The sequence below is a fragment of the Phalacrocorax aristotelis genome, chromosome 9 (genome assembly GCF_949628215.1).
Source record: "Phalacrocorax aristotelis chromosome 9, bGulAri2.1, whole genome shotgun sequence".
In the NCBI taxonomy this organism is placed as follows: Eukaryota; Metazoa; Chordata; class Aves; order Suliformes; family Phalacrocoracidae; genus Phalacrocorax; species Phalacrocorax aristotelis.
Window position 1 is genome coordinate 23,956,838 of NC_134284.1, and position 144,179 is coordinate 24,101,016.

The 144,179-nt window shown below is 43.8% G+C and overlaps 1 protein-coding gene across 4 annotated transcripts; it reads right to left on the minus strand.

Annotated features, from left to right (window-relative positions):
- Positions 1-12,982: 12,982 nt before the first annotated feature.
- BCL11B (BCL11 transcription factor B) lies at positions 12,983-105,372 on the minus strand. Of its 4 annotated transcripts, none has more exons than XM_075103873.1 (4): positions 104,486-105,372; positions 90,556-90,921; positions 62,662-62,877; positions 12,983-16,759 (listed from the first exon to the last, which is right to left on the minus strand). In XM_075103873.1, exons 1-4 carry the CDS (start codon positions 104,541-104,543, stop codon positions 14,748-14,750), a joined length of 2,652 nt encoding a protein of 883 aa, XP_074959974.1. In that variant the 5' UTR covers positions 104,544-105,372; the 3' UTR covers positions 12,983-14,747. The 4 variants fall into 4 exon arrangements, with proteins under 4 accessions (XP_074959974.1, XP_074959973.1, XP_074959977.1 ...); XM_075103872.1 differs by having other exon boundaries at positions 90,556-90,924; positions 104,486-104,673; XM_075103876.1 differs by lacking the exon at positions 62,662-62,877.
- Positions 105,373-144,179: the final 38,807 nt, after the last annotated feature.

Here is a 144,179-nt window from a genome sequence, read left to right on the forward strand (position 1 = left end):
CTATCCTGCCTGGGGAGCCCCGCAACACTGCCAGAACACTAATGGACAAACACTTGCAGAGAAAAACAAGAGGAAACCAAGATGAAATACTTGCAAATCCTTAAATCTTCCTTAACATCACCTACAACCGTCTCCCACAAATGCCACGGTAATTGCTAACATCATGGGTATGGGCTCCAATTAGGCAATCTGCAGAGGGTAAACACTTGGGCCAGATCTTGGAGCTTCTGCTGATTTTTAGCAGCTATAGATACAGCCTGGTATCTGCTGTTTTCCCGTGACAAAGGCGAGAAAGAGTATGTCTTATATGTCCTGTTAGCATTCAAGCAAACATCGTGTTTAATATTAGAAGCTAGTATGCATGTGGTTGCTTAGGAATGAGAAACATCCCTTCAATATGCCCTCCAATATGCACCAGGTTGCTGTGGGATGTTTTTGTGCATTCTACTTGAGCAGTTAGCAGGGTCTGGAGTCCACGGGAACATGACATTGTAATCTTGGTCATGTTTTATTTATGGGGAGTAATGCAGTAGATAGGGTGTGTTAACAAACAAAGATGATTGCTTCAGGGGCACTCTCTCATCCTGAGGTAATTAAGACAAAGTAGTTTCACTGGTTGGGGGATTCATACTGCAGACAACCTTTCCCTTGCTAAAATGATCTGCAGCAAACAGGCCAAAAAGGCTAAATCAGAAGCAACATGGGTAGTGTTTTATCTTTGGTTAAAGGCACATCATTAAATGGCACTGGCATAAATTATACTTCTTAAAAATCCATATAACATTAAAAACTACTGAGAAGAAAATGTCAGTCTCAGAGATGTGTAGATTTTCAGCTGGAGGAATATCCGAAGAATTGCTGCTGTGGCCCGTCTCTTTCACAGCCTGAACTGAAAACAGTGGCTGTCACCAAGGCCACCCTAACCACAAACCCTGAGAGATGCTGGCCTGACAAAACATGTAAACTTGGAGTCAGGCTCAGCTGTCAAAGAATCTCATCATCACAAGGGAAATCTATTCCACCATCAAAGGTCACAACTCAGAGACTTACGGCTGCTCACATTTGTTGGTTATTTGCAAACTATATGGCTGTGATCACAGCCCTGCAGTACTCGCTCCAGAGGAACTCACAGACACACAAGGCATAATGCAGGTTTTTCCAGGAAACTAGGACTCTCTTCCTTGCCCCTTGCCTCTTCTCCCTTCTTTTGTTTCTAGCCCCACCCCATCCACTGCAGCAAATCCAATAGGAAAACTCTCCCCCAGCTCCTTCTTGCTCCCCATGGCAGGTGAGACTCTCCCAATGATGGGCAGGTGCATTGTTTGGCTGAGGTCAGACTGATCCCTTGTGGTCCAACACAGTTGTACTGTGCTCCCCTTGAAAGCAGAGGATGGCCTTGCCCCTTGCAATTTTTAGCTGACCCACTGAAGCCAATGGTTCACTGACTTGGACAAGCTCTGGGTGAACCTTGTATGGGAAAACAACTTTTCTTACACCTTCCACTGCCGCTTGCCATAACAAAACATCTACCAAAGGATGGATGATCCTTTAGGACTGAGGAACAAGATCAAACCCCACCAGAGTTGGACTCAGGACAAAGCTTCTAGTTACTTCACAGAGTTTTTGTATGACCTTGAACAAATAACTTAACCTTCCTGTGCTTCAAATCCCCATTCATAAAGCTACTATAAGAACAACTTTTTCTCTTACTGTTTATGTGTGCTGCCCAAAGATACTAAGTCTCTCACAGATCCAGAGGCAGGATTCTCCAGTGTTGCTTTTCTGAGACGGGTATGGGCTTATGGGTTATTTTAGAGGCATCAACAACGAAGTATTTCATTTTCAGGATTTCCCATCTTGCACAAACAGGCTACACTTGCTGTGTAGGATGCTTACAGCAGTGCTGCTGTCTTCTGTCACCATTAACCCAGAAGAGTGGTCTGCTCAAATGAGAGACAATTTGAAAGGAAAGAATAAATACACTTAATGAAACCTGACAGGTACCTTTCACACCTTTCCAGGGAAAGACATTAATTGCCCCCTTTGCTCTTAACTGTCCTACGTTGATATTTTAAAATAGATCAATATAGTATAAAACCAGTATCTTGATTGCTTGAACTGTATGTTTAATTAGGACAATTTGCATTTTTCTCTGAGGAGTTAAATTAAGGGCTAAATTCGGTCCTGGTGGAAGAAGGAGAAACTCTCTCAACGGTTATGTTGCACTAGCTTACACCAGGTCTGAATGTGGTCCACAGGTCTCTATTCATGTTTGATAAGTCCCGGGTGAAGGCAAGTACTACCATTAAACTCCCTCATTTAGTAAACATTTTCATAAATCTTTGCTTTTTTAAGATCCCAATCAAGGGAACCATGACCACTGATTTCTGAGGAAATGAAAGGATTCCGAAGGAAAGGATTTAAGAGTTGCATAAGGTGAAATTCCCTGTGAAGGTACAGTAGATATGTTTCTTCTTCCAGGTACCATGGAGGCATATGAAACCATGGAGGAGGAAAACATCTTTAAAACATGATTTTTTCCCTACTCGAGAAGACTTATCTCCTTCCTTCACTTTGGCTCCTTCTTCTGCTTTTTTGAATAAACAATACAAATGCCTTCAGTATTTTCTCCTCAAACATAGGCTGTAGACTTCTGATCATTTCCTTTGCTTCCTTCAGGACAATCCTCTAACTGGCCTAGATTATTTTTAATCTCAAGAACCGAATCCACAACTGGATAGCCGAAGTCCTCACCAATGCTGGCCAGAGTGGACAGAAAACATCACGTCATTTGCAGGCTACTCTCCTGTTGATACACCCCATGGTGGTATCTGCCTTTTCTTTTCAACGGCATGTTTTTGTCTCCCTGTCACTTGTGATCCTTTATACCCTTTTTTTTCTCACTAACAGCTATTTACTGCAATATTAAAATCACTTTGAACACCACCACCAGCCTTCAACACACTTTTCGATCTCTCCCAACTTGGTTTGGTGTGCATATGTAGTAAGTGTTTTCTCCAGCCCAACATCCAAGGTTTTAATGAAACATTGCGCAGAACTTCTCCCAGTACCGACCCCTTAAAACCTGCTCCATTTTCAGAGTGGGTCCTCCAAGATGGCTTTGTTCTCCTCAGGCTGTATGTCTTCTCTCCCAGAACAGAAAAGGTACCCTGAAGCAAAAATCACGAGCATGTAGGAATTCAAACTGAAATATGATGTGTGACTGGTAGAGACAAAAGCAAGCAAAACAACACTTTACTTGTAGGTATGCATGTTGTTCTCATGTCCTTTGTGCTCAGAGGATGTGGATTCATTTTTGCTTAAGCTCCTATTTTGCTTAAGCAGCAATCATGTGACAGAACTGCAGAACCAGATCACCAATCCTTTTGTCCAGGAGAGTTTCACAAGGACCAAGAAACTTCTCTTGAGGCATAATTACATGTGCAAATTAATTCATATTAACAGTTTATGGAGAAGGCAATGTCCAGTCTTGCCTGGCCAGAGGAAGAATGACCAAAATCTCATCTGTGGTAAGACAGCATGGTGAAGTGAAACATACTGGTTTTACACCACCAGGATTAAAGTGGTAACATGAAATCACAACTGAATACACAGCTAACAAAAGAAACAGTCTCTAAGTATGGAAAATCATGTGAACTCTGTGGCCAGAGTTTCTGCATATCAAGACAAGTACATACTTCTGGGGAAAACTGCTTGAGAGATTGCGTCAGACTGAAATGACAAAAAAGCTACTTAATTCTGCTAGCTGATCATTCACATACATCACAGAAGTTCCTACTGACATGAACAGTCTAAATTTACTGAAAGCTACTGCTTCCTACTACTCTTTCTGAGGATTGACTTATTGTGAAAGTCACACTCAGTATCACAAAGCAATCAAGGTAATTTGGTTTAAAACACTTCTTGCTTCAAAAAATCTGAAGAACATCTTAGTCTTTTTGCAAAATACATCAGATATTTGGTTTAAAACACTTCTTGCTTTAAAAAATCTGAAGAACATCTTAGTCTTTTTGCAAAATACATCAGATATTAAAACTATCTACCAAGCTGGGGTGGATAGCACAAATTTGAAAATATCTCTCAGGTGATATGTAAGTAAGCCTAGCTGCCTCGGCACAAAAAAGCAATGCTGGTTTACACCAGGCAATGTCCCATTATGGTTTGCTTCCCCACAAAGTAGAATTAGAAAATGCATTTCTCTAATTTGTTACTAAAAAAAAAAAATATCTGCTTTCAGAACCACTCTGAGAAGAGAATCCATCTTCATAGACATATCCCCATCTCCATTGGTCAATATCCCTGTTCTGCTTCCATCTGCTGTGGAGCATCAAAGCATCATGGATGGACAAGACATTCCACAGCCATGGTCTGACTTTCATTGCAGAACAAGATGTGCCAATAGAAACTGTACTGCTGAGGTCCTCTCCTGTCTTCAGACTAGCTTGGTCCGTCAGTGGGGAACTTGTTAAACTACCTGACTTGAGTGCTTACTGGCGTGGATGAGGAGCACCCATGCAAGATATCCTGCAACTCTTTTATAGAGAGGATAAACTCTGGCAGAGGAGTAAACTGCAAATACTTCATATATCAAACTTCAGAACTAGAATATACATAGACACATTTTATTAATGACCATTTTTCATACAGAGACTTGACTTTTGACTCAAAATACATTTTCCTCACCAAGAAAGTTAATGTTATCAGTCGCTGGTAGTTTGGGCATTTTAAATAGCTATGATTTCATACTATTACTTCAAAAGTCTTTGCAATCAGCCAAATTATGATCCAAATTTGAACCTCTTGCAAGTAGAGAGATTTCCACCAAGGTCTCATTCTGAGAGTTTCTCAGTAGAACTACTGGAACAGTTATGGGCTCTGTTGACCTGGAAATGACTCTGCAGTCTTTCATATTCAGTTAAATCTTTACATTACTGCCCTGGCCATGCACTGTTTATCCTGAATTTGTGCTACCTGTTGGGTACTATGATGGGTTTCTAGACCTGAAATATGGGGAGTTAGGAGTTATGTCTCTCTTTAGCAAAGATGAGGCTGAGCCACAAACTGAAACAGGATGAGTCTGGCATTCCAATTTCTCCTATGCTCAAATATGTTCAGACGTTAAAAGTAATAATCTGAGCTATTGGAATATAAGCAGAATTATATGTACGACAGGAATTTTTTTTTTTAATAACTTTGAACGACTGCCTTATTTTCAAAAGTCATTTGGAAATTCAAGGCTTGTTAAAAATCGGTGGGACTTAGAACTCAAGTTACTTCTAAAATGGGATTAAAACTCCCATTTCACTTAGGTATTTTGAAATGTCTAACATGCTTGATTCATCAATGATCCTCCAACACATTCCTTTCATCTGAACAATATTGCCATGTGAAACATTATTTTCTCCCTTGTTTATATCTCCCAACATCTCTTTTCCTCTCCCCCTCTAATTCTGTAATTGTATCATTTTGTTCTGTCAGTCATTTGGTGGTATTTTGCAGGAATGGTGCTTTTTCTCAGCAAAGCTGCATTATGTTACATCATTGCTAAGAATTCAAAGTATTCTGTGAGAAGTGCCTGGTTTCTGATTAGAATGCTGCAGCCACATCCTGAATAGAAACTACTATTGCTATCAATATAAAATTTTCCTGGTTTTGCTGATGGTTCACAGTGGGAATATATCATATGAAGACTTTATTCCTTTGGCCTCCTTCTCCACTCCAAAAATTCTTCTCACCATCACATCATTGAAATTTAGATGATGAGAGTTTGTTCTGGAGTGTTTCCATGTCTGGTTGGCTTTTGTCATTTATCTTATGTCTGCTTGACTCTCCACACCTCACAGCAGTGGGAAGACCCTTGCTCCATGGCAAGTGAAGCCCCACATCCCCCAAACACACAGGTAGTTGTATCCATCTTTTCACATAAATTAATAACTATAGTGAGAGAAAGAATTATAAACATACCTCCTAGTCGTACTTTGGTACTGTGGAAACTTCATGTGCCCCAGATTAGTCTGGCTAGCCACTGAACTGTGCTTCATGATCTATTGGTTTCTAGTAAACACCAGCATCTTAGGGACTTTAATAGTGTCTACTAGAATGTTATATGGACATTGCCCACATGCAATGGCTACTCCAACTGTGATTTCTAGAGGGGAGGCAAGAGGTCTTCACTTATCACTGTAATATCCATTTTAAATCAGCTTTGCTAAAGTAACCGGCAGTCTTGAGGATATAGTGTTGTGGACTAAAATGAGCTCAGTTACGCTTGTCTGTTAATTAGGGGAAATTAAAATGAAACCAATATTATACTCTGGCTTTCTATAAGTACACTTGAAATTTGAATCTGAAGTTACGTACACAGAGATGTATGCATAGTTTTTACACACTCATATGCATATAACTTGTTAGTCATTGGACATCCATTCATTATGCTTAAAACCTTTTTGAAGAGCAATGTGTATTTTTTTGCATTAGTGTAATTCCTAGCCAGTTCATAGGAATCATTAAAACATTATTGTTTCCCTTCACATTTCCAGTAGGTTCGATGTTACGTGACAATACCTATGACCTCTGCTATAATCTGCACTGGCACATGCCAATGCTATAAAAAAATATGTAAGTGGTTTTCATTTGTACAGGAGGTATTCCACGGGTACCCTGACAGAATAAGAAAGAAATAAAAAGATACACATAAAAGGAAAGCTGCATCTAACTTTTGTGCAGATAAAGTAATCTGTAAATCAATAAATTGTCTGTATAATGAAGTGGGCTCCTGATTAGTATGGGAAATAGAAGAATTAGAACATTTTTTGGAAATAACCTCATCCTCAAACTACAGTCCAACCAAGCCCTGAAGCATGTGCCCACCTTCAATAAATGTAATACCATATATTATATCCTGTGATTAAACCCATGGGGAAATGGACAGTGACAAAACTGGATGAAGAATTTTTTCTTAGCAGTCAATTTTTTTTTCAGTGGCTGGATATAAAATTCTATTTAATTTTGTTTTGCATAAGGTCCTACTTAGGAAATGTACTGAAAAGAATAATCTTGCATTAGTAGTGGACGGGCAAAAGGAGTGAACAGGTCTTTTCCATCTCCAGCATGGGTGAATCCAGAGAATGCCTGTCATCTGTCGGACAGTGAAACGCATGTTGTCATTGAGTAGCTAAAGGTCAATGTTTAGCTGAGCTAGGAGAATAATTCAGAGCAAATCAACTATTAGGCAAATGTTGCCTCTTTTTTGCTTACAAGTTGTCTGCAAATAGGTCACAATTTTCTCAAATATATTCATTATTCAGAATTATTTCCTGAATGATTTTGGTGTATAATTATTGGTCTGTTCACAAGCTTTTCATTTTGAGTGCTCAGTTTTCAAGCTGGTTTAATTGGACGTGCAGATCACATGGTATATCTTTCTGCCCTTTGATAGGGTAAATGTTTGACTCCAGTTACTGGTGGAAACACCTCAATTATGGAGTTACAGTTCAATGGTCACTGCTATTCTGCTATATGTTCTTATCATTTATTTATGTTTTTGGTATGTAAAACCACTAAGACAGATTTAATCCCATGGAACACTTATGAAAATCAGGAGTAAATCTATTGAATCCAAAGAAGCGATACAGTGTAGAATCAGTGTGAGGAATAAGGCCCTTGAGAAATTAAATCACGTTCATAATGTTTCTTCATTATAATAATTACAAATCTGTCTTAAAGTACCTCTCCTTTCATACCAAAGTTTGAACTACATTGGTTTCATTTGGATTTCACAAAGGTTTTTCTAAACCTTTTTCCTTTGCTGCTTATAACAGAGTTCTTCTTGGGTTACACGAGCATGTGTGAAACAGGAGTATCCAACCCAAGGATGCTACAGAGAGACTCATTTGGATTTAGTTGTTTGCAGCCTTGTTTGTGTCATTTCTCACATTTCCTCTGTCAAAAGGGCCTAATCCTGCTTTTTCCTTCATGCCAATGTGTGTGAGTAATCAGGGCTCTGACAGACAAGCTCTAGCAGATCCAACAGTGATGAGTTAAAGCATTACTATTTCCAGGAGGTCCATGCTTCTCCTTGCCAGTCAGATACCACCTACCCTAGCAGAGGCAGTGGGCGGACAGCCCCCTCACACCTCCAAACCCTCCCAGCCACAGGCCAGGATGCACAGCAGCGGCTGCTGCCCCTAAATCTTCAAACACCACATCAACATCTGCAAGGCCTGCAACGCCTTTAAAGCTGACAAAATGGCACAGCAGTGTAAAGCTCCGCTAGAGTGAAGTCATGTTTATGGGGTGTCAAAAACACCCCATTCAAATGCAAACTGTACAAAATTTAGAAGTAAAATGTAACAGCCTTTACAGCTCACTGCAGAAGGCATTCAAAACGAATGTGGCATTTTGGGAATTACAGCGTGAACTATTGCCCAATATAATTGTCAGCATCGGGTTCTGATTTCATTTTCACTGTTTTTTCATGAGTCCAACTTTTCAAAGCCTGTAACTTTTATATCACTCTGAAGCCTTGATGCAGCAAAGCACTTACACACATACCTAAGTTTAGATTGTAGATTCAGGGAGCCTGAGATCAGGAAGGGACCGGACCATCTGTAGGAGCTCTTCTGTAGCACAAACCACTTAGCTTCTCCTCCTGACTTCTGAGTTGAGCCAAATACTTTAAAGTCCAGGAGCAGTTCCTTTGAAATGAATTTCAATTACCCACCTGCTTTGAATCACAAGCCTGTTACATGGTTTGTTGGACCAGGGCCTCCAGGAAATCAGTATCTGGTCTCCAACACTCCAAATCTTTCCTGAGCTTTCCAATAATGGTTTGAATACCAATTCTCTCACTTAAGATTTCCATGCATTTGCTAACAGGTTGGCTTGATAAAGAGTATCAGGACAGTGAACTGCCTGTAGCTGTCAGCTCTTATCCTCAAACTGCAAACTGTGTGAAATTCTGCCTTTAACTATGCACGCCTTTGTCCCTAGCTGAGGAAGAGGAGCGGATGTCTAGCTTCAGTTACGTGTTGGTGCTTCTCACAGAGTAATACACAGTCTGTGGCCCAAATTCAACTCCTGGTTAAATTGGTAAATGTTCTCCCTATTTGCATTGGCATCCAAGAAGCAAAACACATTAACAAACTTAGGTGCATACAGCAAACAGGTAAGTTTATGGGGATGGAAAGAAACACAAGGGCAAATCTCTTCTAACCGTCTTCAGAAAACTGCACTAATTCCCCCAAGCATAACATAATTTCATATGAGAAAATTGACTGTTTCAAGCATTATTCTACCATTTTCCTTCAAGACCCCCTACTCAGGAAATACTTTACATTATATTTAAGGCCAAGGGATGTAAGCAGGACTTGAGCGTCTGCTTAGCATCACACAGGTGTCCTCCCCGAATAAGAATTCTCTTGGGATTGACTCCCATGAGAACTGACAGAAAATATGGCACAAGCTCTGTCATCTGTATGGAAGCTTCAACTCCTCACTCCCTTCTTTCTTCCCCTTCCCACCCCTCAATTTCAAAAAAACAGGAAAGACAAGATTTGGAGATCAAGTCAAATGTCCAATTTATTTTTATAACTTGAAACTGGAACAAACGTTGTTTTGAACGAGCGTACAAATGAAATGGTAGACACATGCTGAACTCAACATTGTGACAATAAGGGAAAAAAAAAAAAAGAGGCCAAAAATCTTGTACAGAGAATAAAAGGAACAATAAATATTTCACTAAGCCATATTGAAATGACCTCCAGCCATCTCAACATTTTATCCATAATAAAAAAAAAAGTGCTCTCGTTTTTTAAACAGAGCACAAATACCAAGCAATAATAAATAGTTCCAAACTTGTAGTAAAAGACAAAACCTCCAAGTAAACAACAAAAGCTCATACAATAAGTAATAGAAAAAGGTAATAAAAATATTTTGCCTTGCCGGTACAAATGCAAACAACTTAAATCAACGTTACTTTGCTTTGCAGTTCTAAAATACAAAGAGCACCATAAAAATGAGTTTGCCTGTGATAAACAAAACCTTGGACTGTCTTTTACGTAGGACTGGGATGAAATGCTGATTTTTTGACCCTTTCTTAAAAATTTGTATTTTTTCTTTCTGGAACCAGGTCTTGGACCTGCCCTGTTGCCAAGGGGGCCAACTGGAGTTTTGCTCTAGACTTCAAAGGCAGCAGGACTATATACAATGGAAGTAATAAATTCAACCTTAAAATAATAAAAAAACTATTTAAATTGTGAAGAGAACTATGGCAGCATTCTAGCTATTTTATGTCTATGTTATATTGTGCTTATGGCCTAGTAAACTACAGTTCTTCTAAGCAAGAAGAAAAGGAGGGCCATTTCATTACCACTACAGTCTGCAGAAACACAACCCTTGTGCTTTTGGGTGACTTATAGTTAGTTTCAGTCATTTAAGTCACAAAATTAGACAACTGCTGGTGATAGCTATCCTGGATAATTAAAAACAACACGGAGACCAGAGCTCCTAAGCAACTTACTCTAAAATGAAAGGTAGAATTCTTTCTTAAATCAACAAATTGTGGACTGAAACTATGCAATTAACTTCTGATCTTCGTTACACCGATGCATGTCCAAGGGATTCTGCTGAGTTCTGTGACATGACTCTGGATTTATATGACTGCCAGAGATCTGAATTTTCACCAAAAAGTGAAAATGTGCCTTTAAGGGACCACATTCCAGCCTCAGCTACACTGGAGTAATTCAGGACTGAGTGTGATGAATAATTCCTGATTTGTATCAGCTTAATTGAGATCCAGAATTTGTCCAGAAGTCTTAAGGGTACATTGTTCAAGCCAGGAAGACATATACCTATCTGTTCAGTAGCTGGACCAAATTCTCCCTGCTGTCACACCCATGCCTCTCCAATTGCTCCAGTAGTTCTGCACCAATGAAAGCAGCAGAAGAATTTGGCATGGCAATATTTTTTTTGCTGTTTGTGTTTTAGTTTTACCGTCATTTCCTGCAAAAGCGGTGAGCACTTTCTCCTTCTCCCATTCACTAGAGCATCAGTGCCTCTTCTGCCACTTGTCTTCCCCTCGACCCAAAAGGGAGAGAGCGTGAGAGAGAGAGAACAGCAAAGACGAGAGAAATCAAAAGGCACAGGATTTCATCCCAGTCCCTCAAACATTCAGAAATTTATGGAATGTACAATTAGGACTGAACAGCAGCAAAGCAGCTAATAACACGGACTGGCAAGACCTGTACACAGAGTAGGTCCTGTTCTGACAGGGAAGAGGAGGGCTGTGCCTGGACCAATTTTATTTCAACCTGGTTACAGCTGTAGCAACAGCAGCCCATTTTACCATTTTCTATCTAAGTGGATGCAACAGCTCTGTTTGCTATAAAACGACTTTCTTCCAGAGGGCGGTGGCAGGGCGTGGGGAGCAGTGAGATGGGGGTGGCCAGGAGAGGGAAGATGTATTGGACATCATCTTGTTTGGAGGGGTGGGGGGGAGCGGGAAATCTCCTCTCTGTCTCTCAAATCTGCAGGGAAGCTGTGGGATGTCACCCCAGACACCTTTATGGGAACTGAATTTCATTTCACACAAATAGGCAATAACCATCCAGCCTGGTTCAACCATACCTGGTAAAACCTTGATGCAAGGGGTCCAGGCAACTTTGAAGTTATTTAGAGCCCTGTGGGAACAGCACTTTTTTGTAGGCCATTTCTGACAAAAAAAATATATATACAACTAAAATTATTTGTGAACAACAACAACAAAAAAATTAAAAATAAAAAGCACTTAATTATTCTGTTTTGTTTCTTTTACTCAAAGGTCGTCTAACAACCCCCTTTTTTTCTGTACAATAAGGACTTCACATACAAATTTTTTTTTATTTTTGCAATATTTTATCCTGCCAAATTAAAAAAATATATTATGGCAGCCTGTTTGTTTGTTTTTATTTTTATTTCCAAATTCACTAACAAAAAGGTACATTAAATCCCTTTAAAAGGACAAGCGTACAGTTAAAAAATTACAAGCTTCAGTAAAAATACAGCAAGTGCCTACATCATATGAATCAACCAATATCAATATCCATTCCAGAAGGGGACGGGGAGGGGAAAAGGGGAGAAAAAAAGAGAAAAATAGGTACAGGTCAGAAACGTGATTTTTTTTCTGCAAAGCAATAACAATATTAAGCACTTTTTTCTACGTACTTTTTCTACGTGGTGTAGCAATCACCTTTTAATCCCCAAATACAAGATTCTATACATTTTTTGAAATAAAAATTCAACACCCAAGGCAGAAAAAAATTTACTAAAACTCAAGACTTTACAGTTACAGTGACAAGAACAAATTTATAGACCCACCATTTAAATTTTACTGCAACATTTTCAAGGAAAAAAGAAAAGGGTTTTTTTTTTTTTTTCTTTCTGGTTTTGTAAAATGCCCAGGCATTCTCCATTATTACAAATACTGGTCCACTTTTACAGTAATCAAGAAATTTTAATATATATAATATATACTAAAACCCCGTCACCAAAAGAAAACAATATACACATGGCCATTATGGCATTTTTTTTAATAACCTATTAAGCAAACTTTGAAAAAAAAAAGATTGCTCAAACACACATACACACAATTTCTTTTTTACCCTTGTATGTATTCAATACTGTAAACGTATTTTAAGACAGAGTGCACTAAATTTAACTTTTAAAAAAAATTAGCCGTTGTTCCTGAATTGTTTTTTCTCATTCAATGATAACAACTTGTAATTTGTGTCATTTGAGTTTTAATTCAGCAGTAAATCATTTCCATTCCATTTCCTAAGCAGCGTTGTCCTGAAAAAAAAAAAAAGGCTGAGAATAATTCAGCTAATGGATGTCCGAAGTTGTGCTGGGTATACATCTTCATTTGATTGGGTCTTATGGCATTTTCATGTCCACTATCTTCAACCAGTAATTTTTTTTTAAGTAAATGTGGCTCTTTTTTTCTAAAGAATGTACTTTCCTTGTTTTACTTTTTTTTTTTTAAAAGTCTTTTCATTTCACAAAAACATTTTGCATTTGTCTCAAGAGACTCAAATAGGAAGATCAGTTTTCAAGGCACTCACGTCAAATTGAATGGCAGTAGAAAAACTGTCCAATAAATTATTTTTATTTATTTTTCTTTATAGTGCCAGTATTGTGAATGCCATGCTTAGCAACACTGACACTTAATCTCAGCTGTTCCCTTACAGTTTAACCCACCTTTGGGCCAAGTAGAAGAATATGATGTAATTTCTTGTTGAGAAGCCATTTTTCTCTTAACCACAAACAAAAGCTTTAAAGTGCGGGTCAACATAATTAAAATCTCTAACCATAACTGTCCACTGTTTGCTAATATTAGTTGTAAAAGGCTTTTAAAAATCCTGGAATTTGAAAGTAGAGCAGGTGCGTTTTTCTTTTCTTTACTTTTTTCTTTTGTAATGCTTTTATCTGAATACAATTCCATTCTGGTCTCAATTAACTCAAGGAGCGAACTCTTACCAACTTCAGTAGGATCAGAATCTTGCCAAGACAGGTAAATAAACTAGAATTTGATTTTCCCTTCCTTATGGTAACATCATTGTACATCTTATAAGATAGTTCTAATATTTCTATTTATAAACAAAATGTCTATTGAGTTGAGGCTTTTCATTGAGAAATTAACACTTTCCCATCCTCTAAGTAATTATTTTAACTACAGCAAATTTGGACTAAAGCAGATGTCCTCAACTCAAATTTATGATTTTGCAGTTTTAAAAGAAAAAAGATGGCATTTGGCTCCTCCAAGGTTTGAAAAGAATATTACAGTACTGGAGATGTACTTTTACTGTCTCTGGGAAGAGTGGCAGGAGGGGAAAAGGGAAGGAAAGACACCCCAAAAAGTGACAAAATGGCACCATTATGTTGCTATAGCTTTTAACAACAAGAAGAAACTATCTGATAATAATGCACAATTAAGAATGTTTCTGGTTTTTTTTAATGTAGCTGTCTCTGCACCTATGGTTTTTTGTGTTGCCATAACTTTAGTGATTAAATCCATCTAGAAAAGGCCTCTATCGTCAGCGACATTGTCAGTGCTACATATTCAATCCAATTTCAAAACAAAGTGCTAATTTTAAAGATTGTTATCCGCTGTACAATTTTGTTTTCCCTAATCTTCAAGATCATTTAAGAAGAGGAAAGGAAAAAAACTAAATAAAAAGAAATAAAAAGGAAATGAAAGATTTCTGTTCAAATGCTGGCTTCTTCACAAGAAATTACACATGCTTAGCTTAAATTTCAACAAAGCAGCGGCCCAAAACTTATAATTTAAAAAGATATGTTTCTCCCCTACAATGCAAGTAATCTCAGGCTACGACTGGGTAAAATTAAAAAGGGATACCCAACAAAATTTTAAAAGAAATTTAAACAGAAAGACTAAAAAAAAGTACCTGCACATGCCAAAAAATTACAAAAACCCAATAAATACAGAAATTATTGCACAGTTAAAAGGCTCCACAATTTTTACTGCCTTAATCAACCCTCGGGTTTAATAGAACTTTGTAGACACAGGTTATATTTTAAGTGCCAAAGTCTGGCACCTACCATAGTTATGCTAAGTTATGTTTACGGAGGCAAGTTAGGTCATCTTTTCTCAGTTGGCAATAGTTAAACTGTACAAATAAAATGTTACCTAGACCCCTGAAATTTAACCTAGCGGGGGTGGGGAGGGGGCCTTAGCTTCTTTCTGCCTGCTCAATTTTGACGTCATTTGTCAGCAAATGTTCTCCATGCCACTTTTTCATGTGTTTCTCCAGGGTGCTGTAAACACTGAAGGGCATCTGGCAAATGTCGCAGCGGTAGACCTCCTTCCCTATCTGGCCATGTGTTTTCATATGGCGCGTCAGCTTACTGCTCTGGGCACATGCATAGTTGCAGAGCTCGCATTTGTAAGGCCGCTCTCCAGTGTGGCTCCGACGGTGCACCGTCAAATTGCTGCAGTTCTTAAAGACCTTGCCACAGTACTCACATGTATCACTCCTGCGCCCTTCCTTCGAACTGGGTCGCCCGGGGCCGGGACCACTGATGTGGGGGGTGCTGCCTCCGCTCGCTGTGCCGCTGCGCCCTGAGAGCCCCCCGTCCAGCATGTCCCCCGGCGGGGTGGAGAAACGCAGGCTCCCGTTCTCCGACGAGTGCTCAGAAGAGGTCGCGAAGGGGGATTGTCGGGAGTCTGTGAATCCGAGGAACGGATCCTTCATGAAGTGCCGCGATGCTGCGTACCCTACCAGCCACTGGGAGTAAACATTTTCGGAAGGTATTATCGTTGCTGGTGGCAAGTCCAAATCTTTCTCTACCTTTATTCTTTTAGAGGAATTGTTTAAACTGGGGCTCGTGATAGGTGTCGGCTTGCGGGGGAACAAGTTTGGGAAGGGTTCACCCGGGCCAAAGTTTCTTCCGTTGACCGTCCCTTCCTCAGTGCGGTCCAGCTCTCCTACCACTGAGTCTTCATCACCTGGACCTCTCTGACAGAGGTCTCGAGGACACAAGTCTCGCTGGTCAGAAGACCTTTTCATGAAGCTACTCCTCTTCTGTTTTTCAGCTAGCATGTCATTATATTGCTGGATGGCACCTAGACTTACGTTCTCGATGACTTTTCCCAGGACAAGGGATTTCTCATCCGGCAGCGACTTGGAGCCGTTTTCTCGGTTACGACTGAGCTCTGAGTCCATACTGAAGCTCGACTCTGGCCGACTCTCATTTTCAAGCTCCTCTTCCTCCTCCTCCTCCTCTTCCTCTTCTTCATTGTCATGGCCCAGGGAAGGATCGCTCTCATTCCTGAAATCTGCCTCACTGGATTTCAGTCCCTCTCCAGTGAGCTCACTTGTGCCTGGCTCAGGGGAACTAGTGGTGGACAGTCCATCGTCTGACCTGCCCGTCATGGAGCCAGCTTTATGCATATGCGTTTTCATGTGGCGTTTTAGCTTGCTGGCCTGGGAGCAAGCGTGGTCACAGAGCTGACACTTGTAGGGCTTTTCTCCTGTGTGACTGCGCCGGTGCACGATAAGGTTGCTCTGGAACTTGAATGTTTTCCCACAAAATTCACAGGACTTGCTCTTGGCCTGAGGCTGGGGAGGCGTAGTGCTGCTGGGGGGCATGGGGGGCAGTGGTGGGGTGCTCAAAAAAGGTGATTTAGGACTCGGCTGGAAAGGATTCAACAGGCGATGCATAGGGTTGGTGCGACTGGGTGAGACTGGCGGAGGGGTGGAACTGTTTCCTGCCAGCTCTCGAAGCCTCCTGGAGAAATCCATCGCTGGGGACTCAATTGCCATGGGGTTTAAACGCATAACTCTGTCAAAGGCACTGGGATGCTGGGCAACTAACCCCATTTCTTCGGCACTAAGGCGATGTGGATCCAGATGATGACGAGGCGGTGGGCTGAACAGCGGAGGCGTGTTTGGGAGCCGACCCTCACCAAAGCCAGGGTGTTCACGCAAGATGGGTCCTGTCATCCGCAAAAGATTGAAAGGGTTGTTGTCTCCAAGGAAATTCATCAGCGGGGACTGTGCAACAGTCTCCGGTCCCAGAGGAGGAGGGATGGTGATGCGTGGAGTGAGGGAACTGTTTGAGGGGCTTGTTTCCAGGTAGATGCGGAATCCATGTGTGTTCTGGGCATGCTGAAGCAAGAACCAAGCGCTATTAAAAGGCTGCTTGCATGTTGTGCAAATATAGCTTGAAGGCTCATCTTTACCTATAAAAGAAAAACAGAAAGAACACTCAAAAAATAATACAGCGGAGAACATTTAAATACAGTTGGCATGCACTTTATTTTTCTAACACATTTCCTCCTTGGCATTTCTGAAAGAAGGACTTAATTGCAATGTATTGACTGATATAAATTGTTCAACAGCACATTTACTCACCACACTTATTCACTTAACATGTATGACAAATATCACACATACGCATTGGTGCTATATACGTTTATATCCTCTAACTTGCAAATAAAACCTTCCTTTATGACACATAAGGATCCAAATCTTTTCACGTGTTTATTCCACAAAAAGGAATCTGTTTCAAGGGATTTATGACTACAGCCGAAAACCAAAGAAAATGCAGTGTGGTAGGTTTTACAAGGCACCTGCAAGGAGCTTCAGTGTCATTTTCACTCTTTCATTTTATATTTTTATATGCTTCATGCAGCAGTCCCCTGAGATGTTGCTGAATTTAATTTATACATGTTTCAGTCATACCAGCACTTCCATTTTTAAAATAGTATGTAGGTATTTAGCTGCACAAGTCCTATTCAAGTCAACAGGAGCTTGGAAAACGTACCCTTGCATAAACCGCTTTGACATTCTTTTTGCCAAAACACCAAGAAGCCACTCAAATGAAACATCCGGTAATCAAAGCCGACAGCACAGTTGCAATTAACAGTAACAAATGTCGGGCCGTGCTTGAACTAGGTCCCAAGAATTTCTGAGCCTGAGCCTGCCCTCCAATGCAGAAACGCTCACTGGAGCCAAAAACATTCTTCTGTTTGCCTTTCTAGCCTCTTTGAACGACTGCATAAAGGTGGAAAGCATTCCTTTAACCTTGATTCAGCTTTACATAAAGGACAGGTGTGGACAAGTCTGCACTACAGTCATAATTTTGCTAGCTAGAAAATTCCAGTCCTGGGCACAATATTAACTATGTGCTATCTTCAAAAAGCACTTCCCCCCCACACCCCCCACCTTTTATCAATGCCTCTGCAAGACTCTGATAAATTCATAAATATGTGTCAACTTGAAAATCATGATCCAGGATTTTGTTTTGTTGTTTTTTTTTTTTTTTAAATGAGGGGGAGGTTTCGTGAAAAAACAACTACCCGTTTTGGAAAATCTAACATTAATTTCTTGATAGTTTGTTTGTTTATGAAAGCGCATATTTTGGCTAGTGATGGCTCTGCTGCACCTAAAGGCACTAAATTTCTTGAAAGTTGAAAGCCTGAACCAAGCTTCCCGCATGGCCTGTGTCTGCATAATGGCCCGAATGAAGCCCGATCCCGATCCCAGCCCCTCCGCAGCAGCTCAGATCTGAAGCTGAACTACACAACCCCCTTCTAGACTGGGGAGAACTGCTATTCACAAAAGCCTGTTGCTTGTGCTTGCGAATGAAAGATTTTATAAGGTGAACAGAACTGTATTATCGAAACTACCCTTGTAGAGAGGAATGACTCACAGCAGTTAAAAAAAAAAAAAAAAGAAAAAAATTAAACTCGGGCACACCAGGCGAAGCAGGATTGCTGCTGACTGAATTCCCCTCTTCTGGCTGTTGCAGGAATGGCTGCTACTAACAAAATCCACAAAACCTTAGACAAGGAGGCTAGAAGATTATCTGCCTACCTATCAGCCTGTCAATCTATCTAATCTTATCACCCAATGAACATCCATAAAAGCGTAAAGGAAAAAGCATCTATCAGATTGGGACTTATTTACAAAAGTAGGTGATAAATGTGGTGCAGCTCGGCATGCTTCTATTGATTTAGTAGGGCTATTGCTGTGTATAGCAGCTTCAGACCCTGATTTCGGAGAAGCCAGCTCTCCACAGCCAAATAAAAATGTACACAGCACAGTGGGTGTTTCTGCCTGGCTGACACGGCCCTTGTGCCCTGGCCCTGCACGCTCCGTTGTACGGGACAGACCCAGTTGCTTTGATTAATCTCTAACAACTGCTGTTGGAAACACACAAGTTTGAGAACTGTACTTGGCTTGGAAAAAGTGCCTGTAACTGCTATTGACATTAATGAAAGCCACATACAAACACGGAAAGGAACTGATACATTATCCCTTAAAAATCTACTCAGCACTGAGGCAGTTAGGGAGTTTTATGTCAGCTCTGCAGCCAAAGCAACAGTAAATGCTCCCATTATTACTTCAAATATTTAAATTTCTGTTTCTTACAGAAATATGATGAAAATGTCTAGACCTTTAACTTTCCTTGCACTGCAACATGTGTAGTATAAAAAGTGACAGAAATCACTGAAGCAGACTAAAGTATATAACATACTCTGTCAAAAGCTTTTTTTAACAATATGTTTTACCTCAGCTCACCCTAGAATAGATTTTAATAAAGCCCCTTCTGAAGTGTGATCTAATAGCAAATGAAGTGCAGCATCTTACAAGGTCATATATCTTCAAATTAAAGAGTGCTCTGCACCCTTCACCTTCATTTTATCCACTCTAATTAATCGATTTATTACCCACAGCTGTTCAATTCTTTCATTTTTAAAGTCACAGCATGCATGCTTTTTTGTTGTGGGTTTTTTTCCTTTAAAAAAAAAATAAAGTGTGTGTGTTTGTGTGTGTGTGTGTGTGTGAGCATTCTCCTTGCTTAGCTCAAGAGCTGAGAGAGGAAGAAGGCAGCTGTATATTAGAAGACAACAACAACGACGACAATAGCAACACGTTTACTTCAGCAAAGGCACATATGTAAGGAGAAAAATTCCTGAGCAGGCTGAGGATCAAGGCCAATCTAAAACTGAAATGGCTGATTAAAAAAATTACCCTCAAAATGGCAGCTGGCTGGGTGCTTGCTACTACATGTTACATGGAACTGAGATGTTTTGTTTTGTTTTGTTCTCCAAAACTTCACCTCTCTGAAATTCAAGTGAGGAAAGTAAATCCCCCTGCTTTTTAGTTTTCTTTCAAACAGAGCAAATTAGTGCTATTAGTGATCTAAGATTTACAAGCTAGCAGTCATAAAACAGTCTTCTCTTCCTTTTTGTTTTGTTTTGTTTAGTTTAGCTTTTATGCTCCTTAACACTCCTCTTCAGGAGACCCCGACACGACAGCAAAATTGACTGCAAGCTACCTGGCTACCAATCTCTGGCTGCTTCATGAGTGTTTGTGTGTGCATGCCTGTGTATATATATATTTTAACTTTCACAGCCCTCAAAGACTGTCCCCAGACTCCCTGTTTAAAAAAAAATTTTGAAAAAAAAAATGTTCATTTCCATATTATCACTTCATGGTTATCTTGCCTAGAAGTTGCCCTAAGCAGTGTAGATGCTCACTTTTGAGAACAGAACAATGTCAAAAAGTCTTTGAAGATCCACTCCGAACATTTTTATATTCAAAAACTTGCTAAATATTTTAAACATGCCCAGAAACAACCACGTATTGCTCAAGAATGATCCTTATATTTAATAATGCAGTGCACCTACACTATAAAACTCTTTGTTATAAGGCTACTTTTGATATATGGCTATCTTAATCCCTTGCCACCTGCACTAAAGTCTGCCTAAATACCCACTTTATGACAACTAGCTATATAGGCTTTGCCATATGCAGTCTTTATCACTTTAACATGTGCTTGACTTTGAGCATGTGAGTAATCAATATCAGCAAAACTTAAGCATAGGCTGAAGTGCTCTGTTGGATAGTGATGAAATTATTTATGTGCTTAGAGTTAAGCACAAGCCAAGACTTCATTAATACTGTTCAATGAATTGCACATGGATTCAACTCTATAGTCTGTAACTAGGCATGATTTGGGGGGCTGATGGCTCAAGTATAATTTATTAGCTTTACTTTAGGTGGTAGATACGGGATACATACTGAGATGAGACATCCAGGCCCTGAGCAGTCAGTAATAGGTTCAAGGTTGCACTAAAGCCAAACAAATACTGCCACTGGAGTTCAGACATGAGACAGGTTTGTATGGCTGGATCCTACTGAGACACAGGTGCATAGATTCAGAAAGGCTAGGAAGGACCATGAAATTAAAGTCAGAGGGGACTGAGATAAACCTTAAGGGTTGCCTTTGTCCAATTCCTGACCCAAGCGATGCCCATATCTATGCATCTATTCATATCTATGGCAGATGCTCCATTAACCCTCTTCAAAGGCCACCTGGATGGAGAGTCTACTCAAAGAGAGCCTTCCCAAAGTCTACCTCATTGCTTCTCTCCTTTGTCATCATGAAGTTCCCCAATTGCCTCATCTAGATCTTTCTTCCTGTAATTTAAGACCATAATATTTTGTCCTACCTACATGTACATGAAAAACATGAAAAAATCTAGTCTGCACCATGCATACAGATATCATCCAGCCCAGTGATTTGCAGTTGAACCACTTCATGACTTTTAGCACCCTTCTCCAAACATGATTTGGAAATGCCAAGCAACAGAGAATTTGTTATGTATTGGAGAAGTCTGTGGCAATGGTTGACTACCTTCTGTATTAAAAAACCCTGTCTTTTTTCCAATTCAAATTGCTGAGTTCAACTGCCAACCATTAGATCTTGTTATGCTTGTATATGGTAGATTAAAAATCTCTCTACTATCTTCTCCCTAAGCAGGTAATTACAAACTATGAACTTATTGAACACTTGCCTTTTCTGTGTATTATGACAAAAGATGGTATTTTCCAGAAATATTAAAATGTGTTCCCTCCATTACTGCATGACAGACTATGTTCCGTTCAAAATGTCAAAGCAATAATGAGCTTTTTTCTCTTTTATGAACAGCACAAAACAAAGCTAAATTCAGATCCTGCCTCCCAAATTCTGACCTTACAGGGGAGAGTGAGAAAAGACAGGTTGGTTTGCCCAGCCTGAATCCCCTGACATATCTGTCCTCTGCAGTCTGACTTGTATCGTTTAGTGATACACAGATCTTCCTTGCCCAGTTGGTACATGACTTTCTATATACCCTGAATGCTGAGCACCTTTGTCCTGGAGATAAATTTCCCTCAAAATATCCTCAGTTATTCTGGATACTATCAAACAATAATCAGTGTGAGATAAGAACTGTTGAGAATTCGTTATTTTCTGCTGGGCTACAGTGACATCCAGTGCCTTATGAATCCTCCCCTCAGCATGCCTGGGTAATTCCATTAGCTGTAGCAAAAAACAAACTTCCCCCCCTTTTTAATCACCTACCCATAACCCCTGCCAGGACTGCAGTGAGGACCTGCAGCAGGTCCACATAACCACTGCCATTCTTCACCTCTAGCAATACTTTCCAGATAACGTTTCTGGTTCCCTTTACAAAGTTACAACAGAAGCAATAAAAATGTTAAGGAATTTTAATGATGCTTTACTGCACCTTTAGAAGTTCAGGAAAAGTAGAAACTTGCAAGCTTCAAATAAAGGACACCTTTTATTGTAGCACTCAGGAACAGGCATGTATCAGGTTCCTACACTCTTTCTACCAATGCTACCCTCTTCTCCACCACTCGATTTTTAATGAGCATTTAAATAATTACTCCTTGTTATTATGACGGTTACTCTAATAATACCAATAAAGGTAGCATGGATGCTCCATAAAAAACACACCTTTAATTGAATTATTATTAAATTAAAATGCCATAATTGAGAACACTAGTTTAACAAGTCTCCTTATAAGACCAGCTGACATTAAAGAGAAGGGCATTAAATACTGGAAAGATTTAGTGTTTCATAGTGAAGAAAATATATGGTTATACATGGTTTGACAGGTCACCTAGACAAAGACCAAATACTTTCCAGGTGTCTGTAGTGTGAACTACATTGGTTCATACCTGAATCTCGACTGGGTATGCAAAAATATCTCTAATGTAGGTTTTTCTGCTGAAGATGTTTTATTACAACTCTAAATTATCCGAGTTAGCAAGAACATTTACTTACATGTGTTTATGATTGAATAAACACATGGTAAGCACACCCAATATCGAGAGTTTTACCCTCCCTGCACTCCCCAGGGTGTTTGGAAGTGCTGCCACCTCCATTTCAGAGGGACTGACAGTCTCCGTGAAAAAAGAAGTGTCAAGTAGGGCCCAAGCCTGGTTGAGGATCACCACTGCCAGTCCAATGCCATTCACTAGTTTTAAACACCAAACGCAAAGGAACCATTTCTCTTTATACCTCTCTTCATTGTAATTTTGTCTTGGTGGCAACACAAGCTGAAGATGTAAAATAGCACAACTCCTCTATCCATCCCCAGAGCTAACACAGTGCATCCATCCCTATATTGCCTTGTCTAAACAAAGGGCTCGAGAGAGTCTTGCAGCACGTCCTGCTGAGGGTGATGGGGACTATCACCAACAATTCATAAAGTAAGCATCAGCTGGCAACTGAAGTTGGTGTTTTATGACTTAGCAAGACGCCTGCAGTCTCACAACCTAAGCACCTCCAATTCTCCACTCAGATGAACAGTCACTCTCTCGTAAAGCTCAGCCGACCTGAAGTGCATCCCAGTCAAGAAGAGGAGATGAAGGTTTAGGTGCACGAACCCAAGCATGAGGGGCCACAGAGACTGTCATCATCTGGAGATAGGGAATCTCAGGATGAGATTAGTGAAAGGAAAGAATGTGACAGGGAAGCAAAAATGAAATTTTTTTAATAGGTGGATGGAAAAATAAGGGTGTCTAAAGAAAGGAGGAGAAGTAACCAAGAAGTGTAACTTCTCAGTAGCAGAATCCTGTTTCCTCCCATACTAGGTCCTGTGTTCTTTTTCTACCTTGCCTCTCAAATAACCTATCTCCTCCAGTGCAATCTTCAAACAGAAGAAAAATCATGATTTCATGCAATATTCTTCTTCCACACACTGCCTGTGTGTTTTACAGCTTTCCCCATCCTGTTTCCACCTCGACTATTGAGACTGCAAGTCCTCTATGGAGATTATGCAGAAGCTTTATGCCAAGAGAACCTATAAACCCCACAAGACCCGCACGTTCCCAGCACTGATTTTAATTACCGATGCAAATATTCTTGAGAGCGTTTTCTACCTGTTGAAAAAGATCTACAATAACACTGGTTGACACCAATATTGAAATATATTAATATTACACTACTATTAGTAATGTATTATTAATTCTTTCCATGCTAAAGCCAACCACCAAACTCTGTCTTTGGTGGATTAAATACTGCCCGACATTTGGGAGCTTATTTTATTTTCTGAAGCCATTTGTGCTTTTCAGCAGTGTTCCTTTTCTATTGGGCAGGACTGAAAATTGTCTGTTTCTTATTCTTGGGGCAATAAATACCTTTTCTGTCAAATGAACTATTTTATTATATGAGTGGAAAACCAAACAGATTAACTACCAATCACATCGCTGAGAAGTCAGCTGTCGTGCTGTCCACAGCCAATCCTTTCACAATTCCAAGAACAAAGAGCATGAATCCTTGAAAGACTTAAGAGATCTCAACCTGATACCTTAAAAATCATACTCTTAGCCAAACTCTGATTTGAATTACCCTGCTATGAATTCAAACTAGCTCCGATGACCACCATTGCAGATTTCGAATTTTTCCAGATAAACTATACCAAGCTATCACAAACAAGGATCTTAACTAGGCTTATATGAATATACCAAGTCATGATTTTTTTTCTATTAAACTTTCCTCAGAAGTATTTTATATGTCCGCTCTGGCATTTATACTTACAAAAAAGGAGACTTCAGGCAGACTACAGCCATACATAACACAAACAGATGCTTCCTGCTTCTTAATGGACACAGGCGACCTTTGGCTGAAGATGCAGCTTGTGTTCAATAGCCTCATTTTCTGTAAGACTTAATCATACCTCAGAGCTGTACTGCCAGATTCACATAAACAAGCCAAATACACAACTCAGTTTAATTTCTAGTACATTACAAAATGGCAATATTATATTTTTAGGTATAAAATGTCAATAGTCATTTTGGGCAACTTCCTTCTGGATGTCCAATTTCTCATTCCTTAAAAGAGCTTGTGGCTTACTGGAAGTTAATGTTCAGCCTACAGAAGTATAAGAAGTGCTTTTACTTAGTGCAGAAAAAGAAAGAAAAATGCATAGCAAAAATTAGAACTCACGACACAGGGATTTTGACCCATAAGCACTATTAAAATGGGAGATAAAAACCATGTTTGTCATCTCTGAACACCTTCTTCTAATTGGTGTTAAATTCGAAAATACAAAGGCAATTTATAAAGCAGAGAAAGGGAGAAGTGTGAAAAGTAAGGAGCAAACAGGAAAATCAATACTAAAAGATCAATAGTGAATGAGTTAACTTTAAATTAGCCCTTTGTGATACAACAGTTTCAATTGACTCCACCTTTAGCATCTAAACAGATTTGTGTCTTTTAGTTAGTTTCTCTGAACCTAAGACATCAGCCAGCAGGCTGAAAGGATGTTTTACAAACCTGCTGTATAAAATACTGAAAACTATCAGTGAAAATGGGGAATGTAATACAGAGAGAAATGTACCCACTCGTGAGATTAAAAGACCATAGGACTACCCATGGCTGGTGGTTTAATATATAGGATCCCATTTACAGCATTCATGGAAAACCCTTGTACTGCTCAAGGACACTTTTAGGCCTTTTCTTTGCATACGGTATTCAAATGCATTTGAAATAATGTCAGTCTTTTCTACAACATATGAAATATGCCAGCAGCTTCCCTTTAAATTGGTTTCCTGTAAGTAGTTTTGTTTGAAAACTGGCAAGTGCTGGGATTTTTTTTTCCCACAGACTTTTCTGAGGTGCCATTTTCTCATCTTACAAGCAAGAATTCTCAGTAATCTGAATAGGAACTTAAAGGAAGATACATAAAGGAAATTGTCCATGTCATATAATGGAAATATAAAGAGTAAATTAGGAAACAATAAAAAAAGCCAAAGGGTGAAAACAAATTTTCCTGTTTTTTTCCCCAGGACACTTCAGTCTGTTTTACGACAGCTATTTCTTAAGGGTATTAGGTGCCTATTCATAGTTAGTAAATGAAATAGCATTTTTGTTTTAATTCATTGCTTCTTTAACAAATGCTAACTCCCATCTCTGCTTCTTTAAATCCACAAAATCTCCACGTTCAATCCTAAGAAGTATTATAAAGGCTGTAAATCTTGTTTTAATGGAATGTACATTTAGCTATGAGGAGATAATTGACGTTATGGAGGGCCTAGATGCTGAATTATATAGGTTATCTAATACAAAGGGGACTCATTACCGAAGCACTACAAACAAGTAGTAATATATGTATATTGTTCTGAGTGGCGTTATAGCAAAAGTGTTCGGGTCTGCAGGGATTTATAAAACACAAGAAAACAGCAGACATGCACTTGTAAATTTGTCTCATTTGTCTCTGAAGTTAAAGGTTATTCCCTTGATCTGAATTTGTAATAAAAACATGCTAGACTAAGGTTTGTAGAGAATGTTTGAATATGTAAATTGTGTATAATGATAGGCAATTATAGGGTAAAAACTGGACCTTATGAATGTTACAGAATTGCATGGAGCATCAAAGTATTTTCCTTCAGATGAAATATTTATCTTTTATGCATGTTATAAGCACTTTTTCAAAGGTATTCAGCAACCTATTTGAGTGGAGAGTTGACAAAAATCAAACCATTACAACCAACTAAGACTGTGGGTTTATGCACAGGAGAAGCCACAGCTTTTTACAGAATATACATAATAAATCTCTTGAACTAATGGTTCCGGAGGTGGATCCTCAAGGACAAGTTCCACTGATTTTCACTCCCTTAGATGAAAGCTGGTCAGATGTTTCTGGATTTTTTTTTAAGAAGATGTGGGGGTGTAAGTGGGGGGAGGGAGACTGGGGAGAATAACTAGGTAAGAATGTGAATTTTCTTGGACTGATTCAATGAAGCCCCATTTCCCCATCAGTTCATTGGCTGCTGTTTTCAGGGAATAATATTAAAAAAAAAAAAAAGAAGGACTCTGCGTCGAGATAGAAAGGAGTAAAGCTGGGAGATGATACTGTACTTTATGCTACTGAAGATAAGGTTTTTCTCCTTCTCTGAACACGACAGTCTGTTCAGGTTAACCAACTGCAGTGTTAGAATAACTCCAGCCGACTTGTCACAGAGTACAAAAGTCATCAGCAACTGAATGTTCTTTTCTGCACCGCAATTAAGACGAATCAATACGACGTGCCACAAATGGTATTTTACTCTCAATAAGAACTCGGGCTGAGTTTATTCAGAATATTTTAGCGCTTCCCCAGGGGATTTTGGTCCGACGCAGATGGCAAATAAAGTACTCAGCCTAGGGCTAGAGCACATTATGCTAATTCTAATGTCAGATGTACTTTAATATACAGCTCTATTTAATCACCCCATTATTTCACATTTCCATATGAAAAACCTGCGGCACTTCTGCAGAGCTTTCACTCTGCGACAATGCCAGCTTCCTTCAACTAGCTCACTGCGAAAGAGAAAAGAAGACTGGTCATTCTCGCCAGTCAAAATGTTACAGTTTCAAAGTTTCAGTATTCCTGAATTTAAAGTGGGTCTTCCAGTGCAATTAGCAAATCGCTCGGCTAGAATGCTGATATGTACAAAATGCTAAGGAGGTGCGACTGAAAAAAAAATAAAAATAACAGCCCTCCATCTCTACCTCATCCACTCGTGCACACAGACATAGGCAGGCACATATCTCAAATCTGCTTGCAGAACAGTAATAATGAAAATAACGAAAATATTTTCATAGTGCAATTCAACCAATATTCTCAACACTTGTCATCAAAACACTGCTACTCCCGGCTGCATGGCTTCCGTTACTTAGAAGAACAGACATGGCTGGCACAGCTGCCAACCTACAGATGTCTCCGAATAAAACCTTCCTTGTGTATCAATAATTTTTGCCTGCAACAAACCACACCTCTAATTAGGTTTAAAAGCCACACACCTTCAGCATGGGCCGCTATCCAAATTATCTGCAAATCTACCGTGATTTCTCGTCTCTGGCGACCACAGAATTTGAACCTATGGACTTGAAGGTAAAATGATTCAAAACTGGATTTACATTGAAAGGAATGACGGAAAAAAAACTTTGCTGTGAAGCTGTTTTTCAAGCCATGTAGCCTCTTGACAGTGAAAGCAGGAACAGTCCTTGGAGCACCTCTTCAGCATCCAAGCTTTCCCTTCAGAGTAATTTTGTGAAGGACCCTTCATTCATCATTCATGCAAAGTCACCAGTGAAATGAGTTTCATGGTCTCAACAAAATCTTCATCCAGTTTGGAATAATTGGGGCTCCATGTCCACTAGTACTGCACATCAAGGGGAGCCAGGTCACAACTGGCTTACACCAAGCTGCTATTAGAGGAATGTATGAAGCTTAAGTAACTAATTTTTTTAATCATTGCATTAAACCTGCAACATATTTTACAAAAAAAGATCTATTTCGAAAAGGATGTACTTTTTCCTCCTCCAACCACCCAGTCTGCATCCTTGAAAGATTGTTCAGCAATGCATGCAGCAGCCAGCACCTGGGGCCAGATCTCACCTGGTTTCACTGCTATGCATCAACATGTAAAGATACAGAACTGTGCTGCTGTGCCTTGACACGGCATATGCCACAGCTTCCACATCCTAATTTGAATGCAGTGGCTTATATCCCTCGCATTCAAGGCAGAAATGCTTATATTTTCAAGCTTTCTTTTATTTTTTTATATATATACATATATATGTACATAAGTGTGTGTGTGTCTGTGTATATGTAGATATGCATGATTTGCTCTCTGCAAGACTGGCTATGAATACAGCACTCTGCACAAAGGAGAAAGGGGGCTCAATAGAGGACAGAGGTCCATCCTTCCCCAGCTATTCCAACTAGATCTTCAAAAACACTTTCTTGTCTTAGGAGAAGAGTATACAATAGTTCCACCCTACTGGAAGTTTTGCCTGAATGGTAAATACAGCACAAGTTAATTTAGCAAATAAGGGCAACTTTAAGATTTGCTTAAAGTAGAGACTATCTCACCCTCAAATGAGTAGTTAAATTCAAAAGAATGTTTAATATCCCAACACAAATCCCACCAAAGTCAATATCAAACTTTCCACTGGCTTCAATGGGCTCTGGATGAGGGTCTTTTTCCACACTGGGATTTGTTAGTCTCAAGACACTGTCTTCAATGTAGGGATAAATCTGGTTTGTGGTGGTATAGTTAAAAGAGGAGAACTGAGTTCACAGCAGCTAGAAGCCTGAAGAACCCAGCTGTAAATATCTGAGAGGAATAAGCGGAGACGTATCTAGTAAAGTATCTTTTGTATCTTTAGTTAAAAGAAAAACAGTTGAAATAGGAGAAATACATAAACTGAAATTAATCCTTGACAATTCTGCTGCTTTTTCTTATGCTGATATTATGTTGGTTTTTGGAAGAAAAAAACTATAACAATAATTCTCTGTAGATCTATTCTCTGTAGATTCTTTAGCTCACTTTAGATAAACTGACTGCATTCTTAAACTCTGCTATTAAAAATTCTTTGAAAAAAACTGTAGCTGAGACTAGCAAAACAACTTTTTAATAACATATTTATTTTTGGCAATAAACAAATTTGTGGAATCCCATTCAGTTTCCATCATTATGGAAATTTCTTGAATGCCAGAACGTCTGCAGACGCATCTTACGCTAAAGAGTTCCTACAGGACTCAAAAGTCCTGTAAAGGAAAACCCCACACTGGGTGAACAAAGAAGAAAAACAAGCAGAAGCTTTAAAAGGCTAAATATGGGGGGGGCAAGGGGGAGACAAGGGAAGGAGGAAGGTATAGAATACTTCAGATTAAAGTAAAACCCATCAGTTACAGAAGCAGGGATCTTGGGGGTTGCTCCAGATTAAGCAGTTAAATTGCAATCTATGACTACAAAGTTGTGGAAGATTAATCTGCGATCATACTTCCTGAAGTGCAAAGATAAAAATACAATTTTTGCTCCTCAAATCAGTGGTGGTTTATGCCACTATAACGCTGCAGAAAATAATGCCAATGTTGGCTTGAAAGAAGATCCTAAAAACTTCCTATTTCATTTCTATACAATCCAGATTGATCACCTAAGAGAAGCATAATTAAACAATGCTAAGCATCCCAACCCCTTTGAGAATGTGCTGCCGAAAAATATTTTTAGAACAATCACTGTAGTAATTCTTCTTAGTTGTAGAAACACTCCAAATCAGAAAGTCAATTTTTCCTCTATTTGCAGAAGTGTGCTGGTTTTCACTGGAAAGGCGCCTGTGTTTTGTTTGGCTGCTGTTCATATACTGCCTTGGCAGGATTTCCTTGGATTGCTTACAGTGAACATTGCTCTTGCATACAGTAGCACTCCCATTTTAACCGTCCCAGCCACACGTTTTCTAATAACACACAGAGAGCTGCAAAATCCCTATAAGTACAGCTCTTTAAAGCAGTAACAGAAGGGGGTGGGGGCGGAGGACCGGAGGGGGGAGGCTCTGCCCGTTCAAAATCCAGCGCTGCAAACAGAGGATAGTCCTTTTAAAAACAACCAATGTGAATTGTGTTTAAGGAGCAGCTTTCCAGGAAAAGAAAAAACACCTCCAAGAAGAGGGCCTGATTCAGCTGAATCACCGAATCTGATCCATGCTGGCTGGGCTCTGAGCGTCACTGAACTGGGTCCTAAGTATTTTTTTTTCTTTTTTTAATTTTTCCTGCCCTTCTGAGGGTCATGCAGATAACTTAATAATTCCTGGTATTACCTTGCATGTTTGAGACCCTGTACCTGAGCCTGTGTTCCTTGTGCATCCAAATTTTCCTCCCCATCACAGGGAGGCTAGGGTACATAGGGAACACAGGGCTCCACTGTGGGAATCAAGTGGGCAGGCGAGATGAAAGAGGAGGACATCTATCTCGTTGAAATAGTCACAGGAAACAAATGCAGCATTTCTACCTACGGCTGAGTGAGAGAGAAAGCAAATAACAAAACCGTTATTCAGCTCCGTGCCCTTTACAAATAGGACTGACTTGTTAGTGGACAGCTGCGGCTCAGCCCCCCTCCACACCATTCCAACTTGCTGCCTTTGCCACCCTGCTTTTGGAGATCGACAGCAATTTGCATCTCCATGCATCTCATTTCTCGTTAAGTAAGTTGATTAATTTGGGCGAGGGAAGTTGTCATTCAAAAAAACCAGAAATTTCCACTGGCATTATTTCTGCCTTTCAAAATTTGCCGACCTCCCCCCCACCAGTCCAGCCCCCACTTCACACCTCTCTTTCTGCCTGTCCCTTTCTCCCCCCTTCCCTCTCCCTCCCTCCCTCTCCCTCTTTCTCCCTGTTGTTTACAAAGGTTTCATTATGTTTTCAACTAATCAGAAAGGCCTACTAATACACAATTAACATGTGACTATAAAAAAAAATAGCTTCCAGAAGAAGGAAAAGTAATTAAGTAGAGAATGCTTTTCAGTAAGAGCTCACTTTAACCCATCGTCAGAGAACAGAGTCTAGGTTAGTCCACAATGGATGGAACAGATGCCAAGGGCGAAATGTTAAAAGCAAATAAAAAAGGATATTATTTTCTTTGGGAATAATAACTATCAATGCCACAAAAACGAACATCAGACTGCAGTTGTTTTTATCTGACCTCCTCCTCCTTCCTCCACTTTTCTAAAGTGCCTTTTCTGTGTGTTTCATTAAAATAAATACAAAAATAAAGGTATCATTTATTGCATCTTTGCTTCCAAGGTGGCAGGAAACCGAGTAACCAGCATCGCCATCGAAATGGCACAGCACTGTAGGTTATTAAAAAGATTTCACTTTAAAATATTTTAGGCATGAACATACATATAAACTAAGCTCTCAGAAAAGTCAGTAGGAATTCTGCCCAAGCAATGACAAGGGGTGTTGAACCCTCTGCAACTTCTGCTGTGTTATCACGACATATAGGAACTATAGGAGACAGTTTTAAAGGTTGTAGTGTTTGCAGTACTTCAGTTATTAACTTTAGATCTATCTGCTGACATTGTCCTCAGCTTGAGAACTGAAACACAGGTTGGCAGCCAGAGGACACTAGCATATATATAACATATACCATATATGTATGTGCATGTTGGGGGGAGGCGTAAATTAAAATGTCTGAATCTAAAAAGATTCAGACTGTTTGTTTTTTTTTTTTTATCCAGGGATTCTCAAAATATGTCCAAATGCTCCCTGTGTTCTTGATGCAATCAGCCGACCTCCACAACAAAAATGGTTCTCTTTGGAAAAACATATAATCCTCTAGATATCTGTCCTTGGAGTGGAGCATTTGGAGTATTTTTTATTTCTGTTCCCCTCCCTCACATGAATTCTAAAAAAACCCAGACACTTAGCTGTGTATTTTGAAAACTAAATTCTGCAAGAAGATCAGTGTTTTCAGCAAGACACTAAACACCACTTTCATCCCACTGAAATCAAGGGGGAACTGAGGGGTGTTGAGAGGAACAGGTCCTCTAAAGTCACAAAGGACCACATGCAATAACAGCTCCTTTTCCTTACATTACACACACCCACACCCCCTCCCCAAGAATTTATATTCCAAACTATGTATCACATACAGACTATTTTTTACTATCCAAAATCCCATTAGTTTCATTGGCACTTTAGGTAATAAGATTTGCATGGTAAAAATTCCATTTCTATTAGATTGGGTCCATAGGACTCACCAGCCTGATATGATTGTCAGAGGAAAGGGAGGATGTGTGGGTTTGTTACAATATGAGGATTTGTCCACACAGAATTTGGCACCAGTTTAATCAAAAGGATTCACTTCAACCAGTGCAAACCCCAGTGTAGCCTCTATTTCTGTCAGCTTAAAACTGGCTGTATCAGGAAATTTCTCACTGTAAATTTATATAGGTACGCTAAAACAGGTCAGCTAACCTGGGGTGGCAATCATTTAAAACAATCTATACCCTGAAGTATTCTGGATTATCTGTCTGAAAGATGCCTTTAGTTAAACTAGTGGAAGAGGGTGTTCAGACCAGACCCAAATGCTGCACTGGCTCCACACAATAAGCCTGTAAGAGAAGTCCTGGGCTGGAACCTTGAGGCCTCTTTCAGGACAGAGTGAAATCAGTGTGATCCCATCAGCCAGACACCACTGCTCTTGCTCAAATAAGAATATAAAACCCCTGGGTCATGCCTACAGGCCACCAGCAGAAGCTTAGGGAAAGAGCATGTGAATCAAGGTCGAAAAAAGTTCACACCTAGACCCTATCCAGACCTCCCAGCCACTAGCAATCAATGATTTCGGCTTTCAGTGCCAGAGGTTGATCCAGACCAGATCAGCGTTTTTATTAACTACCAATCAAATCTTTCTGATTTTGCCTAGTCCTTTTCTGAACCATTTATTACTTTTAGCCTCAGCAACTTCCTGCAGCAATGAGTTCCACACCTCCATTTGGTGTGAGTGAAAAACTACATCAGCTTGAGGTCTGCTCACAGGGCATTTAACAGGGACACCTGCACTGCCAAGTGCAACCTGAGAGTATCATGTCAGCAGACCATCACAAAATACTCCCTAGCAATACAGAAACTGAAGAGTTTCTTGTTCTGTTCCTAGTCTAGGTTTAATATCTAGTCTAGGTTTAAATGCCTCAAACAAAGGAATCATATTCACCAAATGCTAGGAGATGGGTTTATAAGTACTTTGCTGCACCTTGGCATTTTTCCACCTCTTAAGAACACTCTACAACCCGAAAATCAGCTATAGTCTGGAAGTTTTTCCTAATGTTCATTTCACACATAGTTCAGTTTGCCTATTATTCATGGCTGTATCTCTCATTCTGAAAATGCACCTGGTGCATAGCATCAGGCCAATACTGAAGCCCCATTGGCTTCATGGACTTCATAACCTCACTCCAAACATTCTGGAAATGGGGCCTGGAGAGGGTGTCACACTGCTGAATCACCCCCAATGTTCCTTGTTACTTGAATCATATTCCCTCTACCTGCTCCTTATTTAACTTACTCATATTTTTAGTTCTTTTCATCTTTCCCTATGAAACGATCCTACCAACATCGTAATCACTTTCGTTGTTCTTCCCTGAATTACCTCCAATTTGACAACACCCTCCAACTCGCAAGGTGCACAGAATTATACAGTCTTGGGTCATTGTTCTGTGGAAAAATAGTTTCCCATTTAGTCTTGCTGTGGATCAGAGTCTGACTTCAAGAACACCCTGGGGTGGCAAAACTAAGGACTGAATTTGGCCCATGTGCTTAACAAAGGCTGACTGAAGTGTACAAATTGAGAAGTATTTTCCACAGCTCGGTGTTACTGTCCCTGGATCAAGCAGTGATCAAGAGCCTTCCCTCCTCTATGACCCCTGAGACTGGCAGACAGGGCCAGGTGACGGAAGGATTAATTGACAATCTTCACTCTGGACTGGTTTCCTTTATCAATCTCAGGCAGATGCTTAACGCTACAGAGAAGTTATTTTCTAACCAAAGCATCATGGCACACCAGATCTACAAAAAAATTGCCATTGAGGGATACAGGGTGCAAAGCAGCAAGAAGGACCCTGGACGTGCACAGAACAGACAGCAATGAGGCTGACTTATAGCTGGAGTTTGGTGGGAGGCTTCAGATAAGCATCCAGGAGTGTCTGACAGGACAGATAGTGAGGATGCCAAGGAATTGTTTGGGGGATCCCACCGGGGTGTAACAGGAAGTAATGGGATTTAATTGGGCCAGTGTCAGTGTAGGCCGACTACCAGGAAAATGTTTCCTAACTCTGAGGCCAGCAAATCCTTAAGGGAAGCCCCAAGCCGGCAGTGTCTCAGATGAGGGGGAAGCACTTGAGAGTACACGACAAAAATAATGTTGCATTTCCAGAGTCAGGGCAGCATTATGAAACAGGCATTTTCTGCTTTCTAAATTTGTAGATGTGATTAACAAAAAATGAATCGGGATGCTCCAGGTACCCCATTTAGAGACACTGGACTCAGCGTGAGCTGCACACACGCCCTCCCACCTCAATGGAGGCTGTGCCGTATGGGAGCCTCGGTATGCTCCAGAAATGAGTGTTATCAATATCAGTCATCGTGAGATCAGGTCAAAACTGTTAATATCTCATCAGTCATGTGAACTGCCTCTTTCCCAATGCACACCTATGGATTTATTATTAGGGTACTTCAGCTCTTTTGTATTTTTAAATCAAGCTGATTCACATACTTTAACATTCATTATACAATTAAAAATATATGACAGTAAAAGGTTTTTTCCTATTATATTAGGAAATACATACAATATGTCTTTAGAAGTTACATATTATCATCTTTTTAGACCTAATGATGTGTGCTGTCTCAGGCAAGATGACCTGTTACTCAGACTAATTGATTCCATTTCATATCTACAAGCACAAGGTTATTTTTATCTGAGCTTGGTCATTTGGCTCTATCTGTAAAAAATGTTCTTTGGGTTTTGCTGGGAGGGGGATGGGTGGGAAACAAGATTGAACACTTGAGTCAATATTTATCCTGTTGTCAAGATGGATGAGGATTGGATAAATCTGGTGTATATGCTTTGTCTACTGAACTTGGCAACATGGACTCCGCTCGGCAGACCCATCAAAGTCAACAAATACTCTCCCAGTTAACTAATGGTGAATGCTAGGTAGCAGACAAACAGAGAGGTCCTGACTGCTTCAGTGAATAACATGAACTTTCACGATGACAAAATGAGCAGCCCTATCCACTCCTCCAAGAGGCAAGATACACACTCAAGGTCATTGAAGTGTTGGGAGAAATAATAAAATAATTTTTGAGGTATCAATTCAAAAATGTCCATGTCTAAAGCCACTTTCTGCACCTAGGAAGATCCCCTACATTTAGTGGCCTTCAATTCTTTCAAGCCCCAATGCACGCACGTTGTTCTCAAATGCACTCTTGTGTTTGAAAAAAAGAATAATGCATATACCTTGCCTTCCTGAAGACTAAAATGGGACAGAGGCATGAAAGCTCCCCTAATTCTCTAGACCACAAAGCATGAAAAGGGACTTGCATCTTTTTATTCTTCAAATCAAAGAGGACTTAAATCAGAGTGGTCACTCCTGCTTCAGCCTACAGGCCTGACCTTCCTCAGAGATTTGGAGCTATTTGCCTCATCTCCTGCACAGTGTAGGGTGCTCTGGAAACACAAAGCACCGACCAGAGAAGCCAGGAGCCATATTTCACACAGCTCCACACTGCCAGTTCTCCCTCCCCTGGGTACACCAATGTGTTTGTGTCAGGTTTTGGAGCCGGAGGCTGACTTAACACAGAGCAAGTTCCTCTGCACCTCGGCCATGCGCTGCCCTCTCACAGCCCTCGCCAGCTCTGCAAGGAGGAAAGGCTGTGGCTGTGGCATGCACAATTTCAGCGGGATGGGGCAGGGCTGGGAAGCAGCATGGGGACCATGAAACCTAACCAGAGGTACTACTTGCGACAAAGCCACCGGGCTCTAAGGAGGAAATCCAAATGGCAGGAAGGGTGACACCTGAAAGCTTCCCACAGAAAAGGACCATGAAGGTCCACTGAAGCTACAAGGAACTAGAGATCTGAACTCCTCCCTTCAAACCTCACTCTCTGATACACACACTCCATTCCTATCTTTTCCTCACTAATTATCATGGCCTTCTTTGCCAGCTACCCCTTTGTTTTATCTCCTATCATCAAGCTCTCTTCTGATGGCTTCTGTTTAATTTTTCCACTGCGGAAGTACCAGGCAGAAACCAAGCAGACCAAATTTTGCCCTATGGTAAATCTACCAGAGCCTTTTAAAAGAGACAAATGTAGCCCTGCAGACACAACAGGGTGCAACAGAGTGGCATACAGAGATCCAATTTTCATTGCTATAAGGATACAGTCAATGCAGTTATGTGGTGATTATTATATAACCCACACCTCTATAATGGACAAAGAGGAGTCAAACTTACGCACTTAAGTAATAAAAGGTTTACAAATGGGCCTCTTCTATTAATGTAAATAGTCTTCTCTATTTTATTAAGATCCATCTACTGTATGGTGCTCTGAGCTAACAAGCAATCTTCAGTTGCCACCTCATGTGTCTGCATTGCATAGTACAATTCCTCCTAGACAAATATCTCGAGAGAAGCAGGAAAACAATTAAAACTAGAAGGTAATAAATGATGAAGAAGCCTATGAACAGCATGCTGGCCCTCTTCCCAGTCTTCATTCATGCATCAAAAAATCCCATAGCTCTGAGTCTTTGAGAGGGCAGCTGGGCAGTAGGGATGTCCCAGTAATATAAATGGGAATTAGATATGATCGAATGTGCTCATTGCATTTTCAATAGCACATGTAATCTTCTCCCCCTTCCCTCCAGTTCCCCCACCTCTCACCCTGCTACCAGAATAGATGACAAATGATCCTGTAACCAAGCAACTGGGCAATTGAAGAGTTTCAAAGTTCCAGTACATGATAGTTAGCTATGATCATTTGGGTGATCACGCTCTGACTGGAGACACCATCCCTAAGTTAAATACCTTTGCTCTCTCCAAATAGTTTTACCCTGGCAAGGGTTTGCAAGGGTTAGCAGAGGTAGAATTTTGTCCTCATAGCTTAGCAGCTCTGTCCATTCCTTCTGCCGCTCCCTGACACATGCAAGAGGATGACAACCACAGAGGAAATGAAGAGGCATCTACTTGACTGTCAGCTGCATGGCAGCAAAGGAGGCAGCCCAGTTAATACAGCCTCGGTGATGCTCCATCAGTGATACCCCAATGAGATTTCATCCCCAGCCAGTGAGTGCTTGTAGAGTCCATCGGTAGATACACTTAGCACAGTTTAATCCACCACCATTATTCTATTTCTTTGCATAATGCAATAACATTATTTATATGAATTAAGTAACCAAAAACATTTTAAAATATCTAAATCTTTTTCATGGGTCTATTCTGACTGCAGCAGCCCTTTCCACGGGGGGATGGATTGTGAGATAATTGATTTTGATGCCACCATGTGCGCCCTTGCTTTAGACTCAGGACACATAACTCACGTGGAGGTCAATTATCTCATAATACAGTCCCCAGTGGCAGTCTATGGCTTAAAAAGATCCTGTGCTAGAAAAAGTATACCATTATCACAGTCTGGCATTTGTTTCCAAACAAAAATTTAATGGTAACATTGTTTACCGCCTACCCACATATACATGAGGATACATGTGCGTGTATAAAATATATATTGAATATAGAAGTAATATGTTGAATGTATATCTGTATGTCTGTAAATCTCACTACTTCAGTATCTTTGATGTAGATGTAGCAAAATGTCCAGCAAGGATTTTTAACTCTTGCATTGCAAAGAGAATATCTAAAGTAAGGACATTCAGTTCTGCCCATTTGAACAAACAAGGCAAAGAAATGTCTTTAAAAGAAATGCAGCCTGGAATCTGTTAATTGTTTTTAAACTCTGAGCTGTATTAAGCTTTCTCAAATCCTTGAGTATCCTGGCAATACTGAGTCAGCATTCACATATCATCTGTTATTGTTAACTAGTCACTGCAGATGAAAACTGTTAGTAATAAACAAAACTCGACACTATTAGGTTGACCAAAGATTAAGTTTTCTGGCTGATCACTGAATGGGGGTGGTATACGTTTGTACATCTCCATTTAGCAACATGGTCCCAGAAGAATGTGGCAGTATTCTAAAGAAAACTAGTCATAGGTAACTAAACCCTCCACAAAAGACTCGGCAAGCCACCCTGAGGTCACACCAACAAATTCCAAAGAGGGCTGAGTGCTTTCCAATCCCCAGCAAGCTTTCAGGTTAAACTCCTCAGTGAGGTACAAGTTAAATCAGTATCAGGCAGAGAAAATTGGTGCGAACAGTGGCATCTTTACCAGGCTGGGACTCTAGGCTGTGCAGTAAGAGGTAGCTTGCATGTAAGGGGATATGGCAGGAAAATCAGTCAACAGGAAAATATCACATACCCTTTCTACAGCCTAGCTCCTTGGTGTCTCTCTATAAGCACACTCTTCCAATCTCAGTTTTTAAGTTACATCCAATTTCTGACTCCAGGTGAATGTTGTAAGTATTCACACCTTACCACTTACAACTCCATTTGTTTTTTACCACCTCAATCCCACAGAATATAGCCTTAGCCGCTTGAATACCAAACCTCAAGTCAATGTCAGTCCCAGTGAGAGATTTTCCAGTGGGACTGAGATGTGTCTCAAAGCGAAGACAGTGAAATAAATTAGGAAAACTATCTTGGGAATGTGCATCACTGGGACACTTTAAAGCTAAATGAGACCTAGGTTCCTTTTCAAAGTCAGGCTGAAAATCAAAGAGCTTCAAGTAAGAAAACACACACTTCGGGAAATTAAGAGGTTAGTGCAGCTGGAGTTTTTCATCACTGCTGCTTAGTGTAGGTTTATTGGCCGCTTTTAAGTAGAGAAAAGAATGCCTAACAAAGATCATCTCCAGCATGCAGAGCTTCAAACCTGGAATTAAAAGCATCCTCTTCAGGGTGAATAATTACAATCAATAAATTCACCCTCTTCATCTATGTTAGAATTACTGTGGCCCTGGATAGTGCAGATATGCTTCAGGGATTTGGGGAGTAACCCTCCTCACTGCACTGCTCTCACTGAACTTACATCTCATTGTATTGGACAGTAATTAACAAAAACAAAAAGATTAAAACAAATTCTTAAAAAAAAAAAAAAAAGAACCAAAAAAAAACCCACCAGAAAACCGAAAGAGAAACCCCTCCAGATCTTGTGAACTATGGGAGTGCAGAAGGCCAGGTCCCTGTAGAGTCTGGCTGGTTTAATAACACTAGTAAGAAAACAAGAGTGGTAAAAAGAACGATCAGAGTGTTCAAGAGCAGCGAACAGAATATCAATCACAGCACAACTGCCAAAACGCTGCCAGTTCTCCTCCTTGCCGAGACACTAACTCCAAACAATTTCCTGCAGCAAAGGAGCAGATTTAATGAAACAACATGGCCGGAGGGTTGTGGTGGCAGGACGCCCGGAAGACCATGCTACACAGTGCGCAGGCATCAGTGCAGGGCAGCGCATGGGCTCCCACCTCCTCATAGGGTGTTCATCCCCTCTCCTGCTCCCCAGCGAGACGGCAATCCCACAGCAGCCATGTAAGAGGCAGAGCCAGAAGTCCACCCACTCCTGCTCTCCCTCCACCCTTTCTCCACTGGAGCAAACCCCAGGGATGAAGCTCGTGTGCTCCAGAGCTATGCTGGCATTGGTAATGCCGGTGTGAGCTAAAGCAGGAGATGAATGGAGGATGCTCTACTGCTCGCACACTGGTGTTGGGAGAGTCCTCACTCTTGCCTTACAAAAACCACTTGGAAGCCTCCACAGGTGCTGACTCTGCTCCCCAAAACAGCTCCCTGATGGTCAGGAAGACCTATTCCTAAACAAACCGTCCCTTGGCAGGAGCCAGAGTGAAAAGACTTGAGCCCAGAGAGCCCAGCACAAGTCACTGGAAAATTTTAATATCTCAGCTTTTGTCCCAAAATGTGCCCTCCTAAGTTTTAACACAGGTGGCCAGCATGTTATGATTCCTGCTTGATTTACAAACTGCTCAGTCTCCCTGAGTGTGCCCCACAGCCCCGCACGCTGCATGCAGTGCACCACAGGCCCATCAATTCAGTGTGACACGAATTCTCGCAGTGGAGTGATGTTTTGCACCGGGCTATTGTCCACAAACCATTATTTGTCAAAAAAACAAACAAAAGGAGAATATTGGAGATACTTTTACATGATACTTTTCTGGTTCCTGAAAATGTGAGATAATGAATAAAAATGTTCATTACAGAATTATTCACTTTTCTCCATGATTCACGTCCCAGTAATTACCGTGACCAGCCTAATAAAAACTGCTACAAAACGAAGGTCAACTAGCAGTTAGAAGTGTTCATTTTCATTTCAATGTATTCATCTCTGGCTCCTAATGGCCTCATTTTCTCCTATGCTCTTTAATAAATACCACTGAATTACAGGTTAAATAGCTAAATTAAATTATTGCAATTACAGCGTGCGGAGCACTGAAACTGGTTTACCTTTCCCAGTTCAATTAGAGGGGAAGTTTCAACAGCCTGAGACTCCTGATTGCTGTCAATATTCTGAATCACTAGGAATCCACACTAAAGGCCAGGTTATTTGGTTACAGACTGGCTAATTTCTACACCCCTGTTCCCTCCTGTGTAAAGAGGAACGACTTGAGCACTCTCAGCTAAAACTAAATGAGGCAATCAAAGTATTTTGGGGGAAAGTAACCGCAACACATAATTGATTCTTTTTAACTGAAGAGAAGGAAGCCTTGAAGTGGCTCAGGCTGAGGGAGAGTATAGGAAACGACAACCTTCTTCCTCTAAAGGAGAGGCAAGTACACTTTAATAAATATGAATGCTCAACCTGCCATCAGCCCACAATTATTTTACATGTACAAATTAAAGATGTTCTTCATTATTTAAATATATTCCAGCATTTGTTGATGTTGCCCCTTCCACAGGCTTAATTATTTAACATCCCTTTATAAGAATGAATATTTCAATAATAAGGACTGTTGGAAGATAAATTTTTTTTAAAAAAAAGGTTTGTTTCCAAAAGATCCCGGAGCACGCAGCGATATTTGTTGTGGAAGAGCTCCCCCTTACTTCTTCACTCTCATGTTTGCAAAAAGCACCAAAAAAAAGCTATCAAGGACGGGGGATCCTTTCCTGCAACGATAACAGGACGTGAAACACATGCACACTCAAATACAGTTAGAACGAGAGACTGAAATATTTTGATTCCTCAGTGCTATTGCTATTTCTAGCATCAAGGGGAGAGGGAATCTGTTTGTCTTCCACCAAAATCCACATGTTCAAAGCCACATGTTCTGTACTGCACTTAAAGGGAGAAATGATACCGTCACTGTGAGAAAAGTGAGGTCGGCCATACAGCTAAATCCCTCACAAGCTTGGATTACTCCTTCTTAGGACACTTACCAGAAGTAGCAAGAGAGGGAGTTACTTTGTGCCAAGTTGAGGAGCCACATTAAAACATGTCCATGGCCAAGTAAAAATATACATACTCATTAAGGTAACTGGGAGCATACACAAAACCCTGCTCTTTTATTATCTCATCTTTAATACATTTTGCCACTAAAAATATTTAATTCCTCATAATCAACTGGGTGTAAGCAAGAACAGAATACGGCCAACACACTGAAATGGAGTTGGGATTAATACGAATACTCAAGAAGGGGACATTGATAAGGACACAATGGTGAATAAAAAAATGCTACCAAGTCCTTGTATGTGCCATATCAAGGCTGTGGAACATAAATATGATTTTTTCTACTGGATTTTGCGTTGGGGTTTTTTTGGATGTGGGTCCTGCTGCAAATAGCCTTAACAAGTAACAATGTTGCACTGGTGTTTGTTCTCAATAGCTTGAGCAGAACTGTATCCCAATCATATTTTCTACGCATTATAAACCACACTTCTCACAAACTTGGGTAGAGAGGCAGGTTCCACATGTGAATTACCAAGAGAAGATCAAATCTGCAACAAGGTAACCTGTAGTGCGGGGCAGATCCTGAACATACTTTGTAACTATGCAAGAGCTAATTAGTGGCAGCACCTAGAGCCCCGAAGGAGAGAAAAGCAGTGTATAGTGCTTTGGGTGACTCAGCAGAGGAAGCCAGAAACACATATCTAGAGAAAGTATTACCAGGATCACTATGAAGTCTGGGATCACTCTCAGTAAAGAGTACTTAAGGGCTCAGTGCACATGAGAGGAAGAGGATGAGGAGTTCTGAAGGTGTGAATTTCTCAGACTCATCCCTCTAAGCAAACTTGAAAGGTTTGATTCTCCACCCACCCTTCCTCAGCCCGAGAGCAGGGTTCAGTTCACATACAACCTTGTGAACCGAACCCTGCAGGGCTTGAACAGTTCTAGCCAAAACTGTAGCAATGGAAATGAACTGAGTGGTTTGTGATAGCTGACAAATTAGGTCACATCTCTCTGACTGTGAAGTGCATCCACCCTGCAAGGTACATTTCCATTGCTTTCCTCCCAGGTCTAAGAGGCCACCCGTTACACCCCAGGCTGAGTGACCCATGTCTGGACTTTCAGATCTGATTTGGAATCTAGCGGGGATACACAGGGCATGGAAGAGACAACTGGAAGGGTTTTCTTATGTCTATCACATTACAAAAGTTCTTGGAGGATAACTGTACTAGCCAAGCAACATAAACAATGTATAAAGCCCATTCCATTTCACAGTACAGCACAGATCCTATCTTACCAATTTGACTTATGTGGTTAAAGTTAAAATAAATCTGAAGACTGTGGACTAGAGCTGCTCAGAACACTTTTACCAAAGATTCTTGATGGCTAAGATGACCTGTGTTACGAGCTGAGTTTCAGTGAAGTTTCATCAAAAAGACCATGCAAGAGAGAGAAAAGAGGGTTGTCTGGTGTCAGGAACCTGCCCTGGTAATCATAAGGCCCATATTCAATTGCTTTTGTCAGACTGCAAATGATCTGGGAGAAAGATGCTGAAACAGCATTGATAGTGACTCAGAAGCTATCAGGTTTGAACCAAAATACCATGATTTTGCCTAAAACATTGAACACACAATTCCGTTTCTCAGAAATCTTTAAGTTTGGGTTTCATTCCAGTAGGAAGAAAAGCACCATTTGAAACTTTAATAACTGATGCAAAGTGAACATGTTATTATTCTCAATTCTTAGGACACAAATCCTTATGAGAAACGTGACAGAAGTCACCATGAAGTTTCTAGTTGGTTGAACAGACCAGTTTCACACCTAGAGCATGTAAAGGTTTTTTCAGAACACCAGTGCTAGCACCTGAAAAAGTGAAAGAAGGTGGATTTTTCTGGGCAATTTAAAGCTTTTATATCACTATGAAGTTCACATTTCCTCAGCTAGAAGCCAGGTAGGAAGGAATACTAGTGTATTAGTAACAGACAATAAAAGAAAACATAAAATGTACTGCTACAATTCTTTGAATTACAGAAACCAATCAAAGCTCAGAAAACTTGCACACACGAGCCAATGCTAAGTTTTTTGACTCTCTTTGTTCTACTCTCTGAAGCATAGTTTGTACCCTCTAGGATGAAGCCTTTATTGTACTCCCTAGGGAAGAAACACCAGCTTGCTGAAGTCATTCCTTCTCTTATGGCTGAATTGCCACTCCCTTCTTCAAGGTGAAGAGAAAGGGTAACATCATCATAATGCTCTATCGAGATCTCAACAATTTCAAGAGACTCCAAACCAGCCTCTCAGGGCTAGTGGCAAACTGCATTGCCTGAGGGAGGGTAGTGATAAAGTCTAAAGACTTCTCTAGGGCTGACAACTGTATCGCTGCACTCAGATGCAATTATGGGCTGGAGCAGCTAGCAGGAAAGGGGATTGACAGTGACCAAGAGAGTGGAAAGGCCTGGGAGAAAGCAGACCTCTCCAGAATGCAAAGTCAATGCCTAGGTTGCTAAATCTATGCGTTACACAAAGGATCTCCTTTGGCAACCGTTAGTCAAGATGACTAACGTTTGCTCATGCTGACTTCAACAAAAATTGAGTGCCTGAGAAACTGCTACTTAGGGTGAGAAAGGGTATGTCTACACGGTATCTGGCAGGCTGACAAAGGCTCACCCTGCCTGCACTCCAACCTGGCCAGACACAAGCCAGCACCAATGCAGGGGACATGTGTTAGTTAGACTGTGGTTAGTACAACCCCAAACCCGAGCTAACAAGCCCTGCAGAGAGACGGGGCTGGGGCTCAACATCCTCACTCACACATCTGTACGGCTTCCGGTGCAGGGCTGGCTTAGGTCCAGTTGGCTTGAAGCATGGGCAGAACAAGCTCGTGTCTGCTTGCAAAATACCACGCACACCTACCTTCACACAGCTCTGACTTTCAAGAGGTTGAAGAAATGAAGAAATCCCATATAAAGCAGCCATTCTGGATTCTTGGCTTCTTCAAAACCTGGACACTCATACTGTAGGGCCAACCCTGGTTCAGTTTCCTAGCAGACTCCAGGTATCAAGTACTTAATCTCAACAAGATAAAATTAGTTGTATTTAAATCTTTCAGGTCCCCTCTTTTTTTAATTTATTTTGTGTGTTCTCAGTTACAGTAAAAGTTAAAAGCCAAGCAAATCCCATGATTTGATCAGAAATGCTCCAGTATTTCTATGCATAAGTTTTGGCCCTCCTAAGTATGAATTTTAGACATACTTCTGTCATGCATTTCGTTTCTGACTACCTTGGGCCAAAATACTCTTATCTTCTGCGAGATAGCTTGACAACTGCTGACCTGGATTATGGGCTTAATCCAAACCCAAAGCAAATCACTTTCAACCGTACATTCATTTTACGCCTGTTGTTCATGTAGCGACGTGACCAGACCAGATCTCTAGAGGCCTTCCGGTTAGTAAGGGTGGGAACTTACTAACCAAGCCTGTGCCCAAGACCTTTTTTTTTTTCCTGTCTGTAAAATGGTCATACTCACCTGCGAGGGCTGATTAGGAGAAACCACAAAGACAAACTATGCTACACAATCTCAGGCAAGTTGCAGCATTTTTAAGAATTATCGCTCCATTTCTAAACCACCAAAAGACTACAATTCAGAGAGCAGAGGAGTCAAGAAACACTACACTCTCTGGTCCCGACACAGCCTGAGGTCTTAGGAATCTACATGTCAACTTGATGGCCACTATTCATAAGTAACAAACCTGGACGCTGTACCCTGGTGCTTTCCAATCAAACCAGATCACAACACCCATTGCCAAAAATAATGAGTAACAAAATTACTATGAGGGATGGGTAACTGAAAAGCAGAGGCTGCAGGAGTGACACAATACTGTGAAGTATTAATTCTGTCAGGGAGCCTGGCAGTGAGTATTTTATATCCTATTCCCTTTGGGAACACAATGCCAACCCAGTCTGGTCATTTTTTTTCATAGGAGAGGGGAATTCCTTCTTGCAGCAGGAACCTCATCACTGCAAAGGAAAAAGTAAAGTCATCCAGGGGAACAACAAAATGTTAAAACAGTTCTGTGGATTAGACCTTAAAGTGGACTCAGAAAGGCAGCAAATGACAACTGAACCAGAATAATCTTCTCTTGTTCCTTACAGTACACAGACGTGAGAAGAGAGAAAAGGGAGACAGCAGCATGGCAATGGCAAAAATAAGTGGACTGTGCCAAACTTTGTCTTGCTACCCTTGCCAAAATGCCCTGTTGTCTCCTGAAATACAACTTAATGGCACTCAGGGAGCAAGAAGCCTGATCTAATGCTCACTGAATCAATAGCAATTGATTTTTCTGATAACTCCCATGGACTTTGTCTATGTCCTGCCCTGAAAGAGTTCATTTGTTACCTTGCTATTTGATCGTATTTCTTCCTAGAGCGGATCTGCAAGGGTTGAATTTCCCTGAACATACAAGTCTATTCACTGTATTCCTGTTGAGCTTCTTGCATTGCTTGCTTTGTCTGCATACCTGTTTGCCTGAGATTAAGCCTCACATGTTATTAGCCCTTCCACATTCTCACTACAGAGGCACACTGTGGGGAAAGGGAGTTGGCTAAGTTCACAGAGTGACTGTGTGGTGGGGGCAGCAGGAAGAAACCCCAGTTCCACTGGCTTCCCAGTTTGGCACTTGAGCTGCAAAACTATTCCTGCCGTAATGACTCGTATTTTATTTTTTGTTTGCTCACTCTTCAAATTAGAAGTGCTCTGGGATCCTTGGGATGAAAGGGTCTAACTAAGTACATACTGTTGTGTTGGTGTAATCTTTAAGATTATTTACAAATAGAAGTGTCAATGTAGATTCAGAACAAGTTCTACTGAAGTTCATGTATCTTCCAGGCATTTATCCATGTTGTTCTATAGTATTAAGGTGTGAGCAGGAAAAAACATGTACCCAGTCAGTGCTGTGTTTAAGTGGCCTGCCAATTCCAGCAAATCACCAAGTTATTTACTTCCAGTTTATTAGGCCGAAACTGCCACTAGCTGTTGGCAGCCTCTAATATTTACACCTTACTTTCCTGGGGTCTCTTCAAGCACTGTGGTAATAAAAAAGCCATTTCTTCCAGGTTTAGATGCAAGAATTAACACACAGAGCACCACGCAAGGCCAAGCCAAATTCTGATCTCAGTTACAAATGTGCAACCCCATTGCTTTCCAGTGGCTTAATTTGCAATGGTCTTGAGCTGCTATACCTGAGAGCACAATTTGATCCACCATTTTCACAGAGAGGAGTAACAGCAGTATCTCTTGTATGCTTGTCAGTATTTTAAACACAGAAACAGTTGGACAAGCATCAATCACCATCAATGGCCCTCAGTCTCATTTCCGTCATATTCAATAAAACCTACAATAAACAATTCCTCAAAAATTAGACTGTTCTCACTCATTTTATATACTTCTGTAGCTTTTTATTGTTTTAGTATTTGAGCACCTCAGAAACTTTCCCATCTTTACCCTCATAATACTCCCATCAGAGAGTGAAGAGTTGGAATTCCTTACTGAATTGTTGAGAGACCTTCCCTTAATTTTAAGGGACTTTTCCAAGATCACAGTGGAGAAACAAGGCTTGGATTTAGCTTTCCCAAACTGTAGGGAATAGGACATGAGATACAAGAATTTCCTTCTCTTACCAATACTTTTCACTGGATAGCAATAAAAGCATACAGCAAATTCTCAAATCCACTCACAACATTCTTCAATCTGGATTTTCCTTTTTTAGCCAGATAGAGGGTCATTTCGTTGATATCATTGGGGACCCCTGGACAGGAAAGCTTTCTTTTCTCCCAGCTGTAAAGAGAGCCTGTTGTCAGTCTCCTAAACCTGCCTTTTCCAAGGGACGCTGGCTGTGCAGTGTCCGCCCTTGGTTTTAGATTCATGATTAAAACTTACAGCCATGCCCTCTGTTGTGTAAGGCCAAGAGAGTATCTGCCTGTGCAGACCAAACATGAGATTCCTGATGCTGAGCCTCTGATGTGTGTTGAGCTATCTGCTCCATGTGAAGTTCCCAACCCCTTTATGCCTTTCTGCTGCCAACATGAGGGAGTTCCACAATTTGCTCAGGGCCAGGCACACCTTTACTCATAGGAAAACCTGCAGAAGCAGCCAGAGCAAACCAATACTGACTCATAGCACACGTGTACTTGCTCAAGTGACCACTTCCAGAAACAATAAAATATTGTGGACAAGTCCTGTCCTGAAAAAATTACACATTCACAGCTCATTCGGCAGGTTGGGTTCATTCTAATGAGGAAAGCCACCATGTTACAAAGGTTTCTTTACACATTTTCTCAAGGATATTTTCTCCTACCCCACGTAACGATGTAGGAACAACCAGTCAGGAGACTACACCAAAAGAAACTGCAACACATTTTCCTGACTGCACTGTAAGCTGTGCCCCATCTCTTGACTTCAGTCCTGGCTCTCCTCCACAGAAATGAAGTTTACCATGCACTACAGACTGACCAGTAACTATATCAGCCACATGAGTATCTCACCAGCTTAATCTAGGATAGTCATGTTTGCATCAATTACACTCACCCCTATAAGAAATGAAAGCTAAGAAGAGAGCAAGGAAAGAGAGAGAAGTAAAGGAAGACAAAAAGCAGGCTTTGTTTTTTAATAACTTGAAAGTATGACCTGGTAGGGAAAGAACTACCATTTATCTTATTTTGGTCCACTTTCAGATTTCCAGTCACTTTGTGAGGTATATCAGTTGGGAACTGTTGACATTATAACACAGTTAGGTAGATACAGGTCAGAAAAATTCTTAAGAAATAATCTAAAATGCCAGGTTTTACCCCCGTAAAGTGTAGTTACATTAATTGAAAAAGTCTCACTGCTCAATTCAGTACTGTCTATGAAATAAAACCCAAGGATTTTAAGAAATAATTATATTTGAAATTAATGTTGTTATAGTTACATCCCAAATGGAAAAGCCAGCTAAATGGAGAAGCACTCTCTCCTCTGTTCTCGCCTGCCTGCTGTATGTAAAGTCCTATTCAGGTACCAGGGGAAGAGAAGATCCCACTGGAAGTACGCCTTTTTGCTGTAATTTTCACATGACTACAGTACAGCAGCTGATGTAGCCAGAGCTCTGGGATGCCAGTACCTATCCTCCTCCACAAGTCCAAGCCCCTTCTCTGTCCCTTTTATCCTCTATCTCCCCTCCTCTCTCTTTGCCTCTCTCTCCTGCCATACACACATCCCAAGTCAGACTGATTTATAGACAGCAAGGAAGATTTGTGTTGGTCTTTACATCTCTATCTGTCCATCTGTGAAACAGTTTTCTAGTCATAGACATTACCTGAATAGCAATTTAACAAAAAATAAAAACGCAAAGGCTATATCACAAAAAAAGAATAAAAGTGACTAAATCTGTTAAGCTGACTACTTTTTCTCTTTTGCTCACAGTAATATTGGAAAACATTTTAAAAGTGCAGGATAGATTTTTAAAAAGGGTTTTAAAAAGCAAGCTCTCTGTGGTTTTTTTGGAAACACTGACAATCCTACTGCCATTATCAGAAATGCCTGCCCTTGGCCAAAATCTCTCCTCCTCCACTCTGACATGCACTGGCTGCTAACCTGCTGTTACACACTGGCTGGGAAGGCGTACTCGAATGGCCAAGAGTGCACCGCTTGCGAAAGGACTGTAAAGCTTCAAGCATTACTAAACTGGAGACCCCACACAAAAAGACCCTGTTTGTACCTGCTTTTATCTAAAAAGCTGTTGCGCTTATTGTGTGCAGGTGTATGTCAAAGTTGGCTGGATGCTACAAAACCTGATCTTGTGCCCAAGCAATTCAGTCTTTTGCTCCTTTACTGTCTGCTCTCCACAGATCTGCATGAACTCAAGCTAGCAAACTCTGAAAAGCATTAGGCCTGGCTTGCCAGAAATGCTTGAGCACCTAGCCAGTCCACAAATAGAAAAGAGAACAGTTTCAGCTGCATTTTTTAAAAAAAAAACGGGTTGAATTAACTTCAGAATCAGCACTACACATGCAATAGCACTGGAAATTGAACTTACCTGCCCTCAGAAAAAAACCCAACATTACTCCCTGAGTAAAAACTGAGACACAAAGTCCTGGCTGTAATCAATTCACGGTGCATTCTCCTGAACTGGAGTTTGTCAAGTATTTCTGACAATTTATGCATAACACTGTCTTGTGTACAGATACTTCACAAGCAGAGAAAAAAACTACCTGGGATACATTTTTTGTTAACTGTTCATTCAGCTCATGATAGGTGTGTGACTCTGAACTGTATTTGGCATCTAACATCTCTCTTTTGATAGATAGCAATATCTCAGCAGCCTGCTCCCTGAGCCAGTACAGACAAGGAATGGGCAGCACACGTTCATCAAACTAACATCTGCTTTCAATTCTCATTTATAGATGTGGAATCCTTTCAGCTGGACATTAATCATTCTCCACAGCAGCAATTAGATACTTGAGACAGATCAGAACAAATCAAATTAGCCTTATTTATTAAACAAAAACATTCTAAGGAGTACATAGAAAAGACACCAGACCATCCTGTGTGCAGCAACATAAAAAGAAAATTAAGATCCTGACACACGGGAGTCTAAAAGCTTTCAGGTGCTATTTTCAAAGCCTCAACTGTAACCAAATAGCAGAGGGCTCTACTGCAGAGTGCCTCGTGGATTATTTTAGCAATAAGGTATAATTGAAAGGATTAACGTGAATGTAACGTTTCCCTTCCAAAAATTCCAGGAATGCAAAAATGACTCTCATCTGCACTCTGTGACTCATGTTTTTAATGCTGAAACTTCACTTTCACTCATGAGGAATTCAAGCTCGGGGAAATGTTACCACAGAAATCCTCATTCAATCGACAAAGGAAAATCTCTCTCTCTTTTGCAGCAGTTAAACAAAGCCTGAGAATCATATCTTTGGAGAGTCTGGCTTGGTTCAGCTTCAGGCAATGGACATTCTGCACACCGAGGAGAGACGCTGCTCTCCCCGAGGGATGAAGCAGATCACCCTGAGGAGCTGAAATTCACCAGACTAGATCTAACCAAGCAGAGCAGCTTTCTCTTGCTGGATTTCCCTGGCTTAACACGGCAGACAGCTTTCAGCAAGCAAGGTGAGGGACACCGCCGCATTTGCGTGGAAATTAGTAGCAAAACATCTGTAGATCACAAGACAAATCTGAACTGGTCTAGGGGAAGGTGCACAGCTATCCACCAAACTCCTGATACTCTCTATCTTTCCTTCAATTGCTTTTTGCAAAAATTGTTTTTACTTTTAAGGAGGAAACAATGTAACATGTTCGTTACAGAAAACTGGCAACGCCTAAGCAAAAAAGAGCTCTCACCATCTAGATTACATGTATCAGCAGGATTTCAGGGGAGCTTTATAAGGGGGGGCTAAATGTTAAGCAGATGAGAAGTTTCATGAAAGAATATGCCTGAGAACGGCAATAAGGGTTTGGCTGTCCACACACGAAATGATCCTTGTCTGCCTGTGCCAGGGATCATGAAGCCGATCATCTGCTCCCATCCAGAAAGCCCCATCCCGCACAGGGCTGCCTTTGCTGCTGGAAATCGGCAGGCTGGGACGAGGAGGTCATGAGGAAATGTGGTTCTGCTGCACGCCATGAAAAAATGTGCTGCTTTATTGCCGCTCCTCTCAGTACCTATTCAGGGTGTCCATGGGTGGGACGGATGCTTGCACAGGAAGGAGGAAGACACTTTTTCCAGTGAACCCATCAGACCTTTCCTCCTCCTCCTCCTTCAATATCCACAGCCTCCCATGCTGATCCTTCTCTCTCTTCCCCAGCTCCACATACACCTGACTGTAATAACAGCAGAGATACCATCTGGGGTTAGCTCATTACATGTTTATTACTCCTTTGTTTATTTCTTCATAAATATAAACTGTTGTTACCTGTGTGAGCCTGTGCATCTCACCCAGTTCTGGTGAGCCTTAAAAGCCCCAAATTGAAAATAGCCTAAAGATGTGAAGAATGACAGCCGGCATCGCAGCCCAAAAGGCAGCCAGTTAGCTGAGGTATGGAGAGAGAACCATTGCAACATGCAGCATGTAGGGATGGTTTTGTATTTAAGATTTCCTGGCTCGGAGGTACTGTGTTAGCTAGTTAGATGTGGTTATAAATAGAAGCGCCTGCTGACATTAATCACAATAATTTGGCGATGTGGCTACCCATGTGAAATTACGAAAGGGACAGGTACCTTGCAAAGCTAAGCCCAGCTCATTGTTGGCCAGATCGTTTATCAGCCAGGGAAAATAACCTTTCCTCCATGTTCTGTGATCTCATACAAACAGGAATCTGAGTGAGAGAGAGCGGATGGGGCCTTGGTTTTTTATTTGATTTGGTTTTTCATTTGGTTCAATGTAACTTTAAGAAATATTAATCTGCTCCTTCGTTTAATTTCATCTGTACCACTGGCCAAGAGAAATGCACTAATTTATAAGTTGAAGCAAGCCTTGAGATAATGTCACCCACCATTCATCCAAATTTGTCACTAGCATCCCATTAAAGCCGTAATTATTTTTTAATTAAAACTAAGGAAGCTGGCATGCGTGTGCCTACTTTATACATCTGTTATGGGTTAAAATAGCTTTTAAAAAATGTTTTTTTAGACCGCAGTCTTTTGTGGCCGTGGCCTATGCCAAAGAAAACGCAAACTTGCTTATTTTCTCCATGGGGCGCAACACTGCCTATGTGTGCCTGAACAGATTCGACTGGCCGTGAAAAGAATTCTAAATAAAACACAAACATGGAATTTGGCAACGCCACAGAAGCGAGCTTAAGACTAATTCCAGCATGCGGACGGCTCTCACACAGCAAGTCTGGCTCCACTATAAATGAAACCAGGCTCTGTAAAATCGCCAGTAAAGTTTGAGTTAGGATTTAAAGAGACAGCACTCTTATTCCAAGGTTTAAGGGGAAAAATACATGCGCGCGCGCACACACAGTCACATACCCCAGCTTATGAAGGAAATTCATGCTGGCCCAATAAATCTGCACGTTGCAAGCTGTGTTTACTTTCAGCAGTCATTTCCATTTTAAAAAAAAAAAGTGAAGTTAAAAAAAAACTAAGAGAGCAAATTCACTTCGGACTTGATTTTGAGAAGAATATGCTGTAATTATTACTGCAGGGACCACTGGCAGAGACAACAATGAATGAAGGACCTACCTGATGGCAAAGTTGAAATGATATATTAAGAAAAGAAAGAGGTATGAAAGTTTAGGGAAGAGCAGGGGAAAGGAAAGGTGTAGATGGGGAGAAGCTGCATGGCCAAGGAGGCCACAGACAAAGCAGCCTCCTCCCATCAGACAGCCCAGCAAGCAGGATGGTGACTCACTGGGATTTGCTGGGAGGGAGCAATATGCAATACAGCCCCATGCTGCCATGGAAAGGGGCAAATTTAACCCCACAGCAATGCAACCCCCTGGGTAATACCTCCCTGGCAGTCCCAGCTGGCCCAAGAGAATAAAGACATCTGCAAAGAAAGAGTGAGAAGAAATTGAGAAACAGCATTCACTCATCTTTACCTATTAAGGAGAAAGCAAATTGAAGAAAACCCAGCTTATAATTACAAGACATGGCCTGGCAAACTTAACAGGAAAGGGTAAGGAGCAAATTATTTAAAGCAGTGATGGTACTGTCTCCCACATGCCCTCATTCTCTTTTACAGCTCTGGATGATATCAGGCCACAGAATTAAAATTAAACCTCAGGTGCCCACCTCAAACCCTGACCATCAGTTTTTCCCTTGAAACAAGGAGAGCAGAAGGTAAGATTTGCTGGCTAGAGGGCTCTAAATATGGGAAGAACTCAGACATTTATGAGTGTGCCCAACTGCACTAATGAACGTGGACAGTGGTGGTGAAGGCAGGGGCTAGCACACTGTAGCTTTCACACGGCTCCTCCTGGAAAATGTGCAGAGAAAGTACGAAGGAAATTGGGAGGGAGATTACAGTGATTTCACAAGATTTTGTACAACTATTCTACGTATCTATTGATAATGATAGTGAAGGGTTTGGCTTCAGTAGGCTACAGAGTTCTTAAGATTCTACCTCAGCTTTCCAATGGAGGTATTAGTTCAGTTTAAGGAGAATCCAGAAAAAATAGAGAAAGAGCGTCTTTTTTTTTTTTTTAACTATATTTTATAAGGTTTTGCAGAAAGGTAAAGTTACCCACTAATCTTGTCCTTACAGTAGGCAAAATCACAATGATGCTATTCCCATTTTAATCAACAGTTCACACATTTTTATAAAGGATTTGGATTAATCAATCCATAAACACTCAGACCTCGTTTTTGGACAGACTTTGCACTATAAGCCTGTCTGTGCCATAATAAATGAACTTACTCTCTCCCTGTTCAACCAAAGGAAATGAAAAAATTAACCCAAATCTCTGTTAGAAGATGAAACTGAAGAATATTTCCCCCAAAGGCAAAGGGTCCTGCTGCCATGTTGAGGTCTTACTATGTTCCATGAATTTTCGTTTTTCACACTGAATGTCATCAACAGTTTTAAATCATACTTATTTCCCAACAATACGTTGATTCTTATTTGAACGTCTGTACATCCCTGAATTCCATGGGCCATGATCACAGCTGTCATAACAGCACAATGCTGCCGAAGTCAGAAAACACCTCATAGAAAGATGCTGAGCTAAGCATCCCTAGGCAGTCCCTAACCCATCCTTCAGCAGACTGCTGGCATGGTACAGCATGCCCAGGAATCACCACGCTTGTCACGCAGCCATGGAAGAGATATAAGGACCGGGTTTAGATCTGAGCCTCGTGAAGTAATCTAGGTCAATACAGGACATATAAGGAGAACAATCTGACACACAGAAAGGATAGGATGCTCTCCTCACATTTCCAGGGGACAGACTGGAAATAATACATTTACAATTGGCTCCAAATAGCCAAGTGACATTTAAACAAGCATAAAAGCTGCAGATATGTTGTGCAAACTGGCGTCTCTAACCAGAGATTCCTTACGTTAATAGCAAAGACAATAATTTAGAAAGCACTGTTTCATGGTGTAATTCCAGCACCTATGTCTCCCCACCGCCTTCCTTAGCGCCTGCATTAACCTCATTCCAGAAGTCCCAGGACCTCTGACTCTTACAGCTGAATTCATAAAAAATGTAAGCACTCACTATGTGGGATTTTTGCCTGCTTCCTTCCAAGTGCACATTTTACTGACTCATTGAACCTGGCTTCCCCAGCTTGCACTACAGCAAGTTGTGTTAGCTGGAACAGGAACCTATAGAAATGGTTTGATTAAGACAAAGACAAGAGGGCAATAAAGATAGTAAAGGCACATACCATACTCTAGCCTACAGATCCTGTACATACTTCAAAAATGCGTGGAAAAAGCCTGCCCAAAAGAAAGCAAACAGCATAAAAATGTATGTTGCTAGCAGTTGTTCAGCTGTTTACTGCTCAGCAGAAAGAAGGACCAACATGCAGCACACAGGAGCCCAGTGGGGCACACACCAGGTACATCAGCATGGATTCTTTGACTCAAATCCCTTTCTGAACATAAAGCATCCCATCTGAACACAGAACTCTTCCTTTCATCTATTTTTATGAAGCACTCAGAAAATTATAAAAGAATCCAGATCCTCTGAATTAGGCAGCTCTGGAGGGACATGGAGTAGTGTTTTTTGCAGTTCTCTGGCCTAAGCCTGAGCGACCACAGGAATATGTGATCCAAACACCTTAAAAAAATAAAAGAAAGATATCTCACTACAAAATGTACAACGCCTCGCTGTTGCCTCCACCTTTCCCACACTGGCTTGTGAAGTAAAGAGCGGTTCTAATCACAACTACCTACGCCATACCCGACGGCTCGCCCTGCTTCCTTTGACACTGAGCATTGTATTTGTGCACAAGAGATTTATCTCTGTTCTTACAAACTGAACAGCCCAATTCACTTCCTGGCTCAGACACACGAACACATCCGCATGTATCTGACAGAAAGTGAGAAGAAAAGTGATGACAAAAAACTACTGCTGAAGGGGCAGGAGAAAACTCCATCCTGAATATGCCAGGTGAGGCTGTACAAGTGAACTGTTTAGCATATGCTATGTACAAATGAATGGCAATTTACTGAGAGAAAGAATAATTGCAAACATTTATGCCTTGTGCATGTGTATAAAAAAAATCAGCTCTTAGAAAGCTGGTGCATTGCCCAACCAAAAGGCAAGGCACCTGACAAACAACTCTACCCCTAATTTTGTCGTTTTGTAGGTGATTGCTTCCTTCCTTCTCTTCCTGCAGTTGATTTCTTCTCTTTTTAGGAAGCGTTCACCAAAAGGCATTCAACTCCCTGAAAAGGGTGGGAAGGAGGTGGCAGCAGGGGAAGGCTGGTCCTATCCTGCAGACCTCCTCCAGCGGTTACCGTGCTGCAGGAACACGAAAGTGATTCCTGTCCCTTTGCTGAATATGAACATGCGCCACGCTACAACTTCAAAAATAAGTCTGCTCCTCCTTTGGACAACCAAGGTGTTTTGGGATGTAATGTCTGCTGAAAGCTACAACAGTGACCAAACCTTGCCTACTGCGCCCCATCAAAGCAGTCTTTATTTACACTGGTGTATTCTGGAAAGTATTGCACAAACACCAAGAAAAAAGAAGTCTCTGATTTGTTTGGGTCTTCTGTCAGACAGCCGTCAACTTGCCATCAGTTGTGCCTCTTTGTAACCAAGCTACTCTCTCCTTCCAGACTCCTGATACTCCCAAATATTTTCTGAATGAAGGGGAAAAAATGGGACTTATTGCTAATGGGAACAACAAGCCACAAGAAATGAGCCCTGTAAAAAAAAAATGAGAACAGAAATGTCCTTCCTTTGCTTTCTCATAACCTCCCCTTTTGCCTCATCTCCCACCTGATACCACCAAAGCTTGTTTGTGCTTTAACAGAGATGGATCAGTTGCTGTGCGGTCCCCTGGTGCTTACCTATACTCTGAAGTCACCTACTCCTAACCCAGCCATCGCTCAGCAAACTCTAAAAGGAAATAAATTCATTCATTACAATAAGCAAATTATAAAATCACCTTCATCCATCTTGTTCCTATATTTTTAAATTTGATTGTGGCCAGAGAATTGCTGGCTGGGAATTACCCTTCCCCCACTCGCACATTCACCCTTTAAAAATGCAAAATCTAGCCCTCTATTTCAATATTTCTGATGTCAGTGACCGGTGTCGGCTCTCCCCATACAGTAACTGCTTTAAAGCGCTGCATACAGCACTGCATTAAAAATTAATTACACATGCTATTTTATTGATAGTGCATAATGTAATGAGCACCAGCTGTGCTAAACATCCAAACTCCTTTTTAAGACAGCTATAAAAAAAGAAAGAAACTGCACTTCCAAATGCTTCTCCTGTCAGAGGAGAAAAACAGCAACATCTTGGATGGATTTGAAACAGGATTCTTTGATTTAGCTCTCCATTTGGAGCGTTTGAAGAGTTCAGACTCTCGGGCTCAGCGTAGTGGTATGCGATCGAGTTAACTCTCTCAATGTTGGAGCCATTGTCTTTACTGCAGGCAATGTTGCCTTGAACCCTTTTGTCCCAAGACTACCAGATTCAGTTCCACCCGTTCATATTGCAATTACGGGCTTTCTTTTTTCCTGAGATGTTTGGAAATGGTAGGCATCCACTTTAATGCACCTTTAAATATCGCTATTGCTCCTGCTGGTTCTTAACCTGACATAATTAGGACTTACAAAGTTATAGTGATCGGGCATCTGCCTAGAACAAAGCCTCAGCCATGCTCAAATCGCCAGTGTCGCTGCCCTATGCAGCACTCTGATTTTAGCTGCCTCTTTGCTCCCTCTAGCTCTCTTTGCTGCCTCTTGATAAACACACCATTCAGTCAAAAAAATCAGTTTGTGATTAGATCCATCTATTTTGAGTTTGGATCTGATTTTAATATCTGGTGAGACAGAGAGCTGCATAGACAGACAGGTCACATATGATTTTAATACTTGGATAGATGGATGAGCACACAGATTGATAGATAGGTGAAAAGATGGATGCATACACTCAGACTGATGCATTACCTTTTTTAGTATATACATCTCTCACACATCCCTGCACTAAGTACTGTCCACAAAGTCAATTCTACTATAGCGTGCATTAAATATTTCACTAAAATAAATAAATACATGTAACCATGACTAACAGGGACATCTCTCCTGAAAGTTAGCCTGTACTCTATGCAAACTTCTTCTTTATGCAGCAAAATGCAAAGATACATTTACAAAGGGTCTCTGGAAAACTACAGATCTTAGTTTGCCCTCAGAGACAGATACCAAATTCCTCTTCCTCCTCTCAGAAAAGCACCCAGTGGTGATTAGAAATCAAGTTTTAGTGGACTTTTTTTTTCAGATTCCACTCAACAAAAAATGAAGAGTAGACTATCAGCCATTGTCCTGGGACTTGACGAGTTAGGAGGCTTTTGATGGATGATTTTGCATTCTCTGCTCTGATTACTGTTTTGTTTTCCATTGATCCTCCTGTGTTAATAAAACCCAGTCTGGAGTGAACAAAAGCTTGCTTCTTGTTCTAGTAAGAAGTGTGCCGAGTACATACCATATCATTAACATAAAAGTTTTTTAAATAATACTGCTTTCTAGACAGACTGTATTAATTGCATCAAGCTTTTTACAGCAGGGTGGTTGAATCTAGCTGTTCTTATTGGGTGACTCCAGTTATAAAACCAACACAAAATTAATACGGTGGTATAATTGAAGGAGGGGAAAGTATTCTTTTAAAATCTGTTATTTACTTACAGGTACTTCTTTTATCTTTACTGTCAACTTAACCTTTGCCAAGAGAACACCAGACTAGTTAAATGATGTAGTAAGTACAATTTCAGTAGCCAAGCAAATTGACATTAACTCTCCAAGAGGTGCGTGTGATTTTCAGAATGTCCTAATGACTAATACAGCAGATTCCTTCAATTAACAGGAGCTTGTTCCACTCTTCTGAGATATGGCCCCATGCCTTCCTCTATTTTAGACCGTAAACTTCACAGCCCTGTCCATTAATCACTGCTGTCCATGCCCACTTGCTGTTTTTATGTATGCAACTAAGTATTGCAATTGCTTTCCACCTCCTTCCATCAGCGTACATGTGGGAAGGAAGCAGTTTCACTGGTTAGCTGAATATATGTGTATTGGACAGATTTAATTATCGTTACGGAGGTATATAAAACCCTCACTCTTGGGCCTAGGTCCAAAGATTTTGGATCAGGTATATATCTGAATGCAGACATAGAGGATAAATTATTATCTGTGCCATTACAATCCCCTTTGTCTTATGCCGATTATATTTCCATTTCTGGGGCTTTTGCACTGTAGGATCTTCAGGGCAGGGACTTTTTTCTTCCGAGAGCACACTGTAAAGTGCCATGCACTTCTGCGCTGAGATTTTCAAAGCTCATTTCTCGTTAACTTTAATGGGAAATGGGCATCCAAATCTCTTAGGCAGCTTTGACAATTTAAGCCATAATGTACAATATTAATAAATCAGCATCATAAAAAGAGCCTTATGAAGATGTATTGTGAAAAAATAGCCCCACAAAAAGCATGCAGTGTATGTGTGCATACATACGGGCATATACTTTTCATAATTACGTCTCTCAACAACCATTTGCATGTCTCTGTTATGCAAAAAAACCCTGCACTTTTTACAGTTACTCTGAGCAGTTGCAACTCATTGAAATGAAATAAAAAGCAGGCTCAAAAAAAGCACCCTGATCTGGCAAGGGGTAAGGCAAAATGAATACTTTGCCCATTTATATTTTAGACCCAAGCTACACAACCTTGTGAATTTCATGACTCTATTCCAACTTCTAATTAAATAGGCACTAAAATCATTTAAATGGGAGAACCCAATTCAGCAGACAGAAGCCTCTGAGGCAAGAAATAAATATATAAAGAGGCAGAGAGATTGTTCCAGTGGTAGATACTTTTTTAAAATCACATGGAAAAACACAGACCTTTACTCACAAATCCCTCATCCTGTAGTGCCCTGAACACAGAGAATTGAAAAATGACAGAGGGGACCACGACCAGCACCGGCCAAGTGACACAGGGGACACCCAAGTGGACTTCCCAGCATCACTTACTGTGATTGAAACTACTATCAGCAGCACGTTTTCTAAAGATCGCAAATGTCTCTGGATGAGGCAGGACAACTTCCCCTGTGCATGACTGAATGCTACTCAGCATTCCGGGCGATCACTCTTATCTAGGTCGAAGATTTCCAAATGCAGTTTTCACATGTGCACACCCCAAATCCCACCAACAGCCAGAAGTTTAGATTCTCCAGCACAAAACTGCTGGGACTCCTGAGGGCCTGATTTGTGAGTGCCCAGCAGAGTTTTGGGAGTACCTGCAACTTCAAGCCTTCAGAGTCGCAGCCTGTTTGAGAACTGCACAGAAAAACTCCAGGTCCTGAATTAAATGAATGCTGAAAAACAGGAAAGGTAAGAAATGATGAAGGAGGAGGAGAGGTGGGAACTGCTGATGGCTTTTGTTCAAAGAAGGAAACAATTCCTCAGAAGCAAGAACAGGGCTGGCAGAATAAAGGGATAATCATGTCAGAGAGACAAGCAGATCTCTAAAGCCGTAGCAAGTGACTGTTGTAAATGCCTATATTAAAAATAAGAGGGCACAATGCAGGGATCATCACTAGATTATTAGTCAACACAGAGAGCTCATTTTTCCTTCATTCCCACAAAACATTCCAGGGGTTAGGAAGATCCCATAACTCTTGCCACAGGCTTTAAACCATGCCCAGGCTCACATACAGTAAATACTACAGGAGCTAAGAAAGGGTTAAGTAGCCATAATCTCTTTTTTCAAGGGAAGAAAATGTTTCTTTCATGCAGAACTTGACCAACTACTGTCATAAACATGTAGCATGCACTTTGATATAACCTATTCTCTAAGTGCCGCAGACTGCAGCAGTAATTACAGGAAGCCATGATAACAGGTCTCTCCTCTCCACAGAGCTGGCATCGCTCTCCCAGCAAACAGGCAATTCTGAAAACTCACAGCACACAACTCCAAAGTGAGAACTCAAAGTATGAAAAGTACAAAAGCCTCACCTTCCCATGTTCTTTAATAAGTTATTCCTTCCTTCCTTTTCTATTTTTAGTTGTACTTGCTTCCTTTCCCACTAGCTGCTGGCATCAGAAGCAACAGGGAACAAGGGCATCCAGTTCACTGTTACAACTACCTGCCTACCAAAGGCACCTGCGAGCGTACCGCACTGGTGAAAAGAGAGAACAGCAAAACATGAGATCAGTTCCAGTTTGGTTTACTGGTTATGGGGAGGAAGGAAGGGAGGAGACTATCTGACTTTCTGCTCCAGCGCTCATGATTCAGAAGAGCCCATCTCTACACTTGTCTCAGGCCAGTTGAGGTTGATGAAGACAGATTAAGACAGCATCCTCCCCATGCTGCATATGGCAGCTCAGCTAGGAAATCTGACCAAATCCCCTGGATGTAGTGACTGTGCCACACCACGCAGTGCATCACTGCAAGCCCAGTGCCTGCACCCCGGCACAAGCGGCTGGGTGCAGGCTGAGCCTCGCCCAGGCAGCACATGAGCCTTCCTCACACGCCCTGAGCTTCACCCAGGGTCAAAACAGGACCCTGCACAGTGCTCTCAGCCTCCTCCAGAGGATATTTTGTCTTTCCAAGATACAAATTTAAATGTCTTGCAAAACTGTTTCTCTCGCTTTATTACAACGACAGATGTACAGGACATTCTCGTGAGATACAGCACACTGCAGCCAGGTAGTACCACTGCTTGCAGCAGGAAAAACCTGAGCACAGCAAAGTTTTGCCACCTTCAGGGGGACATGAGGAGCCATTTCCCAAAGGCTTTACTCCTGACTTGTTGCTGCCTCTCAAAATCCTCTGGTCCTCATGTGTTACTTATCCAGCATCATTCTGGAAACTCCCTATTAAAACTCCATGCACATTAGCATGAATGAGGGCTGCAGGGTTTGGCCCACCACAGTGAGACTCCATAAACACTTGTGGATTTTGCCACAGCTGTATTTTCTTTTAAGCCCCCCCCCCCCATTCTCACCTCTCCAGCCCACAGTCCACCATAGACCCAATCTTGCAACTGAGCCATGCTCAGAAACACCCACTGATTTCAAAGAGATCGCTGGGTCTGAAATGATGGGGTCTGGCAACAATATGTCCGTCTCCTCTTGGGCTAGCTCAGTGCGCCCTCATTTCCACATCACTTTCCCCTCCTTGCGGTGACAAAAGTCAGGCATCCAAAAGGAATAAAGGAAAAGAAACCTGATGGGGGAGAGGCGAGGGATGCGTGGCAAGTTACCAAGGAGCATTTTCTCAAAGCAAGGGAGAAAACAGCATGGAGAACATACATCCTGTGTGCACATGGATGCGGAGGAGAGCCTTTAACACGAATGATGGGGGAGGGAGGGAAATAAAAGGAGAGGGGAAAAAAAAATCCTCAGATGTTAAATGTTATCCAATTAAGCTTAAAATAAACAGCCCAGAGAGATGAAATCTTGATACTGGGGTATCACATTCTGTGAGGAGTCTCACGCATTTGTTCACAACATGGCACAAACGGCCCAGCAGTGGCTGCTGGTGGCAGCTGAAGGTGGGCAGGCAGGAGGGCAGGAATGGGGAAACAGAGGGAGTCGCACGCCCTTTCCCGCTCCCCATCCTCTGCCAGGGTGGAGGGAGAAGGAGGAAGGGGAAGAGGGTGGTTTAGGGCATTTTCTCTGCCTTCCCCACACGACCCAGCGAAGGCAGCTCTCCCACAGCAAAGACGACATCACTTGGCAGCACTACTGACCTTCAGATAGCAACAAAAAAAAAATGTTTCTATTACCTGACAACTGACAATGACATCCAAATGTGCCTGACGTCTCAGTCTGAATCTCAGTCTGAGTCCCGCCAACTGAGACTGCACGTGCACCACAGCAGGGCAGGCTAAGGCAGGGCGGGAGGGAGGCCAGTGCGCGGAGAGGTGACGTGATCACGGATGTGTGAGGGTGGGAGGAGGCAGCTATGGGAGCCCCCGGCAGGTTTGCAGGCCTGGACGGCCCTGGAGAAAAAACAATAGAAAAAACTGTCAGTCGGATCTAAGTTTGAAGGGACAGAGGAGGCATCATCAGGGGAAACAGGCGAGGTGGGGGCTGGCTGCCTAACACGCGACATGCTTGGTCTGAACCCTTCTCTGGGTCTGGCTGAGGATGGCGGGCTCGCGCCGGGCAGGGGAAGAGCAAGAAGAGACCTGGGGGACCCGCGAACCCAGGCTGGGGGCCTGCGGGGGGCACAGAGAGGGGCAAAGCAGGGGGGGATGGACAGCCCTGGTGTGGAGCAGAGCCGGAGGCTGCGAACGTCGCCACCAGCACTTGCTCAGGGACCGAATCAAAAGGGGGATTATTGTTTTACGCCTGTGTTAATGCATTGAGCCGACACAAAACTGGGCAGGCTTTCTGCCGAGCCGCCACTGAAGCAGGCTCCACACACCAGCCCGGACAAAGTGTGGTGACTTAGAGCTCAAATGGCTTCAGAGAGGTGCCAGGAGCCGAGCTCCCAGAAGGAAGCCTTGGCGGCCGCTGTGCTGCCTTCCCGCTTGAGCTGCGGCCAGTTGTGCATTTCGCATGCCCTGATTATGCAGGCTGCTCCCCTATCGAGCCTGCGAAGAAGGGAGCAACATTTATCCTGGTAGCTAAAAGATGATATTGTAACCTCCAACCATATTATTTATTTTTAACCCCTCTAGGAATCACCTGCCATTTTAAAAGCTATATTTAAGAGTTTTCTCCTGCTCTGCTGGAAATGCTCGCTCCTCCTATTACTAGCCTAAACTGAGCTCCACGGCTTTGAAAATATATGAATCTTAAATATCGATATACACTTGCACAAATACAGATGCGCACAAACATACACACACACATGCAGAATCAGGTACGAGCCGCATTTTTGGCTGGCGTGAATTAGCAGAGTTTAAAGGGAAGTTGAGCAAACGGCACTGCTTTACATCCACCAAGAATTCCACCCCCTTCATTTAAAACTATGCCTGCCACTTAATTATTAAATAAAGGGTAGCTACTAATCAAGGGCAGTTTATAAATGAAGATATGTGGTGGAGTGGTCGCCATTAAACAGCTGGCATTTGCCAACAGTTACCGCACAGTGGTAGATCAGAAACCACAGTTTCCCCCTGTATTGAGATCAGGAAATATGTGTGTTAATTGTAGGGTATCTTCTGGCAACTGCTGTCTTTTTTTTAATGGCAGCAATTCTGTCTGTACATGCATGTGTGCCTTGCAGTTACATGCAAACACCGTGGCAGCAAGGAGAAGTATTTATCTGTGCTCCTTCCAACACTAGAAAAACATTTTCTAAGGGACCCTCTCCACCTCAAGAGTCCTGATTCGGAAAGTAGGCCTGCGTGTTGATCTGACAGCTACACATGTGAGGCAAACAGGGATACTTCATCCTTGGCACAGCATCCACGCTCCAGTCTGCAAGGACTGCATTTGATTTTGTCGTTTATCTTAAATGGCTAAGAGACCACCAGTGCAAGACATTTGTGTGAAGCTTTTGCCAAAACCACAAGTGAAGAGTCTAAATTCCCTGTGTAAATACTTGAGCTTCAAGCATCAAGGATAAAATTTGTGCTCTTTTGTAAGGATTGGTTTTAAATAGAAGCCACCTCTGTGGCTTGTGGGACAAGGAATCATTTTCGGGGGGGGGGGGGGGGGGGGGGGGCCGGGAGGGCTCAGTTGCTTGGCTTTTGCAACTGTTTGATTTCCCTGGAAGTACTACACAAGCAGGTAATGATAACTACTATCCATATTCTACCTGTGTTGCATTTTGGGCAGGACTGTGCACTAGGCATGTGGAAACTGATGTCAGACATGGATTTCGATGTGTGTATGCACCACTCTACTGCCACTGTAACATATATGAATGGGAAGTTTGTGTTTTTCATGGAAGAGAATTCCTCCAACGACTTAAGAATTGTATAATATATTCCTAATATTATAAAAATAACTAGGCTAGCACAGGCTATGTTGAGCCACCTGGGCATTCGTCCTTGCTAGAAATGCCGTGAGCTTGAAATTGGGATTTAGAGTAGGGGCACAGGGGTGCATGGGTCCTAGCACATAACACTACCCTGAGAGCAACAGCCTCTCCTCTAGTTGTGGTGGGTCCCATCTTTCCATTGGCAATGAATTTGATACAATCTGCACAGCCCTGAGGTATCTGAGAAGATGCTAAGAGCTCACCAAGCAGGTACAGGGAGGCCCTCCCTGCTCTTATCCAGTACGTCTCCTCTAGTGTGGAAAGGAAATTAAGGTTTCACATAGGACCTTTCTAACCAACTGAGCAAAGGGATCCCGCAAGAGCTTTCCAAAAGAGGTACTGGGGGCAAGCCAGCAATCCACTTTAATGAGGTGCCTAACAAATCTACAGGAAGGACTATATGAACCAGTTGCCAGTGAAGGGATGGAACTGAACACGTCACTCAGAAGGTCATTTTCTGTCCTTTGATGTACATATGAGGGAATGTAAAAAGTGCTAATTTAGTGTCAGAAAGGAAGGGGTTGGTAAGGGAGAAGAATGGACAAAGAGAGGCTGTGGCAGATCCTCAGGGAGTCCGACTATCACTCCTGAGTCCAGCGGTACGAGACAAAGATCGTGGGGCTGACAGACCAGGAGACTGAGTCTGCCCCCAGAAGCGAAGACAAACCAGGTGAGTCCTCCTCCTCTTTGCTACCATCTTAGGGTTTGCTTCTTTGTCACAAATCAGGACAGTCCTATAGAATCAGATCAGGTGGCAAATAATGAAGAGGGAGATCGTATCCACTGGCCTCGAGGAAAGGCATGGAGAAAAGGAGTGCTCCACCGTACATGATACCTCTTCATAGCTATAGAAAGAATAGCACTGGTGCTCAGAAACAGTCTGTTTGCTAGGAACATGCCCACGTTTTACCTATCCAGCTCTTCCTGTGTGGAACTTTTTCCCATAAAGGCTCTATTTAGAGCTGAAAATTAAGATAGGCTCTACTGTTCTTCAACTTAGCTGCTACAGGCGATGGACAAACACAGAATGAACAAACAGATGAAAAGATGAACAGATACAGGTAGATAGACAGACGGTATCCTAAGGTGGTGCTGAGACTTTTCTGCTCAATGCATGCAGCACCAGGCAAGGGAGGGGAGCCAATCTCTGGAATTCTACGGCCTATCAACCACATCATGTTGCACACAGGGTTCAAACAGAAAACCCTCCTGCAAGCCCCTGACTGCCACAAAGGTCACAGCCACAACCAGAACTAGGGGAAAGCAGACCAAAAGCACTGCGCTGCAATCTTAGAGGCAAAAATCCTATCCGACTGGGGTGAGCGGGCACACGCATGCAGCTCCGCATTGCTCGGACATCACTGACACGATGTGTGAGGCTCGATTTTCCTCTTGGGTCAGCACTGGGAAATCACTCACCTGCACTGCAGATCTCAATTATATATTCTGCATTCATTCTGCATGGATGCGAAGGGGAGTTTTGCACGTAGCATGAGTGTGAAACACACACAGGGACTGTCACCATGTAAATAAAAGATCTGCATTGCTGATTATAAAGGAGGATTTTGTCCTCATGCTTTAAACATGCTCGGCATACACTCAGTTCCTGTACATGGCAGTAGCTCACAGGTTATGTTGACTCCCAGACACTGCTAAGAGTACATTTTTTTCTCTCTGCTATTTTTAAACTTGCAAAGAAGAAAAATAAGGTAAATTGGACATGACCCCAGAAGATGGAAATGAGCGTAAGAGCCTAGATGAGCATGACAAAAGCCACAATCAAGGCATAAATTGCATCCTTTTGTTGTCCCTTTCCCTGAGCCTAGGCATGGCTGGCCATATGCTATGGTATATGTAAAACACCACGCTCCTCTGGCACATCTGCAGAAAAGTCCCTGAGCAAAACACAAAGATGGAGCCTCAAGCAGCGTTCACAATGTCCCACCTCAGTGTGATTCAGACCAGGGGACCCGATCTTAATTTAAGAGATGTTGCTTTATGTCTCGTGTCACGTGTATACGCAGCCACACATAGCAGTGTAGCTGATGCATCCCTAGGGGTGTTGCGTGCTTGCCTGGGTGGGTGCCTGGGTGTGTATCTGTGCACAGGCAGACATGTAAGCCACTTAACAGGGCACGAACCAAGATTTTCTGTGTGTCTCTCTGTGCCTGTCTGGTGATGGAAAATCAATCAATAGCTGGTTAGAGACTAAAGCTTAGTTCCATTATTAAAAAACTCCCAATAAAAAGAAAAACATCTGTTCAAATAGTGTATGGCTACAAATTCAGAGTGCAAGCTGCAGCCTCATCCCTGCCCTGTGCTCGTCATGTTCAGGGAGAGTACTGCAGATGTTTCAAGATGGGTTTTACATGTACCATTGCAGCAGCCTTGAACAGACACATCCAAAAGTGAAAGACAGATCTATTCACTAACCTTTCCAACAGATTTTTTTCCAAGCTTTTTCTAGAACAAGTTGTCTCATGTGTATTACATCCTCTCATATGGACTGTTCCCACCTAGTACTATTATCTTTCTACCACATCTTTTTACAGAGACACCACAGGGTTGATGAAGCAAATGTGCACAAGTACACATGTTTACACACACAGAGTGTACAGAAACACAGAGGCACAAACATTTCCAACAGCAACTAGCAGAGCAATGCATGCACACCCTGCAAGCAGCGGGCACACACAGCATCCCCCAGGAAAGGCAGAAGGACTAAGAGGTGTAGGCACAGCCGCTATTATAGACACTCACGCACGGGTCCTGCGCTCAGCCAGACACACCTGCACACCAGCCTTCACCTCTTCCCCCAGCACGCACACAGCCATTTTGGGGCAGTTCCCCCACACTGACTTATGATGCTAAGACTAAAACTTTGCTCGAGCTGGAAACGGAGAGGCTGCACTGGGGGAAGAAGAAGGAGGGCAGCGAAGGAATTTCTTGTTATATTTTGCTCAGGGATTATTTTTTTTTTTCTGGCAGACAAGGATTCCCTTTGAATTGATACATTTCTTTCTCCAAAGAATTTCGAATGATAATGCATAAATGAGTCGTAGATCAAGAACAGCGACGTGGTGAGCAAGAAGGAGAAAGAGTGTGAGTGAGGGGCACTGGCACAGAAATTTGACAGTACCCCAACTCCCCCCCTTCCTCCCCCCATGCCAAGACATTAATTCTCACAAGTCGGAGAAAATTACTATGCATGAATGCAAAAAGCATGATCAGGAGTAATTAACATGGCTTCATATGCAAATTTTATTAATGCAGAAGTACAAAGTCATTATGCAAATGAAACTTACGTCAACTCTCTTGACAAATATTCATCTCTAAAGCTCAAGTTTCTCCCTTCTAATTTTTTTTTTTAATTTTTTGGTGTAAAACAAAAAAAAAAAGTGATGAGGACTGTTTGACAAGTTTGCAAAGTTGTTTTTCAACCGGAGAAATTTATTCTTGCATTGTTGATATATTTTTTTTTTGTTGTTGTTGGCAGGTACACGACAGCTCATGGAGGAGAGCGGGAGGATGGGGGACGCGGGCTACCAGCAGCAGGCAGCCAATCAAAACGCCAGCGGCTGTAATGAGCGCGATTGATGACTGTTTGGCTTTACTGCAGGGTAATGAACTAGAATCCAGTCTGAGGAGGAAAAAAATATGAATATTCATGAAGCTGTGCTCCTGCCTTTGATGATTAAAGAAATTTTTAATATTCAAATAAGCGCTTGCCAAGTGATTAACAAAGAACAAGCACGCAGGAATATGGAAATGGAGCTGTGGAAGATTTGGGAGTCACAGTCTGTGCAGAAAAGACAGCACAAAATTTCATAAACAAGATAGGCAGATAACCCAATTCAAATCTGAGCAAATAAAGGGGGAAAAAATTTCCCTTCTTTTTCATCAGTTTGGATATTGTATCAGCCGCTTTGTTTTAGAGCAAGAAGGAAAGTAAAAGCAACCAATGCAAGAAGATGGGGGGAAAAATCCAAACCCTGAGAAACCCAACCCAGCGATTACAAAGTAAGAATCCTGGGTGAGAAACCAATAGGAAAATGATGGCTAAGTTCACTGTCTGCTGTGGGCTATTAATTTTCAAAAGCAGGAGCCTGCCTGACGCTGAGACCCTATCAGCTACTGCGAATGACCAACTTGTTGTATATGACAGGCAGGAGTCGAAAGTATCCCGAAATAACCAAGACCGGTCGCTGCTGTTACATCCCCTTCCTCGGCTACAGGGTGCACTGCGGGCCTTGACCACTGTCTGGCACAGGAGGGAGGGAGCGCAACAGAAAGAAGAAATATTATTGCCAGAGGAAAAAAAAAGCAAAAGAAAAGTGCAAAACGAGGGTGCAAGGAGGTCTCAGCTGCCCACCCTGGTAATCGGTTGGTAAGAAATGTGTTTTCTGTGTCTGAGGCAGAAAGGTCCTCCACTCCTCACAGGTTTCTGAACAAGGATACGAAAATCCAGCCACATTACAAAATGTCTGGTAAGTTCAGGCTCTCACAGTTTAATAGCTTCACTAAGGATTCACACTGAAGCACAAAATAACAATATTAGCTGCTAAAATGACTTTGCAGTTAAAATACATCTAATTAGCAGCCGGTGACATCCTTTTTCTTTTTTGTCTTTTTCAGAAAAACAGTTAACTTCAGGGCTACCTTATACCAGGATGAAATACGGTTGAACTCTTTCTGTTACTCAAAAGCCAGAGTAAGGATGTCTTCAAACTCTTAGGGCATTGGAAAACCGACTCACCTTCTTTGTCATTAGATCCTGGGGTTTCACAGGCCTGTTTGGCTTTTCTGCAGATCTTTAAAACTCTGGTTAATTATTTCCTATTTTAAACTTTAAAGAAAGCATAGTCTGGGTACCATTTATAATTAGCTGGTCTCTTCAGAATGTAACATTTCGGCTCTACTTAAAAAAAAAATAATAATAATAATAATAATAGCATGAGAACAATGCTACAAAATGCACAAAACGGCCATGACCAGACTCTTCAAAGCTGCCGTGAAAACACACCATGGAGCTAATGGGATTTTTCCCCCTATATCTGCTCCATTTTCGGAGATACAAAAATACCTACTCTTGATGTACCACAGGAAAGAAATGGAAGAGAAAGAAAAAAAAAAAAGCAGAAGGGAAGGAGGGGGAGGGAGGGGGGGAAGAAACACCTAAACTAAGTAAAGATAAGGTTAAACACCGTGCAGGGGTATTGCTGGGAGTCTTTCCTCTGAATAATGCCAAGACCTTTCGAAGACGCCTGTTGTCTCTAGGTGTGTGTGGGCGGTGAAGTGTGATATTACATAACACACACGCGGCAGCGGCTGTGCACAACCATACTGATTAAAACGCTTGGCTGTGAAACTCAGCTCTCCATTTCCTGAGCTGTTCGTAGCTCGTGTCAGACCCTTGAACACCGTAAATGTTATCCTTTGTCTATGAGATTCCTTGGCTTTATTTTAATCAATGCATTTTCTTTTTTAATGACAGAGAAGCAACTACCAGCTCATACAGTCGGTTGCTTTGAAGCCTTTCTTAAATGGCAGTTGAGTTCTGCCATATAAATGTGAATACTTAATATTTATGCCACATTTTCTTCCTTTCATTAAAAGCGCCCCATTTACATATTTCTGGAGAATAATGATACTTCAGCAGGGCAGGTGAACACACATTTCGGCATATGGAGTCAATGGGAAAAAGTATTAAGAGTCAATATTGTAAAAATCAGCCCCTAAATTTAAGTGGCTTGAATTGAGCGTGCAGCTGTGGTTGCCTGTCAGTAGTTAGATGCTGTAATAATAATAATAATAACAACAACAATAATAATAATAATATGCCTTTCATTTCTCTAGTGCCTTCCACACAAATATCTGGAAGCACTTTACAAAGATAAATAAACTGAACTTGGAACACCCCGTGTGGTTAATAAATATCCTACTGTATCTAAATATCCTGTATTGAGCGTGCAACTCTTCTCACTGCATAAAGATCCACATTTCAGGTTGTCCACATATTTGTGCATGGCATTTTCAGGGCTCAGGCATCAAGGGCAGGTTGTAGAGATTTTTACTTACCTAAGAGACCATGTGGATCCCCAGAAGTAGCCCACACCATGCCTGCAAGATTGCTTATGCAGTGCCAAAACCTGTCTTTTAGGAAATGGGGGTGTGGGTTGTCACTGGACCCACTCAGGGTCCGGGGTGGGAGGCCCACGGGGGCACCCAGCTGCCACACGGCAGCATCGGCAGCATACCTATGAGCCAGGTCCCCCCAGGGGCTCCTGCAGGATCACCCGTCCCTCGTCCCTCATCCCCCCTCCCACCTGACGCTCATCCAAACCTGCTCCTGGCCCCTTGTCTGCACTTTCAACAGGAAGCTAAGTGAAAAACTGAAATATCTTGGCTCACCGCGATTAAACACACAAGAAAAAGGACACTTGCCCACCCCAAGACTGCATTCATCACACCCTCCCACCATGCCCTTTGCCCACCCCACCGACACAAGTCTTTGCCCCAGCGGGATTGTATCCTTCTGCTATGAGAGCAACCAGGAGCGAGAGCAGGGGAAACAAGGGCAGGATTTGGCCTAAACCATCATAAGGCATAGGTAAATACAGCACATAACATGGGAAACCAAGGCGTTTTCTCATCTCCGGAGGGTGGTCTTGCAGACAGGGCTGTGGGCTGGGAAAGGTACCAGGGTGCACACCACAGGGCACAAGCCACCTGGGCTATGGCACGTCGTCCCCTCCTGGAGCCTGGCGTTCCCCTTCCCAGCCCCAAAATGCTTCCAAGTAGAGCCCAGCTCTCACTGCGGGGGTGCAGAGAGCATAACACAATGGTGCCCTGATCTGAGCTGCAATGTCCAGAAGCTACCGCAATAAACTAACAAATAGCAATAATCACCCTGATTTGTGGAGTTCGTTTTCCAAAAAGCATAAAGGGTTGACAATAAACAGTTCATTAATTTTCCCAAGTTTGTTCCCCAACTCTTGTAATTAAATCCTGGGGAGTTTCAATGGTTATAAAAATCCTGGTGGGGATTAAAATTTTACTCCTGATTATACCACGCATATTTCTATATACCAGCAAATATTTCTGATGTAACTGAAACATGTAACCACCCTAATAGATGATCACAGCAATTTAACAGGCCCTGGAATTAATAAAGGAACTCAGTGGATGGAAACAGCTGTTTCCAAAGGGCAAAATAATATAAAGGCAGCTAGAGAGAAAAATACCACTACAAATAACCTGAGGGCTTGACCACAAAAGCATGGTCAAGAGGCTAAAATGAAGGAAGTGAAGTGGCCAGGGAAGAGCCTCAGAGAGGCAGGAGTCCGTAACACTGAACTCCTCTACCTTGGCCATTTGGGACTGAGCCCTGCTCACACCGGCAGACACTGCACTGTGCGCACATATCCTCAGGCAGAATATGGCCTCTGGAAAAGACAACAGCAGGGTTTGCTGCTCAGGTAACTGCCTCCTCCTTGCTCTAAAGTTTGCCTTCTACTAGTATTTTTGAATCGTTTTCCTATCCCACATTAAAATTAAAAAAAAAAGTGGTGAAATTAGGCAGGATGAGGCTTCAGCAGCTCTTCAGCTGTTTGGTAGCAAAACAATTCCTGGAAGGGGAGGGAACCTGGGGAAAGAGAGGCAGATGAAGTCACTCTGTCCCTCTGTGCCTCAGTCTCCCCATCTGTGAAAATCAGCTAATGACATCCACCTGATTTCGTTAAATGTCCTGGAAACTGAAAAGACTCTGTTACAGCAAAACATTAAGCAGCAGCACTGTTAACTGTTTCACTGCTGGAAATGCAAAGGAGGACCATCAGGTGATGCCAAGGTCCCTGCAAAGCACAGATGGACAAACTTAATATACAGGCACGATTAGCTTTGGGAGAGAACCACAGCTCTGGTTTTTTGGCTCTCCCCTTGCCAAAAGCAATGTAAGCGTGGGCACTTTGTAAGTGCTGAATTTCGATGTGGAAAATAGTCTACCTGCCTAGTGTGAATGCATACATTACACTTCATGTAATATAACAGTGTTTGGGGGGAGTCCTATTAACATGTACATTTATAATTTGCAAATTTTCCTGCGTGCACAGAGCATGTTCACACTCAGCAGAGCATTTCACTAACACCAAGCAAACTTTCACAAGCAAACCAGGGTTAGCAATTGTAGCAGGGGGAAAAGCAAGAGAGATTTTTAAAATGGGGTTTCCTTTTGAGTTTTGGCTCTTCCAAGGGAAAACCAATCCAGCTGCATGTGTACGAGCAGGCCCAAGTCTGATAACTGAATCTGTCAAATTAAATGAGCAAGAGCAATCAACTGGAGATGGTAAAACAATCCACCAAATAAGAGGAATCCTGAGGATCTAAAGCTTCAGTCCTCAATTTGCTGGACACCATCACAACTGTAAATAATGCTCTCTGAATGGAAAAGAGGCTAGAAAATTAACTAGCTTTTAAATAACAAAAGAAAGCAGACAAACAAAGCAACAACCAGGAATCTATTTGAGACTACAGTGTAAGTGAAAAAAGGGAAATAATAAACCGATGTTTCATTTGCACAAGGAAGCACGTTGCGAACCTGTGCCCAATCCAGCTGCTAAATAGCACAACGAAAAGTTTCACCCAAAGACTTGGATCCAAGCAGAACTTGACCAGCCACAGTGCTAATTAGACAGGATAACTGAACCCTGCACCCAGAGAGGTAAAACACAAGTATGGTATAAAAAGAACCCCTTACTCCTTTCAGTATGACACAAAACTAAGAGCAAAGCCAGCTACAAGAAACCAAGTACCATTCTGCGTACAGGACATTTTTTCTGAGGTATTTTTTTCTGGATCAGATTTTCCCATAACTCCCAATTCACCCATTTATTTGTGCAGAATAGCATCTTTCTCCATAAGGTAAAAGTATAAGACACATAAAGGCTTTTTATTATCAGGTCTGTTTGAAATGGAAGCTGAAGTTGATTACCCAGGAAAGTGTACTAAAAATATATATATATATAACAAAACAGAGATACTGTACAAGCCAAGGTGGAGCAAAAGAATTCCTTCAAACATCCATGGTCAGGATGAGGAAGCGATATTAAATTCATACCTATCACCCCAGTAAAATAAAGGCTACTGGATTTTTGTTTTGTTCCTGATGAAAATGTCAAAATACTCTAACAGCAGCTTATTGCTGTGTATCACAGTCTAACCAAATCTTTCTGTAACCTCTTGCATTACAAGCAAAATCTCTAAAATGTCACCAACTAAAAAACTGAACTAGCCTGTAATTAGTTTCAACAAAGTAGTCCTTTTAACCCTAATTTTCTAGATGTAGATGGCATTTCTGAAGCATTATGAACCTGCCTTAAAGACAAGTGGAATCAAATTGTAAAACCATAACCAGCGATCTAGTAGTTCTTCCTCTAAGCAAGCCTTTTATTTCCCTGTAATAAATTCAAATCCAGTCTTCAGTCCCTTAAATAGGTGATCAGAGAAAATATGCATGCACACCTAAACCACTATAACAAACCTTATTTTTTAAATAACACTTCAATCACTAATACAATAAAGACCGTTATAACACGTTAACACTGGTATCATTATTCCTTATGATTCAATATTCTAATGACTGGCTGTAACAGAGGTTTATGTTCTGCCGAGGTTTATACCACTATTTAATGTAATTAAGCAAACTGGCAGCCAATGCCTCTATGGAAATACCATTTCTATCGCAGAGTATTCCCACCAGAAATTCAGAGGAATCATAACATACAAACTTTGATTCTGTTTATTCTTTCCCGTTCTGAAACTGATCTGGCATTTCTTGGACTTAGTAAAGTGGAAGAAGGAATTAATTTGGCTTCTGTAGACATGTTATTATTGACAATACTAATAATCTATGACAAATGGGCCATCCCCGCTCCTCTCTTTCAGCAGGCATTGCAGCCTGCAACATAGCTTTGCAAAACCCCAGAGCCGGACGATCCTCCTGCTGGGAGCCCTGTGAGTGTACCAGCAATGGGGTTTTAAGTAAGCCATTAAAATGCTAATATTCAGCTCGGGCCAGATCCCTGTTACCACTGAAAGCAGAACTAAAGCTCCTCTGGAGACAGGATAAGGCCCTTCCAATGTGATCAAAGAATAAATACATGCAAAGCTCTGATGGGAAAAAGGATCTTTTTTTCTAATTTTAAAACCAAACAGGGAGAGTCCACCAGGCTCGTAATCCGTGTTACAGTCACATCTGGGATCACTGACATCTGGGATAGCAGCAGCAAGGAGGATGGGTCCAGGCTAAAAAGTTGCCACCTGAGGTCAAAGAGGAGCACTTAATACCCAGGACTGCATCAAATCAGTTAGTTACCTTTTGGGCTACGCTCCCCTCCACTCGACACAGCTCTGCTGATGACAGCAGATGTGCCACATATACATATAAGATACACACACACATATTGCTGTGCACAGCTTTGTCACATCTGCATTCACCCCACCTTGCAAAGGAGCTCAGCCCCTTCGGCAGCCCTCACTCAAGCAAGAGGTTTAAGGGGCCACTAAGGAGCGCAGGTTCAGGAGCAGAATTCGGCCCCAAAACCAGGGTTCACCCACTGCCTGCAACAGCAGAGATCATGAGCCAACTTGGTTAAAATAAAGGCTTCGTTACCTGTCCCTCCCAGCTGTAATAAAGCGCTCTGTAGAGGGAAAAAACCCAACACTGAAACAGCACCCACACCCATTTGTTGGGGGGGGGGGAGTGGGGCAAAGAATGATAACAAGAACGGGAAAATGTCTGGTTCCTATTATTGCTATCTCCAGTGCTTTCACCTCCGCAAACAGCTTAAAGGAGGGCTTCTGGAACAGAAGTTCAACTTTTCTTAGACTGGGCTCTTAAACTGCCAGGATCTGATTACTTTTTCTCCTTCTCCAGATTTTAATACTTTTATTCTATATTCTAATATGGGGGGGGGGGGGGAGAATCTCAGTGTCACTGTAAGAAAGAAGTCACCACATTTTGCGATCCAGCAGCTTCCTTGGCAGAGGGAACTGCTGGTTGGCATAATCCACTCGTTTGACAAAACTACTATTTCTGGGCACAGGCTCAAAAACAGGTAGGAAGCAAATGCTGAGAAATAAGGAAGTAAAAACAGCCAACAGATTTTTCACTACCAAGAACGCCAAGAGTAAACATGATTTATTTAGCTGTGTTTAACATGTCTCTTCTGCACTAGACTGCAGAAATCTGCTTGCATTTAGAGCAGGAGGAGGAGGAGGCAGGGGGGAGGGGATGAAAAGGGAATCCATTACAGCGCTCCGCTGGTACTTTCTGAATTGTTCAGTCACACAGTTTTATTGAGTACAAGTATTTTCTAGCCCAAAATATATTCATGTGTCAGAAGAAAGCAGCACTAATCTGCTGTTAATTAACAAGCTGCTGCTAACAAAAGATGAAGGACCCAATTCATACAAACAATATTTACGTGGGTGTCGCATGATTTTGTCACAGATCTTTTCTTTTCTTCCTTCCCCTCTTTTCCCCCTGCCTCCTCCTCTTCTTCAGCACCCAGTTGCAGGGATGCGGTATGGAGGAGTCCCAGCTCCTCTTGGGACCAACACCCATGGTAGAGGTGAGGGCACCCATCCTCATCTCAACATGGCCAAACTTGGACAGGCTCTCACCTGAGGCACCCAGCTCCAGGGCTCACATCTCTCTGTGCAGGGAAGAGCCCTATCGCACGCTCTCAAGTGAAATTTCCTCAGATCCTTATTCAATTACAAGGCAGAAGCCATCTTCTGGCACCATGCCCGCAGCAGCAATGCTGCCGAGGCTCCAGGAAGTGGCACGAAGCCTCCCATCCTCCATCCATCCTCACCAGCGGTGCACGGGCTGCGAGAAGGGACAGGCAAGATCGCCGCCCTCCCCACACTCCGCCTGTGATTTCACATTTGTTTAATCCAACCGTTTTGCCAAGGACTTTGGGGAGGGGGAGAACTGGCTAACAGCACAGAGGCCCGGAGGGATTTGGGCTTGTTCAAGAATATCAGTGCACGCACAGAAGGGTAGGGCTGTGAGCAGTGAACCAGAGGGAAGGCTCTCCCAGAGAGAGCCCCGCTGCCGTCACTCGCACCCTGCTGTCATTCTGGACAGTAGCGCTTGCAGCCTCATCCAGAGGGGTGCTGAGCACAGCAGGCTGCCCCGAGCCCCTGCCGGATGCAGACAGGCACGTTGGAAAATCAAGCCATTCACATCTTTTCTGCCTTATCTGAGAAATGAGAGTGCCCATCTGCATATCTCCTGTGCGTGGTTTAAAGCTGGCACTGGCAAGGAGATGGGAGGGTTAAAACCAACAGCAACTAGCACTAAAAATTCCTGGACTTGCTCCACTCCTGGGAACAAAGGTGGGATTCCAGGGCTGGAGAAAGGGCTGATGGTCTCCTTCGCCTTACCCAACAAACCACACGGACCAGCCCTAGAGAAGGGTGACAGGGGATGGGATTTAGGCTCTGCTCAGCGCTGCCATCACACAGCCAGGGCTGGGGGAAGCGTAGGGACAGGAGGGTGGGAGACAGAGTATTCAAACATGATTTTGGAAGTGCCAGGGTTCTTCCATGACAGCATGCTGGGATGGTGTTTCCGCTAGCACAGTGCTCTGCAGAGTCAGTGTCTCACCCCGAAGGCCACAGTTTCCTCCATAAGAAACAAACTCCACCGAAGCATACACACAACTGCCTCTCCAGGTTTTCTCTCTGTACCCTTACCCTGTGTCCCCAAAGCATGGCTTTTTTACAGCAAAAGTCACAGCCACCCGCTCAGCACACCCTGCCAGCACCCAGCCCTGCTTGCTGGCCGTAGCATTCCCCAGATGCTGGCTCCCCCCTGCAGGACTTGCTCTGGGATCTGCCCTGGCAGAAAGGATCAGGGACCAGCCCTGAATATAAACTAGCACTGACTCTTCCCCACATCTTCCCCAGTTAATGCACACCCAGACCCACCTTTGCCATTTCTAGACCAGCATTTTAACAAAGTCCTGGCCTGGGCTTTTTCAAATATTTTTTTTTTTTTTTAACAGTGATATTTGAAACGCTGACATTTACCATTTGAAAAGCAAAATGAACACATTTAAACAAGCGTCTTAAAAGAGCTAATGAAAGAGAAACAGACGCATCTGTATTGCATTCTCCACCCACTATCACTCTAAAAAATAAACCTTTCGAGACAGCAGGGAAGTCTCCCAGCAGCGAAGACAATAGGACTTCCCAAGCTTCCAGCTGAGAGAGTGAGGACAACCCACCCACCCTTCACCACCCCACCTAGGTAACGCCTGCTGCAAGCTGCCGGTTGCCCAGCACAAACCCTAGCCCGAGCATCAGCAAGGCTCCAGCGCCAATGGACCCCTCTTCAGTCGAGCTCATCAGTCCTTCCAACACAAGCAGGTGCCTTTGCTAGGGGTCTCTGAGACACCGCTGCATCCATAACCTCCACTGCTCAAATATTTCCAATGAATGTTAGCTGTCAGATAGGGAACATTGAGGACTGAGAGCATTTTTCCTCATCCACAGAGCAGACATGGTAAGGATGAGGCCGGTCCAAAGCAATGCACTGTCAAAAGCCCCCTGACCTCAGGGACAGGTGCCTAGGGTGACCAGAAAAGACGTCCTTCACTCCTGTGTACTAGCACTGCTAACAGAACACTACCTTGTGCATCTCTTTCAAGAAACAGCTCCGGTCAGGTACTCTCAACAAACTTCAAAATCAAAAATAAAGTGCATCATCTTAAATGATGAACTTTGCACAATGATAATTGCATCCTTCAGTGGAATCTGAGGGTCTGGAGCGGGGGCTTGGGGTTTTTTTGGGGGGATTGGGAGTTACTCTTTCAACTTCTTTCTGCAAGAAGGCCCTGTACCATAAACATTAATGTAACACAATATTCTGCCTTTTAGTCTCGAACAATTATAAGTACAGTTTTGTGATCTTTAGCCGTATTTACTGATACTCAAAGGCAGATTCTATCTTGTTAGATTGTTATAAATGGGACCCCAGGGAATCCGCACACAGGCAGAGGCAGATGTGAGAGAGCCTTCTCAGAGCTTGGGTGTGCTTCAGTTTTCTACTGCTGAAATTATGAACGTTTTGGAGAAAAAAACAACTTTAGATTCCTCTGCCAGATCCTTACAAAGAGCTGTCCCTAGATTAACAAAAAAAAAAAAACACCAACCCCAAAGTTCCATTTTGCTGAACCTAAGATTCTTTAAGGTTAACTGTTAAATTTCAAAGTGTGGTTTACATGTGCTGGCCACTTGTATGCACAAAAGTTTCAGAGGCAGGCACAGAAAAGGTTTCTGGTTATAAACCATTAAAGAAAGAAACCCACAAATTCTACTCATTCTCTCTTAGTTAAAGATACTGTTTCTGCTCCAGACCTGTTTCATAATACCATAAAATAGAGGCATGTTTCCGACACAAGATTTCAGAAGCTGTCACATTAAAGGTAAACTTTTAATCTGCTATAGACAAACAGCACACATTTTTACTTCCTGAGTAACAGCTCTGGAGAAATGTTTAAACAAGAGTTTAAGAGCTTTGTGGTAAAGCCACATATATAGGGGTCTCAGGCAGCTACTGGATTTGAGCTTCTTTTCTTTGTTGTTGTCCTTTTTTAATTCTTTAAATAACCTGCTCAGAAGCAGATTTCTAGGAGCAGAGTAACCAATGCACAGTAAAGTGAACCTCTAGGCTTGCTTTTATTTCTAGTTAATAAAAAAGAAATGTTTAAATTGAAATGCAGGCCTGAATTTCTAGCTATTCATCCCCATCTTTTTATTTTCTTGGGACTCACAATCAAATACTTTCAGGAAGGTAACTGTGTCACAATTAGTAACACATTAGCTCTCTGATATTTTTAATAGCAACCCAGGTTTTTCCCCAAGACACTTAAAAATGGCAGGGTCCGTTATACTCTCCCTTTTTTTAAAACTCCCATGCACTTTCTTCTTTAAAAACCTCCTACATGCATTTCACTTGGTCTGAAAATACCAGCACAGATCTTAATCCTGCCAACACTTACAGACATGCTTTAACTTTCTGCACATCAGTAATCCCGCTGACTGTGAGAGGACTGTTGCGTACCTGCAGCTCGGCACAGGCTAAGGATGAAATCCTGCCTTCGTTAAAGCCTATGGCAAAACCCCCACTGACGTCAACAAGGTCACGCTTTGACATCCAGTTTGTTGCAGGATTGGGACCATCCTCATTTCAAGGTACTTTCCCAAACTCTTGTGGGGTTTTTTTTCTCCTTTTTTCTTCCTGCTCCTTCTCCCCCTCACCTCCCACACTCACTCTTGTGGGGCCCCATATTGAGACCACTTGAAAACTTCTGCCTTTCAAATCCTTCGGCAAGGGAAACCCCCTCGCTGAGACGGGAAACATCCTTTGCAGGTAAAGCTGAAAGAAACTATTTTGCCCCGCTGCGTGCGTTTTAGTAAACTAATTAAAACCTGGGAACTTGGGTTCCAGACGATGCCAAGAAGCAATCATTAATATGAGCTGAAGTGAAATGGGAAGCTCCAGACGTTTAAAATTAGCTGTAAGGAAGAGAAAAAAAAAAAAAGGAGGGGGAAAAAAAAGCGGAGGGAAAGGGTATTTTAGAATTTTACCATAAAGTCAACTCAGTGCAGCTTGGACTGCATGGGGTTAAAATGGATTTGGGGGGGAAGCTGTACAGTGAGGGGTGAAAGCGCTGCTGAAAAGCAGGGGAGGGGGAAGCAGCGGCGGCCGGCTCGGCTCGGAAGCACTGCTGTAGTGCTGTGAAGAGCAGGCAGAAGTGAGCAAACCAGCTGAACCGCTCACAGAATTAATCAGTAACAAAGAGGCTGGAGCTGTTGGCGGGCTTCAGCCCTTGAACCTGGACTCTGCTCTATAAATTTCAACTTGGAATGGCTCTCTACTTGTTGAAAGACAGGTTGGCTCTGGGCCAAGCCATAGGGGGAGGGAAAAAATAAAAGGCCAAAAAAGAAAAAAATTCCTTCTTGCTCAGGAAACTTCCCTTTAGTTTCTAACTCTTTTTATGAGCTAGTAATAGGGCACTCTAGAAAACGGGAAACGAAAAGCGGGTATTGAAAGGAAAAAATGAGCTGGGAGTTGGTTTAGGTGCTAAATTCAAATCTGGATTTCGCCTGTGTGCAAGTACATCAGCTATAATAGAAGACTTCAGAGCACCTCGCCAATAATTCAAAGGAGACTTTTACAGTTACATTAGCTGGCTACAGGTTTGACTCTGAAAATAATAAATGTCTTAAAAGAAGAGTGCTGTTTAATCCCTGTCTGCAGTCTCGTCTTGTTCTCTCCTCCCCCACCACTCCACCTTGTTTAAATGACCATTACGAAAGCAGCGTGGTATAAAAAACATGTAGAACCATAATTTATTCATCAGCATCTCTTTCCTTTCTTATTTTTCTCCTGTTCAAACCGGGGCATGCGGGAGAACCAATGCTCTCCTCAGCCTTTGCTCATTGCCAAGGCAGTTTCAGCCACAAATACCTTGCCTCCGCGGTGCTTTCCCAGTGTGAGCAGACAAGGAGTGGGCTGGGGCAGAGTGAGGGGCTGGAGTGCAGAGGGGGGAAGCTGTCAAAGTGGGAAGAAAGAAGGCAAACATCTATTCAGAGGCCAGACACACCGAGCAAGGTCAGCTGCAGAGACACAGCCCCTTGCAGAAGCTATGCAATTACGTCCAAAGTCTGCACAGCACCAGGAGTCCCACAGCCTGCACGCGAGGGCTGGCCCAGAGGATGCAGGGCAGCTGGAAGAAGGTGTATAATGATTTTAATTGCTCTTCCGAGATGCTAAAGGGTAGATGAGATGCTCTTTAGCTAGAGCAGGGGGCTGATGCTCTATACTGCTTGCAAGAATATGTGCAGATAAAATATCCTAATGAGAGAGCGGAGAGAGAAATATGGTAAGTGCCAGCCGTGATCAAAAGGTGAAATAAAATATCGAAATAAAATGCAGCCTAATCAGAGCATGGAGGACAGAGATACACAATCTCTTCACCAAAAGTGGCTGTTAAGGTAAATTAGATTAATCACTCCCACCTCCCTTCCTCCCCCGACTCCCTTGTTTTTAATGAAGGGGCTTACTCCTGTAAGGCTGAACGCCGTCCAAGGCTGCTGGACATTTAAAGCTATATACATAGCATGCCTGTGACAGACACGCATCCTGTACTTCCACTTTCCAAGAAAAGTGGCGTCTGCTACTTGGTAGGTCTTTTCCATCTGCAGCTTTTATGACCCTGCTGAGGGACCAGCAAGCAGTGTCCCCCTTTTCTTGCTGAAGAAATACGCTACCAAATGCCAGAAGAAAGAGCAAGTTTAAGAGCTGTTGGGCTTAACAGTGGTTTGTGCTGATCACGCTCAAATCTTTCTGCAAAGGCATACATGCAAAGAGGAAAAAACAACAACCGCTAAGTAACCACTTCACATCTGCCATTAAGATTATTAAACTCCTTACAAGCGGTATCTGCCCCACCTTCCCCACTACACACAAACATACACACACCCCCAAGCTCTCCAACATGGCAACTAGGAGCCAAGACGGCTCTCCTCTCCCCGCTGCAGCAACCACATTTGTTCCTGTTAAGGGGTTAACGATTCGTTTCCACTACTTCTCTCGAGAAAACCTACAATGAAAACATTGGCTCACGAAAGCGTTCTCACTGCCAGAATGCCACAGCGCGAGTGAAAAGTCCGTTTTGTTTTCATTACATCTCTGGGATTTCCGGCTTAACTCCTGAGCTTAGACACCAAATCCCTAGATACCCCACCCACCCACTTTTTCTTCTTTTTTTTTTTTTTTATAGCATTTCTACTGCACAGCCCACCAATTACCATTTGGAGGGTGGGAGGGAACAGGGAGAAGGAACCATGCTGAAAAGGATGCTCTAATCTGAGCGAGCGCACGCGTCTCCCAAGCCAAGAGCTACCCAGTTTCTCCAAGCTTCCATGGTTGTCTGCTGAGAATCACGGTTTTATTTCTATACCTGGCCTCTCTCCTCTATTTCTCACCCTCTGAGCTCCCATCTTCCCACTCTGCCACCAAAGCCAGTGCTGAAATTCAGCCCCAAATCTATGCCCTTTGAAGTTATGTGACACGACACAGAAATCCAAGCCTTTCTTGTACAAAAAGTATGATTACTTCACAGGGTTTTTTTTCTCCAGTTATGATAGAAAAATGTTTCAATCTCCAAAAAACCCTAGAAAGGTTCAACCTTTATGTCACAGCCAATTTGGTCACTGTGTGTATAGGCAGCGCAGTTCAAATACGGGCTGAGAAAGAAAAACAATCTATGGAAACGACATGAAGGGAGGTAGCCTCATGCTATAGCAGCACTTCTGTCCTGCTGAAGCAAGTGAACCATTTCAGTGCCTTTATGTATTTATTCACTGTTGGAGAGGAACAGCAACTTTTTCTCTCTATATGGGAGCTTTTCTGTTTTATAGTACTTACATGCAACTGCCTTTCCTTCAGCTACATCCCAGTGCAAAATTACCCTGCGAACACACCCGAACTCCTTTCCTGCAGTCAATACTCCACTGTGCACAAGGCTGTTTCCTATTAGTCACATCCACGCAAATGCCAAAGCAGTCTATGGGATGGTTGGGCACTACTTTTACTTTGCTCCTAAGAGTTGCTCACAAAGTTGTCAAGAGAAACAAGTAATGACTGGCTGACCAGTGCCTTCTCGTCATTTACCATTAGTGTTGTCTAAAAAATCTACCAGTCTTTCCATGCTAATAATAATCAGACATATACACACGGTTTCTGGTCTCCCACACATGGCCCAAGTAGTTTCACAAGAGGGCTCAAATAAAGGGAAAAAAACCACTTTGTTGTGTGACATTTTGACTGGGCGCTACCTCTGAGTAAGTTCAGAGTCCTTCCACTGAATTAAAAGAGGGTAACGGCAGTGCCAAGCTGGTGCAAACAAGCAAGTTTTGCTCTTAAAGAGAGATTCCTGGTACACATCCACCCCAGAGCAAGAAAACTCTGGCCACGTGTACTGAATGACCTTCTTAAATCCCCTCTCATCAGCCTGCAAAATGGCACTTCTGTCGGAAAGGTTTTACCTAGCATTGTCACACACAAAACCGAAGATGACTATAACTAAGAGAGATTAGGTAGAGAGACAACAGCAGCAGCGAGTGAGCATTTCGCAGTTCGGCACCCCGTGCATTCGGGGCCAAGCCCCCGCTTGTGCCGCCCGATCGATCTGGCGTGGCACCGCCAGTTTCAGGGGAGTTACCCCAGGTGAAACCGGGGCAGAATGGGGCGAGCCGGACGCCCCGCCGCTCTTCCAGCACTGGCACCTGCCCTCCCAGCATCATGGGAGTCCAGCTAACCACACACAGGGTGCAGAAAATTACTTTGAAAAACAGGATGGTGAGAGGAACAAAAAAAAAGCTAAAACCGGCAGGGAGAATCAAGGGCGTAATACTCTTCAGCAGTTTTTTTAGTCCGCTCTTAAAACTCAGTGCGATTAATTTCACACTTGACTCTCGGGGATGCTGGGAAAGCCTTGGTGCCTGGCAGGGCTGGACCCCTGGCAGGACACGGCTGGGGCCAAGCTGTGATGGCAGCGGGGAGAGGGCAGCCGGTGGCCCCCGGGCCGAGGCTGAGCAGAGGGTGCTGGAGCCGTGCCACATGGGTGGGGTGGAGTTCAAGCAAGGGGAAGAAAGGGTTTCGTAATCGTCAAGTTTCTCACCTTTAACTCTTGCTGGGATTAGCAGGGTGCTTACCCGCGCCTTGGTGGGAGATGCTGTGCAGCGCCAAGCAGCCACAGCCCTGCCGTCCCTCCCTGCCAACTGGGGGGACGTGCCAAGGACAGGGGGATACCCTCCACACCAGCCCCCCTAAGGATGCCCTAAAGGGGGGATCACATCACCTGGAGACCCTCCACCTGGCCTCATCGGCAGCCCTGAAACTTTAAACTGTCAATGTTTAGGCAGCCCCTCGTCATGCCTGAAACCATGGCGAGGCAGCAAAGGGCAGCTGCCACTGCCAGCCCCTCCCGTGGGCTGGGGCTGCCCTGTCCTCTGGAGGAGAGCCAGCCTCCCCCAGTGTGCCCTCCACCCTGCCCAGGCACAAGCAGGGCCCTGGGTGAGATCACCCAACTTGTTTTTCTCCCCGCAACCCAAGTCAGGACCTCAGCTGGGGTGCCCAGGGGCAGAAGGCTCTTTGTTAACCCTGCTCTCGGTGCAGCTGCAGCTGACACCTTCCATGTGTGTCACCCCCCATGCTGCTCAGCCACACCAATTAGCAAAACACATTGCTAAATACCTGGTAAAGCTGCAGAGGAGGAGAAGGAGGCCAGGTAACTCCTCTGCACTCAGGAAAAGCCTGGCAGACGCGGGGGAAGAAACAAGCCTGGAAAAGCCTCACAAAAAGGATTTCAGCTGCAACACGAGTTTCTCAGGCTCTGTTACAAAACACTTCTGGAAGCCTCTTCTTCCCTGCATAGCGTTTTTCCTGGCCTCGCTTTCACAAGTCACTCCTGCAAGACCCACCACCCTAGGGAGGTGCTGGCGGCAGGACCCGGTGCCACAGCACCCTTGGGAACAGGATGGCCCCCGTGCTGGTACCCCCTGCCGGCTCGACACTGCTCAGGATACCTCTTCCCAACCTGCCCGACATGACTGCCACTGGCCTCAGGTTGTTTCAGCTCGCATTTTCCTTCCCTCATGTGTGAAGGCATCACGATGGCTGTCTGAGTCCTATAGTTAATATGGGTGTGCGGGTCCATAATGGTACATTGTAAGTGAATGTCTCAGGGTAGACAGCAATAATAATTAGCTGTCATGATTTGAAAAAAGGATAATCCATGCCATTGAGTTAACAATCACTCACACAACACACATGGATTTAACTAATCTTAATTTGGAGAAAAATAACAATTCTAAATATATCAAATAGCCTATTTCATGGCAACCTGCGGCGGTGTTTATCTCTGGCTTCCAGCACATGCGAGTTATTTAGTTTCTCTCACTGGCAGTTTTACCATTCAAAAGCCTGAAATGAACATTCATGGAGCAGGGGTTACAGTTAAATCCTACCTCTGACAGGGAGCCTTTTTTCACGATGCACATCTAGTTCAAGTACATAATGTATGGAGCCCAGCACTGGCAGCCAGGACGGGATGAAGGAGGAATTCCAATCAACCCGCTCCCCTTTCTTAGCACCATCTTTGCAGAAATTAACTACGCTGTCTTAATGAACCTCTGCAGCTGGTGTGGTTCTCTTTCTGTGAGGGTATGCTGCCTGGAGCATGCAGAGCAGCCAGTGAAGCTGGAGGAGGTCTGGTCCAAGTGGTGCCTGCCCCACCAAGGCTCCCTTCTCTGCCAGGGTTCTCTGAAACCATCCAGCATTAAAAACAAGCCAGCCTGTACTTTTCCTTTAATCTGAATTGTTTCAGAGAGCCGTGCCGAAGAACAGCCTGGTGGCCCATGAGCTTAGCAGGGCTGTGAGGAGGACAGGAGATACTATCAGTCAAAGCACAGCAGCAGCCACCTCCCCAGGGCCTTCTTCAGCCAGGACAGGTCACCAAGTTATGCCCAAGATCTGATAAATATGAAAGATAAAAAGAAGTATAATATACAATGGTGGTCTAATTTTTTCCAAAATACCTGCCAGCGGTAAAGTGCAAGAAGCAGTGACTGATAACTCCTAGCCAACTCATTGGCCAGGCTGTGTTTTGCTGTGCAACAATCCGGTACATCTGTCCGATACTATCAGAGGTTCGATACACCCTCTGTACAAGAGGCGGAACTGATTTTCAAACAGGTCAGCCAACTTGAAAAAAAAAATCTTTACAGGACAAGCTGCTCCTAAGCAAGTCACGTCCTCCCACTGCCAGCTAACATGCTACCACACACCTTACGGACAGTGGTAACTGAGTCAAAGTGCCTTGAAAAGCAAGGATTTGCGAGTTACCAGTCAGGGAAACTAGACAGATTTCATTATCAGAAGGTCTTTAAAAGCTGATTGTGGAGATGAAGTTGCCTTTGTCTCTACTGATATCTAGAAATGTTAGTTGGAGATCTATGTTGTGTGCATGCAAATTCTTGCAGACTCCCAAGCTCTACCTGCCTCCCTCGAAGTGGCACAAGGTCTGTTATATGGTCAAGAGGCATTCAATGTCCAGAGCAAGCAGAGTTACTAAGAAAGAAAGATAGACAGGAGAGCTGGAAAGACCTCAGACTCCAGAGCACCCTGCGCCAGGGTGAACGCTCCGGTGCAGTGCTGCATCCCAACATCCTCACGCCCAGAGGGAAGAGAGGTGCGGACTGCAGAGCCAAGCTGAGCACTTGACGTACCCTCGCTACACTCAGCCATGGGAAGCTGTAGGGTTTGGCAGCTTAGTCACACCGCAGAAGGCCACACAAATCATTTCCACCAAATAAGAAGGTCTACAAAAATAACACAAGATCAAGGAGAGGAGCTGAAACCTATTTGAGGGCAGCAGTGGTGGCAGCATATTTCAGGGAGCCAGAGTGGCGAGTGGATGATTTCTGGTTTCCCTCTTCAAATATAAAGACTCAATTATCTTTGAACAGCTTGCTTTACACATGAATTGACACATTTATTTTACAATAAATAACTGAAAGTTATCTATGTTTCCTTTACTGTTAATCTACAGAAAGAAATAATAAACAGAGCTTGTCTACAAAAATGCAACTACTGCAGTCCTCAGAATTCAATTAAGCTAAAATAATTAATGCTTCCACCATATTAAATTACTTTAAACATTTGAGCCACTGAAGTTTTTTTATTCTTTAATCTTTTTTGCCTTTTTATTTAATAAAAAAAAGTTAGTTTCAAGGGGGGGGCTGGATAGGAGGGGGAAAAAGAGCATGATTTGCTGTTAAAATGTAATGGTCTCCTTTAGCTGACACAGCATGTAGAGTGTTTTGTGCCTTTGATTAAAATAACATTTTAAATGCTTTGAACAAACATATCTCCCCATACTTCTAAGGGATTATTTTACATATTTCTTGGTGGAATAAAGAAATTCATTCTTCCTGTCGCAGTACAGAAAGGCTAAGAATATCTTTCGTCACATATAAAGTAAAAATACTGTAGGCTGTTGCATTATTACCAAAAAAATAAAAAAAATAAAGGGAGGGGGTGGCGGAGTGGGAGAAAGCTGCCTTAGAGATTAAGTTTCCCTTTTATGAAATCGTATTTAGTCTCTTTTTTTAACAAATCTAACAACAATGCTCTACAGCCGCTCACTGGGAAATACCTTTAATGTTAAATGCAGATTCTGATTTTCTTGGCTAATGCAGAAAGCCTTTCTATTGAAATATAAATAAGGGGTTTGGTATATCCCACTAAAGCCTTTCCAGTGAATGACTTCTGTGGGTTTTTCATGGCTACCCTCCATGGCTGTAATGTGAGGCTTTTATCCTACTATTGAAAACTATCTGCTGCTATTAAAAAAAATGTGGAAGGACACTGCACCTTTTTATCTCGGAGCTGGGCTCCTAATTGAGAAAGCATTATTATTGCACAGTTTAGTGGATGTCCCTATCTCCATGCACTGCTGAGAAAATGCCAATCAAATGATAAACCCTTTTATTTTTCTCAATTCAAAATATTTCCTACATATTTTCATTTGATATTCAGTTTAGTCTGAAAGAGATTAGGTGCTCCAGATTGGCTTTTTTTTTTTTTTTAATGCCTTTTCCACATGTGAACGTCCCCTTCACCCCCTCTCCCAGCAAATTTTCTGCATGGCAAAAGTGTTAGTTATGTTGATGCTGACCCCCAGAAGCTGGGATGGGTCGGCGCCCTCTGCACTGGGTATAGCCACTGAGGTATTTCAGTGACTTTGAACTGAACCTGGGCAGATTAGTAAGAGATGAGATCTGGATAGCAACTACAGCGTACATCTCCTGGACAAACTTTACGAAGCACTGGGCACCCTCTGCAAGGGGCTGAGTGTCATCAGCTCACAAAGAGATCAACAGCTATTGAGAGTGCTCGGTACCGCTCAGGAGACCTTCAGCAGACTGGAGGAGAAGATCCTGAATACTTTTCTTCTGCTCCCACCAAATGGGAAGGAAATCTAGCCCTCAAAGCTTCTACACGACGAGGCAGTCATCTCTGCCAAGAAATATATTCACAACTGCAAAAGGACAGGGAAAGCTGAAAAAGGGTGGGGAAAGGATGGGGTCAGGTCTTACAGTAGGGTTTCTTACAATGCTACAGCACAGGCTGCCACTGCTAATGCCCCCAAAGATACTGGCTGCCCCACGCCAAGATGGTGACTGCACCCAAAAGAGATTCCTGGAAGACAACAAGGTAGTCAATTGGTGGCATATGTCCTCTCCTAAGAGGCAGATCATCTGGAGATCTGAAGACTGCAGCAGTTCAAAGCCTACATAACCTCATTTATAGGATGGCCAAGCCCATCAGAGTCACTGGGGACTGACTCGGAGACCTCCAATACTAAAAGCAGGAATCTCTTAACCTTCAATTGTAAAGATAGGAGCTTCTCACAAGACTTCTGGGGATCCCCTCATGGGAACATCTCTACTACAGGCAGGATCCTGGACCATCAGATCTAATCCCATAGGGCTACTCCTAGGGAAGTCGGGACAGCTGCAGCAAAGACAAATTGCCACTGGTCTTCTGCATGGGACACAGTCGATTTGAACAAAAAAGGCCTGTTTGAGGGGAGATCCTGCTGTGTAACATAAAACCCCAACTCACTAGCAGGGAGCAGAGCCTTCCTTTTACCCTGCAGAGGAACACACCACTGCAGAGGGGAGGAACGCCCTGCACGACAGAAGCGGCCCCATGCCGGGTGCTCTGCAGGAACCGCTGCACAGCAGCTCACCCAGGTGGATACCATCACCTGCCTGCCCACTTCTGAGCCAAGGAGCTCCACTGAGAAAAGTTAACTGGGTCCATAAATGTTAACCACATACAAGAGTTTTAGAAAAAGAAATGCCTGCAATTTGTTCAGCCAGGCCAGCCTGTGCTCTTCTCTCCTCATTCAAAAGCCCAATTTGGGGCATGTATTGAACGGAGATGTCGTCCACCCAATCCAGCCATTTTCAGAGACCCAGGAGAGGCGGCACAGGCAGCAATGCAGACCAGGCAGCTGACATCTACCCCAGCAGAAGGGACAAACAAGGACTTAATGAACCCCTGCTTTAGCCCTCGCAACCAAATCTTCCCACTGCAGTCAGTGTGAAGAGGATTTTTGCACTGGCTTCAGTGGGGCCAGGATTTGGTCCTTCCATGTGACAAAGGGTAACTGAGCTGGACTGAACCGAGCATCTCACCAAAGTCCTCTATTGCTCCACCACTGCCACCTGCTTAAGGTGACTGAGATGGTTTCTGACCCCAACTTTCTGCTTTTTTCCTACGTGTACAGGCTGCCCCTTGGCTCTCCCAAGGGACTGAGAGGCCCCCTCTCCAGGAGCTGGCCCTGTGGAGATAGCTACATTGAATTAAACACGGAGTGGACAGCCCTGCTGAGCCCTGTGTAGCCACGAGGGTCCTCCAGACCGATGGCTCCTATAAAGACCTGTTACTGAAGCCTCTGTTTCATGGCACTTTCTAGAGGGCTCTCGTTAAAAGATTACCTAGGCAGTTGATTGAGTGTAAAACATGCTGTACCTGCAATGTTCTCCTGCTTGGGGCAAATTCCTTTTGTAGGCGTGAGAAGACGGTCTTCTTCATCGGGTGTGACTTGGATACCGATTTCCACTGGCTCTGACACTTTCCTGAGCTCGGCGCGTGAGGAGGGGGGAGGGCTGCTCTTATCCATGCTCTTTTCATAGCAGGCACCACCAGTGCCATTGCACTGTTTTCTCTTGTGCTCTATAAAAACCAAGATGTCTCCCAGCGGGAAGTTCATCTGACACTGTCCACAGGTTAACAAGTCGGGGTCTGTCCCGCCTGCGGCGATGCTGATGCCGCCTGGCTCTGTTATTGCCAGGCTCTCATCCTCGTCGGCGAGTGCCGGTTCCACATGGTCAGCCTCTGCTTTACATGGACAAGGAGAAAGAGGGAGGAAAGGGACGAGGGGAGAAGAGAAAGAGATTGCTTTGAATGTTCAGACTCTGAAGGATGCATCATGAGTGGCCCAGCCTCCCCCCATCCCCCCCATAGAGGCCAAACCTGATTACATCTTTCTTTGATTTTTCAGTTTTTCCGCTCTCCCAGAATGATTTCAATATATTTTGCAACCAAGCCTGCCTGAAACAAAATGGAAAGGCTGACCTGGCATAGCTTTCCTGACAGCTCCTTCCCACTGCTGCCAGTGCTGCAAGGATATCAGCAAAGAGCCATTTTGCAAACGTTCGAGCCCGAGTCACTTTCTGAAATAGTTCCTCTCTTTTTATCCCACCTTCTCATTCCCACTGCAGCTCCCAGCCATCTGGCCAAGGCCCCATGCAGCAAATCTTATGCACCCAAATGTCTCCTTCTCTTCCAGAGAAAGGGAAAAAGTGCTTGCATGCTCCGAACAAGGAGGATCAGGCTCCATGTGGCATATAAAATTAGTACCACCTTGCCCCATTACAAAGATATCAGCAAGGTTAAATGACCACCCATTAGCACGAATTACAGCAAACTGTTTGCAGGAGTAAGGTAAGCAGGATACAGTCTCACGAGAAGTTAAGGGATTTCAAAAGCATGTACAGTGGGAAAGCAAATGAGGCTCTGGAATATTGACTGAGCCTGAAATCTTCCACTCATTTCCCTGATGTCAAATACCCCTGCAGCTGCTGTAGAGGTTAATAAAAGTTTTTTGTTTAAATCTTGCCCATGGACCTGATGGATTTCATACAATTACCCCCAAAGACTGGGAAAGCATTTCTGAGTGACCTGCATCAGTTTCTAAGAGATAAGTAACTTCTCATTTTACAATTAATAAAACACAGTGAGGTTTTAATGGGTATTTTGAAGATAATACTTACACTACAACATTATTATGGATAATGATTGATTTCTGGGGCAAAATGTGTTTTTTGGTTTGTTTTCTCTTGTTCTGCCGTGTAACTGCCAAATCATACAAACCTTGGTCTTTACTTGGGCAAAATTTCCACTGACTTTTGCCTAAGGCTGTTTTCCCTCTGCGAGGACTATAGGATTTGGGCTGAACAAAATAGAGGACTAACAGTATGTAAATCAGGGAGTGAGACCTCTAATCGAATCAGGATTAAAGGAACAGGAGGAAAAATGTCTATTAGCCCAAGCAGTTTGCTTATGGATTTCCTGGGGAAAGCAAGTCACGCAAATATCTCAAAGAAGTGAGACCGAGATAAGCAGATGTTATAATCCAGATCTGGATTCTCCTCCTGGCCGAAAACAAAAGGAGTTTTGTCCCACTCTTCACCAAATTGCAAAAAAAAAAAAAAAGACACATAGGAAAGGGACAAGAGGTAGAAGGTTAAATATATTACCTGGCAACAAAAATGGTTGAGCCTTGAAAAAGGCAGTTTAGACAAAGAATCGCCCCCATTTTTGCCTTCCGGAATAAATAATTGATTGGTGTATCTACCAGCTGTATTACAAGTTGCATCAGAACTCACTAACAGCAAAGCAGGGCGCAGCAGCAGCACCAGCGGCAGCAAGAAAAGGACTGGGACCCCAGAGAAGTGGCCGAACACAGACCATCCTGCTGGAGCAGACGATGGGCACGGGAAGGCTTCTGTTTCCTAACTTGCACCAAGCTTACCAAATACACAGCACAATACTCATTCTGAAAACCATTAATTACCTTTTCCCCTTTAATCTAAGTTTAAAAGGAGTCTGAAGACAATACTACATAATTAATTCACCAATTTATATCATTAAAAGATGCCTCCTTGCCTTAGTGAAAATGTAACCATAACCCTGCGCTGAACAGGGACTGCTGGGAAGGGAGCGGACCCCTGCGAACAGTGTATCACGATGCAAAAGGTAATTATTTAGTGCTGCGGTTCCCTTTAATGATCTAACATTGAGCAATATTGTTTGTATTGAAGAGAGCTTGCACCTTTAATTACCAATTACATATACATCATTTTAGAGCCAAAAGGACAGGACTGTGAAAAGGGTCCTTTAGAAATGTGCGCGCTATTTCTAGGAAGAATTCCTATTAAGGGGGAGCAGAGTGTCAAAATATTAAAAAAAAAAAAACACCCACACACAGGCTCACAGATACACACGCAGGAGATGGGACAAAGAACTGGAAAAGACAACATGAAAACAGCAACTGAACCAAGGTCGTAAGGAAAAAAGGTGGCAGGGGGGAAAATGCTTGTTATTAGTTTCACCTAACATTCCTGTAAAGCCTTCAGATTAAAGTCTGTCTTTCGAATTACAAAGGCTGAATTTTGGCATTTTTGTATATATAACAAATAAAAAGAAAATCACAGATCTCAACCTTATTATCTTTTTGATGTGAGGATATTTTTTTTTGCCTACAGTTTAAATTGCACTCTTCAGAAAATGTAGCGAAACTGCTGCGTTTGATAAGGGTCCTGACCAGGCATCTGTGGAGACATGAAGGAGGTTTAAACAGCTAAACTGTTGTGAATTCTTTCTTTTCAGTCCTACACTTCATTTGAATATTAGTTAAATCCACATATGCCTATTCACTTACACTCACTCACTCTCTCTTTCCAAGGACTCTGCAATGGCACTTTTTTAAAATAACATCTGGTATTCCTTCATATTTTGGCAGTCGTCACATTACCGAAAATCAGCTTTTCGTTTTCTTGGTACGCCGAGCCCTCATGATCAGTAGTAATTGGGTTTCAAACTATCAAAAGACTTTTTTACTCGACTATTTCTGATTTGAGCTTAATAAACCATCAAGCATGAGACCAGCCGTACACCCAACAATGCAGAAGCTATATTACATCTCCTTATTCGGGATGTGAAAAACAGACATAAAAGAATGAAAAACAAAATACTGAATAGATCTTAAATGCATTTTATCCATGTCAATTTGCATTTTTTTTACTCGGAATTAAAAAAAAATAAAAGGCTTCCTATTGATAACTCAATTAAGCCATTAAAAACCTACATTCAAGTAACATTACGGGAGAGATTTAAAACCCACAAAGGAAAAGAGAAAAAAGCCTGCAAGTCCAGCCCATAACACATCGGGTCATGCCTGGTTAATACAACAGCCAAGATCTTAGGCTGTTTGAGGAGTACTTTAATACCAATGGGGCAATTTAGGCCAGGCTCAATCTAAAGTTCTGGCTCCACTTGTGCCTGCAGGTTTCAAATGAGTTGCTTCACAATATTTGAATTTAACCTTGTGGTTTTATTGCTGTTTGTTGGTAGCTGGGTTTTGGGGAAGGAGGGTGTTTCCTCACGAGTATTAATTTAAAATTAATTTTTTTTTAAGAAGGAAAAATCAAGCCACACAAAAAAGGAGAATGGAAAACATCTCGTCTCCGTTACGTGGGAAAAGGAAAAAAAATGCAAACGAGCTATTTCCAGCCGGGACCCATGCCCGGGTTCTTCCAGGTGTGTTAAGGTGTGCCCTGCATTTTCCCTACACCCAGAGATTCCTCTGAAGAGGATTGCCTCGGCACTGCCTGCCGAGGGAGCACAGCGAGTCGGGCCAGGCAATCTGTGGGGACAGGAGTGACACGGTTGTGATCCGATGGCTTCATGAAATTGATGCAACTGGACGATCTAAATCATTCACTTCAGTCTGAAAAGCATTACACTTGCTGGCTAGGCTCTGAGCAGCTTCTCCAAGCTCTCTGGCCACCTACCACACCAAAATACAGCAGACAAACTCCTTCATTCCAAAAAGGCACTGTCGCAAAACCACCAGCGCTCCTACTTCAGTGTGGTGACATCATTAGAGCATATGTGCCCCATGCAAACAATACTCTCATGCCCAGTATTAAAGCGAATGCACATGCTAACTACTTTCTGCCTGTCAGATGTCTCAAAATCGTACCCATTAATAGCGAAAAAGGCTGTGTTACTAAAAATCGTTTCCAAGGCCTCTAAGGACAAAACTGTGGATGCTTGTTCACAGGGTTTGGTGAGGCTGGGTCCAGGCAGCAGTAATTTATTTTCTTGTATTTTCTTGTATTTTTTTCTCACTGCAGAACCAAGGTAAGAAGGGATTGGAAAGTTGTCAACCTATTCTCTTCCTTATTTTTCTCATCCCTTAGTATCAAAAGGAGGCAGAGAAGGGGGGAAGAGGGATCAGCTTGGTGCCGGGCCAAAGCATTGCATGTGAAACCTCCCTCCATGGTCGGTTTCTGCACAGATCGATAACGGGCGGGTGAAGGCAAGCACTGCCAGCGCCTTCACCACAGATGGTGGATGGGTGCCCTGCCTGCACCAGCACCCCACCGCAGCACTGCCTGCCCTTGTGCCCACCTGGAGGGTGAAGCATGGGCTACCTCAGGGGTCACCTGTCTGTGGGACGAGCCGGGGCTGCCTGGGGTCTGCCATGGGGGCACGGCTCCTGGTGCTCAAGCAGGGGAAGCCGCCCATAAGCATGCTGCAGCGTGCCAAGCACGCTAGTCTCTGCACACAGTCACTGCGCTCTTGACGGCACATCCAGAAAGAGCTCAGCCTAGTTGGGGAGCGAGCACAAAGAAGTGACTCGCTCTTCAGGGTGTTGGCCCAAAGCAGGCCCGAAAATTATGTCCCTTCAATCAACACCCACATGTCACATTTACTGTAACATCAACATGCTTAACGGAAATAGCTCTGATCACACGCTCTCTAGCTGGGTTATCGCCGAGATCGGTGTCAGGATCCTCTCTGCACAAAGACTAACGCTGCTGAAAGCGGGCGACGCAGCTCCTCGCCATCGAAGTTTATCAATAACCTGTTTCCAAAGCCTCCCCACAGCTCCCTGCAGCTGCAAGGTGCAGAGTTGAGCTTGTGCCTACATATTGCATCAGCATCATACTCAGCAGTACTAGGCACCGCTTATCTGCCATCAATTTTTAATTTTTCTGAGGTCTGAAAAACAATTGTTCAGAGTATTTTACTTTTTTTTTTTTTAAATAAAGGTCTGAGGCTGAGTAGGCTAAAAGAGGCAACCTGATCGGGAAGCCCCAGAAACACAGGGGTCCGCAGCTCTGCCTTAATCTCTGAGCGACTCTCAGGCATGTGCGAAGTGCGCGAAGGCGGCCGGAGCAGCGACAACCCGCCGCCGCGCCGCCCTGGCCCCGCTGCAGCCGCAGCCAAGGCGCTGCCGCCCGGTCACCCGCCGGCCCCGCACGCCGGACAGCAGCGGTGGCCGCGGCCGGGCCGGGCTGGCCGCCGACGCCTGCCCGCCGCCGCGGGATGGAGCCCACCGCGCCGGCTGGGTGCCGACAGCGAGGGGACCGGGACCCAGCGGTGGAGGGAGGGTGGAGGGAAGCAAGCCGTTTGGCTCCAGCGCCTTAGCAAGCCCCACGTACAGCTGCGAGTTAGAGGACTCTGCTGCAAGCCGGCACATCAGACACCTTCTGCAGAAGTAGCCCGAACCTCTCAGAAAGCAGTTTAACCCTCTGTACGCACCTGAGACGGAGCAAGCCCAAGCACTGCCACAAAGAGCTGGGCAATGCATCAGGGTTTAGGGAAAAGAAGGAAAACAGCACAATAACCGTGCTGGACCCAAACAACAAAAGCCAAGAATATCCAAGCATCCGCGCAAATGTCCAACACTTGTCAGATGTTTTTTCATTAGAAACTATGTACAGCGTTAAAGAAAGGAGTGGTGTGTCTCCTCTTAAGTAAACTATACGTTCATAAAAAATATTTACCGCTTCTGAGATCGGAAAATGCATAGGCTCTTCTATAGACTGCAGAAACTGTAAATCTCCGAGGATAAAATGGGATGTGATGATGTGATATAAAAGCATTCTTTGTTCCCCAGTGAATACATTTGTTTTATTTAAAACTAAATGACAACGAAGGAGCGCTCTATGCCACAAAAGGAGAAGGAGCAGTATTTGGGTACAGGCTTTTAACTGGCATAGAAAAGGATATTAGAAGCACAGATCCTTACCCAAGTATTTAAAATGCACGATCAAAATTAAGCAATTAGTTTTGAACATGTATTAAACACACAACAGCTCTGTTCTTTTCTTAAATACCAGCCTCAAAAGAGACTGTGTTTCTCAATTGTGTATGGCACACTGTTGCTCATATACAATTTTCTTAAGCCTTTTTTTTTTACTTTCATTGAAGCATATTCATTATAACATTCAGCGAATTTATGGCTTCTTCCAGTGGCTTAGTAAAAGGGGTCATAAAAAAGTTAAGTAAACCAGTGTGTTTTTTTCCTCTCCTTAACTTTGGATTCCTTTTTTATACTGTACTGTCTAGTGCTTAGTCTTTGGAAAGTACCTTGGGCATATCCAGCACACACACAAATTATCAGCTGCTCCAAGAAAAAAAAAAAAAAAGGAATTTCTTGCACTGAGGCAACTACAGAAAAGACTTGCATATGTCAAAAATACAGAACTAAGTCGCTGTGAATGCTGCACCATTAATCAAATCCCCGATCTGGTGTCACTTTTGCCAGTAAAATGATGATATTCTTCTAACCCCCTTCTACTGGCGCGTGCCTGCAACGCATGAAGTGTATCCCTCTGCTTTAATTTGTTTTCGAATAGCCTGCTTTAGGCATTTTTTATATATCCTTTGGGGAAAAGAAAAAGGAAAAAAAAAAAGCTGCTGCTACTTAAAGCTCCAGCAAGGGTCTACAGTACCGAGCAAGCAACAGCTTTTTGGGAAGGAGGGCAGACAGCAAGCAAATTTAACTGATGTTCAGGCGCTAAACACACAACTGCCTCTGAGGCTGTAACCGTGGGTGCTGAGGAACGGTGTGCAGCCTGCCCAGATACATTTTAAGAAAGTAAATAAACACGAGAGAGGAAGGTGCTGTAGTAAGAGCAGCTGAATGAATCATGCAGTTATCAGTGAACACAGTTATTGATGTCTTTTCCCTCCCTCGTTAAAAAGATACAGATATATAAACCCATCTACGGCTACAGTGAAGCTGGTGCTTCACCAAGTGCTTTTACAGTACCGCTAACTTTAAAGCAGGCAGTAACCCCCAGCCCCCATTTATTTTTCTGCGTGCTTTTCCTGGAGGCTACCAAGGGGAGACCAAATGCAACCGACAACAGCAACACAACCCTGGAGAAACTGAACTGCAACCAAAAAGAAGGAAACGCTCTGGGAAGGAAGCGGAGAGCCATTTTGGGGTAGCAGGTCTCTGTGGGGAGATTCTTCCACCAAGCTTCATCCTGGGGGAGTGGGACGGGTGGGAGGCAGAGGAGAGAGCAGGAGGAAGGGGAGCGTGGGTGTGAGTGTGTGGGTGGGCAGAGGCAACGAGGAGGAGGAGAGGGAGATTGCTGTTTCTCTTGGTAAAAGTTAACAGACATGGAATGGAAGGAAAGCCCCAGTCGGCGAAGTTTGAGGTTCCGGAAGAGAAGGAAACGTTTCCCCCATGGCTGGGGAACACCAGCATCATCAGCGGCCCAGGCACTGCGCTCTTCAGCTTACCGGTCTGCTAAATGAGCTGGCCACTGTCTATATGCTTCCAACTAGCGCGATTCAAACATTAAATGAAGTAGAGAAATCATCAGATAAATTGCTAGCCCTCTCTACCCAAGACTGAAGGGTTTTTGTACGGCTGATGACAGCCCTGATCTTTTGTCTGACCTAATTTACTTCTCTTTCAGGTTAGAATAAAGCACGCTTTCCTGTCACGGGATAACATCCATCCACATATTGCGCCCTAAAAATAAGAAGACACTTGTGTCATGTTAACAGTATCATAACTGGATTAATTTCTCAGGTTGGGTAAAATAAACATCCACTGATCAAAGCTTCCCATGTGTACGCCACGAAATCGTATGTTTGGGCAAGAAAGCGTCCCGCTAAAGTCCATCCATGACACGCAAGCCGACTGCAGCACAGAACAGCACAAACCCAGCAGAGCAGCCTGTGAGCTGCTCAGCAGCAACTTCTAGATGACAGCTGAGATTTTGTGTTTATTCGCTAGGAAAAAAAAAAAAAAAAAAGCTTATTTTCATTTGCAGGAACTGCAGATTTTGTGCTATAAGGACCTGAGGGTCAAAGTATGGTAAACTATCTAATATCAAATGCTTTCAGCAGGGGTGCATGTGGCTTTCTGACATGTAATCAACGCCAAATTATGTATGCGTAGGTCTGCTTTATTGCTGTACACACCTTCTCCTAGAACTCCAGCTTCCCCGCTCTGTGTTTTTACATCCACTGGAACAAACAAACGGGTGTCCGTGGGTTCCCCCTCCACGCGCTGAGACTCGCTCACATGCAGGTATCATTACCCTGATCGCTATCCAACAACAGCAAACTGAGAATTTAAACATTGTATGTGGACAATAAAAGGCATTGTTAAAAACTAATTTTAATTAAAAACTCCTGTCCGCCAGAGCCAATTAATCAGCCGGGATTTAGCTAAAAATAGATTTGCCTCGCTCGCAGCCCCTCTCAGCTAGCGCGATATAGATCTTTGCATGAAAATCGACAGTACAACTTTACACTGAGAGCCTTTTGCAGCTCGGCGGAGCGCCGGAGCCGCGGCGGCTCCTGGCCCGGGCAGAGCATCCCGCGGAGCCGCGCCGGGGGCCGCCGCGTCCCTGCCATGATGCAGGCTATGAGCTCCCCCTAGTCGTCAACACCCGCCACTTGCAGCCGGGGGCACAAGGCAGGCTTGCGAGGCAACTGAAACGGCCAGCAAAGTTTATTTTGGAATGTATTTTCCATCAACAGACAACACAGAGCGCAAAGCAATCCAGGTAGGAAACCTGGAAGAGAAGCAAAAGTCTTGCGCGAGGCATTTTGCGAGGGAAAAGATTTGCTAGCAGCAAGCTCAGCCCTGGGAAGAGCCGCTGAAGAGGTGTCTGCTGAAGTCGTAACTGATATCAATAATTTGTACTACTTCTATGAGCACGCACTCCTCTAAGTCATAATTATTGTCAAATATGTCACAAGACAACCCTTTGTTCTGCAGAGAAACATACATTTTGCGCAAGACAAGGGCTCCAACCATTCCTATTAAAGGCAGCCAGGTTGTAAAATCTTGAAGACTTTTATTTCTCAATATTTAAATAGGCCTGACAAAATACGCTCTGCATCTGCCGACCAGCAAAAAAATGCAAAATGATTTCTCACCCGCTGTACATCTATTTAAGCCACGAGCTCATCAACCAAAAAGGACGAAACAACTTAGGTCTACAATCTAGTTACCACGCACCAGGTTTTTAAAAATACTTTAAAAGACCAGGAACTATGAAAATGTGCCGGTATATTTTTTTTAATCTTGTAAGTCCAATACAAATATATTCAAATGAAAGGCAACCTGGAAGTCGACAGCACACAACCTTTTTTTTTCCTGTCCTATTTAAAGCTAACGCATGTAGTGCCTTTTAAAAGCACATTAAGCTTTTCTGTGCACAACTATGCGGGTATTATGAAGTCAGCCATCTCCAAAATAATAATCATTTCCTCTCTAGTTCTTCAAGTCACAGCTCATATTCCCTTTGTATTAGTTGATCATATTAGTGTGGGTTTTTTTTCTGTAGGCAAAAGTGCATTAATTGTACTAAATCTAAATGCATTTTAAGAGAAGCTCCTTGAAGCAATTTGCAAAACTTTGACATGCAAAAAATCATAGGGTGTTTTTTTTTAATTTTTAATTACTATATACAAATACAAAGTGATAAGGGAAATTATTACTCTTCCTAGGAACCTGTTGACCAGGTACTGAAGAGCCTCCTTGGGAAACCTGGCTCTCTACCTGGAATTGTATGGTTTTCTGTGCTTTTTCCTCCCAATCTTTGCTGCTGCTCTACAGAAATGCTCTTGCTTTGCCGCCTTCTGCAAAACTGCTACCAGCGAGCTTTTCACATGCTCTCGCTTTTCACATTTCCTTCAAACGCAAAATGCAGGGCTAGTTTGAAAACAGATTTCTCAAGTTAAAAAAAAAAAGAAGACCTTAAGCTGGAAAATCAGCAGTTTGAATCAAACCAAAACAACGTTTCTTTGCACAGAGCAGCTCAAGAGCTCAGCCTCCTCTTCTCTACATAATCGCCTCTTTTGCTTTGTCCACCCATTTAAGCGAGCTCAGCTACCAAGTTTGGTCTGTCCCCCACCACTGAAGAAAGGTCCAGAGCTGCTCTTTTCCCTCCATGTGTTTCCCCTCTTTCTGCCCTGCACATGCATCCATTACAAGGCTGCCTGGGTGACCCTGGCAAGGACACACGGGCCGCTCCGTTTTGCAGTGTTAAAAACCGCTGTGCTAATGAGACACTGCAACTCGGGAGCACAACTACATTGCACCCTCTCTGCTTTTTGTGTTTGTTTGTTTGTCTTACACTCAGGATCTAAACGTTTCTCTGAACACCAAGAGCATGAAACCAAATAAACTCCAGCTGAGCAGCGTCAGAAAACCCTTCTCCCCCCACCCCCCCATATCCCAGTCTCTCTTTCCTTGCCCGGCACAGACCTCCAATCCATCCTGAAATGCAACTCTCCTGACAGATGCCAAAACGGGAAAGAGAGAGGGGGTAAAAAAGCCCACGCTAAACACGACATAAACGCAAGATTTCAGAAAACGGTATCAATTCTTCCCGGCTTTGGGGACTTGGCTTGGGGTCGGCTTCATTTTGTTGTGTTTTGGTTTCCCATCCCGTTGCCCACTACTTTCCAAACTCCCCCTTGCAGAGGACCGTGTCCCTGGCTGCTTTTCCCCCACGAATGACACCTTCCCGTGGAGTGCGGGGATTGCGGAACCCCCCTCCTGCCAGGCTGCAGCTGGGGCTCAGCGCCTGTGCGCCGAAATGCCTGCGCTTCCTGCCCCCCGGCCCAGCCCCAGCCCCCCGCTCCCGCCCCCTCCTCCCCTGGATACCTTCATTTTTTAATGCCACTGTTCTGTATGCAGCCTCATTTCTCCGCCAGCTTCCTCAGGATGGAGAGATAGATAAATACGAGAGGGGAGGGAGGGAAGCTGCGTACCGCTCTGCTCTCCATTCCTCCCCAGCATCCCCGCTAAACCCATTGTACACGCAGCTCCTCGGCACCTTTTAATGTTCTTCTGCCTCTTTATTTACTTTCAAGTAAAGCGATCAGAAAAGGAGATCAAATTGGAAGAACAAACCTACCTGGCTCTCTTCTCCACCCCACCTCCCCCCCAGCAGGAACAGCAGCGAGAAAAGAAATGTTTCACCCCCTTAAACAAATTCAGACGTGAGCAACAAACCAGATTTTCCGCACACCCCCTTTCAACACCCCACATCTCCTCGCAACTGAGAGAGAAAACAAGTGGGAGAAATTGCACAAGGCGATTTAGAGGGGTTAGGTAGTCGGTGCTTTTTCTCAAAAATAAATAAAAAACATAAAGGGGAAAAAAATTAAGAAGCCACGAGCAAAAAAGGGAAACTCATTTTCCAGACCGGATGGTTAAAAACAAAAATGCAATTAACGAAGGGGAGGGAGTTGAGGAGGGGGGGAATCCACCTTTTATGGTGATGTAAATCTGATTCCAAAATAACAATGAATTAAAAACAAACCCCCAGAAAGAGCTGAATACCAGATGCATCTTCATTTGTGTTCCGCCAGCTGATGGGGGGGGGGGGGGGGGGGAGGGAGGAATGGGTTAAAAAATAAAGGCGCACACCAAAAAAAAAAAAAAGGAAAAACAGAGCGAAAGAAATTGAAATTTCGGGAGCCAAACCGTCCCCCCACAACCCTCCACTACGAAAAGAAAAAAAAAACTCGCAGGCGGTGGGAAAATTATATACACATATATATCTTGATTCCCAAGGAAATCTTACAAACAGAAATTTATCACCGGTAACAAAGAAAGAGAGGAGCTCGCAAGCACCAAATGCTCCTGGCAGATGGCTCCTATTCTTGGCTTTCAGGGGAGGGGAGAGAAGCCGGCGGAATATTTTATTTATTTATTTAAATTCTTTAAAATCTCAACATAAATATTCGGATCCGCCGCGGCTCAGACTCAGCCCCGGGCTGGCTCCGTGCGCGCCGCCGCCCCCCGCAGCACGGCAACTTGCGGACTCGTCTCGAGAGCGGGGGTGGCCGGCCGGCCTTCCCGACGGGGTGCGGGACCCCACCCCGGCCCACGCCCCCCCAAGCCTCCCCACGACACACCGGGCATTTTCTACCAACCCCCACCCCCAACGGGTCCGAAGCTACAGGAGGAAATGGGGACCCCCTTGACCCCCCCGTCCCCGTGGCCGGGGGTGGAGGGGAAGCAGCGGGGAGCGCTGGGTGGGTGGGCCGCGCGCCCGGGGGTGCCCCCCACCCCCGAACCCCCCGCGGCACAAGCCCCGTGGGGACGGGAGCGGTGGAGCCGGGGAGCGGGGCGCCGGGCGCGGGGACCTGCCCCCGACTGTGCCTGCAGGCGCTCGCCCCTCTCCCGGGGCTCTGGGGGTGGGAACGGGGAGGAGGGGGGATGCTGGAGCCGAGGGGGAGTGTGGGGGGCGCCTCCTTCCCTCCCCCCGATTTATCTTTTCCTTCCCTTTTTTTTTTTTTTGGGGGGGGGGAGTTACGTGTGTGTTTTTATTTCACAATGAGAGCTTCGGCAAAGTGCAGCCTCTGCTCCTGCCCCGGCGCCCGGATCGGTGCCGCTGCCCGGCCCGCATTTCGTGCCCTCCAGCCCCGTCCCCCGCCTCGGCTCCCTCCGCTACCGACAGACACCGCCGCCCGCCCCCGGCCCCTCCGCAGCCCCTGCCCTGCCTCTAGCCCCTGCCGCCCCGATCCTGCCTTCCCTCCCCGCTGTGGAGGAGTCATCTCCCCCCGCCGGCGATGCACCTGGGGCGGGCAGGGCGCAGTCTGCCCATCTACCTGCCCCCGCGGCCCCGCGCCCCCGCGCCCCCGCGGCCCCGCGCCCCCGCGCCCCCGCGGCCCCGCGCCCCCGCGCCGGGAGGCTCGGCGCCCGCCGCCCCCGGCCCGCGCTGCCCCGTCCGGCCCACCGCCTCCCTGGGCTTCCCGTTAAGTGTCCCCTTCCCCCCCTCGCAGCCCACCGTGACCCGGGGTGTGTGTGTCCCCGGCCCGGCTGTCACGCCGAGGCACGGCGCTCGGCCAACTTTTCCCACCGCTCCGCGCTGCCCCCGGAACGGGACAGGAGGAGCGTGGCCGGGGGCGAGCGGCGGAGCCCCGGAGGGGTGGGCCGACCCGGCCCGGCGCCCCCCGCTCCGCCGCCCCCCGCACACGCACCCGCTCCCACGGGGGAGACCCGCGCCGCCCCACGCCACGCCGCGCTCTCCCCGCCGGCAGCGCCTTCCCCGCTCCACGCCGCCTGCCTGCCCGCCTCACCTCCGCACCGCTGCAAAAACGCACAGCAAACTTCGGGCTTCTCCCCCCCTCCACCCCCAGCCCATCCCCCCTAGCCACACACCCCCCTCCCCTCTTTAATTCCCTTCTCCTCTCCCTCTCTCTGAAGTCATTTACCAGCTTTGGTTGCTCCTGGAGTCTCCCCCCCCCCCCCCCCCCGCCCCGAGCCGCTTCCTCCCCTTCCCTAATTTTGCTCCTCGATTTCGGCTCGGTCTGGTTCCAAGTTCAAACTTACGTGTGATAATCTCTCTTTGTGACAAGTGCTGCGGGTTTCCCTGCTTGCGACGGGACATTGCCCTGGCATTTACACTGGCATCGCCTGGAGAGCTGCACTGGTCTGGGGGGATGTGCTGGGGGGACGATCCTCCTCCTCTTTTTTTTTCCTCTTTCTTTCTTCTTCTTCTTTATCGAATTGTTCTTCTTAAAAAAAAAAAAAAAAAAAAGGAAAGAAAAAAGGCTCCTTTTTGTTGCTGCTGTGGTGCTCTGGATGGGATCCCCTCTCAATTAAAAATCATCATCATCATCATCATCAGGAAAAGCTCTTTCTCGCTTTTTTTTTCTCTCTCACACACTCTGTCTTTTCTCCACTGGTTCTGCCACTTGGACTTCCAGATCTCTTCTTGAACTTAGGAGGATATGCACCGCCAGTGACACTTTTCTCTTTCCCTCTTTCCAGAGTGCTTGGCAAATTGGCAAGTGCGCTTTTCCACCAGGAGGGTTAAAAAAAAATTAATTTAAAAAAAAAGAAAAAAAAAAACAAGAATATCAAAAAAAGTACTAGAATTGGGATTGCCCACACACAGAAAAAAATTGCCAAAAAAAAAAATGTTTTTCGGAGATTGACCCTTGCTGGGTAGATATATAGAGAGAATTTTTTTGAAAAGGGGTAGCCAAAACTGTGTCTCCTCTTTCCCAGTTCAAGTGGCACTGCTTTGCCCTGGTGCTTTTGGATTGCCAGTGCTCCTGCACCACTTTGCACTCTTCCCCCCTCGCCTGGCACTGGGACTGGAAGGAAGGAAGCCCCCAGTGCAGCTGGGCTGGTGCTGGCTATTACTATTATATATTGCAATGTGAAGATGGCGGAGTCCTGGTTCTCTGGGAGCGCTCTGTCTCTCTATGGCTGGGGCTGCCTCTGTACAATGGGATAAAATTCAAGTTCAAGTGCGGACGTGACGTTTAATCTGCACTAGAGACAAAAAGACCCAGAGAGTAGGAGCACTGGGGGCGACTAGCGGTGGCTTTTTAACATTGTACCCTGCAAGAGAACAAGAACCGCCACTCGCACACACCGCACACACCCGCACGGCGCACACACACCCCGCACGGGCACAGCCACACTCGCGCACAAGCTGGAGCGCATGCAGGGCTGGCAGCCGCTCGGGGCTTTGTGCGGCGCTGCCTCCCCGGCGGCGCCGAGCGCCGGCACCGGAGGGAAGGCGGCGGGGTGGGGGGGTTGATGGGGGGGGGGGGGAGGGAGGAATAAATCCGCATCCTCACGCGCGGCCAAACTTCCCGGCGGCGGGGGCGGCTCGGCCGGGGCCGGCGGCGGCGGCCGGGGGCGGCGGGGGCGGGGGGCTGCGGCTCGCTGCCCGCCGCCGCCGCCTCGCCGTTACTCATCGCGGCGGCCGGCCCGGGCTGGGCGCGGGGTCGCGCTCCGCCGTCCCGCCGTGCCCGGCAGCGGCGGCTCCAGCGGGCTCGGGGGCTGCTCGTCCCTCCCGGCGCCGCCGCAGCTCCCGGCGGCGAGCGCGGTCCCCCTGCGTTTCTTTCGAACAGTTTTACAACACCACAAATACCCGTGTGGGCTGGGGAGAGGGTTGTTTTTTTTCCCTCCCTCCCTCCTCTCCCTACCCGAAGTGCGGTGGTAGCGGGACACGCGCGCACACGCTCCGATCCGCACACGCGCTCCGACCTTCTTCCCCCACCCTCCCCCTTCCCTTAAAATCCTGGCAGAGAGGATTTTTCCTTGGAGGAATTAAGTCTCAGCCACGAATCGAGAGACGCCGAGTTCCCAGGGACCGCATCTCAGTGCACTTTTCCTCCTATTTCACACGCAGGTAAATGCCCACAACTGCGTGTGCTTCTGACTTGGAAGATTCTTGGAAACCAACTTTTTCCCCTCTACCTCCGCTCCCCCAGCCCATCTCCTGCCATTATTTCCCCCCCCCCCCCAGGAAATTGTTCGGTGCCAACAGCTTTTCAGCACCAGGTCTGGACAGGGCGAGGGGAGTGGGGAGAGGGGGAGGGCTGGGGGCTTGAAGGCAGATGGAGCAGAAACCCAAGAAACCCAGGCTGCACCCGGAGCACGCTAGGAGAGCCGCTCTGCAGCCGTGTCATTTACTTTCCACGTTAAATGATTTTTTTTCCTTTGTATTAAATCGCATGAGAGCCTCGAGGGGGGACCAGAATTCATCTCGGTGCCCTTAATCAGCTTTGAGTAGAATTTGGCTAAACAGCAACGCTCTCGCCTCCTCCACCAAATCTGCCTTTTCCTCCCCGCAGCCGCCCGCCCGCCCGCTCACAGCCCGCACCCGGGCGCTGCCAGCCCCCGGCCCCCCGGAGCCCGCCCCGACGGCACGGCGAGGGGCGCCGGGCGCCGCCAGCTCCCGGGCCGGGCGGTGGGCGCCGGGCCAGCCTCGCGGTGCCCTCCTCCGCCCCGGGTCTGCCCTCCGCCTCTCTTAACATACGGCAAACACGTAAAAGACATTTAACGGCGCTTAAGCCGTTTAGACTCTTGGCCGTGCGTGCTTTGGTGTGTTTCGCAGGGTCCCGCAAAGGGCGGTGAGGCCAGGGGCTGCGCCCCCGGGCAGGGGAGGGACGGGAGCCGCGGCCCCCGGGCCCCGCGGGGTCCTCCCGGGCTGGGCGGCCCCAGGGGGGCGGGACGCGGCTCCTGAGGGAAGGGGTTCCTCTCCGCTGGCCTCCCCACCCGCGGGGAAGGGGCCCGGCGGGTCGGCGGGATGGAGGCTGCCCTCGCACCCCTCCCTCCCAGGATCACGCCGTCCCTCGCGGGTGGCGAGGCCGAGAGGCTTTGTGTGGCCGTGCCCGCCGTGCACGGCGCGGCCCGGCCCGGCCCGGGGCCGCTCCGCGGGGCCGCCGTCACGGGGGGGGGCAGGGGGATTGTGGGGCTGCCGCTTGCCACCCTCGGGGGTGCAAAGTCCGGCGTGCAGCGGCTGCGGCCGTTCCTCAGCGAGCTGCAGGAAGCTGCACCCCTTCGGAGCGCAGCTTATCGGGAAGTTACTGGGCATCATCTGTTGATTAACCAGTGTCTTCCAGTGGGCACCGAGAGCGGGAGATAAGGGCCGGCAATGATTGACCAGGCGGGGCCTGGGGCCGCCGGAGCCCCCTCCCGCCCACACCGCCTCGCCGGTGCTGCGGGGGGCGAGCCCCCAGCCCGCCTCCTCCTCCTCCGAAAATACATCCCAAGAGGGGGAAAAAAAAATAAAAATTCCAAAGTGATGTCTCAGTCTCCTCTTTCCTCCCCTGTCTGGCACTTGTGATCATTAGCACTGAAAGCTGTTAATGTCTTGTCTCACAGCTCCCCCTTTAGTCTCTCTGCTCTCCCTGTCTCGCGTTCAAAGCCAGATCAATAGCGGGCTCTCTCTAACCTTGACCTATCCCCCGAGCCGCCTCCATCTGCAGCTGGCCCCGCGCCTCTGTCCCGTCCCCCCGGCCGGCCCCCCCGGCGGCGGCAGCCCCGCAAGGGGGGCCGGTGTCCCCGGGGGCTGCCTGGGCGGCGACCCCCGCCGTCGCCCCGCTCTGCCCCGGGCTGGGCGCCCGCAGCCGGGGAAGGGGGCCCGGTGCCCCCCGGCCCCCGCCCCGCCGGCCTGGGGGCTACGGCACGGCGCCGGCCCCCGCCACCGGCCGGCAAACCCGGAGCCGCCGCTCCCCGTAACAGCAAAAGAACCCCCAAAAACAGCAGCGAAAAAATCCCCCAAAGGAAGAAAAAAATATGGGCAAAACGGGAGAATAACCTGCAAGAGAACAAGATTTTCGCTAGCCTTTAAGGTGCTATAGTCTCTTGTTTCAAATTAGGGAAGGGGGGGAAAGCACTCTCAGGCACAAAATATCTTGTAGTAAGGTAATAATCTTTTCTGTCTTCATCATAAACCACGATCTGAGGAGTTCTCATCTAGAAACACCGTCCTTATCATAGGGGAAAACAAGCTAATATGGTGTTAAATATTCCATTTTACTCTATATACAACAAGGCATGCTGAGTCAAGAACTCTCCACACACACGTGTTCAGCTTCTGGGTTTCTCTTTCTTTCCTTTTTCTTTTTTTTTTCTTTTCTTTCTTTTTTTTCTTTTTTTTTTAATCGTGCAATGTCTTTAGCTAAAATTTGGCACGGATATAGATACATAAATAACAGTGGCTTCGGTGTAAAGAGGAAGTCCCAATATCCTCATGAAGGATAAGCTTGATGTGTCACTTGGACACATTTCGAATGCATTTCCACTTTCTCCCCATTTGCTCAAATAACTTTTCAGTGGAAGAAAAATTGGAGCTGCAGATTCTGTGTGATGTGATTTTAGTTTCTTCCCAGTCTTTACTGAGAAAGCTCATGCTAAGTTAGAAGTAAATTGTTTTTGATACAGATCTGGGAGTTGGGGGGGGGGGGGGCAGAGAAGAGAGGGAAGGAAGGAAGGAAGGAAGGAAGGAAGGAGGTTTGAGACAATCTTGACATAAATGAGACTGCTGTCCTCATTCTCTTTGAATCTTTAAATGTTGCTGCTTGGGAAGGGAAAAAAAAAGGAATAAACACAGGGCGTTGATCTGATCAGCTTAGTTAGCCGCTCCACCTTGTGAAAAGACACAGAAACACAGGATCTAACCAGATCATATTTACATACATATTAATAAAGCTCCCGAGGTGGCAGTTCAGCCTTCACATACAGTGCAAGGATCTCTGTGAGTTCTCATTTTAGACCCATAAAAAAAGATAAAAAGAGGTCTTTTGGGCTTCCCTGAATATTTTTCTGCAGTGGTTTTATATCATTTCTGAAAATTACATAGTTAAGTGGCATCAAATTTCTGGGTGATATAATAACTCAAAATGTGTAAATTTTTTTTTTATCAAATCACTTTGCAGCCATAAACAGAGCTTCAGAACCTCAATCAGAGGAATGATTTGGTGGGGTTTTTCATTTATGGCAAACATTAAAATTGTTCTTGTTATCTATTCAAATATATATAAATTGCAACATTTATTCACTTGATTTTCTTTTCCATGACACTGGTATATTTGAGGGTGCAGTGAAATGAAGGCTTAAGAGGATAATGTATTATCCCCTGCCCCATTCCCAAGACTTTTTGGAGAGCGGCAAAAGAAACGCAGATTTTGCTGTGTTTTCAAGACATTTGGTGTCCCCTTATTTTTGGTGGCTGTCACTTGCTGATATTTCCAGGAGTGAATTTAGAAAATGAGATTTCCCCAACATCTACAGTCTAAACCTTCCCTGGAATCCTCTGCTTAGTCAATGGTCTGTAGGGTTTGTTGGGGTTTTTTGTGTGTGTGTTGTTTTTTTTTTTTCCCCCTGCAGAGTCCCTTGGTTTTCCAACTCCTTCAAAGTGTTAAATGTACTCAATAACAGTCCAAAAGCTGGGGCCCAGTTTTCTCCCACACCTTTTTTTCAATGAAAATAATCAAAATCAAAACATTACCTCTCCCTCTGCCCCCACCCCAAAATCATTGAACCAGCAAGCAAGAGCAGAAGAAAAACACTGATTTTTTTTTTTAATCAGACTTTTAATGCAGATAAAATGCATGATTGGGCCCTGCTTTCCTTCTCCAGTTTGAAAGTGCATTTCTAAAGGCAGAATTTGGTTTGTTTAAGCTTCAGCCTTTCTGACAAGAGAGTTTCAGTTGTGTTCCCACTGAAATCACTTGCACGACCCTGCAGTGAGTGCAAGACCTGCCTCTACATTTGTAACTTGAGGGTCTCCCTGAAAGTCAGCAACAATTCTTTCCAGCACCCTCTCTCATCCTGCAGCCGACCGTCTGCTTCTGCGTGCGCATGCCGACAGGCAAAGGTAGAGGGGTACACGCTTTACAAGCATCCAAAGTAAGTAGGAGTCAAGCATCCCATCTGCTATATATGCTCCGTCCCACTAAGGATGCCACTCGGGCATCCCCATCATGCCTGGGTTAGGATTGTTATTTACCAAAAAAAAAAAAAAAAATTTGAAGGAGGATGGGCAAAATCCTCTGTTGCTGGGGAGGCTTTTTTAAAAAAAGCTGGCACACATTCCCTAACGAATTCAATCCAAGGATTGTTTGTGTCTTTGGAAAACAAATGCCATCATTGCTTGGAGCAATAAGCTGAGTTCTGTGAACCAGCACTAGTTTTGCTGTAAAAAAAAAAATCCCTGAAAAACTCCTAGAAATTGAGGGATATTTTAAAACTTGTTCCATTATAGAAACGCATAACATTGTCTCTCTCTCAGGTTTCATGTGCAACTCAGTTTGCATGTGGAGGGGGCAAGAACTCCCCTCCGTAGGTGCTCCTTAGAACTCATACAACCTGAAATTTGGGATCCGTACAGCTCTCCACTGCTTTCAAGTGCAAGTTTCAACCAATTTCTGCCCTTTCCTTTCTCAGACGATTTTAAGAGGATTTGAAATCTTTGGATTGTTTAAAACAACAAAAACCTCTAAGTTCTGAACGTAGCAATGAAATCTTCAGCTCGAACTCATGACAGAAACATTCCAGCCTGTCTCTTGTGAATCATGAAAATCCAAATCTGAACATCAGAAGAGAACAGCCCCTCATTCATTCTTGTTCTTCGTTCCTCTCTGTTCTTCCTACTTTATTTAAATAGGGTATATCAATAGTAACCTATTAGCATTGTTATTATTATTATTTTTATTATTTTTACTTCGGCAATGGAACTCAAACGGGGAAATTCATCAGTTTCTGGATTCAGTACCAGCCTCTGCAGTTTCATTATTCCTGTTGACAATTATGGATCGGAGAAGTGCGGATGCCTGGCCTGGGAGTGCTTGTGTATTGCACCCAAATTACACATTCCTGTTCATAAAGAGAGGAGCAAAGTATGAATGTGAACGTCATTGCTCGTGTCTCAGGCAACTACTCACATCTTAATTGAAAATGATCAAATAACAGCATTCCCTTCGACAAACAAATGACAGTGTACCGCCACGCTCATTGAAGACAGTGAGCCGGAAAGCCGGGGCAACCACCGGTATTGACCGTATCAGGCCGAGAGCACACGGCTGTGCGCGTACGCAGACGCGCCCCAGACCTGGATTGTGCTTCCTTCCACCTCGGCTCTGTCAAGGATGCTGCTTCTGGCTCCAGGAGTGTGCTTGCCACTTTCCCAGTTCTGATTTCGCCTTCTCCCCAGGCGCCTCGCTTTTGCTTCTGTGAGTGAGCTGCAGGTCATTGCCACAGCGCTGCTTCAGTTGTTCCTCTCACCTCCGCTGACACTTTGGAACGTAATTTAGGGTGATCAGGCCACCTCGGCGCTGGGTGGACCAGAGGTTTGATAGCACCCTAGTCAAAGGCCACAGAGATGCGAAGCATTTACAGAGCAGCAAATGAAGTCTTTTCTGAGCCAACTGTTCCACCTGGACCCCACTACAAATTATTGTTTTCAATTACCACCTGTGTACTCCTTCCCATGCAACTTATTGATGTAAAATTACAACAACACTGGTATAAATAAGTTATGCTGCGGTTGTAAAATGGAAGAAATTTTGTTGTAGCAATTATGTTCAGCAAGATGACAAAATAAATTTCCAGTGCTGTGCTTGCAGTAACCTGGGGAATTTAAACCTCATAATTTCCATTCATTTCAGATAATTTGGAGTAATTTCTATATGTAATAACTTTGTAATGAAAAACACAGCGGTACTGAAGTGATTTCAACTCTTTTTTCTTTTCCTATGGTATACATGGCACAAAATAAATAATAAAAATAATATTTCCTTTTTGTATGTGTTCGGTAATTCTTTCAGCAAAATCATAAACTAATACCCGGACTAAATCTCTGTCCATGAAATGAAAAATAAATTGAGTTAAAGAAAGTGAAAAAGTATGAAAGGCCTTGGATGTTTTATTGTGACTTTATTAAATTGTATCATCTCTATGCTCTATGGTATCCCCAGGGGTTACTGTTCTGGGGAAGGGCAGAGAGCTAGATAGGTACATGTCCCTAGATCAAAACCAGAGATGGTTGGAGGAAATTCATATGAAAGTGTATAATTCCACCCTTTAATTTCTAAAATGGAAACTGGAAGTAATAAAAAGAAAAAAAGAGAGGTGTGCGATGGTACAGGACAAAAGGCACAAGTCGCTTCAGGGCACTGATTTTCATTAGTGTATTTGACGGTAAGTTACTTAGAGACTGTAAACATGTGTAATCACAGAATATGTTCCAATACAAGGGAATAGCATTTAATTAAAGATAAGAAAGAGTACTGTACATCACTGAAAAGCTGTATCTGTGTCCTACTTACCATCACAACACAAGGCTATTATTACACAATAAACAAGAAATCATGTGCTCTGCTTTGTAGAAAACAGCGATTTCCTTGGGAAAAATAATAATACAATACCAATAATATTATTTTTGCATTTATGTCTTACTTGCATCTCCAGGTGATTCATAAAGGGGGGTAATGACTAGGATACTTCTAGTGACGAGGAAAAGGAGGCATAAAAGGGGTTCCCATAACCTTGAAAGGTTACCCAGCCAAGCTGTGGGACAGAAGCAAAAATGCAAGATTACAAAGGCTAAAAGCCAGTTCTCTCAGCTGCTAAAAATCCATTTCCCAATAGCATCACTACCTCCCATTTTCAACAATAGCAATATTAAAATGTTATCACTCAGTATTAGGCTACTGAGCTGTACAAGAGGAGGGCCAGTTTGAGCAAGTTCCTCCCGTGTCATATGTTGATAGTACTCGAGGCTTGTGCCTGTCCCTGCACACCCTTGAATTTGCAGATGCCCCGTGACTGCAGGGTCTCACTCCCTTGCTGGCTTCCCCACGGCCCATGCTGTGACCCAGGCTGCCTGAAGCTAACGTGAAATACAAGAGGACTGAAGATTTATGACAGCCCACAGGAAACATTATCTGGGGATCATGCCACAACAGCACAGGGATATCCAAAAGCCACAGTCTGCTGAGAGGGGAGGGAAGAAAAAGGCAGCTTAGGAAAGACTCTGATTTTGAAGGGGACACACTGAGCCGCAGGAAAACTAACACAGAGATTCTCAGCTTGGGGCTTGCCTGCTACCAAAATCAGTGGTCATTAGGTGCCTAGATAATTTTTGAGGTTCTGTTGCCAATTTGATCAAGACAGGATTTGCCATACCATGGTTTATGTCCCAGGTCACCAGGATGTGCGGGTCCAGAGGCCATAGTTCAGCAGATACTTTGGACAATTCAGATCTAATAACACAAGAGGAAATGTAAGGGAGGTAAAAGTCAGCCACAATACAACAGCACACAGCAGTTGGCACCAAGGTTTTAAAATACAGATTCCCATCCCCAACCTTCACACTAAAGAAATGGAAATGGAAACAAAGTTCTAAAAGCTAGAAGCAGGTAGAGGTCAACAGCAACATGTAAAGACAGGGAGCTGAAAAACTGTGATCCCTTCATCAAAAGCAGCCTCAAAAGCAAGGACCAAAATAGAACCCACTTGTGGTCACGAAGTTGAGGGGCTACATTTGAATTTTTGTCTCTGTATTTTTGTGTAATGATGTTGCAGCTACTGACAAGAGGGAGCTGTCTGCTGCTCCGCGGAGCCTCCGCACCAAAGCCCAAGAATGCTTTTCGAAATCTATTTTTTAAACATATGTATCTGTGTATATATATATGTATTTATATATCTATATATGCTCATTCTAGCTATTGTGATTTTTCTGATCCTCCTTCAGAATTACAGGTAATTGCACTGCCTTCCACTAAATAGCTCAAAAATCCAATAGATGCTTTCCCAAATATAATTTTTTAAGAGATCAAGTTAATGCCCATAAGCAAAGCAAAAAACATATTGAAACACGTACCTACATTCCTCTGAGTCAGGTTAAGACAAATCTTTCCAAATGGCAATGCCCTTGCGTATCAACCACCATTCAAAACCTGACCCTTCCTGAGGCTTCCCTGCTAGAGAAGGTGTCTTACATTGAATTTTAGTTGGGACAGGGCACAAGTGGATTTTATTTGTTTTACTGAATATATAGGTGAGGTCAGCCTCTAAATTGAGATATATTTTTTTTAAATCACTGTCTTTTCTGTATCAAATTTTAATTGAGATACTGAGCTCAATATAGCTATCCAGGAGGAAAAGTATATTGGGAAGGGGAAGGAAAGAGATGAAGACGAAAGCAGGTGTCATTTTAAGTATATTACTAAGTCCTCTTGCTTTTTAGATTATTCATGTATTTGCAGAATCAAGGCCTTAGACTAAAGTATACCCAAGGCCACGTTTGCCTGTGTGCACAGCGATGAGCACAGTACCAGCGTTTGCCATGCAAAGGAGCACATCGAATAAGAATAAAACAATGCCAACAAAATCCCCCTCACCCCATGCGCAAATTAAATTCATGATGAGCAGGCCTGAGGGAGGGAAGCAGCAGTGGAGGCCTGGCATGCCATGTTAAACTGAATCTCCCTTCTGCCTACTCCTCCACCTCTTTCTTTTCCTCCTCCTCGCCATGTGGCATCCTACTCTCCTGCTGCTTGCCTGCTACGCCTCTGCATCCCCTCTGTGAAGCACCGTACGGTAGCAGTAGCAGCAGCAGGAGCACACTGCCAGTCCCTGCCTAATCATCCCCCACCGTGCTGTCCAGGAAGACCTGCTTACCCGCTCAGCCTCCTGTCCCACCGACCATCACGCAACTAATTGGGGGAAGTCAGGCGCTAGCACTGCAGCCAGAGCGCTCAGGCGCCTTCTGGACTTGCTGCGGTTGGGGACACAAGCGTTAGGCAGCTGATGGATATTCTCCCCCTGCAAAGACCCCACCAAGGCTGTTGTTGCTGCTACACCTGCAATTTATCGGGCAATCTGGAAGGGAATCTCAAACAGCCTCCATGAGGCACTTGGACCTCCTATCCCCTGTCCTCTGTGGCACCTCGCTGGGATATTGAACTGACCTGTGCCCTTTTTCAGGACAAAACCTCACAGACACTTTCTTCAGGGTGGATTTCACTGTGGTTGACCCTGTGCTGGTCACTCATAGTGACAGCTGTTGCTTTACCACCCTCTATCGTGGCCATGCTACTCAGGCAGTTCTCAGTGGTGGTGGGTGAACTTTGCTGAACTTTCCCACACTTCCCTTCAGCTGCGGGGCAAGTTGGCCAAGGAGTCGTGGGACTAGCAGGAGGGGAGGTGGGGTGCTCTGGACCACAGGTAACACTAGTGATAATACTTTTACCACTCTGACAAACCAAGAGACACCTTATCTCTGAAGCTAAGTACAGCATATCTGTTTGCTGCAGGCTGGACGTTGTTCTGAGATGACCAACCCATGCAAATCAATTTACAGTTTCAGCATGGTGCGGTCTGCTGATATTATGAAGGATACAAAATACGAACACAATAAAACCATCATGCCTAAAAGCCTCTGTGAACATCAACTTTGCACAGACAAAACCTGCAAATACTCTCACTCCTGTACACACACCTTCCTCATGTTTGCAGAAGGGCATTCAGACACGCTGACGAGGCTGGGCGTGCCTGTGGGCTCTGCGCAGGCAGCTTCTGCCTGTAGGCAGCCATGGTGGGCAAGCACTGCTCTTCCCAACACAGGGCTGGACAGTCCTGCTGGAAAGGCAGGGCTTAGCAGCTCAGCCGCGGACCCTTCCACACCCAAACTGCGGAGTTGTGAGACCTTACAAACTCATCTTAGCGGAGGGTTGGGGATCTCTTCATTATACGATGCAAACCTGCCCTATAAGCTGTAGCCATAGCCTTGCTCCTGTTTCATTGCTGCCACCTTCAGATTTTATTAGGATTTGGGCATTTTTTTCATGGAAAAAAGTTCACAGTTAAAAAAAGAGCTTTTCCTAACTGCAGAGGAAAAAAAAAAGAAGTTAAATGTGCCAAAAGCCCAAACTCTGCCAACCAAAAGGCTCAGCATTCCAGAGAAAAAAAAAAAAACAGGACACTTTACTAAACACAGTAAAAGGAACTAAACCAGCAAATGCTTCTTCAGTCGTATGCACAGCGCTCAGGCTTACCTCCTGAATCCTGAGTGCCTGTGGTTACCATCTTGCTCTTCTGTATCAGCCCTGGCTTCGTGTGCCTTTGAGAGTATAAACCCTGAAACTGTTCCCCAGCTGGCCAGCACCCACCACGACAGAAACCTTCAGAGCTGGGGGGCTTTGGCTGACCAGAAACCACCTTCTGGGACACAGCAACTAAGAGCACAGTAACGTAGCTGCAGTAAAATCCTGATGGGTCACACGAGAGGTTGGTCATACTTCAGCAGTGCTCCTCTCACCTTGCAGAGTTCAGCAGGTGAACTTTGGTGCAGGAAAGAAGATGGGAGGCCCGAGGCTGGCCTGGCACAGCCCAGGCTTGACCTGGCTTTGGCTTCTCCAGCCACTTGCATTGCGTGGTGCCGTGCAGAAGTGTCTGCTGCTCCCTGACAAAGCGGACATGCATTTGTACGCTGCTGGCTACCACTCAGATTTCACCGTATGTCACCACAGGCACATTCCTGTATGCTTGAGGTCTTAGTATTTCTGTTGAATATGGTGAAACTGTTTGGATTCCCCAAGGAGGCTCATTTTGTGGCCATTTGGGACTTTTGCTATTCAAATCACATGTCTCTGAGGTACGTGCAATTCAACCCTTTCAACTTCCAGAGATCTGCCCATTGCTCTGGAGTGCTTGGATTAGTTGGTTTGAAGGCTAGAGGCCACTTGCATAATGCAGGCAGCAGAACCTCACCCAGGCTTTCAAGCAACCAAACCCACAGCTCCCATTTGAATTGTAGAAAGCCACCCAGTCTTGACTTTAGGACAAGTCGGCAACAACCCTAAATGAATTCTTTCAGTAACTATTGCTTCCCCTATTAAAAAGCCAACGCACCTTATTGCCAGCCGGAATTAGTCCAGCATTAGCTTCCAGCTGACTGATCTCACTGACTACACTGTGCTAGGACAGACAACTGAATCCTTTTCCCAATACTGGTTGTTACCAATTCCTGGTCATGAAATTTCTGAACTTTCTCACCAGTAATCAGTTGTGGTCCCTCCATAAAAGGTGCAGAATCCAGAATCAAAATCACCTCCTTAACTCTTTTCTAAACTTTTTCCAGCACTCACAAAATTACACAAGACTTCCTTTACAGTGCTAAAAAGAAATAAAACTGGTGTTCTCACCTCGTTCACAGAGCCAAAGAAATCAGTCATGAGGTACCAAAATAGATTTATTGTGCATAACAGACCTAGAGAGCTGCTTGTATTTATTTAAATGGACCGGTGAAGGAAGGACATTCAACACGAATTTTAGAACCAGAGCCCTGCTATAACCAGTCTGCATCAAAGGAAGACTGAGGAGGATAAAAAGGCTCAAGCCTGGTCCTCCCTAATTAGCGCTAATCAGTGAGAGATATTCCTGCCAGAGGCTAAGGGAATTGCCACATCACTGCAGAGCCCCCATATCCTTACCACTGCTGTCTTGCATCCTGGTGGTTTCACTGCATTTAACCCTGTCCTCCCTCTCCTATGGTTATTACCTCCACTCCACTTTAAACCAGAGGATGCCCAGAATTTTTCTGTTTCGACTGAAGCAGATATCAACCAGGAACTTCTGCCCTTTGAAGATTCCACTGGGGTGTTGATTACATTTTTAAGGGACACACATACCTTTCAAAATCCTGCTGGCCAGAGCACGAGGCCGGGACTTGTGAGAGGCAAGTGCACCTAGTAACAACCACTATCAGCATCAGCATCCAGCTTAACAAACTTCCCTATTTTTTCCCTTAGAGTCTAGTTTAAATATTATTTAGAGCAGAATGAAGTGACTGTCCTCAGTACACAAGAAACTGATTTGTGCTGTGTAAGCACTTTCTGCAAGGCATTGTCTTCTTGGATCTTGCTTGTACCTTGCCAGCACAAAAAATCTGCAATTCCCTATTGAAGAATATTGTGAAGCGTAACTTTTCAGAGAGAATTAAATGCTGTATTTTTATCAACAGTTATTGCACAGATGTCTTATCTCAAGTTGTTCTTCAAAAATTGTATTTACAAAAGAAGTACACGTTTAAATGTATGTTTTATGCTTTTCCTAGTATGTATTGGAATAAAAAAGCAGATGTTCAACAAGGCCATGTTTTAGAGCTAGGTCATCTGTGCTGTCTTATATCTATTGCAGAGAACGTCCAGCTTAAAATCTCTCATGTTATTTCTCAGCAATTCCTACGCAGTCCTTAACACAGGTCAGCTGACATAGGTTCGGGTTTGTTACTCATTTTCATTAAAAGAAGGGCAGTGCTGATTCCTCTGAGATTTCAGCTGTCAGGAAGTGATGATTATTGTGTAAGTTATCTTTCTTTTATTGATAACTCTAGCATGTCAGTTACTTTGAAAGATATAGATACCTGCATAGGAAGTGTCAGATATTTATACATCCTGATGCCAAACAAAAAGGCAGTTGGTCCCACTGTGATTGCACTTGAGCTCATGCAGACGGAATTGCTTCAGCTGTGGGATGGCACCACTGGTTTTAGAATTTGACCCCATAGTCTGCAAGGAGATGTGTGAAAGCATGTGGCCACGTGCCAGGCTCTTGGCACAGTAGGCAAACCACAAATTTAGCCATCTCTTAGAAATACAAGCTGAAGAAATAATTTCTGATGATTATATAAATTAGCAGCATAACATCTACTGTGAAGTATATCATGCACTTTCTGCAACAGGAACATATAAGCTCTGGACATGATTCATCCCTGCCTGGTACCTTGTGTAGGCATTCAGACATATCCAAAAATGAGTGCCCAAAGCTACCAGGTCAGGATAGAATATGTTGTCTGCCCTTTACCCTTTATACACGATGTACAGGGACATACAGTCAGAAGGTCTCTGACCACAATGCAGACAGTGTCTTGGTCAGATTCTCTGAGCGATGTTACCTCTTCTGACGTGGTGCAGGGAACAGACCAATGCCCTTTAGTCCTGTTCAAATCCTGGACATGGCCCACAGAGACTGACTGTCTCCTTGTACAAGCGGAGGGTACCAAGGGTTTGTACTGTGACCAGAGGAAGGCCATGCACTGCCACGGTGCTCTGCCCTGGGTGGTGATCTCGAATGTCAACTGATACCAACTCAGCAACAACACCTCTTTTTTCATTGATTTATTATCAACAGCCTGCATTGCCCATTGACCTCAAGGTGGTTTTATTGTACATCACCACAATGTGGTCACATTTCTCCAGGTTAGAATTGCTGCTTATTATTTCTTTCAACGGCATCATGGCTTCATGACCCAGCTGGCTCTCACCGAGCTGTTGATGTAAGGGCAGACGTGGGTCCCAAAGGCTGGTGCCCATGCTCCACCATGTCTGCAGACCCACAAGGTCCCTCCTGCTGCTGAAGCCACACTGCAGGTATCTGAAAGACATTCCATTTTTTAACTCCCCAGGGAGCTGCAGGATTGAGGAAAACATTTTGTTTCTCCACCTCTCTTGCATCTTTGCCCTTGCCAGATATTTTTCTTTCAGCCTTTCTTGTTCTGCTACAGAGCTCCTACCCTGGCCTCTGCTGCCTGCATTATTGGTAGGATGTTCCTCCCTCTCGCTGCCTTCCTGTGCGGTATTGGTTTGACCTTTTCCTGGGATAGCTAGCTGTTCCCTTGGTATCTGGAGGTGTTTCTTTACGGCTAGATCTCCTCTTTTTATACTTTTCTGTAAGCAAGACTCCTGTGTCCTACAGATGATCTTGGCTCCATTTAGGGTGTATTTAACATCTCCAGAGCTATAGATTTTGCAGCTCTGCAAGGTGGGTGTCTATCTCAGCCCCTGCTTCTTGGGGTGGGGTAAAAGATACAATATATCTCCAGGGTCTCATTCTGTCTGCAGGGTCAAGATTCTAATCAAACACCTTTATCAGCTATTCCAGTGTTTCAGGCATTATTCCTGGCAACAGCACCTCACTTGCTTCTTGTTCTTTAATTCCCAATGAGACAGTAAAAATCTTTGCCTTCATTTTCTCATCTTTATCTCTCATGGTCAGCTCTGCATACAGACTTGGTTCTGGCTTCCCTGCTACTATATGGGGGGTTTTTGTCTCCCTTCACATTACTTCTTTGTTCTCTTTCTAGCCACTGCTCTATAAATTTTCTTGCTATGGGTCCACTACCTGGGTTCATGTACCACATGCTGTGTAAACCCATAAGAGGACTGTAATACTTATAGGTGTGGCGTTCTATTAAGACAATTTCTTTGTTTGTGCTGATATGCCACAGATACTGGCTTCCTGGTGCCAATAAACTCTTCTGTCCTGCAGCTCGTGTTTCCCTGTTGTGTTCCCAGGAGGCAGCTGGAAGTGTCCAGCAAGGCATCCTCAGTCACAGTACCCTGACCTGAGCTGCTGCCAGAGTGGAGGGGTGGGGCATGCAGGAACAGCAGCTCCTTTGCTGTTTCATTATCTGCTTGAACACAGTAAGGGGTCAAGATCTTTACCAGACAGCAGGATAAAACTGGTCGAGCATGACAGGACTGCCCAGGTGCAATGAGCAGGACTTGTACAGTCACACACACACACACACACTTGCAGGGTTTGAACTCTGTCATGCCTGGAGAGAAACAGGCACTTTCCAGTGCAATTTGTCTCAGCCTAAAAGGCACCCAAAGAATTACTCCCCCCCCAAAAAAAGCTTATTTCTCTCCTTCCTTCATCAAAAGAGCAGAATATCTCCAGAATGGAGATAGCATAAGGTGAGAGTGTTTTGGAAAGAAGGAAGCTTAGAGAAATGACCCAGGGAAGAATATTGATTTTGCTCTGTTTTGCTGGGAGAAGAAGGATAATAGTTCCTTTTCGTTTGTACTTAAAAAAAAAGAAGAAAACTCCTTCTGCTGTTTGCTGCAAATATTCAGGGTCCAACTCTTCCCTACTGCAGCCTTTGATGCAGTTGTTACTTCCCTGACTCAGTGCAGCTATCCCAGCGTAAGACCAGCAAGAGAATAGAGAACTAGGCCATGTATTTTTTAAAAAATAGATGAAAAAAAATAGATGAATGAAAAGCCCTGCTCTCCTGGTGTTAATGGAAGGCTTCTTTGTATTTAATACTGTGGAGAAAATTTGTCCAAGAGCAATTCAACCAAATGTAAATATTGCCCCCTACTAGTACTGCCAAGATCAATGAGAAGCTGGATTATCTGCCTCATAAGTGCTACCATTTATGTTAGATCAATGCTGGGGCTGGTTACATGTATGCACCTGATTTTCCAGTACCTTTCTTTTATGATTTTTTAAAATTTCTTCTCAGTGAATGCAATGCTGATGAAAGCTCTCAGGTTGAGGTCTCCGGAAGCTGAACTCATCTGTTTATCAGCAGAGCAGCCTCAGGTGTGGCACCAGCCTGTCTCTGGGGTGTTTCCAGGAGACACCCCCCGGCAGCTCCAGCCTGATGCCCTCTGGGCAATTGGTCAGTCTGACAAAGACACTTATATGAGTGCAAACTGCAGGACATGTCCATATCCCAAGGTTTCCTCACTCAGGTTAATAGGCTGCAGAGCTCATTCCTCACTGTTCATGTAAACTTAAGTCCTTATTGCTATGTTGAGTTATTTGGTGAACACGATAAAGAAGTGGAAATTAATTTTTGTTGCATCCTCACACGTTTTTAATAATTTTCCACAAATATTTGTAAAGGAAATGTTTTTGTGTCCTCCTTCCAAGAGCATTCCCAGAAAGTGGAAGTCTTGCAGTATCTACCAAGAAAGTTACACCCTGATCCAGCAACACAATTAAGAATGTGCTTAAAATTATAAACTGCCCCACTGACTAAAGCGCACTGCCAGAACTAAGACATCTTTCCCTAGTTCTAAATTTTCATTTTGTGGTTATAAATCATTAAAGTAACAGAAGGCAAGGTAGTGACACAGGGTACGCCTACACCACAAGTACACAAGTGTCATCCCACACAACTAACCCCAGAACTAGCTAGTCGGGGCCTGGAAGGACATTAGGGCTTTACATCGCTTCCAGATCCTAACCCTCGTGTCCACTTAGCACCGCCCCCTCCAGCCTCCGACTAGGCCCAGTGAGCTATGCCCAAGCACTCCTGGACACAACAGACCCCATGCATGTGCCCACAAGCTCCCTACAAGAGCAGCATATTCCCTGGGACTGGTTCCTACACATAGACCAGAGGGAGATCAGCACCGACTCTTTGGGAAAATACCCATGAGACCAGGTTCCTACAGCTTTAGCATGGCCACAGCAACATTTTCGAGCAGCTCAGGGCACAGGTGGCAGTGCCAAAGCTTTACAGGAAATCTGCACTACGTGGAGCAAAAATGGTTCAGGACACCCTGAGGAGCCTTAAAGCAATATGACATTTTGTCAAATTTAATCCAATTCCACATATTTTGCCAGCGCTTTCCAAACTTCGTTGTCCTATGAATTTGGCAACTCTTCCTTGTCTACCCTTACAAAACAGGATCAGCTTTCAAAGAGAAATGTGCCCAAGCAAAATCTGCATCTTCCTTGCCAGCAATTATGGGAACATTTTCCATCTCCTTTGCCTTTCTGTAAGAGCCTTCTCCCTCCCGTTCAGCATAGCCTTTATAGGACATTCCATCCTTCATCCTGATCTCCTCTAGAAGGACTTACTAGCCAAGGAATTACCTGAACCTTCCCTTTTGGAAGCTGAATCTGCTTCAAGAAAATGAATACAGTTTGGAAAATGAGTTTTTACTCATTGCTGAGACAAAACATCCATCTTCCATAACAGTGATGAAAAGGTGGAATCTCTGATGGTGGTAGAGAACCAAATAACCCTCATACGGTCCAATAATAATTGAAAGAGCAGTGGGCTATATAAATCCACTCTCACAGGTGCATCCATACCTTGCCATCTGCAGAACAGAACCTGAACTTTCAAGTTGTGATGCCTGAAAGTGCTTAGAATTAAAGGAAATTTTCCTTTGGCTCATGTTGTCTGAGTGTTTGTCCTGAGAACTGGAGAACTAGGACCATTGTTCTCACAGTACAGCCGCAACTCTGAAGATTCAGTGAACCAGTACTCTTGCAATAGTTTGTATTTTTAGTGCTTTTCCTTGCAGAGGGTTTTTTATTTTTGCAAATCCCATTGGTGAAGGGATTAGGTGGGGTGAGGGGAGAGATAACTATCCAAGAAAGTAAGAATATACATCTGTGAGTCATCACTTGTCTTAACAGACCAGTCCTGAGAGCAGAGTGCTATAGAAATGTCTATTTTAGTCCAGTAGAAAAAAAAAAAAAAAGAGTTTGGAGAAGTGAACATTTCTGCACAGATTGTCACTACTTTGTGAATACTCACTGAAAAAGCCATGAATCTGGTACAGCTCTACAGCAGACAACTTTGGAGGAAAGCTTATTCTCCGGCCGTGAATTATGCACAGATAATTATACTGTTCTTTTTTGGCAGCCCACTCTGTGGTTCCCATCTTGGCACATCATCTTCTGTTCCAAGTCGTACACCCATTAGCTCAAGCCTGAGAGCCCTTCCCCAGGTCACACGCACAACACCCTCTGAAGGAGTGGAACCATGATGACAATTTGTCAGATATGATAACTAACAAATTAGTGCCTCGCGTCGCCGTCAACGTTTGGGGTTTCTGATACAGTGCATGTAAAGCTATTCATTAGGCATGTTTGACAGAGGGTGGGAGTGGAGAGGTTGTTTTGTCTTCCTTCACTTTTAATTCTGACAATTGCAAATACGCTGCAGGCTTCTCAGCTCAAACACTTATTGCACTATCCTGGCTAAATCCTAGTGAGGAGAAGAAATGAGCTCTCTTGGGTGACCACTCCAGTGTGTAGGAGTGAAGCATCCTTTTCATATTCTGTCAGTGCTACAGTAAAAGCAAAAATCTTTCAAAACATCCTTCATGTATATATTCAGATTCCTCATACTTTTATTCCACTTTAGGAACATAAGATCATTGGAGACGTCCTAGTTCTAACAAGTATTGTGGAAATACATTGTCAAAACCTTTTAAAATGTTCCCTTAGATACCTCATCTTAAGAAGCAGCCGAGCTTTCAGCAGCTGTGAGGTACTCTAGTTAGCTACAACTGCTACAATTTGTTGCAGCTCAACCTCCTGGAATAATTCCTGTCAATGAATCATTATGGATTAGGCCATACTTAAAAGGTTAATTTATATACAACTGCTGGAGCTTGTATTGACCCTTCTTACACTGGTCTAAGGCGCTGAATGTTTTATTGCCTCTCTGTATAAACAAAAGTTCCAGATAACTGCATATCCTTGACAAGATGTTCTTAACTCTTTCAGCGATGAGCAGTCTTTCTGAGACAGCTCTGCCCGTGAGGATGCCAGGAACAGTGTGTTTGGGGACATACCAAGACCTCCTATTTGGGGTTCCCGCTGTGCTTGCAAAGGCTGTCCCATTACATCACGGGAGTGCCAGACTGGATTTTGTAGTTTTGCATCGCTGGTAAAAATATAGGAAAGTAAAGGTGTGCAGGGAGAGTGAAAATCTTTCATTAGAGGAAATTATGTGATCTAAGGGATATGCTTATTGTGTGTTGCTCTTGCTTTTGCCTAGAGGAAGGAGTCATGTGCCTGGGATGTTGTCAATCTCTTTCCAAGTCTATCACCTTTCTAATAAAAATATGAGTCATCCTTAAAAACCTCATGCCACCTGACGCATGGTTAGCCACAGCACAGGTAGAGGTTAGAGCCTTAAGTGTTATTCATAAATAAAATTAACCATATGTCCTGGTTATTTCTCCACACCATAGCCACAAGACAACAGGTAGTGTTCAGGTGCCCAAGGTATGCTTTAATCCCCAAACATACATGGTGTTATATTGGCTTGGGAAAACAGTAAAAACACACACTGCAATAAAAGCTCAACAGTGGTTTAAATGTCTACAGTTGCTCTGTGCAGTAGAGATTGTGTTTGCAATCCTTCATGGCCCAACCATATGTTATGGGAACACAGGCTGATCTCAGCCATCTTCTCTGTGCGTCAGCTGCTACAGCGCTGCAACCTGATCCTCCCCGCAGAAACGCCTGTCAGTACTGTGGCCAGGACCTCCACCATCCTGAAACGATTGCAGCAGAAAAATCAGATGAGAGAGTCCCTGGGCTGCATTCACCATGGGATGTAGACGCAGCATTTCAAGTTTCCAGATGCTCAGATACCTACTGGAACCTGCAGCTACATCCCAGCTGGAGTACTCCTTGTTGTAACAACTGTCCCGCAGCTTTCTGTGCTACACAGATCAGGACTCTTGAGCGCATTCTAGACATCCTGTGCCTCACATGCCACCTGATTTCATTGTATGTATAACACCCATCCACCATGCATGCTCTGCCTTCCTACTCAGGCACCCACTACCCACATGTGAAAGCATCCTTTAGCTGTTGCTCCTCTTCCCAAAGTTTGAGATGCAATTCCCATTTCAAGTCTTTCCTAGATGGAGAGATCTAGCCTTTCTGGTGCCAGTTCAGACCATGTTTAGCATCTCTTCCTTCTGATGTGGGCCAGGATCACAACTACGATGTGCAACTTTTTCACAATTTAGTATGGTTTTGGTTGGAAAAGGCCATTACATTCTCTTCTCAAAGCGATACCATCCATCAAAGTGTTGGGGTACAGACAATACTCTTTCTGCTGGGTGCTGAGGTCCCCAAACTCCTGCGAGACAGCGTGTTCAGGGCTAGTCTAAGGAACTTGTAAGCCAGTCCATATCCATCTCTGCATATCTGGGCAGTACCGCCACGGGCAGCCTGATTTCCTGGGGTGGCAGAAAATGTGCACAGCCATCTGCACACATACGGCTCAGAGCTAAAACTGAAATAGTCTTAACATACTACACCTTGGGCTACTCAGGTGAAATGAGCTACCTTATCAGTACTCATAAACCCTACCCTCACATATCTAACAGTAGTCCTCCCTTCTCCCCAGACAACAGAGCATTGTTCTCCTCCAGGTACGAAGGATATAAGCAAGACCTCTGTCTCTCCTTCCCATGCACCCAGAAAACACAAACATACAGGGCCGTGCTGTAAAATATAAACACAATCCCTCACACAGAGCCTGTCCTCTTCTCCCTACAAACATCCTGAAGATATAGAAAAAGCTTTTTATCTCTCCCAGAGAAACATTTTTCCCAAGTTCTGTGCGAAGAAGTTTCCTTCCTTCATCTGTGAGATTATCAGAGGGCTAAGGGCCCTTTTCTGCAAAAGCCGTGTATTGGTCCACACAGTGGAAGGCCTATGTTAAGACCATCTCCAAACCTCCCTGGGCAGGTTATCGTTACCTTTTTGCTGCTGTTTGCCCCCACATGTCTCCCCTATGTAGAGATCCTGTGTCTCCCCCAGGCTCAAGTAAGGCTGCAGCCTGGTGCTGTCCTTCCTGGGGGTACTCTCCCAAGCAAACAGGGAAATTGAGAAACCAAAGCAACCTTCCCAGGTCCTCAGAGGTGGGGAGGTGGCACACCACTTCATACTGAAGTGTACATTTAATATCAACTGTTCATTTAGATCAGATAAAAACTGCCAGCCAGGCTTAAAAATAAATGCAATACCAATCTGGAAAACAACAAAAACAACTCAGTGTGCCCAGGGTGCCCTGTTGTGGCACCTTGCTGCTGTGAGACCCCTACCAGGGCTGGATGGACTAGTGATTGGCATACGTGCCCAGCCTTTGACTGCTGGTAGTCATTTGTGATGCAGTGCGTTCTTTTTTTCTGAAAACAGGTATTTCTGCTAGGAAAAGAAAATGGACCTAACTTCTGTCCCACAAAAGCAGATAAGGATCCATCTCTGTTTGAAATTGCAGGCTGCTTTAGAAGCCAAAAGCAGGTCAGCCTTTTCTGATAACAAGCATGTGGAGAGGAGGAAAAATCTCCTCCCATATCCGTGGGATAGAGATGTAACACAGAAGGGTACGCTTGCTTTCCCCTTACCATCCCGAGCTCAAGGCCAGGTTTCTCCTGAGAAGAGGCCAAATCCACCGTACACTTTTTTCAGCAGCAAGGCACCTCTTGAGAAAGCCCTTCCTCTTGTTGTAGATAATAAAATATTTATTTGCCCAGAGACTTGGACCTCTGTCTTCCTTATTTCACATTAGTGCGCTAATCTCTTGCAGTAAAGCAAGTCTCTCTCCCCCTCACACATGCGCAAGTGCTGTCCTCCTCCAGTTCAATGGATATTTATTTTTCATATAATGTAGACTAGCCAGAAGACCAGAGCACCTGATTACCTGGGGACAGAGAATGATGCTGAGGTGACATGCAGTGAGCAGGCAAAGTGTATAAAAGGTGGTCTCCATTTTAAATAGTGTGGCTGCATTGGAGTAAAATGGGATACCTGTAAGTCTTAGCAGTCTTCTTAGGCCCAAATACAGTGGGCATCTAAATAGTTTCAAATGTAACTCTGCTCCTCTGAAAGGAATTCTTCTAATGTAAAGTTTACCTTTCTGCTGGGACTGAAGTCACATTTGGCTACTGTCCAATCTTTTTCCTTAAAAATGGCATGGAGCTTAGGGATGAAGAAAACTCAAAGCCACAACCACCTCCTTATCTCTCTTAGCTTAGACAATGCTTCTCTTCAAAACAGAGAATTTTATAGCACATTTTTGGTTCTGACACAGACCTCTTTCTAGTGATTTGCAGGGTTTTTGTGTGAGAATTTGTGTCATTGAATTTTGAGTCCAAGGTGGACAAAAAAGAAGTTCTCAAAGACCTTTCTGAAATTGCTCTGCATTTGTGGGCTTGAAAATCTCAACTGTATCGTGAATGTTGTGTTCTCCTTCATACCCAATAATCTTAGAAAGTCTTATGGGACCACTTACATGAGTGGACAATTGCAAATGCGAGCAAGAAGACCACAGTTTGTCCCCTAGAAAATCTTGCAAACTTCAGCAGAGGGCAAGCCCTACCCCTTACCACCCTTCCCCAGAGAAATCAGCCATTGTAACTACCTTGAAAGTTGGCTGTACCTAGAATGCTACTGAGAGCATTTTTCCAACATTGCAAAAAAAAAAAATTGTCATGACAACATATTATTAATAACTAAATCTGCTGCTGTTCCTCCTCTGTGGCACCAAAATGCTAGAAACTACTTAAAGCAGGAAAGATAATAATCTGTTTAATAAGCATGTTTGATTGTGGAAGACAGTGCTTCTAAAGCTTTTCTAGTTGAAGAATCACCTAATCTGTATTAAAAACAAAGAACAACAGGGGAAATCTAAGAACTTTTGGAAATCAAGTTCATTTATTTCTGTCAGACTCTGTTGTTTGTTTATTTGTGAATGGGAGAAAGCATATATTCAAGACTTTATGTTTATTTTTGTAGTATGCCTGCTGTATGCCTCTGACAAGGGTGGACCGGAACGTTGGCTCCTGGGCTGGGTAGTGAAGATTATGTGGCTTGGGTGACAGGACACTTTGATGATGGCAATTGCTGATGCTTTTTGCCTCAGTTACTGGTTCCAACACAGCCCTGGTTTGTAACTGCCCACCTCTGATGGCTGCTGTCAATAATCTGATCGCTATCTCAGCCATGGCCACCAATAGGATTGGCTTATTTAAAGCTCTACAAACTGGTATGGCTGTAAGGTGCTTATCAGTGTAGACCAGCAAAGCCATGGCTACTGTTAATGACTGACCACCTACGCAAATCTCACCTAATCTTGGCCTCCGCACCAGGAAGTGTGCTGATGGCCACCTGCAGCTGCAGCCTCTAAAATACACAGGACACAAGAGCACTACCTCCTGCGTAAGCATCCCTGTCGCTAACCCTGGTAGCAGTAGCAGGCAGGCTGGAGTTCTTATCCCCCGCTCCCCCAGGCACCCTTTCAGAATAGGACTGAAGCAGGCTGGCAGGGTGTGAGAGAGTAGTTTGCACAGTTATCGTTCAACCTGCACCTATGTTGTGACTGAATATATGGCCTCAGGTCTACAGAGAGCAATACACAGTCTTTCTTTAAAAAATATGTTATATTGGAAAGCATTTAGTGTACTACAAAGCCAGTGTGTAAGCACTGGGTGTGCCTGTTGAAACTCTGAGTCATTTCTCAAGTCCACTCCAAAGCCAAGTCATTTGAGCCCTAACGGGCAAAGGAGCAATTAAGCAATTACTGCAGCAGCACTGCAGTCCACACTACTGATAAAAGAGAATGGCTCAGGTTGTTGTCAAAGCTCAGAGAAATGGTCATCCCCATTTTGATATCAATCAACAGGGCTATGGTTTTAATTCACAGCCTTGTCAATTTTGCTGCAATAGGATGTAAAATAAAATTGGATACAGATTCATTCCAGTCAACCCAAGTTATAATTATTGGTCAAAAGTCACAACACCAGACACATTTATTGTTAGTTATCTCAGTAATCTTTAACCTTTCATGGCAAAAGATCTCCAAAGAGAAATAAAAAACAAACAAGGGTTGGGCATTAAAACATAATGACTCAACTGAACCTGCACTAGCTTAAGGCACTATTTTGTCTTCTTTTGTTTTAAATGTTCCTCCAAGCTTGTAAAGCAAGCTTGACATCTGTATCAGGACACAAGAGGTGTTAGCTTAATAGTGATCTTGTTCATGGAGCATCTGTGAAAACATTAGGTTCTATAAAATTCATGGGTCTGGTCAGTGAAAAACAAAAGCATCCCCTACCGCTGTATGATAACTTCACACATTGCTTAAAACCCTGGTTTGAACTGAAGATATTCATTAAGTCTATGCATAAGTTCCAGCCTCTTTGTTAGGTACTGAAAGAGTACATATTTCAAGTACCATGCAAAAAGCTCTAAAAAAGTTCATATCACTGTGCTGAATTCATATGCCACTTGATATTATGTGCACCAGAGCACATAAGGTATGTCCAGAGAGAGATCACTCACCTATTCTTTAAATATGCAAACTGAATCATGAAATGTCATTGGCACAAACAGAACTAGGCAGCGCTTATGCCAGCGAGGCAGATGAGCTTGAGTTTAAAGCTCTAAGGAGGCTATGGTTCAACCCTTCGCACTGACTTTCTGTTTGACCACATGTCAAGCAATTACTCAGATAATCTTTGCAGAGTGATGTGAGATCTTTAAGTAAGGATGGTGTAAGAGCAAGGTGACACAAACTTCTGTTGATCTATGGTGTCTCTAAACACAGTACTGAAAAGAAGAGCTGTGTGAAACTATGATTTCATTTAGCAGGGATTCATTTCACTTTGGTCTGCAAGGGAATTACACACCCATGTTTCGTTTTGACTTTGGGGGTTCAAAAAATCCAGCTTTGGCCTTAACATTATGATAATCAGCCAGATTATTGAGAGACTTTCAAAGAAGCTGTTCAAGCCCTTGATAAACTGAATCTGCAGCTCACAAATCTGCAGGAGCTGGGAGAATGTTAGTTGGCTGTTGGCTTGGTTTTTTTTTTTTTTCAAATGAATCACCTACTTTCACCTGGTTTTGAATTGACACCATGAGAGAGTACTTTTGGCAGGTTTTTTAATCCAGACTTCTGAGTCCTCCTAGATCTTAAACACTGTGGAAATAGTTTTAGAAATTCAGGCAGATTAGAGAGAGAAAGAGAGAAAAGGAGCATGCAAGGGAAAGACAGACAGAAATTTCTCAAAGGGCTAGCGAATCTCAGTAACCTTTTGACAAACGTGGTCTGAGTTCCAAGTTTGCGATGAAACCTGAAGCCAGGCAAGTTTCTTGTGATTTGGGGCTCTGCTATGAACATTTTGCACAGCTCTAGCTAAAAGGATCTGTCCTGCTGTGCTGCACTCTGTGCCCTGTGTGCAGTGCATTTGTCACTGTGCAGAACAGAGGAGAGGAGTACAGATCAAAGGCGGCAGAGAAAGATGGGCTCAGCAGCATCTGAGGATCAAGGTGCCCCTTAAAGTTTTTGTGTTTTTCTACTTGTTGTTAAATATTTTTATTTGGGGGCAGATGGAGAGGAGATGCAAAGAAGAATCTTCAGCTCTCTAGTTCTGTGTTTTGCTGATCATTTCTGTCATTTTGCACACTGAGCCTTCTCATCAATTAATGCCTTACCTCCCATATAGAAGTACATTTGTGATCTTCACATATGGAAAATCAGCTGATTTCTTTCTGGATTAAAACTTTGTCTCCCAGAGCAGGCCAGCTCTGTAAACCCATTTCCAAAACAGTGTTTGTGATGCTGCAAAGGAAGGATTCGGATTAATTTCTGTTGCCCTACATATGTGCAGAGATCTTCAGGCAATCAGAAACATCACCTGCAAATCTTCCTGACACTACAATTTTGCCCATAGCTATGAGGCTCAGTCATACACAACGCATCTTCCTTCTAGTCTCATTGCTCTTAGAACAGTGCCGGGCCCATTTTTTGTTTGCATTATGCTTAATTCATAGACTCAGCATTTGGCATTGTTTGTAAGTCTATCATTATCTTTGTTCATATTGACATCAAAAGCTTCCCTTCATGTGTGTGTCTATGAGCTTGGTGGAGCCTCTCTATCAATCAATCAAGCAAGCAGGCAATCAATCAACATACAAGTATCTGAAGCTGCTAAATACAAAGAGAGAGCATGTCAGGCAGATACCTGGCTTCTAATTAGGACTAGGTATTATTCTAATGTCTCTGACTTGTTCTGTACTTCATAGACCTGGGGAAGTACTTTGTCATTAACATGTCAATAAAGCAATACAAATGAGGCTGGAGGGAAATATCGGCTCCCAACACCACAGTGTCAGCACTGGTCTCTGATGCATTCTTTTGCTGGAGTGTGGGAGGGGGGAATGCACTTTCAGACATAGTTGATCAAAGAAATATCATATACAATAGATTTTTTCTTCACTCTGGTGGCTGGGTGGCCCATTGCAATTGATTGAATTTTATGAATTAAGCGAATAAGTGAACACACAATGACAAGGAGGCTGCGTTACAGAAGCTAGGATGCCAGATTCTGCATCCCTTAAGCCAGTGTCGCTTGGGAATAATTCCACTGACAGGAGTGGAGTTACACTAGGTTTCTTCTGAGGCAGCTTGGATCTGGCCTGCCTTGTTTTTTGATGGCTGTAACTTTGTTTAATTATTTATGCTAACCCCTTATGCTGTACTTTAAATGTACTATGATACGTTTTCTCAAGGTAGACAAAGTTTAGTAGTACAGGTCATTACTGCAACATTAACACTATTAAATCTTTGGAAAGAAGAGATCACACTGCTGATGGTGGGACAATGATGAGGTATGTAGATCAGCATAAGCATAGATAAAAACATTCAACTGTAAAAGTGGGGAAAACAATTCCTTTTAACATCTTGTGTTATTTGAAAAAATCAAAACAATAATTTATTTTTTCTTTATGTGATATTTGTTAAAAAGATTTGTTAAATAGAACAAAAGATAAGGAAAAAAGTTTAGGGATCCTGAAAGCATACGGTCTGGAATTAGAAGTATCCATCTAAAAACTCTTTCCATGACAATGTACTTCCCCCTGCTCCCTGAAAATTTCTCCACTGCACTGATGACAATGAAAAAAAAAGCAAAATAATATGAGAAATAATAGCTTTGATGACTGCAGAACCTAGGTAAGCAAAATTATTTTTCTTAGCAAATTTTAAATCTTTATTCTTAGGAGGTTACATAACACAAATAACTTTAAGGAAGAGCTGTTCTGTTCATGAGATTTAGGGATTGTTTAATGCATGAATGAACTGCTGCCATCTTCTGACTTTTCTGAGTTCTGCAAATTAAAAAGACAATTTTCTACTGTAATGAAGTGCCCTGGGGAAAATACTTGTAGTGTTAGAAGTTGGAGGAACCAAGGGCTTTTTTGATCGTTTTTAAAGATGATAAAGTTCTTCGGGTGTCTTTTACGAGTATATAAAGAAAGACCAAAACTGGGGTATGGATACATTGGTGAGTTACCATGAAGACAAGCAGATGAGAACACTTTCATTGTTGCCAGAAAAATATTCCTTGTCATGAAGTTAGGCCCTAGGTTACTCCTCTACAGCCATATGGACAACTCCACTAAATCACTGGGCAATGCCCATGTGTAAACAGGGTGAAAACACAACTTAGTGAGCTGGAGCTGATCCTGGGATTAGGATGTCATTTGACAAAGCAAGCTCTAAGGGCAAGATCATACTTTATCCTTTTGGAAAAAAGGAACAAATGAAACATCCTGCTGAGAAAAGCCTTGAATTTAAACAATTAAATTTCAAATTTTTAATGTGATTTTTCGGTTTTACAAGAGGCCAAGCTGGAATCTCAGTTCTGGGCACCCACAGCCTAGGGGGCATTTGAAATGGGGAGCCAAATTCTGCAGTTTGAGCCCTTTTGAATATCAGTGCCTTTTTTTGTTTTTGTGGTTTTGGGGTGGTTTTTTTTTTTGATGCAATGTTTGCTTCTAGAGGCTGGATATATAATCCAATTCATTTACCTATCAGCCTCTCATCTACCATCAGCGAAATTCAGGGCTCTGTTAAATTTAATAGTTATTGGTGAGAAATAAAGACATTATGGGTTATTTATTGAAAATATATAATTATATCCATGTTCCTTTTCCAGGTTTAATGTAGGCAGCCTTTCCACTTGGTAAAGACCAGTGATAACTGTCTTTTTGGCAGGAATGGTGACACGTCATGATACTGAGCCCCAGTTTGTCCCTACTTACTCTTGCCCTCATTATCACAAGCTTTTGTTGCCCTCAGCAGCTCCAGGGGAGTCTGGCTCTCGCCGTAGATAGAGAGGAAAGATTAGTTTATTTATAGTTCATCATATAATATATTTCATGCCAATCCATTAGACAAATTTGTATGGCCACCAATGCAAATGATACCCACACTGGTCAGCCCATTTTGCCAATGTAAAGCAAGGGTGAGCAAATGCCAGACAGCACCACCCTCCAGAGCTGTGGGACTGAGCCCAACTACTACCCGTGGGCACAGGCTCCGGAACTTTGTTTCACCTTTGTAAATACTATCGAATGATCGGTGAAGCCTGAGTGAACTGTGGCTACTGCCTGGCATGTTAACTGGTTTTGAGATACCTTGTCCTTCCCTGTGGACCCTACTCAGGTAGGCTCTGCTCTGAGTCCAAAGACTGACAATTCATATGCTTCAGGAGGAGATATGAAGATACGCCTTGAGAGAAAAATGGTTTTGAGAAATAAACTTTAGGTCCAATGGTAGGATGTTTTTGGCCACCACCTCTCAGCTGTGCTCAGCACCAGCTGTTCCCAATGTTTACAGCTGATTTTGGAGAGGTGTCGGCACTCAGCCCATAGGTCTGGGTGTCTGGACACTGATTTTTCTACCTGACAGGGCTAAGCCCAACCAGGCAGCCCCTGCTATCACACCCCTCCAGCAGAGGCACCCTGCCAGGGCAAGCACATTCTGCAAGCAGTCATCCTGCTTTGGAAAACAGCCAGTTAAAGGAAGTTCCCCTGGAATTCAACATGAGTCCAAAAGGGAACTGCTTTGGATAACTTAATAAACCGAGAAATTCACTTGGACTGTGCACATAGTCATAAGGAGCAAATTCCATGTCAAGGATCATAGATACAAACATTATCTGGTCAGAGAGCTTTCCTCTACTTCCCTAGAAGATGTACCTCTGCCATCTTTAATTTCTTTGGCTCTGAGGAAGAAGAACAAGTCAACAAAGTATGTTCTGATCTGCAAGCCAATAAGAAAGAGTCACAGGACATGACATAGCTCTTTCCCATGTGCTCCTTTCCTCTCTAGCAGCTGTCCAAATCATTCAGAGACGACATGGCTTTCAGGGAGGCTCTCATACACACCCCGGTGCGTATTCCCAAGTGAGATGAGGTGGAAATGGAAGATTCCTTTTGCCATGTGAATAGGTAGGTAGACCAGGCACCAGAGCAGGTTACTAAAGGGTACTTTTGTCAGGGCAGCGAGAAACCCTGGGCCAGACAGTGCGTCTGAATGTGGAGCTTTTTGTGGTCACAGCCACAGGCAGCTCCTTGCCCCAGTGACAGTGCAAAGCCCCAAAGCCTCATGAGATGCATCTACACTCCCAGCAGCATCTGTCCCTGTCAGGCCAGACCTGATTCAACATCTCAGTTACCCACCCTACCCTTTGCCCTTCACTTCAGTTAAAAAAGAGCAAAGTACTCTTCATCATGCCTTCCTGCGGGTGGCTAGGAGCCCCTCGAGGCATGGTGACCCGCTCTCACCCTGGCAGCTTGTACCATCATGCCTACACAGTATTTACAGCTCTCTTGTGCCAGCCCCACTGCCAGCTGTGAGAGTGCCAACATACTTCCTTTCTATTGCCTGTGGAGAGCCACGAGACGAGAAGGCTTCTGCCTGTGTGCTGAACCGCTGTTGGCTTATGAAGCATATTTAACATCCAAAGGCCAGCTGTGCTCCGTTCCATCCCTGAAATCTTGAGCCGGTGAATAAAATGAATGAAATGTAAGCGCTGCTTTATTAGCTTCTTTTATGTAGTCACCTCGGGCTGCACAGGTGTGCTAGGAGCTGTTGGGATGTTAGATGTATGTGCTCAGTACGTGGTTAAATGATGCCGAGGCATTTCATCTCGGAAGCACAAAATGAGGGAGAGAAGAGCTCCCCAGTCCATTTGCCTGTTCAGAGACACCATTTACCTGGGCCTTTAGGAGGTACAAGGCTGAAATACTGATTGCATGTGGCTGTCAAAAACACTGTCCTTAGCCCTCGCTAAATTCCAGGGTGGGTAAATATGTTTTAAAAATTCACATTCTTTCTATATGTTCCAAAAGAATATAGTATCTTCTTCCTGTCTTAAACGACTGGCAATTCTGCTTGATACACCTGTACTTTCCTGTCCCAGGGATGCCTGCAGGTTTTCTGTGCAGCTTCAGTGTTTGGAAGGCCCTTTCAAATACCTTAGCAGGTTTCCACATTAGCTTTCCTTAAAAGAGGTGTTTCTGCCCTGTTATAAATCCTAACCCCAAAAGTCCTTGAGAAGAATTTTGTGTTATTAAATGATACTGCATAGGGATGAAAGTGACAGTTTTTCCATATGCTGTTTCCCCCCCCCCCCCATCTTGTGCCATTAAACTGAAGATCCAACTTTTTGTCATTTTCCCCAGGAATGTGCACAGCTGCAGTCATATCCATGGTTTCAGAAAATGCCTTCTTGCTTGACGAGGAAAGCACAGATTCCCTAGGACCCCCCTGAAAATTTGTCTCCACTTTCCCAAGAAATTTACCTTTCATGATACCTGCTACATTTATTGACTGTGAATGAAAAAAACCCAAGATTTTAGAAGCAAAGTATGTTAAAAGTTGGTGGTTTTTCCCCAGCCTCATGAGTGTTTACTGCAGAATGTTTTGAATCATGCCCATTACATTAATATATTGAGCCTTACTCAAGAAATCTGGCAAGACCTTCTGGTGATTTACAGCCCTCATTTGTAGATGTGCAAACTCTGGCCTGTAAGACTAAGGAATAACTGTACAACCCTGTGTGTTAGAACTTCCATGCCTATAGCCTTCACCAGTGACCGAGCTTGGCACAACAGCTGATGAACGTAGTCATGTGAAACGTGTGTGGTGCAGAGACCCAGGATCCCAGGGTGGCCACGGGTCTCAGCTGGGCCAGTTCAGAAGGAGATGTTGCCTAGGAGAGTGCAGTGACATGTCTAACAATTAGAAGTCCCAGCTTTGCTTTCCTTGTTCTCATCTCCAAGAGTAATACTGATACCAGGACAAATTCCTTCCCCCAGTGAAGAAAACGAAATTTAAATAGCTCTCAAGTTCATCTATTGTGCCTTCCTACCAAACTCCCATCCCTGTTCATCCAGGGGGAAAAAAAAATCTACTTTCTCTACTAAGAATGGAAAATAGTGGGTCTTTAATCCACACCAGAGGCAGCTGCTTTCCAAACACAGTCGAGTCACTGTCACATCTATCTGTATCATGAACTTAAGTGCTCAGGGCACTTTGGCCAGCAGGTTGATCACGAGCCAGCAATGCGCCTTTGTGGCCAAGGAGGCCAATGGTAACTGAGCTTGCATTAAAAGGAGTGTGGCCAGCAGGTCAAGGAAGGTTCTCCTCCCACTCTACTCCACCCTAGTGAGGCCACATCTGGAGTACTGTGTCCAGTTCTGGGCTCACCCAGTTCAAGAAAGACAGGGAACTACTGGAGAGAGTCCAGCAGAGAGCTACCAAGATGATCAGGGGACTGGAGCATCTCTCTTATGAGGAAAGGCTGAGAGACCTCGGTTTGTGTCACCCGGAGAAGACTGAGGGGGGATCTGATCTTATCAAGGGTGGGTGTCAATAGGATGGGGCCAGACTATTTTCAGCGGTGCCCAACGACAGGACAAGGGGCAATGGGCACAAATTGGAACATAGGAAGTTCCACCTGAACATAAGGAAAAACTCCTTTCCTGTGCAGGTGCCAGAGCAGGGGCACAGGCTGCCCAGGGAGGCTGTGGGGTCTCCTTCCCTGGAGACATTCAAAACCTGCCTGGACGTGGTCCTGTGCCCCCTGCTGTAGGTGTGCCTACTCAAGCAGAGGGGGTTGGACGAAACGATCTCCAGAGGTCCCTTCCAACCCCTGCCATTCTGTGATTCTGTGGGTGCTTAGGGTCCTGTTGTTGAAGAACAGGAGCAAGAACCTTGACATAGCTGCCCCATTGCACAAACTCACTGTCCCAGCTCCAGACTGACAAGTTTCATCAGGAGAAAGCTCTTTGCCCCAATATGTTTGCAAATAGGGATGGGAGGTAACACTGAAAGGGTTTCATTTGCATAGACTTTCAGTGCAGAATCCATTTTGTGACACTTTAGGAATAGCTATGAATAAATTCTAATTCAGAACTGCCAAAGTAGTAAAACTGGAAAATGAGGAGACATTGCATAGTGCAGCAGGAAATTTTTTTAAGTGTTCAATTGCTTATTCGGTTCCTTGAGAAATTCTTTTACTGAAAGGGAGGTTAACTTACATGTGATTGAATAACCCTGGGAGATATATATATATATCTCTGTGTATACTATATATAAACACCTCAAAGATTAATATGTGTTTCTTTTTCTAGAAGATATTCCACAGCTGATGTCTCGTTTCACAGATCCCACCTACACCATAGTGTCACTCACTTATTTACCTCTATTTGGAATGAATGTATATTTGGAATATCTTCAGACATAACATATAGAAGATTGTCCAGCAGAGACAGACTGAATGTTAGTTGTAATAATTTGGGTTTGATGACTACAATTCAATTAGTATGATAAATGCCATGGAAGGTGGAAAGGAATTCCACACTCCCAAGCACAAAGTGCTTGACTAGAATTGGCTTGAACCTACATGGTGTAGCGTTGGTGTTAGAAGTGTGTTGAGTCAAATTTAATTCTTATCTTTGAAATCCAGAGAAATTGAGGCTTTATCCACTCTTACTTTCCATGGAAGTCAGCAGAAGTGCATTAAGGTTCTGACTAACATCTCTCATGGGCAGCTTGGTCTGGAATAAATTGAGTCTGCTGTGTTGCTTTTTAACTCAAGGATCTCTTCCTTCATAATGCTGGTAAGAGGAGAGCAAAGAAGTGCGTGGTGCCCTGGCAGAAGAGGACCATCTTGCTCTTGATCATCTTGGCTCTGTCTTCCACAGCTAAGCAAGAACTCAGCCCCTCCTCAGTCCAGTTTCAGTCTCACAACAGCACAAGCCACGGAGCCCAAGGCTCAGAGTTGTCAGCCAGTCTTTATCTAGGAGCGTGAAACAATAGCCTGGACTTTTTGGGGAGCAGTAATTTGAGAAAATAGCTACAGCTTGATGTTTCCCTTGATGTTTACCCAGTAGAAAGCCAAAGATCATGGAGGACTTGACATATTTTTGATAATCTGTGCACTGCTGTAGTTTATACCAACTTCATTGCCTTGACTGCACTTTTAACTAGACTCAAGCTGCATATTATAAATTGATTTGTCAAAGGACAGGGGGGAGACTGTAAACACCAGGAGTGGTAACCCTGGACCAGCAAACATACATGCAGTTCTCTAGCTTTTCCTGGAGTTTCACACTCTTCTGGGTGGGCAAAGTGATCTGCTTACCAATGACCCCAAACAGATTGTGAAAAGAAACAATAGGATTGAAATACTTTATGCATACGGGAAATAATTAAGACATTAAAAAATTGTTCTCTACATGTTATGTGAGAATGATTCCTCCCCCTCACTTCCCAGTGCACTGGGGAGATAGCAGCTGCAAGAGAAAGCCAATGGTTAGTTTGTTTGTTTGTTTGTGTTTGCTTTCAAATCGCAGCCTGAAATGTTTCTTTAATTAAATCCAAAGGAAAGAAGTTGCATTACTGATTTCCCCAGAGATGTCTTTAGTTGATACAAGGGCAGTACCAGCCTTCTGACCTCCTCAGAGGCTAATTTCAGGCACCTTCCCTATGTCATCTTCTTATATTGCTGGACACAGATGCAAGCTATGAAGTAGATATCAAAAAGTTGTGGAACTCTAAGTGTCCTGGCAAATAGAAACAGAAACCACTGGCTAAAACAAACCTTAAATCCAAGCAAATGTATCAGTGCAGTACTGAAACTTTGAGCACTTTCCTGACTGCCCGGTCTTCTGCCATCTGCTTCTTCTGTCCCTGAGGGCATTGCTACCCCTCGCCTGGCATTCTGTAACTGTCTTTTAATTGTTGTTTTCTGAATTTCTGTCCTGATCTGGACCAGTATTGGAGGGGCAGAGTTGTAAACTGAGTCTCAGTGCTGGAAAATCACCTGAGAAATGACTGTTCTTATGGGGCTTCTGACAGGGTAAAAAACAGAAAAAGTAGGTATTTTCAGAATAATTTTTCAGTCCCTGTTGTTGCAGGCCAAAACTACTTGGACAGCCCACATAGCCATCTGCGTTTCAGAGTGCTTACCTGAATTGAACTGTAATTTTAAAAAATTTTATTTCAGGTTTGTCATTAGCTATGAACAGAGCTTTGTCAGGTCTAGGCAGGGAAGGCAAGGACATAGCTGTTGGCCAAGTCTGTCTCCCGCCACCTTCAACAGAAAGGATGAACCTGTCAGGGGCTTGTTTGCCTCAAGGTATCCTGTGGCAGTTATTTGTTAGTCCTGTTACCATTGACTCACTGACAGTGACTCCAGCTCCTGGTTACAGCCATACAGAAATTATAAATTAGGTGTTGGAAACCCAGAGACAATGATTTTTTTTGCAAAGAGCCATGTGTTTGCATGCATGCTTGTGATTTTGTGGTGGAGGTTTTTCCGCCCATCATTGCTACAGACGATGAACCCCAGTTGTCGATGAATCTCCCAAAGATCTGAAACTAATCTTTCAGAGACCTGCTCTGGGGCCTTCTATACTAGAAGGAAATTTACAAAGGAATACGTTAGAAGACCTTACAGCCAGCAATGACTTGCAAGGAATCATGCTTTAAAAGCAAAACTATTGTTTAATGGTGCCAAAATTCATTCATTCTTGCAAAGTCTCAGATTTTTCTTGCTGCAGCACATTCATTTTTAAATGTCAGACTCCATGCACGCAGCCCAATTTGGTATTTATATGATGAACACTGCAAACCAATGCTCCTTAATATAGTTGCAGCCTTGTGATGGGATTATTTCCCTTGTGAAAAAGCAGGATATTAAGTCCATTAAAAGATATGTGAAGTATGGCAGGTGCACAGCAATTTTGCAAGACTGAGGGAAAAAATGATACCTTGATATGCTGAGTTGAGGCCTTTTCTAATTTTTGACAGTTTACATTTCCAAGCTATCTGGTAAAAATCCTCTTTGGTTAGCACCACTGGAGCAAATTCAACTCTCAGCAATGTGGGTGTAGATCTGGAGTAATTCCATTTTGAACAACAGAGCTACTTCAGACATACCCTAGACCCACTGTTACACAGGTGACACGGTGAAAGAAGACTAAGAGAGGAATCCAGCTCATGAAATGATGATTACGAATGGCTTGTGTTTATCCCCAGGGGAATTAAAAGTGGTGAGGCAAGGGGCACATCGTCTGAGAGGAAAACGCCTTATTTCAGACTCATTTTGTAAGAAACAATCTGAAACAGAGACTTCACTCAGAGCCATACAACCCTGCATCTAATGGGGTTTTGTGTCACTGGTCCCAGTCTGCCTGGTAGGGAACTTGGGCACAGACACAGAAGTTGCTGCAGGGCACTGGAAAGCCACAAGCAGAGGGAGGACTTGAGTCTGGTTTGGAGGGTGAGGCAGGTGCATCGGCTGTATTGGAGGGAAGCACTGAGGCAAAGGTAGGTGTGTACGATACAGTTGGTTGGGTTTTTGCATACAGTTGGGCAAACTCTTTGCAGGACAGGAAGAGTGTATGTGTGTGGGGATCAAGAAATGATTGTTTCATGCCAAGTTTCAGGCTGCCATTCAGCCAAGTTTCCATTCTTCTTCCACCCCGCTCCCAAAACAGATTAACAACAGGGTGATGCAGCTTCCCATTTGCCGGGGCCGGATTCTGCAAGCCCATCCGTCAAGGCAGCCACTGGCTTCCACAGGGGGCCATAGAGGAAGTATGAGTGTATTTGAGGGAGGGGAGGAGAGACGGTTCTCTGGAAGGGAGACAAGGCCAGCCGCCTGATGGCAGCTGTCCCCTCCGCCCCACCTTCCCTGTTCCATCCCTTCCCTTGCTGTGGATCTGCTTGTCAGACAAGCTGTGATTTTTACCTTCACAGGCAGGGCTGGAGTGGGACATTGCTGTATGCTCTCTCCAGCTCCTGGTAGCGTCTCATTACTGCCATGTTGCTAAGGCTTTCATGACTCTTGTCCAAGCCTAGCAGCTGATTTTGGCAACCTTCCAGGCACTTCCACTAATGTAACTCTGAGTTACTGCAGATTTTCTCAGGAGGTTCAGGATGCTGCTGGACTCTCAGGGACGCTTGCTTTTCCTGGCTGCCCTTCTCCAAGGCTTGAGCTTTAATTCTGGATAGTTTACATCTCTGGAATCTCTAGAAGTGGGACCTGTGTGCTTCTTCCTGATTATGGATCACACCAGCATTTCATCAGAGCAAGGCGCAGCTTTGGTGATGTATGACACTAGTGCATCATCAGTCAGCCATCGCAATAATGATGCATTAGCGTAATATGCCTTCAGGATGGAGTTGTACTGCTGATGTATTTGCAAAAATATGGAGTCCCAGAGAAAAGAAACGGTCTGGAGCTAATTCAGTATGAACATGGCCACCGCGAGCACAGAGTGTGCAGCTGATTGGGATGAGAAGGATGACTCTACGTTACCCACTTTGACCCTGATCCTTTCTTTTTCCCTTTTAAGCTTTCCTTCTTTCCCCCCTTCCTTGCTTCTTTTCTCCTTCACTAGCACTTTTTCTCTCTTACTCTTTGTTCCTCTTCTTCTTTCTTTTTTTTTCACACTGGTGACTCTCATGGCCACTGGCTTTATTCATATATTCTTGTCTCTCACAGTCTGACCTTGTGTCATGCTGTATAACTTAATATTATCCCACTAGAAACTTTTTCCCCCCTCTGAGTGACATAATATTAAGGTGACCTGTAAGTGCAATAGATAAAAATCTCCAGGCCATCTAGGCAGTGACATTAAAAATCATCACAACCCTTAAGTGATGGAGGGGGGGAAATCTTATGGGAGCTTTCCTTAGCAAAGGCAGCAAATGTGGGCTGAGGAGTGGCTACCCCTGGGATTTCTTATAGCCTTCAGCTTCTGGAAGATGAGAAGTGTGTTAACCCATTCACACAGCTAACAATATTAAAACAACACACAGTGCTCAGTCAAACTCAGACTGTCATCTTTCATTGGATAAAAAGTAACCTTTCTAATAAACATTTCAACTAATAAAGACTACAAAAGTAATTATACTATTAGCTTGCTAGCCCCTGACACCCAGACATTCATTTCAAAGTAACTTTCCTGCAGTGTTCAGACCGAGACAATTGAATGACGGAAAGATATTATACCAAGACGAAACATAAATAAAATTGGCTTCAGTCTTGTCTGGAATTCAGGCTATACATGGAACTCAGATAATGCCCTCAGTCTAGTACTAACATGTTGTTAGCATCCACCTCAAGAATAGATGAATTCTAGGAATTTGATCTTTCAACACTTTCAAATGTATATTCTATGAAATAAAGTATTTTGCAATACCTCAAAATACCAAAGCATTTTGGAATATTCACCACAGAAAATGCAGAAGTCCTTTTGTGACACACACAGTTATTCTCAATTTTTGTTTTTACTTTACCTCTTGATTTATTAGTGCTGTTATTTATTCAAATTACATTAATACTCAAAGATTCCAATCAGGACATGGCAACCCATTGCAAAAGGACCAGGGCACACATGCTTAAAAAGGCAGTTCTGTCTTGGGTGGCACTTAATCACTACATCCTACACAGTGCAGGATTTCTCTTTATGTTTAGAGTGAGTTAAAAATCTTCTGAAAAATGCAGGGGCTTGTAGCCCTGGTGGTTCAAATCGTCTGTTTATTCATGTATAAGTCAGGCACATCAGTGTGCCTCAGCACTGAGCTGAACTGACACAACAAGTGTTGATTTTCCATGTCTAGCTTGTGGCCTCCCTGCTATAAAAGCTACTAAGCAGGTCAGCTGTGGAGACATGCAGAAAATGGACTGTAGCCCCCTCTGCTCATTTTCCATAGCCTACCACGCTGACTGCAGTCAGGGCTGGGAAGCAGTGACCTGCAAGCTTGATGTAGTTCTGCTCTTGTTGCTCCAAATTCATTTCCAGTTAAATTGTTCAGGTGGGAAACTAGTATTGCTGAACGAAT

Bases quoted from the DNA above. Each gene is read 5' to 3' on its own strand.
- BCL11B (XM_075103872.1), bottom strand. From the start codon at position 104,543: ATGTCCCGTCGCAAGCAGGGAAACCCGCAGCACTTGTCACAAAGAGAG. The intron at 62,878-90,555 runs GTACAGCATGTT...TTTTTTCTCCAG, and splicing joins CAAGCAGGAGAACATTGCAG to GGCCGTCCAGGCCTGCAAAC. The intron at 16,760-62,661 runs GTAATAGAAACA...TTTCTTTTATAG, and splicing joins ATGTCATTGTCAGTTGTCAG to GTAAAGATGAGCCTTCAAGC.